The sequence below is a fragment of the Arachis duranensis genome, chromosome 3 (assembly GCF_000817695.3).
Source record: "Arachis duranensis cultivar V14167 chromosome 3, aradu.V14167.gnm2.J7QH, whole genome shotgun sequence".
In the NCBI taxonomy this organism is placed as follows: Eukaryota; Viridiplantae; Streptophyta; class Magnoliopsida; order Fabales; family Fabaceae; genus Arachis; species Arachis duranensis.
The window spans coordinates 7,837,481-7,967,126 of NC_029774.3; the positions used below are offsets into that span (position 1 = coordinate 7,837,481).

Sequence of the window (129,646 nt, forward strand, 5' to 3'; positions counted from 1 at the left end):
AACTAACAGCAAAGTCGATCCCAGGTCTCAAAAGATTGATTTCTCAGAGCTTTCAGTTGACGAGAAGTCGGATGTGCTCTTTGCACATGCTATCCGTAGTCAGGCTGATAAGTTTAAGACCGTTGTTGCAGTAGTAGATGCTGGCTCCTTAGGAGGTCTTAGGAAGCATTGGGATACTCCTCTTCCCGATGAAGTCAAAGAGCTGGTTGGAGATCTAACAATAAATTCTGGAGTTGAACGGGTGTCTCTGAATTATAGCAACAAGAAACGCTTGTTACCAGAGAATCCTATGATGGCAGTAGGGGCAGGAGCAACAGCTGTTTTAGGTGCTTCATCCTTGACCAAAGTAGTTCCTGCATCAACTCTCATGAAGGTTGCTACCTTCAAAGTTCCGGCTTCAATCAAAGTCCCGGCTTCAATCAAAGTCGTTGTCAGTTATACACACAAGGCTCTGGGTTTTTCCCTGGGCCCATCTAAAGTTGTTGCATCTTCCGGTGCTAAAACTTCCAGTATCATGAAGGCAGCTGGATCTGCCGAGAAGATTCGAGCTATTGCTCACAGTGTTATAGCCTCGGCTGAAAGAACCAGTATCTCGGTTATGAGAACGGCCTTCTTCGAAATAATGAGAAAGCGAAAGATACAGCCTGTTGGGTTTTTGCCTTGGGCTACATTCGTAGGGAGCATTGGAGCATGTTCAGGCTTACTTATGTGTGGGGATGGGATCGAGTGCGCTGTTGAATCTGTCCCTGCAGCACACTCAATTGCTAGTTTGGGTCGTGGGATTCAACATTTACGCGAAGCATCAAAAGCAGTGATGCTAGCAGAAGGAACCAGAATCCAGAATTCAATTGAATCTTTAAGAAACAGAATAAGGGATCGATAGAGAGGGAGTGTACATATATTTTGTTCTGAAATTTTGATTGTTCAGGAAATTGTTATGTACATATATTTTGTTCTTAGGCAGATTAGTTTTATATGAATCATACAAATACCAACACAGGACTTTGTTTAACCCCCTAACTACTGTTGGCTTAAGGTTGAAGGAAATTTACTAGCCTCTTTGTTCATAATGGTAACTCTTTGCAGATTATGTGATTCACATGTCATTTACATAAATTGTGAAAGAGAAATGATATGGTGATTCACATTCATTCATACTTTAATTCATACAAAAGAAAACAATAAATTACAAGGTGGTGTATTATATTTCTTAGTTTGTCTATGTCATTTTTGTCCTTTCTTGATGAGTTAAAGCATAAATTTAAGTGAGTATGGTGAGTCTTCTATGGTTGATACTTCTGTGAATATGGCCATACGGATAAAGTTTTACTCTTGTTAGTTACTGTTACCTCCATTTCTACCAAAACATTTACCGTTACAATTTTCTTTTCTTGGTTGATGATGTATCAAAAGGAAGAATTCTCAGCCAATGGACGTGGCTGACCTTTATCTCCCACTATGCAAAAGAATCAGGAGAATCTCTTGAAAACAATTATCAAAAAGAAGTAGGGTCTATTAAGAACTTAATAATACTATAAATAAACCCCACTTTTGGTTTGGTGAAATTTAATTGGTCTTGTTGCAACTTTCATAGAAACTCACAATTTCCATAATAAATGATAAACAACTAGATGTATCTCACGTGGCATAGAACAACAGCTTCATATAAAGAAGCCTATGATCATGATGAACAATTTGCACGTTCTCTTCATGTATAAGGAAAAGGAGTGGTGGTCTACTATGATATCATGCGGGGACATAAATTTATGAAACAAGTATAATTTAATATGTTTGACTTACATTTTGTGTATTTTTAGATTAATATGTACAGATATATTATTAATCTAATCTAATAATGAAATATAACCGTGACAAATAAGTGCGAACTTGATGTCTCTAAAACATTTTTTTAACTTAGTGTCGTGCAAGTTATGCACAATGTGATAGTAGAAACACATTACATACGCAACATTTGATATCAACTAACTATTGATTGTGACATAACTAGTTTCTTAAACTGCAACTAGTCTCTCGGTACTATTGTTATTTCTAATTATGATATGAGCTGACATTTTATGGCATTAGAAAGAGTTGTGTACAATTGCAGAAAGATGTGGCTAAATCCAGCATTATAGCTGCTATTACAGTTAAATTATGGACCACAATTTAAAACTAATCTATAAGAAGACTATAACTTAAAAATAAGTGCAACTAGCCGGCTCAACCTCTTTTCTTTTCATATAGAGTGTGTGTGGTTGTGGTGTAATTATTATTTTGTTATTTAGATTTCATTCTCATGACAATCAAATATACTTAGGAGGAAGGTGATAATTGAAATTCAAATGATGGTATTTTGATTTCTTGCAATCAAATTTGTTTGGGAATAGTTTTTCAAACTTTGAATTAAATATGGAAATATGATATTCCTATTTTAAAAATTTTAGGAATTATTTATAATTCCCCCAACCACACACACTCATAAAATAATAAATTCAAAGGGAATTTACGATGTTATGGATACGGACGTCAATGGAATAGAATGGGTCGCATTGGGAATGACCTTATTCCTCATTTTTAAATTCTAAAATTTTGTTTGTTTCTATTTTGATCTCTATTATGAGAATTAAAATATTACATTTTTTTATTTTTCGTCTTTGTAGAATTGTAGTTCATGGGATTTTTTGGTATATATATATTATGTCTGGGCTTGACTTTGTAGGTAGAACCTAGAGCTTGATATTTTGTATTCTGGGTATTGTATTCCTCATATTCTTTTCTTTTATCTGGTTTTCATATTTTCGAGTGTGTTGAACTTTTTTTTTACGGTTTTACTTCAATTTTCTTTCAAGGCTCTTATTTACAAATTTTTTTAACTATACCTAGGTATATATACATTTTTTATTTTTAAAAATCGTAATACCTTTTCATCTCTGCCTATATAAAAAAAATAAAAAATACAATACATTAATACAATATACAATTTAATTAGATTTATTTATATATGATATATAGAAATGTTAAAAAATCTTATTAAGAATTATACTTAAGAATAATTTAAACATTTTATATATTTCAAAAATCTCGCATAATAAAACTGATATTTCAATCATATTCCCTGACAAAATAGAAATGTGAATACAAATTGTCACTAATTAATAAAATTATAAATAATAGATCAAGCTCTTTTAAAATATAAAAATCGATTGAATAAAAAAAAGTAAGAATTTAATCAACTTTAAATTAGAAGTTTAAATTTAATGTTAATTTTTTACTTTATTATTTTACAAAACTTGTGGCTTTAGAAAATGTGTGAGAAATTATTTATCACCGCTAGTACATGCCTACCACTTCTGATTTCTGAATGGTGATGCATTCCATGTCCCTTTCATCTTTAAAGACAATTAATGGTATCTGAGCTAAGCCATCTAACTCAGTACCTCTCACTTTCACAAACCCCATTTGATATGAAATTTGCATTTTCCATTATTTAGTGAAGTCAATATATTGGTAGAATTATATTGAGCTTCATAATTTCGAGGCTTCTTGTTATGGTGATCCAAGTTCCAATGGAACCCATACATTCTTCCCAAGTAGTTGTAGCATCATGATCAAAGTCATGCAAAGAATCTTGACTGTTGCCAAATAAGTCGTCAGAGTTTGGTAAGATTAAATATATAATCACCATTTTTTATGTACAAATATAAATAAAGTAGATGGAGTTGGTTAAGCTAAGGTGTGAAACTCACTAAGTGAATTAACCGCTTATTATAGGTCAAAGTTATTAACAAATAAACAAAAAGTATAATTTTATTTTTCTCAATTATTCCATTATTATATAAGAATATATATTTGATATTTATAATATATATATAATAATTTTTCAGAACAACATCTAATATAAAAGAGTGATATTATGAGCCAGAAAAGATTGAAGGGTCAAGAAAACCAACCAAGAAAGGTGATGGAGAAAGAAGCTATCTACACCTGATTGCAAAGGTTTTTTGTACTTGCATACTTGTACTTATAATCTAAAAAATAGTATCTGATACTAACTTCTACTTGATGTTTCTTCATGGAGCCCCACAAACCTACCCTTCTCTTCATCACTTCACAACCCCAATCTCTTATTCACAACTCAAATTATGAGTTCTTCTCCTTAGATTAGATGGCATGACAAAACAAGAGAATTTTCTTTTATCAGGTATTAGAAGTCTTTGAGCAGATAGATGATCAGAGACATTTATCATCCATGGCCCCATATGGGGTAGTAGATTATGGTAGATACCTTACCCCATATGGTACAAACTATACAAACCAATAACCAAACAAGTCCAAAGAATTTTTTTATGACTTTCTATTTTCATTTGAGATTTGCTTTATTTCTTTCTCTCTTTTTTATCAGGATCCCTATTTTATTATTATTATGCCACCATGTCAGTGTTTCATATAATATATGGCATCTGGATACTCTTCTCTGAAAGGTGCTGTATAGTTGAGGTTACTGCTTCATGCTGCCCTTATTATCAATTCTTCAAACAAAGCAATAAGAGATTTGTGCAGAAAACTGATAGGTTTTGGAAGTTCAATGAACAAGCTGATAGATGGGTTGAAGTTGTGTTTCCTTATGATGATCATCTGGTATCTGAATTCAGCAACAAAGAAGGAGGATTGAAGGAAGAACAGCATGAATTGTTTGATGCTAAGCCCTTGGATGTGGTTTTGCCACTGAGGAAGAGAATTTCATTGACCAGAATGTCAGATACATCTATTTGGGTCACTGGGGAAAGTGGTTCTATATATGAGAGGTTTTGGAATGGACTTGAATGGGTTATTGCCCCTCATGACTTGCCAATAGCATCCGGCCGCGCAACCGCGGTATTCATCATCAATCACATAATTCTTGCTGCTTCTGAAGCAGGAAATCTCTATCAGGTTACACCTTATAAGTATCATTAGTTTGTAAGGCCGTGTTTGGATATTGTCTCAGGACACAAATACAGATATGTTGAGGGACAAAAACCTATTTAGACTAAAAGGATAGACTTAAATATCTTTGTCCTAAGACATAAGGACAGTGGGGACATATTTTATCCGTCTTTATTATCTCAGTATCTCTGTATTTTGTGTCCGGGGACAGTTATCAATTGTTCATTGTTTGTTTCGGATTCATATCACACAATTACATGCATATATAGCTTAGCAAGTATTTAATTCAAGGACACTAGTATGATTTGATTCTGCACTTTAAATTGGTGTTATGTTAGTTGTTGGAACTGCAACAGTGCCTATTGCCTCTTGAGTTAACAGATTATGTTTTGGTTTTAGCAGATGCATGTGCAATTTGGTGAAACCTCACAAACAGTTTGGTTGGATGTCACACCTACACTCAATCAAATCACAAATAATGATTCAAAGAAAAATCCTTTGGTGTTAATAAAGTCTGGAATTGTGTCACATGATAGGCAGTGAGTAAACATAATAATACCTTCTTTGTTCTTAGATTGATTTAACCATGTATAATTCAAGCATATGCTGAATTTAGATTTTGTTGTTGGGACAGGAGAATTTATTTCTGCACAAGGAATGGAACACTGATAGAACTTCTTGGGGTTGAGCCTCTAAGGTAAAACTCAAGTTTTGGAGCAAATATATTAGTGTTAAAGAAGTTAATCGTCTGCAAATATCATTAAGTTCGCTTCTATTCCGCGACATATATAGAGCAGATGGACAAATCATGGCCAACCAGCTGGAGCAAATGTAGCAGCAATAGCTGAAGTTGCTTCTGTAAGAGAAGTAGTGTATACCATAAGGTGAAGTTAAGATGTGGTGTTCTTTTTTTAAGGTGCAAATTGCCATCCTAATTCTATAAGTATTAAATATCATTGTTCACCTTGTTGTGTTAATGTAGTTCTGCTGGAGATCTTTATGAATATGATGAAAAATCAAAACCATCATGGAAGAAGCACATATGGAAAGAAAGGACAGCACAATTCGCGCCTTTAGTACCATCTAAAGGGTGCACTCTAAGCGGACTGAGTGGTGATTATTCTGAATCTCTGTTTCTTCTAAACAAGGTACTTTTAGTTAGTTCACTAGAATTTCATTAAGTTCCAATTGGATTTTGAGATGGACAACTTGGAAAAATGTTGAATTTCAACTTCGCTCCCTCGAATTAAATTCTATCTGCCATGGACAGCATGTTCTAAAAATGTCTGATAATTGTATATAGGAGGGTGATTTGGTAGAGAGGAGACTGCATCAGAGGAAGTGGAAATGGATGGTCCATGGAAGTCCACCACATCAAAATTTGACATCCATTACGCCGGCTCTACATGACGAATCAAGTGAAACTTTCTTTTCCTTGTTCTTCACCAGTGCAGTTGGATCAGTCTTTGAATATCAAATGCCAAAACAATTAGGTTAGTCATCCAGTTATGCTACAAATTATTTAACTTAATGCATATGAACTTCAAAACTTTAGCATAATATCTCCTAATGAATAAAATCATTCATGTATTAACTAGAGAGGTTTCAACCTGAATACTACTTTCTAGACACTAAATTCTCACATGAACACACATGCACAGGTACAACTAATCGATTTCCAGGAAGTTGGGAAAATCATCAGCACCCTTTACATGCTAAAGTAGCAAGAGGTATAATTGGCTTGCCATTACAAGCTGGCAGGATACTGTTTCCACTAGATGATGGTAGACTTGCAGAATTACATCTACTAGGACTAGGCGGCGAAAGTTCAGGACCAGCTTTACCACAAAACTTTAGAAGGAAAGCATCAACTAAATATGTTTGGTCGATATTAGATGTTCCAGAGAGCGAAGGATGGAATGCAGAATATTGCACAGAAGAACGTGGCCCCAGAAATTGCCTTGCAGGACTAAAAGATGAATCAGTGGATTCTGGAACAAGTTCAGTAACAGGTAGGAGAAAGCAAAGCCAGACACAGAATTACTACTTATCGCTGGGCACTTCATTAGGCGAATCGACTAAATCTACAGAAGATTATAATCTCCCTGATGGCTGGACTAGTAGTAACTTCCGGCTTCGGTTGATGTATGAAGGAAAGTCATTTTTCTTCATAACAAATGATGGATTAGTGTTTGAACACATTTGTATTGAGAATGTTTGGGTGTGGCTGAAGCATGAGAGTTCTACAGCTATAGAAGGTATAGTGGGAAACTATAATGGAAGCTTGTTCATGGTTGATACATTTGGGAGTGTGCTTCTTAGAGAATGGCATGAAAATGAGATAGCATGGAGGAATTGCAGTGCTTTGTGAGTAAAAATGGAAGATTACTGCAGTTCATGGTAGGTTAACAGTAGTTAATAAAAGAATTATGCACTTTGAGTAGTTAATAACTCCTTTCCCTTAAGTTTTTCGCTTTGTAATTCTAATTAATTCTAATGAAATCAATTAAATACTCATATTCATGATCAACTTCATATCTTTCATTATACACAGGTTTTCATGAGGAAGTTTAAATGGAAAGATTGCAAACATCCTCCAAATGCTAAAGTTGCATGCATTGTAGACCAGGAATTGTTCAGGGAAAACATAGTATTCGTCACAGGAAGAAACGGTCGCCTATATCAGTATAACAAAGTGACTGATTTGTGGCATGAGCATTACCAATCTCAGCATTTGATTCTATCACAGTTTCCTGGAACAGTTATTAGACCATCACAGAAATCGCTCTCAGGCTCACTCTTCATGCTTTCAGTAGAAGGTGGCCTTGTTGAGTACCAATGGAATGCATGGAATGGATGGAACTGGATAGAACATGGAACACCCGATAAAGGCGCGAAACTAGTTGGTTCAACTGGTCCTAGCTTTGAGGGTACTCAACTACTTTTGATTGGTTCAGATGGAAAAGTGTACCTGAGATACATGGACAAAAATGGTGCATGGAAGTGGAAGGACTTTGGTTTCCCTTCAATGGGAAGTGAAATGGTTGAGGCGAATCGACCAAGACAAAGTGGACTCAATGATGGGAAGGTAGTTTGCAATGATGAATATTCTATGCATGGCTTGAAGAAAGATCAGAACAACCTTTCTGATCAAAAGTCTAAATGTGATCCTAAGGTAAAGTATAATCTACATTTACTGATTGAACAAAAAAACATAGATAGAGCATTGATTTTGAGTCTGATTCAACACAGGTTTCATCTACAAGACCAATTCCATTTTCTGAAGGTTCTGTTATATTTGAGCTCAGAGATGGCAGGGTAAGAAACTTTTATCTCATGGGAAAAAAAAAATTACAGTATAATCACCTTATTCATTATGTATAAAGCAACAAGCAAATGCTTTTTAGAAATGGCTATTTTTCTATTTCAATGCTTATTATGAAAATTTTTACCAATGCTGAAATCGCTCTCTCCGTTTCCTTTTATCTGTGACTATAACAATGACAGATAAAAGAAAACGGAGGGAGTTCATTTAATATATGGCTGACGAGTGATGACACGACTAATGGCAGTTGGCAGAACTACAGCTTGTGGAGGAGACAGATTGGGTTTGGTCAAGGACCATTGGAACTCCAGCCAGTTCATGCTTAGAAAATTATTGGATCACTGTGGCATCCTCATAATATTGAAAGAAAAAGGTGAATGTTATGCTAACAAATATGAAAGAAATAGTGAGTAGTGACACTATTATGCTAACAAAAATGGTGAAAGAAAAGGTACTAGTTAGCAACACTTGAAGATGAAGTAGCTATTTCCTTTAAGAGGCTGAATAGGTAGTGTTAGTATTTGAGTTACAATACAAAGCCCTGTGGAGATGAGCTATGATAGCTTACTTGTAACATAGATGTAAAAGGAAAATAATAATATATATTTGTACAGCCAAAATAGTACATTGAATAAGAGCATGCACAAAACAATCCTTTCATTGTATATAATCTATCAATGCTACAAAGAAATTCTCTATTTTAACTGTCTCATTTAAACTCTCTTTAGGTAGCGTATTACCATTAAGAAATTTCAAAAATATAAAAGAATGAAATTTTGTATAACTTTAAATTATAAAAAAGTAAAATATATTTTTTGTCCTTAAAATTTTTTAAATTTTGTATATTCTTAAATTTTATTTTGTTTTAATTTTATTCTAAAAATTTTTAATTTGCATCAAATGTATTTGCATCAAATGTACCTCTGATAACTATATTTTTTTTAAAAATTAGAAACTAATTTAATAATAGTACTTGACAATCAGGAGCTAGTAACATAACTTTGTATTTGACTTGTGTTTTTTTTGTAACTTAAAGGAAAATAAACAACAACTAAGAAAGAAAAAATAAACAAGAAACTGTTTAAGAAAGGCAGTCCCGTAGAATACTACTCTCAAACTCCTTTCAAGACAATGGAAGCTTCACTTGGAGAGAAAGGGTTCTCATTGCAGTCTTTGCCATGATGTCTGCTACTGTATTTGCATCTCTCAAGATCAATCAGAGATCAACACGCCATTTCCAAGACATGATATCTTGAATTTTGAACACCAAAGGATCAATAAACTTAGAGCAATCTTGTAAATTATTGACAATAGTTAAAGCCTCTACACAGTCTGTCTCACATATAATGTCTCTTTGTCTCGAGTCCCATGCTAAAGACTTACTTGTGTTTAAAGCAATGTTCTGAAAACTGGACCGGATCAGCCGGTCAAACCGGTTCAACCGAGAACCGGCAAAGAAAATGATCCGGTCCAGTATATAAAACCGCAAAATTAAAAACCGTTCAAAAATCGCTGAACCGGCCGGTTACCGGCAGGTCAGACCGGATCGGAACCCGGCCGGTTTACTGAAAACGACGTCGTTTCCGTCCTTGAAAGGGAAAAATCCACGCGTTATCCTTATCCCCAATTCCCCCCTTCTTCAACTCCTTCCTTCAGGCAAAGAGCAAATTGCCCTAGCCTCCCCCAATGAAAGCAAACACTAGCCTCCACCAATAGTTGTGCCCGTCTGTCGGAGTGAGAGACTGCTGCCGCCGTCTGTCGCACTCAAGAACTTCCGTCTTCGTTCTCTCGGGCCTCTCGCCGGATCCTCCACGTCGGGTGCTCGCATCTCGCCGTTCTCCTCTGTGCTCGGCTGCTCGCGCCTCCCTTCGCCAGTGAGTGCTCGAGCTGTGCGTGTAGGTTGCTGCTCGTTGTCCGTGGTTGTCTCTGCTCGATTCTGCCTCCCAGTCTCACTCGAGTCTCGTCTCAGTCACTGGCATCTCGTGGTTCGTCTGTCTCGTCGCCGGCGGCAGAAGCAACTCGTGGGGGTGTCTCTTGCTTCGTCGCCTTCCGTGGGGTGGTCGCCGACTCGCCGTCGACCGTTGGTGAGTCCCTGCACCATCGCTTCCCTCTCTCTTTTTCAGATTTTTCTTCTCCCTGTATTTTTGCATGTTGCTGAATTGCTAATCAAATTTGCCTTGTTGCTAATCTAAATGTTGCTGTAAATTTGGACTTTACTTGGATTTGTTAAATTTGTTGCTGTAACTTGAATTTGTTGCTTCTCAGTCACAGAATCAGAACAGAATACTCAGTCAGTGCTTGGTTGATTGGGTTGAAAACTGTTGGATCTTTTCACTGTTCCTTCAGTACTTTTTGTTGTTGTTAATCATTGTGATGAGCTTTATTAAAATTGGGTTGAAAACTGTTGAATCTTTTTTCATTTTTCATTGTTCTTAACTTCTGTTCTTATTAAAAAATTTGTAATTGGTGATCTTTTGATTTATTATATGCTTCATGTTTTTAATTTCACTCTACTTCTAGGCTTTGAAATCAGTTTATGATAACTGTGATGCAATTATTTTGTTGGATAACTGATGTAATTATTGAGTTCAAGAGATTGAGTCTTTGATTTGCAAGGTGATTTTTGGTTGATTTTTTATTTAATTTGGTAATGGTGTTTATGATTGGGGTTATCTGGTTTTCATTCTTTTTGAATTTGGGAACAGTGTGATTACTTGTTGCTGTTTGTAATGTTTGTTGCTGAATGATGATTGTTCTTTCTTGCCTCTGTTTAGTAATGTTTATTGAAATTTTGTACTTTTTCAATGCATATTTGTATGTGTTATTAGTCAAAGTCATGTCAAGGCCATGCAAATTTATTCAATGTAGTTAAGCATTGCTTGCCTAGTCCAGTATGTATGCTCTCTGGTTCCCTAGAGTAAACATTTTGCGAATTCATGAATATTATAATGTTTCTTAGAGACAAATTCACAGGGGGAGCATTGTATAATCTCATGTTAACAACAGGACAAAATCTCACCTCACTACACTATATAATCATGCATCTAAGCTCATATCTATTTCCAGTTAGTTTGTAGTTTTGTACTATACGTGATTTGTACATATCATTGTAAAAGAAAAAATAACACTTGGTTACAATTGTTTGTTGAAAATGTGCATGATAGAATACCTATCTTTTATTGCTTTTAAATTGTTGCTCTAAGTTGAATTTGTTGCTGAATATCACTTAACTAAATCTTCTATTGTTCTAATTCTTTTATTTCTTTTGTCCCTGCATTCCCCTCTTCTATCTTTTTCAATTTTTCCTTTTCCCTTGTCCCTGTCAATTTGTTGTTGTAAATCATTACTGAACCATCTTTTGTTGCTGTATTGAGTCAAATTTATTGTTGTATTGAGTTGAATTATTGCTGTATTGAGCTAAATTTATTGTTGCTGTTGAGTTTAATTTGTTGCTGTAAATCATCTTTTGAACTATATTTTTTGTGCTGAAAATCATCGGTGAGTTGAATTTGTTGTTGAAAATCGTCACCAAGATGAATTTATTACCGTAAGAATAGATAGTTTCTGTATAGAGAGACTCATAGTCTTAGTCTTAGCCTTTAATTGTAATAATAAGAGTTGATTTAATATTGAGTATTGAGAATTACACAGGCAATATTGGACTATTTGTATAATGGCATTTGATGGATTGATTTATAAATTAGTTGCATTTATGTTTTTGATTAGTTTGTTAATCATTAATTTACTGAGTGTGTTATGTTTTGCTTTCTTTTTTATTTACTATTTTGCATTAGTGATTAATTTATTATCTATGTTTATATAGTTAGTTATGTGACTTATTATATCTACAAGTTGATACTTTATTATTATTAATATGTTTGTAAAGACATTTATTTTAACTTTTGATTTTTTTTATAATTTTATATTTTTATTTAATTATGACTGGGTCAATTGGGTGAATTTGTGATCCACCGGTTGAATCAGTGATTCGGTGATCTAGTCGTATGACCAGAATAATTACCGGATTTTGATGACCAATGGTAAAAAGTTTATAAGATGAGAGACCCATTAATTTGACACTTTAATGTTTTGAATTGAATGTGGTGTCATTTCATTTTATGTTCTCTTACTCGATTTTTTCTCAAAGTCTTTTCGGTGATTGAGATAATTTCATTTGTATAATTTCTATTTTATATTTTTTATTGTATAAAAGAATTATTTATTTCTCTTATTTTTTATCAATTATTTTAATACTAAAAATAAAAATAAAAGCCATTAAAAAATTATACAAATATATAATATTTTTCTTATTTGGGATTAGGATTCTATTTCATGAATTAAGTTAGAGAAGTTTTTTAGAAAAATAACTTAATTCAAAAGTAAAATTTGATATTCACGTCCTAAATAATTACATAATGTATTTTTTTTCTTTTTTCTTTGTTCACCAAGAATAATTAAATGTAAAATCACAATTAGGAGTTTTAATTCATCCTCGTAATACTTAAAAAAAATTTTGAATATATATAAAATTTTTTGAAAGAATCGAAAAGATAAAAAAATTTGAATTTTTTTTTCGAAAAAAAATTAGAACTCCTAATTAATAATTATTGTTGTCCAATACATATTATTTAAGGATCTTACTAATACTTGTCTTAAAGATATATTTTAATGATATCATAAAATTATTTTATTAAAAATTATTAATTTTTTTCTTATTATCATTTAAAATGTGAGCTTATTTATATTCAAAACTCCTAATTATTTTTCTTAAACATATTATTGTTGCTCAATATACAATTAAACAATGAACAAACAGAAAAATAGTCATATTCATTTTTAAAAGATCATTTATTTTTTAAATTGGTTTTTGAAATAATTTTTTTTATAAAATATTCGTCTTTCAAAAATTTTATATTAGTCTATTATTTATGTTGCTAAATGCTAACAATGTCAAAATTCACTGATGTAATACGCTAGATAAAATCAAACTACAATACACACTTGACGATTAGCTATTAACATGATAAATTTATATAATTAGATTAAATTAATTTTAAATTCAAGAAACTTTTAATTTGTGGTTGATTTTATAATTTTATAAATTTATTATGCTAGCAATTATATATACACACTATGGTGATATTTAATATAGAATAATACTATAAATCTAAATTTTTTTATTAATTAAATTTAACTAACATTATTTTAAGTTTTATTACTTAATTTAGTTAGACTTAATTTTGTTGTGCAGTTAGATATAGTTTATAAAAAAATTTAGATGTATAGTATTACTTTTTAATATTCTATATCATGTTATCAACAAACTTTAATGAAAGTGATGAAAAGATTTAAAATCTTTAGAATTTGTCCAGAAATTATTTAATATCATTTAATATGAGAAAAAAATTTTATTTTTTTAAAAAAAATTATTTCTAATATATTAAATTATTAATAAAATAGAATTTAAATTTAAAGAGTAGGTGAGTTGATTTGGAAATTAGATTCTTTTTATAAGAATTAAAATTCTTAAAAGAATTTAAATCATTTAGTTTTTATGATTTTAAAATAAAAAAAATTTAATTGTCGAGTGAATTTTAATTCATAACTTTTTAAATTCTTAAAGAATAAATTTAATTAAAAAAATTTGGTGATCAATTATTCAATTTAGTAATTTACAAAACGAGTGAACTTTTCGAGGAATGAATACTGAATCGATCATCTTCACTTCTCTCCCTCTTCTTCATTTGACCGACTTAACTTAGATCCCTCTCCAACTTTCTGGGCGCGTCCCAATATTTATTTCCCTCCCAAAACCCTAACTTTTCATCATTTACAGACACCCTCTACCTCCTTATCATCAATCAACTTACCGCGTACCGCCGCCTGACCTCTCTTTTTCAGCTTCCCCAACTACAAATTGTTGATCATGTCGGAAAAATTCTCGGCGGCGCTTCGGATTGGGGACCTCAACGATTTCATAGCGCCGTCTCAGGCATGCATAGTATCGCTCAAGGGCTTGAAAGCAAACGCCAACAAGCCCGATTCCGAGGTAACTTCCGCAACTCACTTTTCAATCCTCTTCTTGTTATAGAAAGAAAATAAGTGTTCTTTTGTTAAGAAAGAGCTCTTTTTTATATTCAGCTGAAACTTTCATTGTTTTTTTCGGTCTTTATTCATATATAATTTTCGCTATTGGTGTGACTGTAGGTTTTAGTTGGCAGAAACAAGCAAGTTCAGTCAGAGCCTGTTAAGATTTCTCTAAAGGATTGTTTGGCATGCAGGTTTGTCCTCTCTTAACATTCAGCGAGTGTGAAGTGATTTTTTTTAGTATTATTATTACTTTTTTTTTCCCATGACCTTGGACATCTAGCGAACTTTCACTAGGAAAACAATGAAAAGTACAGTAGTTTATGGTTGAATTTAGACCTTTCATGACATTTTTGTTCTGTCAGTAATATTATGATTGTGATAGGGCTGTATTGGGATTTCGGACTACGGGATTATGGAATGATCAGATCACTTTGCATCAAGATGAAAACATTCTATGAATTATGAGAGAACTGATATACAAAGACATAGTATTTTGTTGTTGGAGATATAACCGTACAATTCATGCTTAGGAGTCTTAATCGTATAATATAGCTTAAGGAGAGTTGCTATTTGAATTTATGTTGTAGCATTTATTCGTTTTGGCTCTTAAAACATAATGCAATAAAGGGTGTATTGGATGAAACTATTTTAGAAATTACTTCTAAGACACTAGTCCAAGTTGTTCTTTATATCAAAAGCAACTCTTTCCAAATTCTCTAAAAAGTCAAAAATTGCAAGTCTGAGAATCAGAACATCCTTAAAAACCCAATGATCAGAATTCCACAATGCCTAAGCAATTTATTTATTATCCAAACAAAACCCTTAGCACCATAAAGAAGACTTCGATCTTCTATAAAGAATTCATTAAAGCTGAAATTTATATAAAAGGATTAGATATTAGCTGTCTAAAATAGACTTATGGGGAAATATCCTGAAGGTTCTGAAGGCCAAACATGAGAATCTGGGTTACACCAAGGGGAAGTTTTATGACTGACCATTCAAGATACCTAATGTCAATAGGTCATACGTGTGGTTATTTTTTAGCATTAAAAAAATAACATATTCCCCTATGTTTATGGGATGGTTAATAAGGCCAATATGGCTTACATAATGAGTTTTTCTGACAATACAGTGGCTGTGTGACATCTGCGGAGACAGTTATGCTGGAGAAACAAAGTTTGGATGAGTTCTTATCTAATATTAACAAAGGAAAAGCAGTGATTATGTCTGTTTCTCCCCAGTCAAGGGCCTCCCTTGCAGCTCATTTTGGCATTTCTCCCCTTCAGGTGATGCTTTAGATATTTGCTTTTAGTCTATGAATTGAAGTCTATGAATTATGTGGCTATGCCATTATTTAAACAACCATTTTGAATTCTAGCCTCCTACATTCAGTTTCTATGAATTCTAGCTTGTTTGGTTTATCTTTGTACCAGACTGCTTTTCTCTTATTCTTTTACTCATGGTTTAAATGTGAAATATTTGCTATTACAGGTTTTCAAGAAGCTGACAAGATTTTTCAAATCATTGGGAGTGAAGGCAATTTTCGATACAAGTTGCAGTAGAGATTTAACCCTTATTGAATCTTGTATGGAGTTCATGTCAAGGTACAAACAGAGTCAACTGTCTGATGATGAGAAGAATAAGTCGAGCCTACCTATGATTGCTTCTGCATGCCCAGGTATATAAATTTAACTCTTTATTAGTTTTGGTAATGGCTACATTTAAGGCCTGGTTGTTTAATCTAATTAAACGAGACCAATACAGACTTCTAAGAATTACATAAATATTTGTGAAAAGACTAAAAGTTTGAGAGCATTTCCTATAAGCTAAACAAAGTACCTTATGTAATAGACTCTTACTGAAAACTATATGATAAAAAACACTCCTTTTTCTTATCTCAACCAAATGCACTCGAAAACTGTCTCAAGCACATACACCTGGATGCTGGACAAAACGATATTGTGATTTGTGAAAGTACTTGGCTGATATTTAATATTACCTGGAGAAGTATTGAAGAAATATTGGATTTGCAATTGTTTTGGTACTGAATTTGGAAATAGGAACTTTAACTGGGATCTTAAGTTATTAATTCTGTAAATTTTGTGTGTCTTGATCACAAAAAAAAAAAAAAATGAAAAATGGCTTCTTTCTTTAGTTACTAGTGGCTTTATGGTATTGCATTCGGAGTTTGAGATAAGGAAGGGGGAACTGAAAATTTTACTTTCAAAGTATTTAGAATAGGTTTTAGTGAGGATTCAAGTAGGAGGGAGAAATGCTAACTGATTGCTGTGATGTGAACATATGTTTTCAGGTTGGATATGCTATGCAGAGAAGCAACTTGGGTCGTTTGTTTTACCAAATATTTCAAAAGTAAAGAGTCCACAACAAACAATTGGTGCCATCATAAAACACTATTTATGCCAAGATATGGGGCTTAGGTAGGGTGTTCACTCAACATAATAAAGTTTCTACTGATGAAAACTGAAAAGGTCCCCTGTTATTTTTATGATAATATATGATGTCTTAATTTTTTTTGTCATGCTGAAAAAGAAGCCAACTTTTCCAGTTATCTATGTAGTGAAATGCTTGGAAATTTTTTAACAGGCCTGAAGAAATTTACCACGTCACTGTTATGCCTTGTTATGATAAAAAGCTTGAGGCTGCTAGGGATGACTTTGTTTTCCAACCGGAGTCCCATGATGAAGGGAGTGGGAATGAAGATAACATGATGACAGAGGTCGATTCGGTACTCACAACAGGAGAAGTTTTGGAATTGATTCAGGTTAGTATTCTCCATGCATCTCATCAGTTTTGTGAATTCATTCACTTCTATCTAATGGTTTGTGAATAATTTTCTGCTCTGTTTTTATTTTGCAGTTAAAAGAAGTTGATTTTCAAAGCTTAGAAGAATCTCCTTTGGATAGACCGTAAGAAACTAAAAACTGCCTCTATCTTTTAGTTTCTTGTGTTTGTGAAATAGTTTAGATCTGATGCACTTTCATGCAGGTTGACAAATATTAATGAAGAAGGTTACCTTTATGGGGTCCGTGGAAGCTCTGGGGGTTATGCAGAAACAATTTTCCGATATGCCGCTAGAACTTTTTTTGGAAGACAGATTGATGGCCCTCTGAACTTTAGAAATATACGGAATTCAGATTTTCAGGAAGTTACACTTGAGGCAAGTTTTCTTGTGAAAATATTTATATAGCTTTTTTTGTTATGCTCGAGTATATGAAGGTTGTCAAAGTATTTAAGATATTGCATATTCATGCATAATAACAATTTATGGAATATATAGTGATATAAATTGTTTTCTAATGTCTATATAGGTGGAGGGGAAAACAGTGTTGAGATTTGCTCTCTGTTATGGTTTCCGGAACCTGCAAAATGTTGTCAGAAAAGTTAAAACTGGTAAATGTGACTATCATTTCCTGGAGATCATGGCATGCCCTTCAGGTATTGCATTTTTCCTTTCCATCTCAAATGTTTTTTGATGGAGCCTTTTATTTATATGCTGATTTAACATGCTACTGATTTTAAGCAGGTTGCTTGAATGGCGGAGGTCAAATTAAACCAAAGAAAGGGCAATCTCCCAAAGAATTGAGCCAGTTGTTGGAAACTATTTACATAGAAAATGTAATAACTGTTGCAAACTTGCCGTTAGTTTTCATGAATGATATAATTGTGGGGCATTGTAATTTAAGTTTTTTCTGCATTTTTCTCCTTACAACATTTCTGAATCAGTGAATGACTACATTTCTGTATATGCTAGGTTCGTGTAGCAGAACCATTCGATAACCCCATCGTAAGAGGCTTATATGACAAGTGGCTTGAGCAGCCTGGCTCCGATAAAGCCAAGAGACACCTTTACACGCAGTACCATCCCGTCGAGAAAAGCATTACCTCTCAATTGCATAATTGGTGAGAAAATTTCAGAAGTGAAGTTTGAACAGAAATGGGGTTGAAAGGATCAGAACCTTTTTCCCAGTAATTTTCTTCAATTAATCTTGTGGTATCAGAAGGGTTAATGGGTCATCATCATCCAATTTTGGTAGTGGGCAGTTTTTTTTCCTTATGTATATATAGTTTACACCCTCCATATTTATACCAACCCCAGTCAGCACCAGTGAGTTTTGTATTGTATACCCTTCATCTCAAGTCTTAACCCAATTAGATTTCAAATCTAAAAATCACTCAGATATCTGTTTAGTTTTTTTCCCTTGGAGCCACTATTATTTGTGGGATTCAGGTTTGTCAATAATTTCAATGTGTAGATAACTAAACAGTAAACATACTGTTTTGTGTGTTGTTCCAACTTCCAACAGATCTCCCGGTTCATTCCATGTACTAACTTCTAATGACAGTTGAGTTTAGTAAGGAAGCAAGTAAATCTTGACTATAGAGTCGAATAAGAGGCTATGGGGTTATGTGTTACTCTTTGCTGTAAGCTTCTTTAATTGATACTAGTATTTTTATCAGAAATAATATTATGGGAATATATATTTTTTGAAATTACGGTTCATTTTGTTCTGATAGTATAGATTATGCATGATACAAAAGATTTATAAAATTAAATTATTTTTACATAAAAAATGTTTTAGGTTGACAAAAGTTTCTAACTAAACAGACTAATGTATTTATAAATAAAAAATTAAATAATAAAATTTTTAATTATTATTTTTATATGAAAAGTCTAATTTTTTTATTAATAATTAATTTTAACATTTGTTATTTAAAATTTAAAACAATTTAATGTGTATATTTTTATATTTAATTAGGTGTTAAGTCTGTTACACAAATAGAAATAATTAATTTTTATACTTGTTATTTAAAAATAATATTTTTCTCTCTATATATATAAATATAATTAGATATTAGTATAAAAAAATTATACGGATAGTTATAAAATTAATTCAAAATTATTTTTTTTAAAACAATTAAATCTTGATTCTAACTTTTAATTATAACATTAGTATTCTCTCCAAATTATATGTAATAAATTTTGTCAAATTATTAATATAAAATATAAATTTTATATAGAGTAAAAATAGTAGAGAGAAATAAAAAAATAGAAAAAAAATAGATGAGAGAATTTAAGAAAGGAGTTTATTAATTTTGAAAAAATCGTTCGGTTTTTTAGCAATTTTTGGTTTTAAAGCCGAGATACTAAACGACGTTTTGGCTTTAAAAAAAAAAGAGAGAAAACGAGTAAAAATGGAACGAAGCCCTAATCAGTTTCCCCTCTCCAGATTCCAGAAATCAGATCACCATTCACCCAAGCTCCAGAAATCACCAGCACCCAGCCACCCACAGCCATCAGTGAAGCCCACCGCCATCGCCATCGCCTCTGCATCCCGCCGCCACCGTAGCCCCACCGCGTCGCATATCGCCGAGCTCCCCTTCTGTGTGTTCGCCGATGTCGCGTCCTCTGTCGTCGCCGTTGCTCGCCTTTCATGTTATCCTCCCCGTAAGCGTAAACGGTAAACCCATCTCCTCTCCTCTCTTCTCTGAAGACTGAAAGTGAACCATAGAAGCCACCGCAGCGACAGTTTTGAGCACTGCAGCCCCACAGCCCCACCGCATCTCTGTAATTGCCGACCTCGCCTTCTCTGTGTTCGGCTATTCGCCGGTGTCGCGTCCTCCATCGCTCGCGTTCCTCCTCGCCGACCTCGCCTTCTCTGTGTTAATCGGTAAGCACTGATTAGCCATCTCCTCGGCGTCTGCTTGCTGGTTTAGTGTTTAGGCATTTAGCACTTGATTAATTGGATTTTCTGAGATTATTGTCTGCTGATTTATCATTTATTTGTTATTTCTGATTTTCTGTGTGTTGAATAGTGATTTGGTTTGGGGGGAGATATGGCTTCTGGGGCCATTGTGTTGAACCTTAATTATTCTTAATTTTAGTGTTTTAGCTGTCCAAATTGGTTGTTGGTGTTGTTGTCAGTCTGTATTCTGGTTCATTTCATTCACTTATCCATGTTTTGTGGTATTTCCCTTTCATCTCCAACACAGACCTGTTTCTATTACTCAATTTCACCATTTGGTGTCTTTTTCTTTTTCCTTGTCATTGTTTCTTTTCTTTGCATATCTCGTTTCGTGCTTTGATTCAATTTACCTTTTATTGCAACATCAATCATTACATACATCAGAAATAACAAATAAATGGTAATTATGATTTTTGATAAGATACCTTTGATTAGTTGAAAACTTGTTTGTTAATGTTTCTTGTGATAGTAGAACATTATATGTTTGTTATTATTTGCGTTTTGGTTGTTTTTCGTTATAAACTTCAATGTTTGAAGTCATTTGTGAACTTCTAATATTAAATTGTGGATAATTTATGGTATGAAATTGTGAAATTTTGAATTTTATTAAGGTAGAAATTATTAAATTTATATATTCAAAATTATATATAAATTTTTTAATAATTTTATTTAATATTTAATTAAACCAGTTGAACCCTGGTCGAACCAATAAATTATTAAACCAATGATTTTATCGGTTTATTGACCGGTCCGATTTTTACAAACCATTGAACTATTGAATCAGTGACCTTATCGATTTATTGACCGGTCCGGTTCTCGCAACCTTGCTCTCATGATGACATCTTCACATAAAAATAGTATTGTAGACCATTAGATGAATTGATATATTTGACTAAATATGTTTAATTAACCATCTAAGAATTCTCAATATCATATTCATATGAAGATGTCATTACGTGAGTATTTTTCTATTTTTTATTCTTTGTTATTTTTTTTTATAGTAAGACTAATTTTTACACTCTCAAACTTACTACTTAATAAATTTCTTGCATAAAACTTCCTTGAAATTTTGAAATCAGACAGAAAATTTGAAACAAGACCTTGTTTGCCAGCATCATTCGCTAACTCATCCGGATTTAGATACCCACAAATTATATGCCATATCATTTACAAATTGTGCACATTAATAACATTCACCACACAATTTGGTTTTCTTACTTTTCTTCTTTCCTTTGATTAAGAATTTTTTTCCCTCTAAAAGACCTTTAATTTATTAATAATCTGGCAAAATCAAGGTTTTGAGAACCGGACCGGTCATCGAACCATATCATCAACCAAATCCATATGATCTTATCAAAATACAAACTCAAAAATTAAATAGTAAAAAAACATATCTAAATATTATATCCCAACATCATAATTTATCAATCATCAAAATCCGCAAGAACTTGTTGTAAATTTGCTTCGGTGGATTAGGATTAGGATTGCAGCATCATTCGAAATAGGAGGATTGACAGACAAGTTATTATTCACGGATGCATTATTATCAGTAGTTGCTTCTTGATTAATACTATTATCCATAACTGAAATTAATAAAAGTTTTATTAATTAAAATGAAACCAACATTCAGCAACAAACAAAGCCAGCAAAACCAACAATAATTAAGAGCCAGCAACTACAAAACAAAGAAGTATCCATAACCAGATACGAAATTAAAGACCAGCCACAACACATTGAAAAATAAAAAAATTACCAACATGACCATATCTAAATTCTGCCACCAACATTCAGCAACAAACAAAGCCAGCAATAATTAGGAGCCAGCAACTACAAATCAAAGCAAAATCAGTAACTACAAAACAAAAAAGTATCCATAACCAGATACGAAATTAAAGACCAGTCACAACACATTGAATAAAAAATTACCAATATGATCATATCTAAATTCTGCCACCAACATTCAGCAACAAACAAAGCCAGCAATAATTAGGAGCCAGCAACTAGAAATCAAAGCAAAACCAGCAACTACAAAACAAAGAAGTATCCATAACCATATACGAAATTAAAGACCAGCCACAACACATTGAAAAATAAAAAAATTACCAACATGACCATATCTAAATTCTGTCACCAACATTCAGCAACAAACAAAGCCAGCAATAATTAGGAGCCAGCAACTAGAAATCAAAACCAGCAACTAAAACAGAGAAATCACTTGTTAAACTCTGAATTGCTGGTTTTGCTTTGATTTGTAGTTGCTGGCTCCTAATTATTGCAGGTTTTGCTAGCTTTGTTTGTTGCTGAATGTTGGTGGCAGAATTTAGATATGGTCATGTTGGTAATTTTTTTATTTTTTAATGTGCTGTGGCTGGTCTTTAATTTTGTATCTGGTTATGGATACTTCTTTGTTTTGTAGTTGCTGGTTTTGCTTTGATTTGTAGTTGCTGGCTCCTAATTATTGCTGGCTTTGTTTGTCGCTGAATGTTGGTGGCAGAATTTAGATATGGTCATGTTGGTAATTTTTTTATTTTTCAATGTGTTGTGGCTGGTCTTTAATTTCGTATCTGGTTATGGATACTTCTTTGTTTTGTAGTTGCTGGTATTGCTTTGATTTGTAGTTGCTGGCTCTTAATTATTGCTGGTTTTGCTGACTTTGTTTGTTGCTGAATGTTGGTGGTAGAATTTAGATATGGTCATGTTGATAATTTTTTGATTTTTCATTGTGCTGTGGCTGGTCCTTAATTTTGTTTTAATTAATAAAACTTTTATTAATTTCAGTTATGGATAATAGTATTAATCAAGAAGCAACTGCTGATAATAATGCATCTGTGAATAATAACTTGTCTGTCAATCCTCCTATTTCGAATGATGCTACAAATCCTAATCCTAATCCACCGAAGCAAATTTATAACAAGTTCTTGCAGATTTTGATGATTGATAAATCATGATGTTGGGATATAATATTTAGATATATTTTTTTACTATTTAATTTTTGAGTTTGTATTTTGATAAGATCATATGGATTTGGTTGATGAAATTTCAGGTTTAGTGTGATTAGGGATTACTTACTGCTGATGAAATTTCAAGTTTAGGGTAATTAGGGATTACTTGTTGCTGTTGTGTAATGTTTGTTGCTGAATGCTAAAAATGGAAATCAAATCAAATGGCTGGTGTTAACTTTTGTGCATAAAGATGTTGGTCGTTCCAAGTTTTCAAAGTCCCTTTGTGAGCAATGCTAGGGGGCCAGCAATTTTTGTGATTATTAGCCATCAATGATGATTTGATGGTGTGAGATTGGTGTGAGATTTCATCCAATGGCTCACTTTCTTCTGCTGGTTACATGCTGGCCAAAATTCAACAAAACTGCTGGTCCCTTAGACTTTTCCTCTGTACCTGGGAGAAATTTTGTTATTGTAAGATCCATCTCCTTTTCTACCCGTAGTGAACAGGATCGGCTAGATACAAATGATGATATGTTCCCTCTAAGGCCTCACTAAAGTCATATATATTTTATGTACTTCCAATTTTGTAGTCCTACTTTCTGTTTTTAAATTCACAGTGAAGAAATCTAATCCATTTTCCAAGCTTTACATTTCAAGCAAAAAATGGGTTGTGTTTATTATTCCACCTAGTGTTGTGGTTCCCCGTTCCTGTCATCATTCTTTTATGGGTTAGAAATGATGAATTATCTCAATTAGTTGCTAGTGTTTGAAAATATTGTATGTTGATAATAGACAAAATGACAGCCACTTTTATGAGTACGAGTATATTACTCTGCTGGGATATTTTACTTGGTTCCTGAGTGGTTGTCTTGTTAGTAACATTTTAGTTAGAGTGCCATTTTATTAGCTTATTGTCACTTTAAATCTTCTACAAAATAGTTTAACACACTAAAACAAGTTTTTCATGTTGGCATTTAATATTTAAATATTTCTTTTTACTATTTAACTTTTGAATTTGTAGTTTGATAAGATCATATGGATTTGGTTGATAATATTTCATGTAGTATTTTAAATTTGGAAGATATTTTAAGTTTTATATTAGACTATAATTATATTTTAGGATGTTTATTTATAATTTATTTATTATTCTATTCTAAAACAGTTTTTTCAGTTGAACCACCGGTTGAACCGGTTAGACCAATAAACCAGTGACTAGAACGGTTTGATAACCGGTCCAGTTTTCTGAACCTTGTTAAAAACAGAGTAAAAAGGAGTAATAATAAAGTTTGCTTCTTTTATGTAGAGAGAGAGAGAGAGAGAGAGAGAGAGAGAGAATCATGGTGCAACATGATGACCTCAGCGCGCCACCACGGCCGCTGCTACCGTCTCCATCTCCCACTAAGACCGATCCGCGTACAATTCACGCAGGGGCTATAAAATCAGTTGCAACCGACAATGCGACATTCAACAATCTGGTAACGCTTTACTCGAAATTGGAGAGTTTGGCGTCCTACTTTGTCCGCGTGTTCAGCCAAATCCGGAGTCCCAACGTTGTGTCATGGACCGCACTTGTCTCCTCCCACTCCAATACCCTCCTCGCCCTCCGTTACTTCGTTTCCATGCTTCGCCACCCAACACTCCCCAACAATCGCACCCTTGCCTCCCTCTTCCGCACCTCAGCTGCACTCTCTGCCCTCCCCTTTGCCCTTTCCCTCCACTCCCTCTCCCTCAAGCTCGCCCTTTCCAGTGATCCTTTTGCCGGTTCTGCGCTACTCAGTTTTTACTTCAAGTGCCGTATGCCGCACCACGCACACAAGGTATTCGATGAAATACCTGATAGAGATAGTGTTTGTTATTCCGCTATGATCGTGGGTCTAGCTCAGAATTCCCGCTCTGTGGATGCGCTTCTGGTTTTGGCTGACATGAGGCATCGTGGTTTTGCATCCACAAAGCATAGCGTTTCGGGGGGTCTGCGTGCTGCTGCTGAGCTGGCAGCATTGGAGCAGCGTAGAATGATACACGGGCATGCGGTCGTTGCTGGGTTTGATTCAAATGTGGTGGTGGGCAGTGCTCTAGTTGATGGTTATGGTAAAGCTGGCGTTGTTGAGAATGCAAGGCAGGTTTTTTAGGAAAATTTGGCTTGGATGAATTTAGTGGGTTGGAATGCTATGATGGCCGGTTATGCCCAGCAAGGAGATCATAAATCTACTTCCGAACTGTTTGATTCAATAGAATGCCAAGGACTGGTTCGGATGAGTATAGTTTTCTGGCAATGTTGACAGCACTCTATAATGCTGGAATGTTTCTTGAGGCTGATCAGTGGCTGACAAGGATGAAAGTTGATTATGGTTTACAACCAACTCTGGTGCATTATACTTGCTTGGTATGTGCAATGGCCCGTGCTGGGCACTTGGAACAGGCAGAGAGGGTAGCATTGACAATGCCATATGAGCCAGATGCTGCAGTTTGGCGAGCCTTGTTGTCAGCTTGTGCTTTTCATGGTGAAGCCGATAAGGCTTGGTCTATGGCCAGGAGGGTTTTGGAACTTGAACCGCTTGATGACTCGGCTTATGTTATTGTTGCCAATGTGTTGTCAGCTGCAGGAAGGTGGGATGATGTTGCAGAATTGAGGAAAATGTTGAGAGATCGGAGGGTGAAGAAACAAGGAGGGAGGAGTTGGATTGAAATTCAGGGAAAAGTACATGTTTTTGCAGCAGGGGACTGGAAGCATGAGATCCGCGGAAATTTATCGCAAGTTACAAGAGATCACGGAGGAGATTGAGAAATTGGGAAATCTATTAGTAAATGACGTGGACAAATAGCATTGTGACACGTGGCATAATTTGACACGTGGAAAATAGCACTGTGACACGTGGCATATCCATTCATGTCAGCATGCCATGTGTCGTTGACCGACACGTCATCATACCGTTACATGTGGCCAAACCATGAGGTGACATGTGTCACCAAAGGTCCAGGTCATCAAGTCACGTCAACGCATCGTTAACGGAAAACGGATCAGGGACTACTACTATAGTACAATTTTTCCAATCTCAGGGACGTAATTAGTGCAATTAGAATCTCAGGAATAAATTTAATGCATGGCGTCAATTTCGAGGACCAGGAACAAATTTAATGCATGGCGTCAATTTCGGGGACCACTATGGGAATTTACTCAACAAATATGTTAGATGAACATAATAATTGTTACCAATTAACTATTGTATAGGAATACATATTTAAATTTTATGAAAAAATTGATATTATATTATAAAGAAATTTGGTTACTCTGCTATAAAATTTTTATTATTCTATTATGTTATATTTGATTATTCTAATGATAGATTATTTTATGAAAAAATTATATATAATAAACAATTATAATAAATGTACATTAAAATTAGTTATCAAAATCAGTTATTAGTATATATTGTTCGGTTGGTCAATTTCTGAACGGTTCGGGGGTTACTTCTGGGTGTGAAGGTGGGTTCCAGCCTTCGTTTGGATCTAGGGCGAGAGAGGCGGGTACATACGACTTCCCGAGCTCTTCGTGCGGTGTGGGGGTGCCACCTACAAGGATACTCCGACGCTCAAGTCAAAAAAATGTGCAGGCGATATGAGAGCAAGGGATATGGTGACGTACCTTGGGGGAGGAGTAGGACCCTCCCCTTATATATCCTGTCAATAGGGCGAGCCCCACAAGAGCGGGCCTCCTTCCAGGAAGCTTCCCTACAGCTGGTAGCAGGGGTGCGTGTCCGGGTCANTGAGCTGGGCCGTAACATATATAAAATGCATATTAAAATATAAAATACACATTAAAAATGAGTTAAATTATATATGTGTTTATATATAAATATATAATAACTGATTTTAGTATATAAATAATATTCTTATATAATAAAATATATAAAATATATATTATTACAAAATAAATTAATGATTGACTTTTATTGTGAATAAAGATAAGTGAATTAGTTATTTCTGTTGATTAAGTGTATCAAAACAAAAAGGTAGATTGTTACTATTATTTTAGTAAAAGATATGGATGTCCATAACTTCTTTTACAATATGGGCGGTTTATTTTTCTTTGTATATATATAAATAGGGTAGTATAGTATGAGATAAGTGTATATCAATATAAAATACTTCTCTCTTTGTATAAATGTACGCTGCAACATATAATATTAGTGAATATATATGAATCATTTTACTTATATTAAGATAATAATATTAGTAAATATTAATATTAGAGTTCTTTATTTATACTTAATTATTTTGTATTTATTTTATCTTTTTTATTTATTTATTTTACAACACGTTATTAGCACAAGACTCTAATCAAAATTTAAGAAGTCTCCCGTAATAAATTTTTATTATATCAAAACTCTCTCATCTTGAATTTAATACTCTTGATATATTTAGAAATAACTACTTCTTCAAACCCGATATGAGTGAATATACTCGCGTCTACAGGAATTTAAATCCATACATAAATATAATTCTGCAATGTTTCGAATTACCTCACGAATGAAATTATATAGAAAAAAGATAATTGACAATGACATGTTAAAAAAAAATTTTTCGACCTTCCAGGTCTCGAATGTGCTCCTGCAGCAACAGTATCAAGAAAAAGAATTTAAAAAATATTTTGAATTAATTTCTCGAATGGCGTCGTTTGATTCATGTAGCTGATCCCACTTAGTGGGACAAGGTTTTGTTGTTGTTGTTGTAATTTCTTGCCTTCTTGTTACTTAACGAAATAATGAATTGCTTTTAAGAAATCATGAAGCATGACCAACTGGTGCCGTCCCATTTCCTGAAGCAAATACGACAAATTATAACCCCAGAAGAGGTTGGCAAGGATTTGGTAACAAGAAAAATTATGAAATAAAGAAAAACTATTTTCACAAGAAAGGATCTCACCAGAAGTAGGATAAAGAAAGAAATAAAGAACAAAATAAATCAACAGAAGACAAATATTTCTGTTGTAGTGGAAAGTGTTACTAGTCACGTACCTGTTGTACCTCAAGGTACTTAGTTAATCTTTATCAAATATCTTTGAAAAATAATGACAAAGGAAATGAGTCAAAATTTGTTTCAAAGGATTTTGCTAAAAATTATACCATTTATTATGAAGTATCTTATTTCTTTGAGGATCTTGAAGGAAATATTAGTCATTTAATTAATGATAAAAAGATTTAATATTTGAGTCTGTTAATATTAATATTAATAAATAATGTAAAAAAAATTGTTAAATTTTATCCCTTATGAATTTAAATTTCAAGTATGATGTATATACTTATTTTATATTATAATCTTATTATTATTATTTGTCTTTGAAAAAAATAGTAAGGATATATAATGAAGATATTTGCCTTGCAGATAGTGCAAATTTATATATCATTCTCAAAAGTAATTTATATTTTACTCATCTTGTACTAAAAAAAGAATGTGTTAACACAATTATTAGCTCACGCAATGTGATAGAAGGTTCCAAAAGAACTATAATTTTGATTCCTGGAGGAACATAATTTATAATAAATATTGTCTACTAAGTCTCTAAGGAACTTGTTGAGTTTCAAAGATATTCGTCGAAATGGATATCATATTGAAATAATGAATAAGGAAAATCACGAGTACTTATATATCACAACTTATGATTCAAATAAAAAAGTTATATTAGAAAAGTTACCATCACTTTTTTTGGGCTATATTATACTAAAATCAGTGCAATTAAATCACATGTCATTATAAACCAGAAGTTTACTAGTACAAATGAATTCATAATTTGGTATGATTGACTAGGGCATCCTGGAATAATCATGATGCAAAGAATTATTTTAAAATCTCATGAACATTCACTAAAAAGTCAAAGAGTTTTTCAATCTAGTTAATTCTATTGTGCTACATGTTCTCAAAGAAAGTTAATTGTAAGGCCATCACTAGTAAAAATTAAGTTTGAGTCCCCTGAATTTTTATAAAGAATTTAAGGAGATATATCTAGACTAATTCATCTACCATGTGGAGCATTTAGACACTTTATGGTCCTAATCGACCATCCTCAAGATGGTCTCATGTGTGTTTATTGTCTTCTAGCAACCTAATATTTGCGAGATTACCTGCTCAAATTATTCGATTAAAAACACACTTTCAGAAAAGCCAATCAACGCAATTTGTCTTGATAATGCTGGTGAATTCACTTCCCAAGATTTTTATGCTTATTGTATGGCTAACGGAATAAGTGTTGAACATCCAATAGCTCACGTTCACACGCAAAATAGATTAGCGCCTCCAATTAATTGCTAGACCCTTATTTATGAGAACAAATCTCCTTATTTTTGTTCGAGACATGCGATTTTACATGCTGCAACACTTATTCATTTGAATTTAACAAGTTACCATTAATTCTCTCCTTTACAATTAGCTTTTGGCTAATAGCCAAATATTTTTCATTTGAAAACATTTGGATGTACGATATATGTTCCAATTGTCCCACCTTCTCGCACTAAAAATGAAACTCCAAAACAAATTGGAGATTTATGTGGGATATGCTTCTTCCTCTATAGTGAGGTATCTTGAGATACGAACAAGAGATTTGTTTAAAACTCGATTTGCATATTGTTATTTTAATGAATCAATGTTTTTAATATTGGAAGGAGAGAATAAGCCACTTAAAAAAGAACTTAATTAGAATGCATCATCATTAATGCATATAGACCCACGATCAGGACAATATAAATTAGAAGTTCAAAAGATTACACATTTGTAAAGAATAACAAATGAATTACCTGATACATTTTCTGATATAAAGAGGATAACTAAATCTTACATATCAACTAAAAATGCACAAATTCGAATTGATGTTCTAGTTGGACAAATAACTACTGAAACAAGTACACGCCAAAAGCGTGGTAGACCAATTGGTTCCAAAAATAAAAATCATCGAAAAAGAAGATAGGCATTTGATATTACCAAGACAAATAGTACTCCTGTTGAAAAGGATAAAGACATAGAAAAGACACTAATAAGTGTATAAAATTCTGATATAATTTTTACATCAGAAAATGTTTAGGCACCTGAAAATTGTGAAAATGATAAGATCTCAATAAATTATACTTTTATAGGAGAAAATGGAATCGAAATAAAACAATTGTCAATGAAGTATTTGCATATAATGTGACACTACATATCACGCATGAAAGTAAGGATCTTGAACTAAGAATAGTCGAAAAATGTCGACAAATGAATGATTGGCCAAAATGGGAAAACGCTATGAAGGCTGAGTTAGACTTACTTGCAAAACGTGAAGTCTTTGGACCTGTAGTCCGTACATCAAAAGATGTAAAACCTGTTTGATACAGATGAGTATTTGTGAGAAAACAAAATGATAAAAATAAAGTTCTACGCTACAAATCTCGACTTGTGACACAAGATTTTTCACAAGGCCCGTTATAGATTATGAAAAAATATATTTTCCTGTAGTAGATGTAATAACATTGCGTTATTTAGTCAATTTATCCGCATATCATAAACTACATATGCATCTAATAGATGTAGTGACAACTTATTTATACAGATCACTAGATCGTGATATCTATATGAAATTTTCTGAAAGACTAAAGATATCTAAACCATCTAATGAATATTCACAGAGATTACACTTAGTCAAATTACAAATATCTTTATATGGTCTAAAGCAATATGGACGAATGTGACGTAATCGTCTTATTGAGTATCTGGTCAAAAATGGATTCAAGAATGATGATATCTATCGATGTGTTTTCAAAAAAAATTCTGCATCTAGATTCATTATAATTGTTGTATATGTTGATGATTTAAATATCATTGAAACTTTTGAAGAGATTTCAACAATTATAAAAGTTATAAAAGAATAATTTGAGATGAAAGATTTTGAAAAAACTAAATTTTGTTTTGATCTGCAGATTGAACATAAAAAAATGAGATCTTTATTCATCAAACAAAATAAGTCACATCCATTAAGTACCTCAATGATCGTAAGATTTTTGGATGTAAAAAAGGATCAATTCCATCCTAAAGAAGGAAATGAAGATATCTTTAGTCTTGAAGTATCATATCTCAATGTCATTTGAGCACTAATATATCTTGCTAATAATACACAACCTGATATATCACTTATTGTGAATTTACTAGTAAAGTATAGTTCCTCTCCAACAAGAAGACACTGAAATGAAATCAAACAAATCTTTTGATATCTTCATGGAATTGTTGATATGAGATCGTTTTATTCATATGAATCCAAGTCATAATTTGTTGGTTATGCAGATGCAGGATACTTGTCTGATCCACACAAAGAAAGATCTGAAACAAGATAGCTATTTACATATGGTGATACAACTATATCATGGAGATCCACAAAACAGACGATAGCAGCAATATCCTCTAATCATGCTGAAATTCTACCGATACATGAAATAAGTCGCAAGTGTTTTTGGAGTTTAATCCAATATATTCTGTTATCATGTGGATTGATTGATCATAAAATAGCACCAATTATTCTGTTTGAAGATAATACAGATGAATTGCTTAACTTAAGGGTGGATACATCAAAGGTAATAGAACAAAGCATATTTCTCCCAAATTCTTCTTCACTCGTGACCTTCAAAATCAAGGAACAATTAATGTCCAACAGATCAGTTCAAGCAATAATTTAGCATATTTATTTACAAAATCACTTCCAAAAATCCTCGTTTGAAATATTTGTACATCAGATTGGGATGTGACGATTTCGAGATATTAAATAATATCGATAAGAGGAGGAGGCTGTACTCTTTTTTCCTTAGTTAGGTTTTTATCTCTATTGGATTTTTCTTAACAAGGTTTTTAATGAGGCAATCCCCATCACAACGGATACTGCACTCTTTTTCTTTCATTAAAGTTTTTTTCTATTGAGTTTTTCTTTAGTAAAATTTTAATGAGGCATAATTCTAATGGACATCTAAGGAGGAGTATTGCGATATGGATGATCATGAATTCTTTTACAATATGGACAACTCATTTTTTCAATGTTGGGAGATTCATGTTATCAAAAAACAGTCCTGCTAGGGAGACAATGATATTTCTATACAATATGAGCTTTTTATCTATCCCAATTTAATTTGAAAATTACAAGAAACCTCATTTACCCTAATTACAACCCCTAATTGAAATTACCCCCAATTCACCCCTTATGGACCGTGTGTTACCCTACCACCAAAACACCTCCCTGTCGCTACTCACCAACACCCACCCCGCCGCGAAGCCGCCTATATCGCAACCTGCAGCAGCTCCGGCAACATCTGCGTTGGCGACCCCTGTTTGAAAGCAAACCCCGTTGCTGGCAGCATCGGGATCGCACAGTCGTTCCTCACCTCCGACCCGAGTAGCAGTGCCCAATCTCCGCGGTTGTTCGCCGTCACTGGAAGCATCACCGTCGCACGGTTCGCGGCTGAAGATCTGATCCTTGTTTCACCGACTGACGTGAACCAGAACGTCGTCGACCATCCACGGTGAGTGCATTAGTTTCTTCTTTTCATGATTCCTCATTGCAGTTGCTTCTTGTTCTAGAGAGAGTTTATGTTGCTTAGTTTTTTTATTCTACATGGTGAAAATGAAATACATGGAATTTTATTATTTTGGAGCATGAGAAATTAGATGTTGCTTGAGATTGTTGCAATTGATTTAACAGTTTTGTCGCCTGACGTGAACCATTCACCGGGACCAACACGAACATCAGAACCAGAACGTCGTCGAGCATCCACGTTAAGTGGGTTAGTTTCTTCTTTTCATGATACATCATTCCACTTGCTTATTGTTATCTGTAGAGATTATATGTTGCTTATTTGCTTGATTTTACATGGTGAAAATGCAATAGATGGAATTTTAGTATGTTGGAGCATGAGAAATTAGATGTTACTTGAGATCGTTGCAATTGATTTAACTTTAGCGCGGGAAGGGTGGAAAAAGTTTGTTAATCTAGTTTAAATAGCATTTTTTTTGTTTTCCCGCCCCGTGTAAACCTTTGGATGCGATGTAAGTAAAATAGCTGACCATTGGCTTCTTATTTTTGACCGTTATTGGATGGTTACTTTAGTCGGGTATTGGATGGTTGGTCTTCATAATAGATCTTTTTGCCGTTTTAATTAGATGGTTACTTTAGTAAGTAATCAGATGGTTGGATTTCATATTCGTTTGTATGCTTTCTTGATTATAGTTTTTCTTAGCTTTTAATTAAAGATGCTTACTATATGGGCAACTGGAGGATTGAATCGATTGATGTTTGTTGGTTTTTTTTCTTATGTGGATTGTTTTTGTTAAGTAAACAAATGCATGTATAATGCGAAAACTGGGTTCTGATCTAAGATACTAAGTACCGATTTTAACTGAAATTGGTGGCTAATTTAATATCTATTCGCGTCGGTGTTTCTGGCTGTAAACATTGATTTATGGGGCTGCCATGTTGTTGCATCGTGTGAGAATATTTTAACTTGATGATTGTTGTGTTTGTAATTGATTGACCCGGTCTCTTGGACCAATTAAACTACTGCTGAGGGAATCCTTTCTGTTTATGGGTATTATACACTTATTGGATGGTTACTTTAGTAGGGTATTGGATGGTTGGTCTTCATGATAGATCTTTTTGCCGCTTTAATTGGATGGTTACTTTAGTAAGTAATCGGATGGTTGGTTTTCATAGTCGATTGTATGCTTGCTTGATTATAGTTTTTCTTTTTAATTAAAGATGCTTACTATATGGGCAATTGAAGGATTGAATCGGTTGATGTTTGTTGGTTTTTTTTCTTATGTGGTTTGTTTTTGTTAAGTAACAAATGCATGTATGATGCAAAAACTGGGTTCTGATCTGAGATACTAAAACTTGATTTTAACTGAAATTGGTGCCTAATTTAATATCTATTCGCATCGTTGTTTCTGGCTGTAAACATTGATTTATGGATCTGGCATGTTGTTGCATAGTGTGAGAATATTTTAACTTGATGATTGTTGTGTTTGTAATTGATTGACCCAGTCACTTGTACCAATTAAATTACTGCTGAGGGAATCCTTTCTGTTTATGGGTATTATACACTTATTGGATCGTTATTTTAGTAGGGTATTGGATGGTTTGTCTTCATGATAGATATTTTTTCCGCTTTAATTGGATGGTTACTTTAGTAAGTAATCGGATGGTTAGTTTTCATAGTTGATTGTATGCTTTCTTGAATATAGTTTTCTCCTAATTAAATGTGCTTACTATAGGGACATTTGGAGGATTGATTTTGATGATCGTGAATGCCAGTTTGATATTATTAGGTTGAAGGCTTCATTGAATTGTTTGATGTTTGATTGGTAATTTTTTTTTGTTGATTTTGTTAGGTCAACACACCCTTGTATGATGGACAACCCTGGTTCTGATATGAGATAGAAATTACCGATTTTTACTGAAATTAGTGGCTAATTTAATATCTATTCGGATCACTATTGCTGGCTATAAATATTGATTTATGGGCTGCCATGTTGTTGTAAGGAATATGGATTGGGTACCAAATAGTAGCTGGATTGTTTAAATGTTACTTTGTCATGTTATCTATTTTGTTTCTTGGTTATTAAATTGAAAACATATTGCAATGGATTGCAGGTGTCAGCGGCGTGACAACCATCCAAACTTCTGCAGTTGATACGAAGAATCAGATGGGTAAAAAGGTATGAAAATGTTTACGGCATCGCCCAAACATATATGGTGTTAGTTGTGATGTGTTCTCCTTTTTATTTTTGCTCAACAGAAACTAGTCGAGACGCGATGCTCACCATGTTATGTTAGCAACTTGTTTTCCCATTTTGAAGAACAGAACGAGAATGCAAAATTGGCTAAGATTGAAGCTATTGGCTTTGGTTTCCTGAGGCAGATACCTTAATGGTCAAATCAACCATGTGGTTCACGACTATACAAAATCAAACTAGAGTCCAAACCTCGTGACTAAGATCCATCTCTTCACTTTCGATCTCAAAAACATCCAACAGTTGCATGACCTATAATCGCAAAATAAATGCACAAATCCAAATCAGGAAACCTAGTTGGAGAAACTTTTAGTAAATGTCATGTACATAGATCCTTACTAAACACCACAGAAAAGCGAGACAAATATAATTTTTTTCCTCGAGCGTGTTTCTTTTTTTTTTATTCTTGTTCAGCAATGAAATGTATTATCTAACTCCTATTTAAGATTCCACGAGGTACAGTACATGTACACATGCTCATGAAGTCACGCCACCTATTGCTTAATTCAATAAATTATAAACAAGTTTTCTTTTATTCTTTGATCATAATTCAATTTAAACTAGTTGCTTTAATTTTAGAAGTATGGATTATTTTGACTTTTCAAAGAATTCAATGTATACGAGAGGATGTTTACTGTCCCAAACATGAGAATACAGGATAAAACTAGAATCGAAACCTCGTAACCAAGATTCATCTCTTCACTTCCAACCTCAGTAACATCCAACAGTGACATGCCTATAATCACAAAATAAACACGCAAATCGAATCATGAAAACTAATTAGATAAACTATTAGTAAATGAGATGTATATAAATTCTCGCTAAACACCACAGAGAAAGAGACATAAATATAAATCAACCACATCATCCTACCCATTTTAATCTGTAAAAAAAAGCATCAATATCACCTATTGATAGTAATTGAATTACTTATTTTATTTTACCTATTATATAAGCATTTTAACTACTACTATTCTCTGTGCTACATGATACTATATACCACAAATATCAACATGCAACACATACAACTACCATGCACTTATTTCATTCCTCAGTTTTAGAGTCCAAGGTCACTAGAGTTGCCTTTTTAATTCATACACTGTCTATCATGTATACTCATACATATATGCGTAATCTAAAGATGCAGGAAGCATTCTATTATATTTAATTTATATTTTTAGGAAAACTCTTAATAATAACAATACAGTTAGTTTTATTTTATATTATTTAACAATATACTACACTAATAAGGTTCAAGCGGGTCTATGGACATCATGCACAAAATTATGGGTGGTTATTTATTAAGTAGCAAGTTGTCCAGTATACCAATTATATTGCTTATACATGCTGGTTTAACTTTGGATATTTAAAACATGCATATACTCCATCGCTGATTAACACATGCATATACTCCATACATAATTGTGCACCATGAATTTAAAACCAGCACAAATATGGTTGCATGAAGAATATTCATGTTCCATCCAAGTAAGCATTTAACATAAAATAAAACACTCCACTTGCACTGACGATGAACATCTAAATCTTATGGAAATAACCATCCATTATCAATGAGTCAACGAACCATGTTCACCTTATTAGATTGCTCACCGTCGGTGACGAAATGGTCGGGAGCGTTTTCATGTGGCTTCGATGAATTGTGATCAACAACGGAGGATGGAACATGACACGGCGATTGAACGACATTGCACGCCATTTACAAACTTCCACGCAGTGATGGACGTATCAAAGGAAAGACACTCGTGACTCCTTTATCTTCCACCGTCAATGGCCAGAGGAAGGCACACGTCGGCGGTGACGGAGTCGTTGCAGGTGGACTTGATGCGGTGCCACTAGAACGAGCTACACGATCAGAATGCGCTGTTGGACGTTCACCGGTGCGGACGTCGGTGTTAGACGGAACGACTCCCGGTGATAAACGAGACAAGGAGAAGATGAATTACCACCATCGATGAAAAGGTCTGCATTTTTGGTTAGTTCTCACCGTTCAGAGAGAGATGGTCGTGGTTTTTGTTTTCAAATAACTGAATCCTAATTTTTTTCAAAATTCAAATTAGCAAATCTTTATAATTGATGATTTGACTATAATTTGATTTTAATTTTATTTTAATCTCGTTGTACACATTGTACACTAATGATATTGGTTCCTCATACTTTTTCTATCAAAAAAGATTATATTTAATGATATTTGAAAATAATAACTCTTGCATGTATATAAATAGAGTAGTGTGGTACGAGATATATGACACATAATATCAAATATAAAACACTTTTATTTCTATATAGAGATGTATGCTACAACATATGCTATTAATGAATATATATGAATCATCTCAATTATATTAAAATAATAGTATTAATAAATATTAATACTAGAATTCTTTATTTACATTTTATTATTTTATATTTATTTCTTTTATTTATTTATTTATTTATTTATTTTGCAACAAAATCGGATTATTAAAATAGAAATCTTAAAAAAGTATTTGCAAAACGACGGCGTATAGGGAGTGGTTCTCATAACCTAATGAACAACAACATATATCACCATGCTTTCTCGTTTGATTCCAAAACCCTACTCCCATCTCAGACGCTTCCTCTCTCCCTCCCCAAAACCCTACACGTTCCCGCCGCAAACCAAAATCCCCAATTTGCCCCTCAATCCCTTCTTCACCGCCACTCCCAAACCCTTCTCCACCAACAACAATAACAATGGCAAGGGGAAGGAACCGTATTCTCCACCCGCGTGGAAGGACTTTCGCGACACTGAAGAAAATTTCCCTGCTTTCTTCGACGATGAAGAAATGAACAACATGCCTCCGGGGGAAAATCGAGGAGGAGAAGAAGAATGTTTTCCTTTGGGGAGGAAGGAGGAGAATAAGGTGGTGGAGGAGGAGAAATGGTACTTGCAAGAGAAGGGTGTTGATGATGAAGATGAGAGTTCAATATTCAAAGGGATTGATAATGAGGGAAATAAAGTAAAAGATGGTTCTGGTGGGCACCTTGGGGTGGGTGCATCGGATTTTCAACCTTGGAGCTTGAAGGAGGAGAAGGATGGTGATGAAGTGAAGGAAGATGATGTGTTTGCTTTTCAAGACGAGAATATTGAAGGGATGAAGGGTGAGTTCAGTGCTGTGGAAGGTGAAAAAAGTAAGGAAGATATTGAGAAGCTTGAGAAGGAAGAGAAAGAGCTCACTGCTGTACTCAAAGGTTACTATACTATGATTCAACCTTTTTATTTATTTGAGTATTTATATATTATTCTTTTATTAATTGTGCATATTTCTTGGTTGTTGTTGATTCTGCCATGCTTGGTCTAGAGAATAGTTAGGTGCTGGTATTGTGTGTAATGTAAATGTGAATGTTGGATTATCTTTTGATGATAACTGAAGTTGCTCTTGACCTGATGCCATCTTATAGTTCTGATTTCTTCTAGATTTATTGTTTCTGGCATTTTGAGAATCCGGGGCTCTAACTTTTATTATATATGGTTTTAATTTCCAAGAGATTACTCAGAATGATAGTAAAGCTGCATTTGTTATTTATGTGGGATTTGTTTCTTTTTAACTTTGCACATTGTCATCATGATGGAGTTGTTTTGTTTTCTTGAACCTGATGTGGTACAACAGGCCCAAACCGAGCTTTTGGTGATTTGATTGCTGCTTCTGGAATCACGGATGAAATGCTTGACAGTTTGATTGCGTTGAAAGACTTAGAAGGAGTCGAGGGATTGCCCCCTCTTAGAGTAATAGAAGACATGCGCTACGAGAGGAATACTAGAAAATCCACTAGAGCTGAAATGGAGCGTCTAAAGCAAGAGGAAGCTGCAAAAGCAAGAGTGAGACAAGTTGACGAGAAAGGACGTGCTTATGGAACGGGAAGAAGAAAATGTAGCATAGCACGTGTCTGGGTTCAACCTGGTGATGGTAAATTTATTGTTAATGATAAAGAATTTGATGTTTATTTCCCTATGCTTGAGCATCGTGCTACTCTCCTTCGACCTTTCTCCGAGACAAAGACATTAGGACTTTGGGATGTCAGTTGTACTGTGAAAGGAGGCGGTGTTTCAGGTATGGTCAATGACTTAGTTTTCTTATAAATGCATAATTCCCATGAATGGCATCAGTTTCTATATTTACACTGTAGTAATTTCTCTGTTTCTTTAAGAATGCCGTTAAATAAAAAAAACTTGTGCTTTGCGAAGTTGGCCGCACTTCTATTCAACTTCCAGTGGATGATAATTATAAACCGAGGATAAGAATCTGAGTGGAAGTTGCACGGAAGTGCCTAGTTGGTAACATATAAGGGTTCAATTGTCATTCATTTTATTAAGAAACTGGTTTTCATGACAATAGGTCAAGTTGGAGCAATACGATTGGGAATCAGCAAGGCTTTGCAAAGCTGGGAACCAGATTTGCGTCCTGCACTAAGAAACGGTATAACCTTTCAGCCTTTGTGACCATGTTCATTACTTGTTTGAGCTATTCTCAAGCATTATAGTTTGTGACCATGTTTATATTGGCTCATATCAAACCTCCCAAGTTGAAATTCATTGCTACATGTATTATTCTTTGTTAGCCTTGTGAATCTCCTCATTTTTTGACTTGAATATGTGTTGTGCTACGATGAGATACTAATTGAGTATTTCTTGAATTTTGATCAGCTGGCTTCCTGACAAGGGACGCAAGAGTGGTAGAGAGGAAAAAACCAGGAAAGGCCAAAGCAAGAAAAAGCTTCCAATGGGTCAAGCGTTAATACTTTCAACATCTTTCCCTCTATATGGGTATTTTTTGTGAGGATAATTGGTGTTCTCTCAATAAATTCTTAAAGTTGGTTCAATCTTGTAATGCATCACCTGTGATGTAATCTAGGATTTGATGGCCAATGATGATACTGTAATTGTAGAAAATTTTGTTTACCCGGAATTATCATATCATATTGTTATGATTCATTCACTTTTTGGAGAGAACTCCTGGTTGTTTATTTCTTATCTCTGCAAAGATGTTATCTTTTAACCTAGAAATTGTGGTGGAGCAGCATGTTGGTCTGCAATCTGTTTTTTCAAGCGAAATAACTAAATAAGCATAAGATAGCCTAATAGAATTCTTATACGTTGCGGTGAATATTCTTCTCCTCTGGATTTATAGGCTTGACCGCTTGAACAAGCTATGCAAAAGATAAATGTGTTCAACATGCATGTGTAATTGTTGGAGAGTTTTTAAGTTTCCAAACCTTAAAATAGAAGCTGCTTCCCTTGTAATTTTCTTCCGTACTTTTTTTTATATAGAGAATGATCTCAATGTATGACTCTTACTATTTTCCCCAAATATTTTGTAATGTTTTTTTTAATTATTTAACGCATTTCTTAAATTAAGAGAGGAAAAAAGACCTACATGTTCTTGAATTCATTCAACCTCTGTTGTTTATTAAAAAGTGAATTGTTAATTTCTTTTGTATGTATATTTAATTATATATTATTACTCCAGTAAAAATAACTAATTTTTATATCTATATATAATAATCATTTAAGAATATGATAAAAGATAATCCCAAAAAATAAACATGTCTCAAGCCTGAAAATAATAAAAAAGAAAAAAAAATCAGATTTCGGTTAGAGATTTTTTTTATATATTTATTTCTTATTTTCAGGGCTTCGAATGTGAAATATGAATGTCTAAACTAATCATAAATTTTGGACAGTATCACCACCAATTCACCATTCATAATTCCCAATTCAGCACGCAGAGGGTGAGCTCTGCAATCTTCAAAGAGACTATTGAATCGGAACCAATCCAAAAAGAAAACGAAGACGACGACGAAGAACAAAGTGGTAAGTTAGGTTTTTGTGGTTTTTCTTTTTAATTCTGTTACTCTTCTGGTGCCTTCTCTCCGATCTATGACTTCTGCCATCGAAATTTGCCGAATTCGATTATTGAATCTCCGTCCTTTTCCCCAAAAGTCTTCAACTTTAGATGTTTCGATTCGATCTAGAGTTGATCGATCCGTATCATGCGATTCCCTCAATCTATCTATGTGTATCCAATTTTATATGGTGTGCATTTGGATTCTTGTGAGCAAGTGGAACTGATTTTGGTTATTGTGTTAGGGAGAAGGAAGAAGATAAAGCAATGAAGGTGGTTCCGTTCACGCTGCTTGCTTTGCTTCTTGTTGCTATTGTTCCAAATGGATTGTTGGCAGTTCCTTCTACGGTCCCTGCATTTCTTTGGTCTTCCCATTATGACCTGTAATGCCTAATTCCTTTGCTAATTATTTTGTAACTATAAATTTTTGTTTAACAAAAATATATATTTTTTATATGTCCAGTAAGAAAATAGATCATTAGATTGTGATACTTAGATGACGTATGGTGGTATGTTTAGTTGATGATGTGGATAATGGTAATCATCATTAGATTTAGTTGTGTTGATCTTGAAGCTTATCATTGGGTAGAAGGAAGGTTTTATGCATAGGTTTTCATTAAACTGTTTAGGGATTTCTAGGGGTTAAAGGGGAGTATCAAAACTTGGAAAGGTGAGCCAACTAGATGTAAAAAGGGTTTTTAAGTTGTGCAAAAGAAATCAAGGGAAATAGAGAAAAACCTATGCTAACATTAGGACTTATGTTTAGGAACCTGTTGGCATTATATCCGGGTTTTGGTTGTTGATATGACTAAACAGTAAGATCGATTTTCTGGATTATTTGAGAAAGCTTACTGAAATTTGAAGTTGTAGAACGGTTTAGAAAGATAGATGAAACAAGCAGGTAAGCAGAAAATGTTGAACAAGGTTAAATGCCAACTTAAAAATATACATGTCATATACTTGTTGATTTAGCCGCTACATGTAGGAAAAGGGTTGTAAATTGTTCTTGATTTTACTCTAGGTTTCAACTAATGTTTGCATTGTATGGTACATCAATTCGACAAATAATTTATATGTTCTTGTATCATTACAGGGTTTCAGAAAATGGCATGAAGGATTCTGTAAATTATCAGATCATTTCTCCAAAAGATCTAGCAAAGTCTGTTTTAGCTGAAGCTGGCTGGTCAAATTTTCTGGTATTCTATGATGGTTTCTTGTTATGTATATTCAGCAATACTCATTTTGGAGGCAGGGTCCCCCCCTCCTCCTTTTATTTTTTTCTGTATTTTTTGCAAGTTTTTCTTTGATTTTGCTGTCTCCATCATTGTTGCTTTTGTGGTTGCAATTTCTAAATATAAAACCTTTTTTTGTTTTGAGTAGTGCAATGGAAAGGAATTTCAGGAGCCTTTGGATCTGGCCCTTTTATTCATTGGTAGAGAGGTAATATATTTAACTGTCTATGTCAGCAGTTCGTGTTGCAACTTTCCTGAGATTCCTGTCGGTGATGCAGCATGATTATTTAATAAACTTGTTACATTTTTTCTGTGTAGTTACAATCGTCAGATTTAAGCATGAGCAATCATGAAGACTCAACTCTTTTAGACTTGCTCAAGGTGAGAGACTTGTGACATACAATCTATGAAGTTTCCACACATAGTAAACTCAAATCCATGATTGTAACTAGATAAGCTTTTTGACTCGGACACTGCTTTACTGTCATGAACAGCTGTCTTTCACCAGGTCCAACATTTCCATGGCATTTCCATATGTTTCTTCATCAGAGGATGAGAATTTGGAAAAACAATTGGTTTCAGGATTCGCCGAATCCTGTGGAGATGATTTGGGAATTGGCAAAGTTGTATTCCTTGGATCTTGCTCCATGGATGATACAAATGATGAAGACAGTGCTGCTTTTCACTCTGTTCAGGTAATCAGAAAAATCATGTAACATCATCTGTTGTCGAATGTTGGGTCCTGTGTCAGTGATCTGAAGATATTTATTGCTTAATTGTAACTTTACAGGAATATTTGAACAAGAAGATGGAAGGGAGTCGTACTGGGAAAACAGATTTGCTTGTGTTCTGTAATGGAGGTTCTCAACCTCTTAACATTGATGAGAAGCCAAAATCTGAAGGTATATCCACTAAAAAGTTATGGGTTTGCTAGATATGATTTTACCCTCTGCTAAATGCTTGCTTGGTTTTGCTGTATATATGCAGGTGAAGTTTTATCTGGGCTTGTCAGCTCTGTTGATAAATCTGGGGCCAAATATGCAGTTCTTTATGTGTCAGATCCCTCCAGGTTGGTCCGGTATCCTTCTTACAGGGAACTACAAAGGTTTCTAGAAGAAACCACAAATGCGTCACTGACAGCCAATTCCACAGTTTGCGATGGAGTCTGCCAGATTAAGTCCTCTCTTCTGGAGGGAATTTTAGTGGTAAGTTTCTTTGTCCATTTTACACATTCAACTATATGCTGGATGGGGATGCTTGTATATTTTCTTTCGTCTCATGAGTAAAATATGATTAAATAACCATTATTACTCTGCTCTTTCATTTCACTTTTCCTCTGGTATTTTTTGTTCCTTCCATTTTGGTGATTAAATTCTGTGGTTCTCCGACTGCATTCTCGGCGCATGCATGTGTAAACTGCTGCCTGTTTCTAACTATGCATACAGTTCTAATAGTCTGATGATGTGATCACGTTAATTTGCACAGCCAGTAACACATTTAGGCATTTTCAGCATCCCATCTTGGGATCTTAGCCATTTTTATTTCTTTTTTGCTATTCGCTTCCCTAGAAATCAATATACATTTGGTAAAATTTTGATTATGCTATTACTTTCTGTCCATTATCATGCGGCATCTTTCCTTATAAAACTGTTCTCTTTCAATCTAAGTTGTGAAAATCTGGAATATAACAATACAGCGGCATTCATAACCTTTGCATGCTTAGCTTTTATAGACCTCGCTAAATGTCTGTAGAAAGAATATGGATTAAGTTTTATTTTCTTGCATCAACTGAACTTGAAATGGTGTAGGTCTTTGTCTATGAACCCTTCCATTCATACTATCATGTTTATATTTCAGGGAATCGTTTTGCTAATAATCTTGATCTCTGGCCTTTGCTGTATGATGGGAATTGATACCCCAACAAGATTTGAGACTCCACAAGAGCAATGATTCGTTTGTTGAAGATAATAATTGCTGTGATGTCGGGTCTATTGTATCAAAAGTATTGGTAGAAAATATTATATTATTTGTGACTGTGGATGTGGTGAGCGTTCTTGTAGCTTTTTGTTGTCTTCTACTTCAGGGGAGATTTATCATGTTGAATATTGAATAATTTGTATCAGTATATAGAACGTCAGTAAGAGGATTTAATTTTGGTCGTGCCAGTTATCAAATTAGAAATTTGGAATAAGAATCAATTTCATAAAAAGAGTCTTTGGTAGTGCATTTTTCTTGGCTTCTAGCTAGTGCCGTGTTTGGAAGGTGGTCCTGGTCCATCGACCATGAGCATAATAGACCATTATTAAATCAATCCCGCTAGATAACCAGCTAAAGTATCAACTATGGAGTCAACTAGTGTATGGACGGCCACCATCAACAACGCATCACCTCCCATCACTAGTAGTCACATGTCCTCTTCCGCCACCAGCAGCCACAGGTCCTCCACCATCAATGATGCATCACCTTCTGCCACCTGTAGTCCACAAACATGGTAGTACAAACCTCTCTTCTCCTCTTCCTCCATGTCTTTTCTTCTTTTTCCTCTTATCTATTCGATATTTTTTCTTTTTAGATTTTGGATGATTTTTTTATATAGTTTTAGATGTTTCTTTTTCTTAGTTTTCGGATGTTTATTTTTAAAAAATAACATCCAAAACTTAATAGAAAAATATCTAAAATCATAAAAAAAAGAACATCTAAAATCTACGGGGAGGGAGAAGCGGCACGGATGGAAAGGAGAGGTGAAGGGGTGGGAGAGCGCGTGTTTTCTGAGCGTAAAACTAGTTTTCCAAATTTTAAAATTAGAATTTTTTGAAAAATTGACTCTTTAGTTATATATATAATTAGTTTTTTAGACTTTCTCTTATTAAGATATATAGAAATTTTGCTGGTTTTTTAAGAGAAATCTTAGCTACAAACATAATGGTCATGCATGTGATGCTTTAGACCCTAAACAGATCCACTTAGAAAATGTATCTAGTTTTAAACTTGATATATATGTATGCTTTAAAAAGCAAAATACAGGTAGTAACTTTGATGAGAGAAATCAGAAATGAGTGATATACTCTCATAAGCATGTTATTAAAATTTTCTTTAGTAATTATTTGGACAGCAATATTCACTCCTAATACATTATTCATGGATTACAAATTTGCACAATTTTGTTTTTATGTTTGACTCAATTACAGTACCAAAATAGGGTTTAATATTTTAACATAAGTACTAATTGTCAAGTCTTTTTTTTTCTAGACAGCTTACACAGCAGATAGCAATCAAAGCTACATAATAACCTGATAAAATAAAATATTGATGGATAGTTGTGCCATAAATTTGATATAGTACTAGTAATAATGAAGAAAGTTAGGAAATTGAGAACTTGAAACTTGAAAGGAGTAAATAACCAGCTACAGTATTATCCAGACAAAAGTTTAAACTATCCCATTTTCTGACAATAGAAATGGAGGAAGATGGAAGTGCCCATGAGGCCTATCCACGTGTATGGAGTGTCCATGTTTAGGTGGTACAATGATAAATTCAGTATCTACATCACCGGACCTTGTCCCTTGTCTCACTACTCTATAATATTGCTATTGCAAAAGGGTCAACGGGTATATATATAATATGAAAAATTATATCAATCATTAATAAAAGCGAAAGATATATATAAAAAGATTTAACTAATTTGTACCAAAAAAATATAATAGTAAACTTTTTTAAATATTTTTTATGTATTTAATATATTAAAAACGTTAAAAAATTAATTTTTATAATAAATTTTATAAAATATTTATATACTTTTAGGATATAAGTTAACAAATCTCTATAAAAAAATATAAAAAAGTATATATAATAGTTTTTACAATATAATAGACATTTGTTCAATTGAATTGTAATATCTTATTTTTATTTAATTAAATATGATTCTTGCAGTACGACCCATAAATAAATGATTGAGCTAATCAACTTCTCATATGAATTCAGTAATAATTAGGATTGATAGTCCTAATAATTTAAAAAAATATCTGTGCATTATTTGGATTATTGAAAAGTTTAAAGTCTTAAGTTAGTTTTTGAAAATATAATTATAAATTAGAATGATTTTTTGTCAGTTAAATAATATGAAATATATATCATTTTGTGATATATCATCCACCATCTAATAAATAAAAAGATAAATTCAATTCATCATTGTATTTTTAAAATTAATGAGATATTTAATTTTAAATTTAGCTAATATATATCCTAAAAACATAAATTAAAATTACTATTAATTAAGAATTTTAAAATTTTTGTTTTAATAAATATACAACAATTACATAAAAAATTAAATTTTGTATTTTTTCATAATAATTTTTTAATAAATAACTTCAACATACATTTTGTTTTTAAAATACATGTTAATTAAATTCTTAATTTTGTTGAAAAAAATACTGCACACATAATATCTCAAGATTATTAATAACTATGAATTCAAGCTTTGTCTGCGAGAGACATTGTCCACTGCTGTTTTCATCTCAAGAGAAGTCTTTCATCTATAGATAGTTATTCCAGTTGCTTGACTTGCATTGTATTTGAAATTGTCCAAAAATTCCATTTGTTTGGGAGACTCTAAAAATTTTCAGTCATTTTCTGATTTTGAAGAACTGGTTCTTGTTCCATAACAAAGAACATCTTTTTAGATTCTTATTTGATATGTGATGGATTTGGAGAGCTATGAACAATGAGATTTTTAACCATAATGAGTCTTGGCCTCTTTTTAAAGTGGCTCGTATGACTTTAGCCTTTAAGAAAGAATTTCGGAATATCTTTGAATTACAACAAGTTTCTATTCCTTCTATGATTACTTGCTCTTGTGTTCTTCTTTCGATGGATACTTTTAAAATCAATTGTGGTGCTAGTTATTCTGGTTTTGGAGATCGGATTGATTTTGCCCGTGTTAACAAAGACTGAAACGGAAATTGACAACGAGGTTGTTTGGAAACAATAAAGAGTGCAATATTCTTCAAGAAGAATTGTTTGTTATTTGGAGATGATTTCTTTTAGTTTGGGACTTGAGGCACAAAGATGTGATTTGCCAAACGAATTGTCGGTAGGTTTTCATTCTTGTTAACAATTCTCATGATAATGACAGGTGTGTAGATCATTTTGTGCTTAAAATAAGAAATATTATGACTTGGAAGTGGCACGTTGATTTTCGCTTTATCCTGCGAGATGTAAACACAGTGACAGATACAATAATAAATATGGTGTTGAGATCGTATTCAAAGCATGTAGAACTTCTAGCGCCTTAAAATGAGATTGAGATAAGTATATATTCAGAGGGATCGTCCTCCGCCTTCTTAGTCCCTTAGGACTTTATTTTTCTTTTCTACTTAATTGTTTTAAATTTTCAGTCACAAAAAAAATACACTATTAAAGTTAATTTTTTTTATTTTTTACGGTATTACTTAATTTAGTAGACTAAGAACTAATTTGTTATAAATCGAAATTTTATTCAAAAATTTATCACGAATTAATAAATTACTAAATATAAAAAATGAAATTTTAACTTTTAATATATATTTTAATAGACTAATAAACTAATTATTAAATCAATTTAGGTTAGTTACTATTAAGATTAATCGTAACGACGGTCTAATCACGATTGGAAATTGAGCCTAATGTTGTAATTAGCAGTGTTGCACGCTTGCCCTAGGCTCATATTCCAATTCCAAAATCTAGTGAGCTTGTAAGTTCTTTCACAAGCATGTATGCAATTATTGGCTAATTTAAAACCCCTATGCTTAGCCGTGCAAGCAGGTACACCTTCCTAGATCCTACTTTCCATTGCCGTGAGGTGTGTATACTGTATAGTACGTTCATATTTATCTACACATAGCAAGTATAGTAGAGAGGGAGACCTTGTTTTATATAGAAAATTAGAAATGGATGTAACAAAAAAATAATATCAAAAGAAATATGAGAAACGTCATTGACCTTGTAATCTACTAACCTTGTTGTGTGTAGATGATGTGTGTCTACACTTATATTGGGTTGCATTTAATGCATAAATAAATATCAAAGCTAACCAACTTAATTAGCTTGATCAACTGATCGGAAATTCAAATTTTATCTTATACATATAATAATTTATTGATTAATGACAGACTTTTAAACAAAATTTAAATCTACGATATATAAAAAAATTTAAAATAGTCTTTGATAATTATCTCAAAAAACAACAAAGTTTATGACAAAAAATTTGATTTTTGAACTTTAATTTTATAGGACAGATTAATTCTTGTACTAAAAAAAGTTAATATTATTTTTTTTTATACATGAACTAATCAGTCCTAAAAAAAATATCAAAAATTAAGTTGAGTATTTTTTTTTTTTAAAAATCTCGTTATCCTTTTAAAATAATTGTCAAAAGTCGGATAGAGTATTGACTCATAAATTAATCGTTTATGTGTCGAGTGTCAAAAAAGAATAATAACAAAGCTCTATGTACAGACAAGCTAAAATGATAAGGTCCATATATATAATGAACTTAATATACCTTAGCTTATAAGTAATTCAAGTCTTTAATGACTGCTTAATATCAACATCGAATTCAATTCTTGTTTCTGAACCGTCCTGAAAACAACTTAGACCTGCTTTAATTTAATTTTATTGTTGTATAAGTTAATTCTATGCAGTACAAGTTTCTGTTAAATTGGTCCAATTTTTAATTTAAAAAAGACATTAAATGTTCCTGCTAATTATATAAGTACATGCATAAATATATTACACCATAGATAATTAAGAAAAGTCTTATTCTAATTGATTGCATTAATCAAACAATATAATTGTGTCATATCATGAATAATTATCAATTCATTTAGGTTTATATCATTTTCAAATATTAATGAAAGCAAACTTGATATTTTAAATAAAAATATATATATATCTTTAGTCCTTTAAATCTTAAGAACATCTCTAATATTTAGTTTTGTTTAATTTTATTTTAGATTGTATAAAATATCATATAAATATTTGTGAGATCATATATATAAAAATTAATTTAAAATCGACTAAGTGTAAAATTTGTCATTCTAATATTTGGTCTCAACTCAATTTAAATTTTATATTATTTTTAATTATTTCATTTAATGAATTATATAAGTAATAGCATTTAATTAGTCATTCTTTAAAGTGATACAGTTTTTCTTTAATGATATTTGTCTTATTTTAAATATTATATCCAATACAAGTTTTAAATTTAAATTAATTCAATTACTATAAATATAAAAAATAATATTAAAAAAGTATCTAATTAAAATTACTCTAACTAATCCATTAATGCTTAAATATAGATTTTTTGGACATGTAACCTAGTTTCTAAAAAATTGAAAATAAAAAAAATTAAATAAAAATGATTATTTTATGTTATGATATTTTGTGAGATGATGATGATGTTACAATATTTTTGAAAAACGGATGATAGCAACATACTAACATCCATATCCGTGCCATCACAAGCATGGGGTTATTGAAGATGTAAAAGGCCTTCTAGCCCTCACCATTAATGTCCTTCACTTGCCACCCATATGCTTCTGATCTGTACTTACTCAAACCCATTAAACTCCTTCCACATCTCCCTCTCTCTCTTCATAATTCTCCCATGTTACTAATTGAATCTCATTGCACCCATTAATAGTTAGTTGTTTGGTATTTGTTGCAAAACAGTGCTACACCTCCCTACAAAATTTAAAAAAGAAAATAGTAATTAATAAGAAGAAAGTAGTAAGTGTGTTTTTTTTTCTCTCTCTCTACTACTACTACTATTACTATGATCTTTTGAGCTTCAAACTTAAGCATTCAGCTTCATCTTGAGTTCAAAATCTTTCCTTTCCTCCTCTTATAGCAAAACATGATGGAGATAGAAGCTGCAACAAGTGGAAGTAGCAATAGTAGTGGCTTTGATAGGGGAAGCTACTTAGCATGGGAAGATCTAAAAGTTTTTCTTCCAAATTTTGGAAAAGGACCAACTAAGAGGTTGCTTAATGGCCTCAATGGTTATGCTGAACCTGGAAGGATCATGGCTATTATGGGACCTTCTGGCTCTGGAAAATCCACACTCCTTGATTCACTTGCAGGTTATTACTTTTCTGTTCTAAAATATTCTTAATGGAAAAAAAAATTGGTACATTTATAATATATTGAATTATTATTAATGTATCAAGTTTTTAAAATGATTTTTTTTTTTTAAGTATCTTGTGTATGTCTTTGATATAACATGAAGAGTTCAAAGTTCAAACATTGAGAGATTTTGAGTCCCTTTTACCCCAAAACACATACATGACATGTTTTTGGATGTAAAGGTTCAACCTTTTTCTCTTGTCTTTCATAGTTCTGACTTTCTAGTGCTACCCATTTATTTATTTTTATTTTTATTATTTGCTAATCAATTGGGTTATTGAATAGTAATGAAAGTTTAGATCTTTTCTATTATAGATGTATACTCTTGACCTAATAGTGCTTTCAAGTGTTAAACCTTTTTTGGTATAATTACTTCATCAATCATGGCAACTTGTTCTACTACTATTTGTTCTTTAAATTGAAATTAAAATTTAGTGTACTCTAAACTAAAAGGGTTTCTGGGAGTAAAAAACTTTTCCATGTTAACTGAATTTAAAACTTGAAAATGTTTGGGGTATTAAATTTTTGAAAAGTGATAGTAGATTTTTTCTATTCCAAAAAGTATATTCTCCCTCTTAGGCCAAGTAATAACACACAGGGCCCTTGTATTTAAATGTTATGTCCTAAGTGGTTATGATGTCATTATCTGCAATTAAAGAATAGTAACTAAATATGGAGCGTCCAGGTTCCCCGGGAACAAGCCTAACCTTATCATACTATATATTTTGTTATTGTTAGTAGTAATAATTATTTATAAAAATTACATTTTCTACTCTAACTTTAATTTTACCCTATATATACTTATTGTAGTTGTAGCATATTATACTTCCGAATTTTTAGCTATAGTTGACAATTGAAAACGACATCTTATGCTTTTTCTTATATACAATTCATCAGTATAAGACAGTACATGTGTCTTAATTTTGGTGGTTGGAATAATTAATATTATGAGATTATAATTTATACTATACACTATAAGTGTTTAATTACCCAATTAACTTTGGGTAACTACAATAATTTGTTAGGCCAAATTAAAAAATCAAACTATATGTAATACATATGAATTGAATTGTAGTTCAACAATAAGAATGGTCCATGCTTAGGACCATATACATAGGTTGGTTGTTACTATTTTCTCACATTTTGTCTGGTCTTATAACATTGATTGGTATGGCATGAGGTTTGGTCTTAGTCTTATCTTTGAACTACTTTTACTACTACTTCCCAACCAATTAACATTCACAAAGGGAGTTGAATGCTGTCTGCATTAATTTGTTTGGTTTCAAAGAAGCCATGTTCAGGATAAGAATAACAAGATCAATAAAACTTCATCATCATCTTTAATTTGTGAATCAAACAATTAATTATTCTAGTTCCAATTTTTACTAACTTACAATTACAATTTACAATGATGCTGTACACTATGAAATAATATTGTTGTTTAATTCAAAGCCAACATTATAGCGAACAAGTGATGAAAGATGTTTAATTTGTTTGATTGATGAAGAAGGCTTAATTAATTTTTAAAGTTGTATTCTAAATATGTGTGTGGTAGGGTACAATGTTCTGAATATTTGAATTTCTGGATATGTTGTCACAGGTAGGCTCTCAAAAAATGTGGTCATGACAGGAAATGTTATTCTCAATGGGAAGAAGAAAAACCTAGGCTATGGCTTTGTTGTAAGTAACACACTTATTTTCAATTTAACATTGTATATGCTATTTGAGCTAGAATCCCACTAGGGAGTCAATGGAATAAATATATAATGTGTACAATGGGCTGATTTTTTGACCCAATTAAAAAAAATAACCATCTGCTATCGTATCGATTTGAACATCTAGAGTAAAATACTATTAATTTATCAAACTTTAATAAATATATGTGAACAGCTTTAAATAAACATCCCGGAACATGTACTGGCTCCCTATACTTCCTCTTTGAGCTATAACCTGTTGGCATATAACTCGTCTGTTTAAACATGTGTTGAAATTAAGAGATTGAAAATGCATGAAAATGGTTGTTGTTGTTGTTGTAATTGTTCAGGCGTACGTAACACAAGAGGATGTGGTGCTGGGAACCCTAACAGTGAAAGAAACGATATCGTATTCGGCAAATCTAAGGCTTCCAACATCAATGTCGAAAGAAGAAATAGAGAACATCGTGGAAGAAACAATCATAGAGATGGGACTGCAAGACTGTGCTGACAGGTTAATCGGAAACTGGCACCTCAGAGGGATAAGCGGCGGGGAGAAGAAGAGGCTCAGCATTGCCCTTGAGATCCTCACAAAGCCAAGCTTGCTGTTTCTTGATGAACCTACCAGCGGCCTCGACAGCGCCTCCGCGTTCTTCGTCGTTCAGACTCTCCGCAATGTCGCTCGTGACGGCCGCACTGTCATCTCCTCCATTCACCAGCCTAGCAGCGAAGTCTTTGCTCTCTTTGATGACCTTTTCTTGCTCTCCGGCGGCGAAACCGTTTATTTTGGAGAAGCTAAAATGGCCGTTCAGGTACCAATTTTTTACAATTTCGCTATGTTACCAACAAGAATTTTACCAATTTCTACTAACTCTTGTTTAATAGAAGTGTCTTTGTAGATGTGTATCTAATAAAAATGTCTTTATAATTTATTTTCTAGATGTGTCTCCTTATACATGTATTTAAAATATAATAATTAATTATTGTTGATAATAAGTTGAAAGATAATATATTGATACCCTATATTTTTTCATTTTTTTATCACCTCTAATTTAAAGTGGAAACTCACCTGCGTTATTTTTATGTAAAGTTGATATTTAAAAAATTTTAACTATAAACTTTATAAAGACAAACAGTATGTAAGTGTTTACCTTAATTTAATATTAATAGTAAATCATTTTCTTTGCTTCTTAATCTTTTATAGATATTTACATAATAATATTTAGTTAAGCAAATTAAACTCACCACAAATCTAAATATACTTTTAGCTACTAGCATGTTGATCATGAAGCTTTTAGGATTTTTCTAGAATTAATTAGTACTGATTTTTCACCTTTTACAGTTCTTTGCTGAAGCCGGATTTCCTTGTCCACGTAAAAGGAATCCTTCTGATCACTTCCTAAGATGCATCAATTCTGACTTTGATGTTGTCACGGCTACACTCAAAGGATCTCAAAGAATTCACGTATGTACAAACTATATATTAATTGTATTCTTTATAATAATTATAGTTAATTAATGGAACTGTTTCATATATTTTCCTTTCCTTTTTAGGATGTTCCAAATTCAGCAGATCCTTTCATGAATATGGCCACAGCACAAATTAAAGCAATGCTGGTTGATAGATATAGGCGTTCAACTTATGCAACAAGAGCAAAGGACAGGATTCAAGAACTATCTACCAATGTAACCGATTTTACTTATGTTGTTCTGTTTTCTTTTTGTATTTTGATCATAGTTATGTATGATGATGATGATGATGATATTGTTAATTGCAGGAAGGGCTTGAAAATGAGAGACAAAAGGGAAGTCAAGCAACTTGGTGGAAGCAACTGAGGACATTGACAAAGAGATCATTTGTGAACATGTGTAGAGATGTTGGATACTACTGGTTGAGGATCATAATCTACATCATAGTTTCAATATGTGTTGGAACTATCTATTTTGATATTGGCTATAGCTATACCTCAATCCTAGCTCGTGGTGCTTGTGGTGCATTTATCTCAGGCTTCATGACATTCATGTCTATTGGAGGCTTCCCATCATTCATTGAAGAAATGAAGGTATCATCAACAAAAAACTAATATAAAAACATCACTACATGTTTAATTTGTTACTTCAAAAGCAGATTTGCAATTTAGAGTTAAATTTGATGTCTTACTCTGAAACAGGTTTTCTATAGAGAAAGGCTTAATGGATATTATGGAGTTGCAGCATACATTCTAGCCAACTTCCTATCTTCTTTCCCTTTCTTGGTTGCAATTGCTCTTACTACAAGCACCATCACATACAACATGGTGAAATTCAGGCCAGGGATCATTCACTTTGTGTTCTTCACTCTCAACATCTATGGTTGCATCTCTGTCATAGAGAGTCTCATGATGGTTGTAGCTTCTCTTGTTCCAAATTTCCTAATGGGGATCATCACAGGAGCTGGAATCATTGTAAGCAGCCAATTAATTAACGAAAATATTTGATAACAAAAAAATATTAACAAAAAACCACCAAATTATTTTTGACTTTATTTAATGTACCTTACAATAAATAAATCTTAAATAAATTAATATGGTAGTAGTATATAGTATATACTTTTATTTTATATATATATTAACAGATTAATAGGCATGTTTGGATGCCTATTAATGAACTACTTTTTTTCTATTGAATTTGTGAAATGATAATAAATGTGAAGTTTGTCAATATAATAGATATTTTAGTATTTTAATTAGTAGTTTTGCGTTCAAATTTTAGAAATAAAAAAGTTATGATATTTTCTTGAAGAAAAAAGTACTTTAAAAATAAAAATGAAATTCCAAAAAAGGAAATTCCAGTTATGAACTAATATTGAATTATTGGTGCTTGTATTGATGCAGGGAATCATGATGATGACCTCTGGATTCTTCAGGTTGCTATCTGATCTTCCAAAGCCAGTTTGGCGCTACCCAATTTCATATATCAGTTATGGTGCATGGGCAATTCAGGTAGTTTCCTTTCTCATCCTGAATATTCAATATTGTACCCCTTATTTGTCTATGCATGACACACCCACTAATCATAACAATTTTTTACATTTACATGTATAATCAATCATTCTGCATAATTAAGTCACTGTCTCAATTACTTAAATATATACCCATGTAAAATATTTCAGTCATAATATTGAAACAAAAAAATTAAAAAACCAGCAACCAATACAATTGAGCTTCATGAAAATCTTTTATTATTCTGCCATGATTTAATTATTCGATTGGGACACATTTAATTATATGGGTGGTTGATTATTTTATTAAAAAGAATATGCGAAATAACATGTATAAATATACAAAAATACTTAGTAACTAATTTAATAATTAAGTTTTTGTGTAGATAACATTTAATTTAGTCACGTTGAACTGTAAATCAAAACCATTTTAATTTTGACACTTAAATAATTCAAAAACAACATTGTAAGTTGTATTCATTAGAATATTTCCTCTCAAAGTAAGTGATATAGTATTGTTTTTAGATTATTTAAGTGTCAAACTAAAACTGCATCATTTTACAACAAGTTTCAGGTAGTATCTGATGATCTATGTCACTGTTTCATTAACATTTCTGTACTGAAAATTGTCTCAAAGACGAATGTGAGTCACGTTTGTAATATTTGAAAACTAAATAGAAATAATTAAAATTTTAAAAACTAAATTGAGACTCGCATGCAAATTTATAGACCAAATTGAGTATTAACTCATTTTTGTGTTCACGAAATTTTTTTAAAATCCTTGTATAATTTGACAAAATTTATCCAACTTCAATTTTTTTTTCTATTATCTCTGTATTTTACCTTAAACAATGACCAAAACAGGGATATTATTAACTCTTTTCTGTATTAGTATATTAAAGTATTGTTTTGTTGATGTAAGATCTAACATGAATATATACATTGGAATTGGAATGTAGGGTGCATACAAGAATGACTTGCTTGGACTTGAGTTTGAACCTATGATACCAGGGGACCCAAAATTAACAGGAGAATATGTGATAACACACATGTTGGGAATTGAATTAAACCATTCAAAATGGTGGGACTTAGGAGCACTATTATTGATCCTCATAGTATATAGGCTTTTGTTCTTCACCATACTCAAGTTGAAGGAAAGAGCATCTCCATTGTTTAAAAACCTTTATGCAAAGAGAACCATTCAGCAACTTGAAAAGAGACCTTCATTCAGAAAAATGCCTTCTTTCCCTTCCATGAGGCATCAACCACTCCACTCTTTGTCTTCTCAAGAGGGTCTTAATTCTCCACTTCATTAGACACAGCACAAGACTTTTATATCATATATCATATAATTAATTCAATTTGTCTCCTGGATTTTCGGATTGCCTTGTTAATTAACATGTATACCAAATTTCAATTTCAATTGTTCTACCAGCTTATGTGTATAGAGGAAATTATTAATGTTTCCACAATCAATTAATGAACCACTTCAATTAAGGTACAACCATAGACAAATCGGACTATACGACAACAAAAAAAAAAGATTGGAGATTTTACTTTTCTAATTAGGTTACAAAAATGTGAAATTTATTATACGGTGAATTAATATTTAAAGTGGTTCTTGAACTTACAGTGTCTCAATATCGTTCCTAAACTTAAAATTATTCTAAAAATACTCAAGAATAATATTGAGACTCGACTGAAAATTCAGGGATCATTTTGAGTCTTAACTATTATATGTTTAAAATTAAAAGCAAAAAAATTATATTCTTTCTTTTTTTGTGGCAAACAATGATATTGCATTCAATTCACACAAATCTCCAATGTGAACTTCTATTTTGTATTTATTGAAATTCAATAGTAAATAACTAAATACCAACTCAATTTAATTTGAGGCATCCAAATAACGGGAAAAGGCAATAGAAGATGATTGATTCATGGTTCCAAACAAATGTTTTTATTTTTATTTTTATGGTGCCTATGTTTGCAGTGATCACCATAATAAAGTTTAGATAAAGCTAATGACGGTTGCGACATGAAATGAAAATATTATACAAACGTAAAATATAACAACGAAGGCAGAAAATAAACTACGTAGATGATAATTATTTTTAGAGTTGTTCATATCCTGGCTCAACACAATAGTCCATGTTCAAGCATATCAAAAGGTCTAATTTAAAGATTGGCCTTTTTCGACCACTTACTTCTTCAAGAGAGGTCAGATTCAACACAGACTCATTTTCAAAGAAGTCGGGTTCGACAGATAGCTGTCGTCTGCCAGATAACATTTATTCAAATAAGTAATTGCCCCTAAAATCTCTCAACCTACTTCCATGAGTCATATTTCAACTATTCTAAGACAAAGGGACAGTTATCCACCCTGAAAAGTAGAACTACTCCAATTGTATTTATTGGATCACCACTATAAATATACTGCACCCGGTATATGTAAGTTCCAATATTCAAAAACCTGCTTAACCCCTTATTACTTAGGCATCGGAGTGTCTTTGCAGATACTACCCTCCATTCTCTCACATATGTAACTCGGACGGAGGCTCTTAAGCGTACATCAAATCGGAGACCTTCTTCCGTTAATATTTGGGCCAATCTTTTAAATCCAAATCACCAGTTTCAGGTTATCCATAAATATTTTTGTTATTCTTATCGTGTCTACAATTCAATTTATACATAAATAATTTATTACTTATAAATTATTTATCATTAAATATTTATTAATAAGTAAGATAACTTGCATTAATTAAATAAATTTTAGAATTTTATTTATTATATTTTATATTAATAATTCAGATTGAAAATTTGAGATTTATGTTTTGGACCTTATCATTTATAATTTAGTATTTAGGCTTAAAATTTGTATTTTATTTATTTTTATCTTTAATAATAAGTTAATTTTTATAAAGAAGTGTACTTCTTACTTTTTTATATCGTATTAACATTCTTATAAATAAATATAAAAAAATATTATGTGCATACTAAACTTAATTACTATATAAACTTAATTACTATATATTTATGTATTAATATATATTATTTAACTTATTTTTAATGTGTATATTTAATGGTGAATTCTACTATGTCATCTCTAAAATAAAGGGTAAATTACTCCTTGTGGTATATACAGTTATTATTGATAAATTATCTTTTAACCAGAGTTCCAAAGTTCGAATAAGATCGTCAAATCTAATTGCAATCTCTAATACGATTGTTAGAAAATCCTAAAAACGGGAGAGCTAAAAAATTTATAGAAATTTGTGATATATTAATTAAAAATGATAGTAATTGGTGTGTGAAAGAAGACACCAAGGTATTTTATTTTTTATTTTTTTTCTCTTTAATTGCTCTTAAATTATTTTTCAATCATTATTCAAATAATAAAAATCCTAAAATGGTAATTATTGACTCATTGTTTTTATGACTAACTAATATTTTGATTTGTGTTTGTTATATAGTTATATAAGACTACGAGGGTTGGTTATTTGAAGAGGAGTATCATTGTTGATCCGACTGAATTTTAAAAAAAATACTAAGAAAAAAATTTTAGGAAGGAGAAAGTTGAAAAATTAATAGATGTGTTCGCTGAGATGGGAGATTGAAAGCATATGAACAAGTTTAAAATCCTAACCTAACTGATTAGAAATGGTGATTGTATTTGAGAGGAACTATGGTTTTAAAATTGGAGAAGAATAGGTGTATTTGGTGGGAATTATGAAAATGACACTGCTATCAAGTTTCAAGAGAAACATCGCGTCAATTGAAAAGAAAAGAGAAGATAAGTAAATCTTAGAGCTCTGGTAGAAAAATAATTTATGAATAATCACTATATATGTCACGAGGAGTAATTTATTCTTTATTTTAAAAAAGGTAGAGTAAAATTCATCATATTTAATACTAGTGACTAATTTTGGTACGAAGAGCAGAAGAGATTGGTTGATTTAAGTCAAAAAAAATTGGTTGGTGTTTGTTTTTTAAAGAGTATATATCCATTTTGGTCTTCAAATAATTTTAAACTGGACACTTTAGTCCCCAACTAAAATTAATTACTCGATTGGTCCCTAACAATTAATTCCGTCAGTTACTTAGGTCCTTTACTCCGTTAACTCTAACGGAGGACAAAATAGTCCCTGACAACTCTAACAAGGGACAAAATGGTCCCTAACAACTCTAACAAGGGACAAAATGATCCCTAACCCCTTTTTTCGAAAACGACACTGTTCTTCCCCAATTTTTATCATATCTTGCATAACCATAACATTCATAGTCTCCTTCTTCACCTTCGCAGTATTCTTTTCCATCTTTTCCTTCCTCCTCTTTAGTTTCAAGATTAAGCCATGGTGTAATTGTCACACGTGTCGCACCTATCTCAACATATCATGGATCACACACTTCCTAAATCTTTGTGACTGGTACATTCACCTCCTTTGCACTTCACCCACCAAAAGCATCCACTTTCACGTCTTCGATAACATCACCTCCAACCCCAACACGTCCACGACATCCTCAAGACCAAGTTCCACAACTACTCTAAGGGCACGCCTTTCTCCACTCTCTGACAAGTAATATAGATTGTTGGACATTAGAACATCATGAGAAGAATCTCCTTCGACATCATATGCAAATTCTCATTTGAAATAGACATTGAGTGCTTCATTCCTTCTTTTCCAGAGTCCAAGTTGGCAGACAATTTCGACCTCGCATCCAAGCTATCAATACAACGAGCAATGTCACCGTTGCCGCTCATATGAAAACTGAATTAAACATTGGTTCGGGGAAAAAGCTGAAGGAAGCGATCGAGTGGTGGACAATGTAGTCATGGAGATGATAGGGCAGAGGAGGATGGAGATGTCAACGATGACGACAGGTCTTAACAAACCAGACTTGCTATCTAGATTCAAGAGATCCATCGAAGACGATAACTAGTTGAGAGATATAGGCATTAGTTTCCTGAGTATGAATTGGTTGAGAACAAGTTGAGAATTTTTTTTCTTGTGAATATTAAATTTATAGAGTGTGTATTGTGTAGTTTGAAGTTATAGTGTTAGACTGCTAGTGTTATGCGAGATATAATAGAAATTGGGAGAGAACAGTGTCGTTTACGAACAAAGGAGATTAGGGACCATTTTGTCTCCTGTTAGAGTTGTTAGGGACTATTTTGTCCTCCGTTAGAGCTAACGGAGTAAAGGACTTAAGTGACTGACGGAATTAATTGTTAAGGACTAATCGAGTAATTAATTTTAGTTGGGACTAAAGTGTCCAATCTAAAATTCTTTGAGGACCAAAATGGTATATATTCTTTTTTAAATAGAGGTAAGAACCGGGTCTTTTTGACAGAACCGTATTTTTTGTCAGAACCGGATTTTATGTCAACTATCTTCTTAGCGAACTGGGCCTAGCCGGTTTAGATGGATATTTGGCATCGTATAATAGGAGAGTGTTTCCTCGCAACCCAAATACTTGGGTGATTACTGATTTCATTTAAATAAAAAAAAATCATTGTTTTTGGAGGTATGTAAAAGTTTTAATAATTACATTTTTGAGCTATTTCACCGGAATGGCAAGAGAGGCCGGTTTGATCTTCCCACTGTTTGACCCAATCGAACTAAAGGCATCAAGTCTTATCATGAGAAAATTAATCCAACCCAACCTAACTCAAATTTCATGAAAGAAGTAGAGGGTTTTTAATGAGAATTCTTTTTTCTATTCTTAAAGCTCTAATACGAGACCATAGTTAGGGGATCACTATATTAGTAATATTAATCAATTCTAGATTAATTAAAAGGTTAAGTTTATTATATATCCATTATTATTAAAAACTTCAACGAAAAAAAAAACCTTTAACTTATTTCTTCTATAGAACAAAAGTTTACTTTTAAGGCATTAACAAACATATGGATTAATTTCCATTATTTTATTTTTATTCATTAAAATGTATAATGATTTTGGTTAAATTAGATTAACTAAAATAATAAGTGAATTATTTTATAATAAATAATTCTGAGTTTTTAAATCTTAAAAATAACTAATAATAATATTTTAGGATGTATTTAGTTTGTATTTTTATTTTTTAAATTTATAGTTTCCAGATTTTTATAAAAAAAATAGGAAGTGAAAACAGAAAATAATTTTTTTATTTTTTTATAAATCTAAAAAAAATATATTAAAAAAATAGAAACTAAATGCACCTCGATTTTTGATAGTTCATTGATAGCTCAACGTTGAAATTCTATTCTATGTATGGTTTAAAAGAGACAAGGGTCGCATACAATTACCTAATAACCTAAAGGAGAAAACAGGAACACATGGCACATATAACCTAAACCTCTACCAATAATGATGCTTAATTATAACCAAAGCAATTGGTCCACTCTCTACCCAAACAAATTAACATAGTCTAGCACATTAATTAACTTAAACTTTCATTACCCTTTTTTTTCTCTTTCAGTGCTGTTAGGTAACCAAGAAATCCTAGCTAAATATTTAATAAAGTCCACAGGTACATTACATAACTTTCAATTTATCTAACTAATTAATTTGAGTTGTTTGAGTATCAACTCACTCGTCCGTTTAAATAAGTATCGGGAGTTCGAATTTCGTCTTATACATACAGCAACTTCTCATTCTCGCAAAAACGGTTTTTTTGGTTTCAAAAATATAACTATATCAAAATTTCATATTCTCCTCTTTAATTAATTTTACAATCACATTTAAATTAAATCTTTCCTTCTTGATTTGAAATCCAAAAAAGTTAAAAAACCCTAACAAGAAAATAGAATTATTGGGTGACATTAATATTATATATATATTATAATTAGAATTAACGATTAAAAATATTAAAATATTGATATTTAAAAACATTTGAAATCGTTGTTAGTTATATATGACAAATTGGTCATGCATGCATGACAAGCTTAATGGGTGAGGCAGTGAATTAATTGAATGATACTTATATAATGATGGGTGAGGCAGTGCAACATAATTTTAATAATAAATAGCACACAGAAATAGAGAAGATAGATGCAGAAGCAGAGACAATGTACCCCCTTCTTTTTCTCTCATTATTTCTCTGTGATCGTAATAAATTTGCATGTTGTCAATGTTCGATAACAGTTAGGGAAGAAGAGTTTTTGATGGTAAAGAAGAAATCATTATTTATAACAATATTAATATCCTAAGTTAGTAGTAGAATGTGCCACTTTAAAACATTAGTATTCTTATTATAATAACTAGTGAAAATAGAAAAGTACATGATAAAAACAAAAAACTTTCAGGATATAAATAAAATTACGTTTATGCAAAAATTATACAATTTAAAGAAAGAGAATTTTATTTGAAATGACAACACATATATTTTTTCTTATCAATTTAAATTTGGACAAATAATTTCAAATGTGAATGAAACATATACTGATATCATATGTAGTCATCAAATACTCTATCAATAAATTAAAATGTATATATCTTATATCTATATACTAATTAACGAGTCAAAAATATATTTATATTACAAATATAAAAAAACCTTTTAAACGTTGGTATTATTTATTTGTCATGGTTAAAGCGTGTGACTGGATTTGATCATTGTTTGACATTAAAATAAAATAATAGATAAACTACTAAAATTGTATCTAAATTATTTTTTTATTGACAAAAATATTCTCAAATTTTATTATTAATAAAAATATCTTTAAATAATTTAAAAACATAACAAAAATACTTCGTTGTAATCAGAGACGTGCTTTATTTTTTGTCACATGAGTATTTTTGTCACATTCTAAAACTAATTTTAAAATATTTTTATTGATAATAAAATTTATAAATATTTTTATCAATACAAAAATAATTGGAATATATTTTTGGTGATTTACCCTAAAATAAAAGAGTAAAAAACCCAGATAGGTAGGTCAACTAGGAGCATTTAAATATGACAATAAAGATGATGGAAAGACAGTATGAAACGATATTATAGGGAAACACATTCTGCTTGCATGAAGAAGGAGATGGGCTTTTACTATGCCCATTGCCCAATGAAAGGAAACTGTGTCAATTTAAAGGTCCCCACTATTATATTGAAAGAACAAATTTTGAATTCATAATGTGGCAGAAGATTTAATTCACAGTTGGAGTTGGTGATTCATATTCAACATTACTTAATACTCTTCCTATTACTTATTAAACACTTTCCTATATTTAGAACTAGCTAACAAAAAGAGTGATGGGACGTCATTTTTTTTGTTTTCTTTTTTAAGAGAAAACAAACAAAAAAACAAATTAATTATTAGAGAAATTATGGTAAAATCCACCTCACCAAAAAATATGTATTAATAGCATTTTTTTTAAACGGCCCCATTTTTTTTCATGTAGTTGGTTTGAGTAACAATCATGTATACAGAGGTGTTCAAATTCAAACTGATCCAAATTAAACCGCTTATTCAATCCAATTCAAATTGAAAACCGATTAAAACTGCACTAATTCGGATTTGATTGGATTCTATTTTTTACAAACCGTTGGATCGGATCGGATTTCGGATTTACTTTTCATAACTAATCCAATCCAATCTAAACCGCACAATGTACTATAATATTATTATTTTATTATTATATTTACAATTATATTTATAACATGTTCAATTTGTTATATATTTTTATATTATTCAGTATTATTATTATTTAATAATTTTTTTATGTTCAAAATGTTATTTATTTATTTATTTTAACTAACCTATAATTTTATTTCTATTGTTATGTTATTGTTGGCTTTTAAAAATATTGTTGAGACTTGTTATGTTATTGTTGATTATATTATTTAAAATTTGATGTTAAGACTTGTTATATGTATTTAATTTTTTTAATTTGTAAAACCGCAAATTCAATCAAATCCAAACCGCTTGAAATTGGATCGGATCGGATTTTTTTTAAGTCATCCAATCCAAACTGCATCACAAACAAAATTAGTGTTCAAATCAGATAAATTTTTTACTTAAAACCGATCCAAACTGCACTGCGAATACCCCTACATGTATACATATGTATGTTACTATTAATTATTGAAATTGTCCAAGAAGCAAGAGATTGAAATTGAAATATGTGACAGTTTGTATACGTAGAGGTGTCAATCAGAGAATAAACGGTGATAAAAAAAAAAACATGGAAAAATAGGATAGAAAAAAAAGGGGTTAAAACAACAACATATTATTGTCCATATTGAATGTTCAAACCTCAAAGCCCTGTTCCCCATGCTGCTTTTGATTCTGAGTTTCATTATGGAATTTATTTTAGGAGGTTTGTTGGTTTGGTGAGAGTAATTACTGCGTCTTGTAACCTTAGTAGGATAGTTATTGCGACTTTGGAAGCCCCTGTGTCCAACCAACAGATCTAAACAACTTTAACAGTGAAAGCAAAAGCAAAGAATATGAATTAATATTTTTTTATATCTGAAATTTGAGATCAAATTTAATTTAATCTTTAAAATTTTAATGAATTTTAAAATTTGTAATCGTAACTTGTATTAATTTTTGAGTTAATTTCTGTTAACGACATATTGATTTGGTATATTAACTTATTACGATTTAATTTTTTTGCTCACCTGATTACATAGATGTAATCGAGATCTATTAGAAATTTCAGAAATTTGACTATTACTTATAGAATCTCAAAATTTTTTCAAATTAAACTTGTTATAGTTGTTTTCGTGAGAATGTTGAAAAATCAATCAAAGTTTACAGGAGATCTAATATTAGTCACATAAAATCTTACTCAAGGAGTTCAAATCTTAGTAAGTAAACATGCAAAATCAAGGTGCCGTTCACGAAAATTAGTTCATGGACTAACACGAGTTATTATTATAAATTTTGATGTTCAAATTAAGTCAATTGTAATTTTAGGAATCAATTTGAATCTGAACTCAAATTTTAAAAATCAAATTAAATATTAACTTTATATATATATAATAAGATAATAATTTTTATAAAATATAATTAATCTTTGAATTATTTAACAAATAAAATAAAATAAAAAATTAAAATAATAACATAATTTAGAATATAATTATTTAAAAATTATTTTTTATATGGTTACAAAAATTGATTTTTTATGATGCTTATAGCCAAAAAATTATATCAATTGATATAATTGTTACAGACAAAATTAAATCTAATTTTAAAAAAAATATCAATAGATAAATAATATTAAAAAAAAAACGATAATTTTAGAGTTTAAATTTAAATTATTAATTAATTTATTTATTTTATTATTATATGTTTAATTAATATAATATTTTCATAACATGATGCATGATGGGAGTCTTCCTTTACTCTTATATGGCTTAAGAGTATAAACCAAAAGAAAAAATTTAAGCGGGATCAAGCATTATATATATAAATTATTTTGCAATAAATTAAACTCTCACGAATCTAAACTCTATTTAATACTGGCCATAAATTATTTTGCGCAAAATAAAGCATTTCTCTATTGCATGCAAATATCAAGCTTTTAATCTTTATGAGAAAAATTCTGGGTACAAGCGATTAAGGCTTGTAAGTATTACAAGTCAATTAAACTCTAACCCCCAAAATTTGCTACAAGTGCTACATCCTTTACACGTGCTACATCCCTTCTTCTTCTCCTTCTTTTTGGATCGTTCTTTTCTCCTCCTTTCTCGCTGGTTTATTCTTTGTCGTTGACGTTAGTTCCTCCACATACTGTTACGGCACGTTTTCATTGCACATTCTTCTTCTTCTTGTTGCACGTTTTTCTTCCTCTTCCTCTTCCTCTTCTTCTTTTCTTTTGTTTCTTGCCTTCTCTTTCTCCTTCTTCATTTACGTGCTTTTCTCTTTGTTTTCTTTTTTCGTTATTCTCGATTTCTATTGTTTTTTGACATCAAGCTCTGAAATCATTTTGAAGAAGAAGAAGTAGCAGAAGATGAGGAGGAGAAAGAGAAAGAGTTATGAATTATGCATGATTTTGGGTGTATTTCTTAAATTCTTTGGGTGTATTTTCTGTAATCTTTTGGGTGTATTTCTATAATCGTTTGGGTGAATTCCTGTAACCGTTTGAGTGTATTTCTGTAATCTCTTGGGTGTATTTTATGTAATTGTTTGGGTGTATTTCTGTAATCTCTTGGGTGTATTTTATGTAATCGTTTGGGTGTATTTCTGTAATGCTTGCCATTTTTTCTGAAATGAAAAATACACCCATAGATATCAGTAAGATACACCCATAGATATGAGTCAGATACACCTATAGATATCAGTCAGATATCACTTAAATACATCCAAATAATTACAGAAATACACCCAAAGGATTACAGAAAATACACCCAAACAGTTACAAGAATTCACCCAAACGATTATAGGAATACACCCAAAGGGTTACAGAAAATACACCCAAAGGATTTAAGAAAATACACCCAAAATTCGTTGAAGTACATCTTATGCATAATTCAGAACTCTTTCTCTTTCTCCTCCTCATCTTCTGCTGCTTCTTTTTCTTCAAAAACGATTTTACCATGAAAAATCGAAAAAAAACGAGAAAACAGAGAGAAAAGACATAAATGAAGAAGAAGAAGAGGAAAACGAGGAAGAAGAACGTGCAGAAACGAAAGAAAAGGAGAAGAAGAAGAGTAAGAGGAAGAAGAACGTGCAGCAAGAAGAAGAAGAAGAATTTCAGAAACCATGAAAATCGAAAAAAAACGAAGAAGAAGAGGAAGAGGAAGAGGAAGAGGAAGAGGAAGAAGAAGAAGAAGAAGAACCGTTTGAGTGGGGCGCGTGTAGTTACGCTCCATTCAAAATGAGTTAATCCGCGTATTAATGAAGTTTGGGCTGATAACTTGTAAAACTTGTATGGTAGCAGCCCCAATCTTTATATAAATTTAACTTATTTCCTTTCTCTTAAAACTAAAAGTAGAGGCAGCTTTTCATAATTATCCGAAGACTGAAGAAGCTCTAAGTTGATGTTGCCCTAACTAGTTATTAATTATTTTAGTGAGATTGAGATAATGAGATGTGTCCTTTTCAACTTCTCCTTAATTCACATGCATGACCGAGGCCATCATTATTTAACAACGATAGCTGCCCATCTATATATTACTGTCTTGTGTTGTTTTGTTTTGGACAGATCACAACGAAACCATTAATTAATTTCTCATCAAAAAATAATAATAATAATAATAATAATAATAATATATACCTAAAAAGTGACTTTGTAAGTGGTGACCCATTTTTCCATTTCTGTGGATCATGCACACACATTTCATTTATATATATAAGCTAGCTAGCTGTGCAGCAATGTTATATATAATATTATTATTATTACTTGATATTTGATTATTTCCAAAAACCAAAGAGTACTAGAAGTACAGGGTTTTGTCTAGTATTCTTGATTTGAGAGAGAAATGGAGAATAAAAGCATTACAACAAGTACTAGCAGTGGAAGTAATGGTGATGATGAGGGAAGTGAGAAGAGAGGAATGTACCTAGTTTGGGAAGACATAACTGTTGTGGTTCCAAACTTTGGCAATGGACACACAAGGAGGTTGCTTAATGGCTTGAATGGCTATGCTGAACCTAACAGAATCATGGCTATTATGGGTCCTTCTGGCTCTGGAAAATCCACTCTTCTTGATTCTTTGGCAGGTTTTTGTACTTTTTTTCATCACTCTTTGCATTTCCATCTTTTCATCAAATATAATAATAATATTTAATATGGTGAAAACTCAAGTGCATTCGACTTCACATGAAGTTGATAGTTAAGAATCGTTAAATAATTTTACTGATTTGACTAAATTTTCATCTAATGGCTCTCAACTATCAACTTCACGTGAAGTTGATTGTACCTGAGTTTTCACCGTTCAATATGTTCATATTTGGTTCTTCATGCCTTAGCTTTCATGTTCGTTATTATATATATTTCTATTTTGGTTTTTATATTGTTATTATTATTTTATTTTATTTTTTTTTACTTTCCATTGGGAAACCTTGCATTGGCCAAATATGCATGTTGATACAAACACTCTATAATTTGTCTAAATTATGATATAAAAGTTTCTAAACATCCTATTAACTATTAACTATTAACTACCCATTTGCAAAAACCTTTTTTTAGTAACTTGATTAATGATTATCATGTTCATTGTTTCAATTTGCATGCTTCTCTTAGATGTGATTGTGATATGATTCAAATCATCCTATGATGGAATATAATAGAATAAAATAATGTACTTTGAAAGGTGATAAGTATGTCTCTTTCTCATATATTTATTATTTCAAATAGAATCAAATGGTGGTGGGGTTAGTTATTGTTATCTCCCAACAAGATGGGAATGAATAAATTACCCTTATATAGATTTTCTTCAGAAATTTTTACCATTGACCATCTATTTTAGATCAAAGACAAATATTTTCATAGTAAATCATCAAATCATGCAAATTTATTTGATACATTGACACCATACTGCAAAAGTTGAATATTTGTTTAGATAAATTAACAAAAATGACTTTTATCTTTTTATTCTTGTTTTTTCTTTTTTTTTCGGGGTTAAATTTTGTTTATTTAGATCTAATAACTTAAAAAGTGGATGAAAAAATGGTATAAATTTTTTTCTTTAATAGAATAAGAATTTAATTTTGATAAAATAATTTTACACGTGCATTCAGTTACGTAATGTTACATCAGTAAAAATAACTACTTTTTACATTGACTACATAAATGATCATCCTAAAGAACGAAAAGTAAAATATATTTTACCCTGAGTGTATCAAGATTAAACTCATAAAACAGACCCAATAGTCTTTCTCTGCAGTTTATCATGTTATTAAATCATGATGTTCCATTGTACCCTGCCAAAGAGAGCCCCATAACATGTCCTTGCATAGATAATTAGGGTGTAGGTAATTAATTGTAGAGGTTATTTTTTAAATGCCAAAAATAGTATAAAATAATACTTTGATAATATTAACCAACAAAAATTTCAAAAACTCAACAAAACATAGAAAACAGTTGTTGAAAGTTAAATAGCATGATTACTATTTTTTACTATTAATAGATAAATAATGTAAAAATATTTTACACTATTAATATATGTAAATTAATTAATTTTATTCTATAGAAAGCAATAATGATTTATACTACTACAGGCTACAGATTCTTTTTTTATATAGAATAAATGAGCAATATATGAAAAGTTAAAAAAGTATCCTATTCAATTTGTCACTTCATTTAATTTGAAAGAAAATATTCTTCCTTGGCCTTTCTAAGATAATTATTTCAAGTTTTAACATAGCTAAAGTTAGCCCTACCATCAACTGTCCTCATTTATTTATTTATTTATTTCATGGGATCAAACAAAGAATCATCTCTATCTGGATGAACATTATCTTAGAAAGCATATTTCATTTATTATTGAACATCTACCCTTGGTAGGGACGGTTGCAAGTAATAATAATTTCACTATTATTTGTCATGTATTTGGGAAAAATTAATGCTTATGCTTTAAATGGAAATTAAATATAAAATTATTATATTGCCCTAACAGTGGCCTCGGCGAAAATGTTCTGTATAATTATTAATTAAACATGCACTACTAAAAGAAGTTAAGGTTGGTGGAGATTTTCAGAATCATGTGTATCGGACGGTAGGTTCTACTAATTGATTTAGAAATTGTTGGATGGTGATGATGAACAGTTACCAAATTCTTAAGGTGTTATTAATAATAAGAGAAATATTTTCATTAATTATAATAAAGCATAGTTCGTTACATAGCATTGATATATATACGAAATAGGTGTATGTACAAATTATAAACGAGTTATGTTATGCGTACACCAAAATCAGCCACTAAAATTAGTCACAGTATAAAATATATATTAAAATATAAATATACATTAAAAATAAATTAAATTACACATATATTTATACACAAATACACTGGTGGCTGATTTTAGTGGTGACTTTAGTATACAAATAACATTTTTTATTATAAATATATATGGTGGCACATTATTAACATCTTCAGATTATTATTGGAATTATTGATTACAGGTAGACTCGCTAGGAATGTTATCTTGTCTGGAAATGTGCTTTTAAATGGAAAGAAAAGAAGATTGGACTATGGTGGTGTTGTAAGTAACTATGATCACAATATATATTATTTTTGTATATTATTCCATATCCTTCATATTTATATCTTACTATCTTTTTTTTTAGGAAAAATTTTGCCATTTTTTATTTTTATATTGGATTAATGACTATATCTTTTCGAATTAGGATATTAATCTCAAATGTGAAACCATTTAATTTGGTGTACAAAAATTAAACTCTCAATTTAAAAAATAATAAAAAATTACTATATCAAAATATATCACCCATCTTATTCTCATAAAAAAAAAACCGAAAATTTTGCATAACTGTATCTGGCCATCATATCTTTCGTACATCTACATGTGCATTAATTAAACAGATGTATAAAAATTGATAGTAATAGATATACTTAAAAGTTTGTTAGTTGAAAGTTTGTTCAATCATGTTAGAAAAGAAAATACTCACTAAATTAATTATTTGTATTAAATAATATTAAAATATAAAATATATAATACAAATAAATTAAATAATACATATATTTTTATATAAATTCATGGCGATTAATTTTTAATTTTTAGTGTATATATAATATTTTTTTAAAATTTGTTTGTAATGATATCCAGCTTCTAAAGTTAGTGGTTATGAAAATACATTACCAAATATGTTACCAAGAAATGACAGTCTAATCTTTCACTTACCATTCTCCTAAATATTAAAAGAATTAAAAGTTAGATACTTCTAATTGAGATCCAATTTCTATTTTTTTTTCATTTAACAATTTGAAAAATGTTTAAGAATATCTACATAAAATTTAATTTTAATAAACAGCTAGTAGTAGTATAAAGAAATTTTACTAACTATATATCCAATTACATATTTATATGTAGTTAAAAATAACAAGTTTTTATATCTACTATGTAAATAATTATTATTTAAATAACTAAAGCGATTAAACAGTTACCAACGAGTTATAACTCAAATGACATAGTCTTTTTAAAGATTTTTTTATTAGTATATCAAGAAAAAACTAAATAATTTTTTGTTATATTTTAATTAATCAATATACTAATTAATGACATGTATTATTTTGTTATGTAAACATTCGTACTATAGGCTTATGTGACCCAAGAAGACATATTGTTGGGAACACTAACAGTGAGAGAAACAATAAGTTATTCAGCAAATCTAAGGCTTCCATCAAGAATGAGGAAAGAAGAGGTAAATGAGATTGTAGAAGGAACAATAATGGAGATGGGTCTTGAAGATTGTGCAGATAGGGTTATAGGGAATTGGCATTTGAGAGGAATAAGTGGTGGAGAAAGGAAAAGACTAAGCATAGCAGTTGAGATATTAACAAGGCCTAGTCTCTTGTTCCTTGATGAACCAACCACTGGCCTTGATAGTGCCTCAGCTTATTTTGTTGTTCAAACTTTGAGGAACATTGCTCATGATGGCAAGACTGTAATTTCATCCATTCATCAACCAAGTAGTGAGGTTTTTCAACTTTTTGATGATCTCTTCCTGCTTTCTGGAGGCCAAACTATTTATTTTGGACCAGCTCAAAACTCACTCGAGGTACATATATCTATTAAGTTTAATTATTTTGTTGGTCTTTTTAATTTTATTAAATTTATAAATAGATTTTTATATATATATTTTTAATTAAGTCTCTACGTTACTTTTAATTTTGTAATTAGATCTTTTTCATCTTAAAAATGTTAAAATTAACGAAATATTCCTTCCAAAAAATATTTAATTAAAGGTCTAATTAATTTTTTAATCATGGGTATCTTCAATTTATAGAAAAATATTCTATTAATTTTAATATTTTTTATTCTGACAATGACTTAATTATAAAATTAAAAATAATGTAGAGACTCAATTAAAAAAATATATAAATTTAATAAAATTATAAGAATTAATAATAAAGTAATTTAATCTATCTATTATTATTATGATTCATTTTTTATCACAACAACAATTGAGAATATATAGAGGTAATAAAATAGCCTAAAGATTATTATAAATGAGAAAAAAACATTAAATACATTGAAAATTTAGAATACTTTCACTCCTACTTTCATAGTCCTACTTTCATAGTTGGCAACCAAAACAAAAAACTTGTGTTGTCAAATAACTATTAGAAGATGTATCTTAAACTTTTGAACCATAAGTTATGTACGTTGTTTTAACTCTTGATTTTTAAAAATTAAAGAAGAAAGTTAGGGACTTAACACTTTTAAAGGGGAAAAAAAGTATAAAATTAGTTAATGTTGGTTCGAATGTAAGAAAAAAAAGTGTTTACTAATATTTAAATCTTCTAAATTTTGAATCTCATTTTAAAGAATAAAGTTTTATCTTTCACAATTTATTTTATAAGCGAAACAAAAAAAATATTTAAGAGTGAAAAACACATTTTATCATCTAAAATAAAAATCTAAAATGTAGAAGATTCAAATTCTTTCTCTTTTGAAAATGTACAAATTAACAATTTATAATCATATAAAACAACCACTAAATGACCAAAATACTTGGAGATTGACTTACATATATTTTTAAAGTTAATAAAGTATGTCTTATCGTTAATAGATAATGCAAAATGAAATAAAATTATTTCATTATTTATAATAGTGCATACATATTATGTTGTTGTCACGTAAGCATGAAAATGATGTAGTTTTAGACCGTGAAGCATTTATTATCTTTTTAGTTTTTATATAATCTTTGTCAATCGATCTCTATTTATCATGTATCTTACCAAAATAGATGAAATTTTGCTCCAAAAATTATTATCTGTATGACAATCTTTCATAAATAAATACGTATCCACGATTAAATTTTACATGATAAATTCACAGAACATCAAATGTTTACTATTTACTATCGCAAAGGACCAAATTGATAATTTTTTTGAGGGATTAATTAGTTCGAATTAATTCTTCAAGGATGTAAATTGTCATTTTACTCCATTTTTTCCCTCTAAACATATTTTAGATGAAATTTTGGTGAAAATTTAGACTAAAAATCCTTTCAATATTTTGGATGTGTTTAGCTTAGACACTTAGATCACAAAACCCTATTTTGATGACAAAAATGATTTTGTCCATTTATTTGTGCAGTTCTTTGGGAAAGCAGGGTTCCCATGTCCAAGTAGAAGAAACCCTTCTGATCATTTCCTTCGCTGTATTAATTCAGACTTTGATACTGTCACAACCACCATCATGGCCTCCCAAAGAATCCATGTATATGTTCTTTATATCATAATTAAATCATCACTTCCCTTGATTAAATTCATTAAGTAATTAATTAATTTATTAATATTATATTATTATTATTGCTTTTCATCTTCAGGAACAAAACTCATTAACACCATCATTAGGGAACTTATCAACTGCTGCAATCAGAGCAAAACTTATTGAGAGATACCGTTGGTCTGAATATGCAACTGCCGCAAGAACTAGAATCAAACAAATCTCAAACTTTGTAAGTTCTTTCTTTTTAATTTGCTTTCTATCTCTCACTTTTTAGTATATTTTTAAATTAATATATTTAGATACATTCATTCAAACTTCAAAGATTCATTAAAAATAAAAAGGGATGGTAATGAACTTTTAGTATTTTGTATAATACTAGGAGATAACAATTGAAAATTATTTTATTTAATTTAATATTTATAATTAAACCTATACTATTCATAATTATACACTTATTACACATAATATTACTCAATTATTCAAACAATAATTAAAAAATATAAAATAAAATAAGTAATAATTAAAAAATACAAAATAAAATAATTTTAAATTTATTTAGATTTATTTTTTATTGTCTCTCGAATATTTGTGTTTTTAGTAGAACGTGTATTTTTTAGATTTAATAAAAAGTATTATAATAAATTAGATGTGTATTTAAATTATAATATTTCTGTTTCAGATTTAATATATTTAATTCTTAAATATTATAATTTAAATACACATCTAAAAATCAAATTATCTAAAATTCAAAATTTTGATTTTAAAATTCTAAAATAAATCTTAAGTCATCTAATTATATTTATTTGATAGATTTTTTGATGTGTTCTAAAAATATTTTGAGTATGACAGTATTATTTTGTATGCGTGATAAACTTACGAAATAAACTAATTTTAAACATTAGCTAAAACACCAAAAAATAACATCAGTAAAAAAATTAAAAAGAATAAATACTAATACTCAAATAAATAATAAAAATTTCAACTAATACTACGATAATACATGTTAGCTATATTTTTATTCATAAGATATAAAAAATTTAAATTAATTATTGATTTTAATAATTTTGAAAACGTTATGTTAAAATAAGTAACGAATAAATCTAACTAATGATAAAATAATAAATATTAGATGCATTTTATTAAATCAAATATCAAAAGATTAATTGTATTTTTAGCGTTTATATTTAAATGCTATAATTTATCATTTTGGATGTGTTTCAAAAATAATTTATATATAACATCATATTTTTAGATGTGTTATAATTGAAAAAAAAAATTATGAACATACCATCTACATCTTCTTACTTAGACTTTTAAATTTTGGATGTGTTTCAAACATAATTTATATATAATATCATATTTTTAGATGTGTTATAATTAAAAAAAAAATCATGAACATACCATCTACATCTTCTTATTTAAAATTTTAATTTTTTGTGCATCTTTAATCAAACTAATTAAGTTTGAATTACTTTATTTGAAAACGTTAATGTTTAAATAAGTAACGAAAAAAATCCAACTTATAATTAAATAATAAATATTAGTTGCATTTTATCGAATTGAAAATCAAAAGATTAATTGTATTATTAACGTTTATATTTAAATTCTATAATTTTATAATTTTGGATATGTTTCAAAAATATTTTATATATAACATCATACTATTAGATGTGTTATAATTAAAAAAAAATTTATGAACATACCATCTACTTCTTCTTACTTAAACCTTTTTTTTGTGCTTCTTCACTCAAACTAATTAAGTACAAATTATTTTATTGGTAACAACTCTATTATTAAAATAAAATAAAATCAACTTTGTTCTAATTAAATAAAAATAGATTATTATGTTTATTTTAAAAAGAAGAAGTTGCTCAACCAAAAAAAAAAAAAAAAAGCCGATGAAAACGTTCTGGTTGAGCTCCAAGACGAGAGAATGGTGTTATCACATTTAAAAATGTAGCGTAAAAGAAAGAAGAAGAAACTCGTATCTTTTCTATAAAGTAACGTAAAAGAAGAAATGAAACAATAATTAACTATGAAGTGGGTAGGAAGTTAGGAAGTTAGAGAAATTTAAATTTTTTAAATTTAAATTAAGTTTAATTATAAATATATATCTAAAAAATAAGGATATGTTTCTCTAAAAAAATAATTAAATAATATTAAAGGCTGACCAAAGGCTGATTTGTGTTGTACAACTAGCATTTTCCTTAACTAAATAATCAATTATTACTCCAGGAAGGATATGATGGTGAAAGCAAAAGCAAGAATCAACCGAAATGGTGGAAGCAACTAACAACATTGACTCATAGATCTTTGGTGAACATGAGTAGGGATGTAGGGTACTATTGGATAAGGCTAGCAATCTACATAGCATTATCTTTATCTGTTGGAACAATCTTCTTTGATGTTGGAACAAGTTACAGAGCCATCTTTGCAAGAGGTGCATGTGGGGCTTTCATTTCTGGTTTCATGACATTCTTGTCCATTGGAGGCTTCCCCTCCTTCATAGAGGAAATGAAGGTGTTTTATAAAGAAAGGCTTAATGGATACTATGGAATTAGTGTCTACATTCTATCAAATTTTCTCTCTTCATTTCCCTTTGTTTCAATGATGTCCATTGCCACTGCCACCATAACCTATTATATGGTCAAGTTTCGTCCAGAATTTTCACATCTTTGTTACATCACCCTTGATCTTATTGGCTGCATTGCGGTTGTGGAGAGTTCCATGATGATCATAGCTTCATTAGTTCCCAACTTCCTCATGGGAGTAATAATAGGAGCAGGATATATTGTAAGTCGTATAATTTTAAAAGTAAAGTATACACTTTGTCTCTATTGTTTTCGAAAAGTTTTAAAAATATTTTTAATGGGTTTAATTTTGATGTATTCATAGTGTAAAATATTTTACACAGCTGTGCAATCACATCCGTTATTTTTTGGATGATCATTCATATGGTCAATATAAAATGTAGTTATTTATGCTGATGTGGCGTTACGTAATTAAATGTATGTCTAAAACTATTTTACACTGACAATGCATCAAAATTTAAATCTATCTTTACTATTTAATTTGTTTTAATTTTGTCCTTTCGATAAGTTTAAATTTTATCACTAACATTTTCAATAAATTTTAATTTTATCCTTTTAACTTATCGAAAATGTTAGAGACAAACTTAAAGCAAATCAAACATTACAAATATTTTTTAACCTTTTCAAAAATATTAAAAAGAAAAAGTATACTTTATCCTAATTTTTACCATTTGAACATGATCTCTTATCATCACATTTATGAAACATAATTGAAATTTGCAATTATTATTAATTACCTGTTGTAATATGGGTGCAGGGTGTAATGATGATGACTGCTGGCTACTTCCGTCAGATCCCTGATCTTCCCAAATTCTTCTGGCGTTACCCAATTTCATACATTAATTATGGGGCATGGGGATTACAGGTAATAATAATAACTTCATCAGGATCATTACCATTATAAAACCTCTTAAAAGTATGTGATGATCAAATGGATATAAAAAAAATGTGGTTGGAGGCTCGTACTAATGGCATATCTTGTGCCTCCGAAAAGACCACACTCGGGTTCGAGCTGTCTGAGCTAGATGTGGGTGTAATTGTGTGAACCCTTAGTATTGTGTGTGTTAGTGCGTAAGTAGTGTAGGTGAGTATTGTAATATGAAAAATTATAAAATGACAAATTATAAGTAGTTTACATCTCGAGATTCTAATGATAAATGGCACTTATAATGCATAACATAACTGTAGTAATCTGTTATTCAACTCCAAAAGTGTTAAGCTCATTTTGTATTGAATAACCAGTTGACTCACATGATCATTACTATTAGATTTGGTGCTGTCCCACTAATTACACTTCATCTTGATAGTAATGACAATTGATGCACAATGCAAAGTGAGTACATGTATCATTATTCATTCGACTTACCTAATAATGATTCCTGGGGATGCAGGGAGCATTCAAGAATGATTTGATTGGGCTGGAGTTTGATCCTCTAGTACCAGGTGGTCCAAAGCTGAAAGGAGAAACCATACTCACAACCATGCTTGGCATGAGAATTGAATATTCAAAATGGTGGGACTTAGCTGCTGTCGTGTTCATCCTCATACTGCATAGAGTTCTCTTTTTCATCATTCTCAGATTCAAAGAGCCCGCTTCACATTTTCTTTATAGTATCTATGCAAAGCAAGCAATGCAACGCATCAAGAAGAGGCCATCTTTCAGGAAAACACCATCTTTCTCTTCAAAGAGGCACCAAACACTGCATCCCTTGTCTTCTCAAGAGGGTCTCAACTCACCAATTCATTAAAGATACAACAATCACACAACAACATACTACTGATATTGTATCAGAATTCTTGCAAAGCAAAGAACTTATACAATTTACAATTTACTTATTTAGAAAACAAAAAAGACCAAAAGAAAACGTTGAAATATGTCTCTTATTTCGTTATCTACAATGAAAAGATATATAAGGAAAATAAGTTCTCTTAAGTTATATACTATATACTATACATCATTGGTGGTACTGCATTATACCTGAGTATCATTACGCTTTGAAAAACCCATCTGCAACATACAGGCCATTTTCTATGAGGGGATTGATATTCACTTGCTATTTGTTTCTTATATTCTTCGAAGTTTGCCTGTACTGAGAACAAAGGCCATTTACTTGATTGTGACGAATTATGTGAAAGAATCATGCATTATGCATAACTGCATAGTAAAAAATGGATATAACAGATGTACAAGAAAAAGAATATTGGAAAGAGACGAGGCCAGGGAAACTGCATAATATCTTATCGAAGCCATGAAATTCTTATATATTCGACTTGAACAATTTCTCTGTTTCATAAGTTTACACAGCTAAGCTAGTCATTTGAGTCAATTCAGGAACCATCTAGAGTTACAGAAGAATAAGACCATGTGTGCAGCACATACACTTTTCAAAGGTGGTGCAATCATAGGTCACCTTCAGCTGGTATGGTGTACAGTGGATCAAGCTTGAAACAGAAAAGAATGTAAGTTTCTTTTAAAATTGAAAAAAAAAAAAAAGAAATATATCAAATGCGGCAGAGGCAGAGTGCGTGTGCACCGCTAGGGTTTTGCAGCAGAGTCGTAGTTAATAATATATGCAAACTGCATCAACCTTTTCACGGTTTCTTCTCAGTAGCCTCTCCATTTTCAACTCGATTATCAAAACCATGGTAGGGAACTTCGATCATTGGCTTGGGAATCGGCCGATCTTGAAAATCCTCGGGAAAGAATTCAAAGTCGGGGCCAAAGTTGAACTTGACCATGCAGTTTGGCTCATTGGGGAGAGTATACATTGAAGCAGCAGGGTAGTATCGACCACCAAAAAGATCCTTGAAAGCTACACCTTGGCACACGCCATTTTTGAAGAAAGATATCTCACTTCCTGCATACAATATGATATTTGGAATCAGGTGATTTTTATAAACATGGAACACTTAGAATACAACTTACAGCAAAGGAAATTCAAAATTTATATTATAGGCAAGGGAATTTAATTTATAACAGCGCAAGCAATGACACTTACAAAATCTGATTTGCTACTACAGTAACCAACAAGACAGAGCAAGCACACCTAATTTCCAATAAACAGATATTCAGTCCGCGGAATTCAAAAAGGAATGTGATTATATCTACAGTGTATAATGAACCAAAGATGCAGTAGTACTGACCATACTTTATACAATCAAATCCCAGATCCAAAAACAATGATCATTTGCCTAGATTGTATCTAATTGCGTTTTGTCTAACAACTCCATTAACAGCCATAAAGAAACCAATAAATTTACTGTTTTGTATTATTAACCACTTCCAACCAATTTTATATTGAGGGTCAATCAAATTATGTATCCACAAAAATTATGTGCCAATTTTTACATACATCATCCTGGTTCTTGGACAAATCTAGCTAAGGAATACCATCAATGACCTTATTCCAACATTGCAGTCTCATATCTCCTATATTTCCCAAGCGGAAAAAGATTCTCTAAAATGAGGAGATTAGTAAAGTGATAAAGTGAGATATTGATTACCATTGAACTTATAATAATCATAACGTATGCATCCCACTATCTTGAATCAAGGGTGATTAGACTCTCACTTTTTCACTTTACCAACCTCACTTTAGAGGAGCTTGATCCTTTGCAAAATTCTTCCCCTTTTTACCTTCTACTCTCTGTTCCCAACCATAAGGAATTAAATGTAGAAAGGATGGCCCAATGTAGTCTTAGATCCATAACTTACTATTCAAACTTTTTGTCAAATGGGAAGAATGACAATGTCTACCAATCCAATAGAGGAACAAGCCTAGCATTACTTCTAACACACATATACATTATCTTCCAAAGAACCACACTAGGCATTTTATGAGAAGGATTTGAATTTTTGACACATAGGATATACCAATTTGAGCAAAGAATAGCAAGAATGAGAGAATTAAAAAATGAAGCCATAGCAATATGCTTTTATGGCCACTGATATCAATGATGAAGGACGATATACCACATGGCATTCAGGAAGTTTATAGGTAAATTACTTCTAAAGGTATTAAAAACAAAGTTCTTGAGCATCCACCTAAGGGAAAATAGTGGAGCCATATGAAAATTTCGTTGCCCTCACCTCTATAACTTATGAAGCACGGTCTAACGGACACGAGGTACAACATAACACAAGAACGCCGACACACAAATTTCAAATTTGTTAGGTATAAGGACAGAACATATATATAAAATATATAGAATTTTGTAAATAAATTATAATAATATCTTGAAATTTTATTGATATTAAAGTACAAACTAGTCTTTTGTTTTTTATGTGTTTTTTAATTATACAAAATATTTTAGATAACTTTTTGTATTAATAATTAATAATATATATTATTTCTAAACTCATTTCAAGAATATAGACCAAGAATAAGATTAGATATGCCAATACGCAATCATATTTGGGTGTGTCTAAGCATGTCTGGAGAAATACTTTTTATTTTTTATTAAGATAGTCTGACACAGAACACCGGCAAGTTGGACGAGTGTTTATCTGGAATATATATCCAACATGCGGACACAACAACCTAAATTAAGTGTTCGTGCTTCATATCCTTTAACCTATAGTTATAAAATTTTAGAACATATTTTTCTGACTCTTCCCACTCTTGTGAAAAACAAGGGAAACCTCATTCAACAGTCAAATTTCACTCTCTTCCGTCTCATCTTTTCTTGGCTGTGAGGAGCACGCTTGGACAAAGTATCTCATCTCAGGTAACTACTCTCAAACTGTCATCACAGCCATCTATCTCTCATGTCTGCTTCTTAATCTTAAGTGCCTAGTCTCTGTTCTGAGCAAAATCTCAGACTATATTTCTGGCCACCTTCACACAAATAACAGAAACATGCATTTCTGACTATTTCTTTGCTTGTTCGTGAGGTATTAATCGTTCACAGCCGTTAACTATGCAATGGCTGGTTGAAGGACTTCACTTTTTATTCAGTATGTTCTGCAGATCTGCTTTCTATATCTTATATATTTTTAAAATGCTTTCCCTTCTTCCGTACCTGCTACCAATTTCCATTGAATGCTTTGATTGGAAACATGGCAAGCTGTATTTAGTTCCACATGCTTCAGAGTCTAGATAAAATAATGGATTCCATAACTCAATGTCTCAAACCATTCACAACCATGCAGTACTACAAAAATGATTGAAAATCTTCCCCCTCCCCATTACCCTAAATCACAAACAAGTAATTTGGACTAAACCACTAAGTTAGCAAAAATCAAGCATCCGTTGTTAAATACTAAGAACACATCACATCCATCAACCCCGTTATTCAGCCTTCATTCCCACTAAAAAACTGAAGTTCTAATTCACAACCCTCAAACACCAAAAATCACAATAACTAAACAGAAAACCAACTACACCAAAGTAAAAGATAATAGAGTTCATGACAAAAACAAAGAAAAAGAAAAGAAAAACCACTCACCAGGCACAACTTTGGGAGGATCTTCCTTAGCATCTTGAGCAACAACATATCTCTGTCCTTTATACCAAACCAAATGCAGTGGCTTTGGAGCATACTTCTCCCCTTCAGGCAAGTTGATATAGAAACCAATAACATCACCTTCCTTATACCCTTCTTCTCCATACTTCTCCCTCAGAGCCTTATGCACCTTACTCCCATCAATATCCCTATACCCAAAACTATTCCCATCGTAACCAACCGGTGCCTGCAAGTCACCTTTCTCAGTGGACCACCCCAACCGTGTGTGCCCTGTTTCCCCCAAATGCAAAACCCTAATTTCGAAGTACCACGCTCCTTCAACCACCCCTCTCGTTGCCCTCACCATTCTGTAGCCCTTCGTGCTCCCTGCCACCATTCGGTCGTCGCTCAGCTCAACCTTCTCCGCCTTGTACACCTTCGAGAGGCAGATCTTCATCTCCGCCGTGTCGTCGCTCTTGTCCGGGAACCTCGGCACCGGCGTTATAAGCACCGTGTCTTCGCCGTTTGCGCCGTGGTGATTGTTGTTATTGTTGTTAGCCTTGTTCTTCTTCTTTGATTTCTTCGATTTGGTTACCCACACATTGTTGTTCTTCTTCTTAGATTTCTTCGAATTCGTCCCCGTTGTTCCCGTGGCCGTTGTCGCCGGCGTTGACACGGCCGCATTGGCGTCGCCGTTGCTAGCTCCTTCTGGCAATTCCGCAGCCACCGGAGAAGATTCGATCTTAACGGTAACGGTTTCAGCGGTCAATGTGGAGAGCTGCTTCTGCTTCTTCGGTGGAGGTTCCTCGTCGTCCTCGTCGTTGTCACCGCCGCCACCATCGTCTCTTGCAGGCGACTTCGGCGACTTCTTCAGGGAACCTTCATCAGAGACGGGTTCGTCATCAGACATGTCGGAAGGGTCGGGCTCCGATCTGCCGTCGTTTTGAGCTTCCGTTGGCGTGTCGGAGGCGGTGCTGGTGGTTGTTACAGGAGGAACTTCGGCTGATTCCGTATCGGTGCCTCCTCCGGCAGCTACCGCGTCACTGGGAATCGGGGCGTCGCCAACGACGGCGTCAGCGGCCGCAACGGCGGCGGTGGTTGGTGCCCCGTCTTCTTCCTCTTCGTCTTTGTACGAAGCTTTTAAATTATCCATGGCGGTTCTAGGGTTTTTTCTTTATTTGATTTTATTTTCCGAGTGCAATTACTATGACTATGACTCTATGAGGTTCGGAGAAGAAAAGAGAGCGCTTCCGATAACAGAGACACTCTGAGACTCAGAACTCTGAACTGACAGCGACAGAATATTCCTTAACTACTCAATTGGGTTGGGTTTCATTTTTTGAAATGTTTTGGATTGGGCTGGGCCTATTGATTTTAGGCTGTTATTGTAGGCCCAATATTGACTATCATAAACAAAAAGAAAAACCTTGTCCCAAAGAAAATGAACAGGAAGAGACGACATAAAAATCGACTAAATACCCATTTTGGTCCTATTCACGCAATTATTTAATTTAGTCCTCGAAATTCAAAATTATTTATACTAGTCTTTCAGACCCGTTTGGGAAGTAGCAGAAGCTACTTTTTTGACTTTTGGATTATGAAAAGTCACAATCTGCGTGTTTGGCACCATTTTAAAAAAAAGCTTCTAACTTCCCAAAAAGTTAATTTATAATTTTTTAAAAAAGTAAAAATATATGACTTCTCTACTTCTCGATAAGTTATTCTACCACTTTCTTAAAAAAAATTAATTTCAAAACAAAAAAAATCTATTTTTCTTCTTGACTCTTCACCACAATTTTCACTCAAGGTATGCTAGAAGCACTGACCTTCTACCATCATTCCACCATCATTCTCATGTAATGTTCCAAACCTCACCATTTTCACGTAATGATTCATCTGATGGAAGTATTGATCCTTTACCACCATTTTTATTTTCAGACAATATTACATCTGACTGCATATATTCCTTCTAAGTTTTTTTTTATCATTTTATCACTTTATTTTTTATTATTAAATTTGTATTTAACTGTAGTATGAAATTTCAGTTTTAATTTTATTTTTTTTCACAAGTGATTTTATAGCTTGCTATTATTTTCATAGTTAATTATAGCAAGTTCTTGACCTCAATAAAGGAGAAGGGAGTTCTAATAGGAGTAAAATAAAAAACAATAACATAATATACATTGACACACATTTTATAGTTTTTTTTTTATTTTCACCTACCATATCATACACAATATTAGTGATTAGGTTAGGTAAAATCAACATTCAATATTAGAAAGTATTTGTTATCATCGTTATTTTAATATTCATTCTCTTCTGTAAAAAAAAATTATTTTTTGAGTTATTTATCCAAAGACTACAACTTCAAAATAAGTATTTTTACAACTAAAAATCCAAATACAAAATAACTTATTTATAAGCTGCTATTAATAAAAGTCATTATGCTTTAAGCTCTTTTTCCAAAAGCACTTATTTAAGTTATTTATCCAAACTGGGCCTAAATCTCCATTTTGGTTCCTGAGATTCACGCGATTACTCATTTTGGTTCTCGAAATTCAAAATTACCTATATTGGTCCTCCATATTCAAGTTCGGGCACCAATGTGGTCCCTCGACTCTTTCTAGCGATGACTAAACAAACGGAATGCTGAGATGACACCCTCCCTACCACGCTGGATGATGAATAACGACTTCGTTTACTCTTTACACCTAAACAAGTCAGAAATGTCGTCACTTTGTATATGAAAGGAGAAGAAACGATGGAGACCCCAAATAAAATATTCTTTTTCTTCTCTACCTCCACTATTTTTCATTTTTGACTTGTTTGGACGCCAAGAGTAAACGACATTGTTTACTCATCATCCAGCGTGGTATGGAGGGTGTCATCTTAGCACTCCTTTTGCCTAATCATTGCCAGAAAGAGTCGATGGACCATATTGGTGCCTGAACTTGAATCTGGAAGACTAGTATAGGTAATTTTGAATTTCGGAGACCAAATTGAGTAATCGCGTGAATCTGAGGGAGTAAAATGGGGATTTAGTCTTTCTTCCAGATTTAAATTTGGGTACTAATATAGTCCCTTGACTCTTTATGGTATTTTGGATCTCCATTGTTTCTTCTTCCTTTATATACAAAACGATAACATTTCTGACTTATTTGGGTGTCAAGGGTAAACGACGTCGTTTATTCATCATCCAATGTGGTAAGAAGGGTGCTATCTCAACATTCTGTTTGTCTAGTCATCGCTGAAAAGAATTAAGGAACCACATTGGTATTTAGACTTGAATCTAAAAAATCAATATAGATAATTTTAAATTTCGAAAACCAAAATAAGTAATCGCGTGAATTTAGGTATCAAATGAAAATTTAATTCATAAAAACCATTGGCATATGCAAATATCCCAATAACGTCGGATTAGGAGATTTGCTTATTCTGTATTTATTTACTTATTTTAATATTTGATAAGTGAGATTTGGTACAGATTTTCAACTTAACACAAATTATTGTCTTTTTATATTAAAAAAATTATTAAATTAATTACTATATATTTATATATATTTATGTACGTTCAGTGGTAAATAATTTAAATTGAGCTAATTTTAAAAATGAATAGTGATTTTTAGTTAGTAACAGTCCATAAGTTAGATAAGAGATTGGTACTTAAAAATGATTCTGACAATTAAGTCGATGTATATTTTATATTTTAATATACATTTTATACAAATATTGCTGATTGAATTGTTGTATGTATATTTAAATTTTAATATCATAATTTTATATATGGCTCATCAAATTAGGAAGAGAGGCCAGTGATTATTAAACTGGACTTTCAAAAGGCTTATAATAGGATCAAGTGGAGTTTTGTCGATATTGTATTGCACAAGATGGGATTTAGCCTTAGGTGGAGGGATTGGATCAAGGAGTGTGTGTGCTCTGCATCTATATCGGTTCTTATCAATGAGACCTCCTCTAAACCCTTCAAAATGGAAATGGGTCTACGACAAGGAGACTCACTATCTTCCTTTCTGTTTGTATTAGTAGTTGATGTTCTTCATAGAATGATTGGGAAGGCGGTGAGGAATGTACATATCTCTCCGCTTTTGGTTGGGTGGGATCACATTGAGCTGTCACACTTGCAGTTTACGAATGATACTATATATCCAGCTCTTTCCTACTCAGGAGGAGACTATCAGAAACTACAAATGGTTATTGGCGATGCTTTGAGATGATGTCTAGGTTGAGCATTAATTTCGAGAAGTCTAGCTTTGTTCCAGTTAATTGTGAGCGGCATTGGACAAGGAAGATGTGTCATTTGTTGGGATGTAAGGAGGCGTCATAGCCAATCAGATACCTGAGCATTTCTCTCGGAGCAAATTCAAGGCTTGTGAAGACATGGAAACAGTGATTGATAATGTGAAAGAAAAGCTTAATTTGTGAAAAAGCAAAGACGCTCAATAAGGCAGGTAAGCTGGTTCTCATTAAGTCTGTTCTTAATAGTCTACGTATTTACTACCTCAATTTGTACAAGATGCTAAAGGCAGTGGCGAAAAAGTTGATCTCCTTACAAAGATGGTTCTTGTGGAATAAAGAGGATAGGAGGAACGGGATGCCTCTAGTGAAATGGGAACTAGTGATGGCTCCAAAAAAGATAGGTGGCTTGAGAGTTGGTGATGCAATAGTTCGGAATATAGCTTTACTCTTTAAGTGGTGGTGGAGATTTTTGAAGGAGGACTGCCCCTTATGGAAGAAAGTTATTTGCTCCTGTAATAACATGAATCCTTCTGAGATGCTGAGTGGTCAGCCTATACCTACCAGAGGGAGTCCCTGAAAGGATATTTGTCAACTACAAATTAGGGAGCCACATATGAGAGAAAAGATGATAAGAGGCTTGTCTATGGAGGTAGGGAATGGCAGAACAATCCGCTTCTAGGAGGATAGCTAGCTACCTAGTGGCGCATTGAAAGATGTATTTCCAAGATTTTTCTCGGTCTCAAACCTTAAAGGATCTGTAATAGGAAATTGTGGGTTTTGGGATGTGTTACAGTGGATCTGCAGCTTCCAATGGAGGAAAGAGTTATTCCAATGGGAGTTGGAGTTAGTAAATCGACTTCATAAGAGTTTACAATTAGTTAAACTAATAAATGAGAGAAGATAGAGTGGTCTGAAAATTTGATAGATCATGTATTTTTTCTACTAACTCATTTGTGTAGGTGTTACAAGCAGAAGTCATTCCGGAGGAAATCACAAGCTATAGCTTCACTAATAGTGTTATTTGGAGAGGTTTCGGCCGACCAAGAATTGAGTTGTTTTCTTGGTTTGTGTTGGTTGGCGGGGTCAATACTAAGGATAGACTGTGTAGATTAGGTGTTATTGAACAGAGTGATAATATGTGTGTGTTATGTTGTAAGTATGTAGAGTCTACTTTTTATTTGTTTATTGGTTGTGAGATCACTTGGCAGGTGTGGTGTGCTTGGCTTTTCGCTCTTGGGAGATTGTGGACAATGCCAGGTTCACTAAAACAACACTTTGAAAGTTGGACGAATTTTTCAGCAAGAAAGGATGAGAGGAAGCAATGGTTCATTAGATTCTTTACTGTTATTTGGACAATATGACTAGAAAGGAATGACAGAATTTTCAAAAATCAAGCCTCAAGTATGGTGGAAATTATGAACAGGTCCTTTAATTTTTCTGAAGAATGGTTTGGTAATGAATCCGTTGGTTGTTGATAGCAATGCCGAAAATGACTAAGGGTTGATATACACTTTGAGTTGTCGACTGTTGTTTGCTGACTTTTTGTTTATTTTAATGCTCTATCTTATTGTGTTGAAAAAATTAGGAAGAGAGGTATGAAATCAATATGAATGAATAATCATGTAGCATGGTGGTTTCCATTCAAATGAACAATTAAGAAAGGAAGCATGTTTCTTTGTATGGTGGAAAAGGGAATCATATATTCTAGCTCAGAAAGGAATACACGGATATATATAATGAATATGGTGTAACTTATTTATCAATTATTATCATAGCATTACAAGTAGATGGTAATAATAATGTAGGTTGTCATCAAGATTACGTACCACTAAAATTGAATTGATTCTGAGCAAAAAACCAATGAGACTATGATAGTAATGTTTCACATTGAGTTAGATTCTTGAATTAACCCGGTATGAAGTGTGAACAAATGTAGGTTCTTGAGCCACTGAAAATAAAGAAGGAAAGAAAGAAAATTGAGGAAACAGAAGACCAGAGAGACAAATTTGGTCGAGTCAATTAAAAAGAAATGAATGTGAATACATGTGTTTCTAAGTCTGAGCGACTTTGAAGCTCTTAAGATTCTTCCTAAGTTCCTATTAGAAGAAAGTTGTTCCAGTGGTACCAAGTCAAATAAGTACAATACAAAGAACAAAAACAAACTTAAATTTCAGTTACATTATTGTCAATCTACACTCATATATATAAAATATAAAAAAATATTCATATGATAACATTTTTATATAAGGATGATATTATAAATTTTTAAATAATTAATTAAATATATTTAATTAAACATATTAAATTATCTAATGATTTACTTCTTTAAAAAAAAATTATCTAATAATCTATAATACTATCTTTATGTGAGTATCCACAAAAATAAAAAGTAGAGGAAGAATGAGTGAGTGAGAGCCGAAAGGTGCATAACTTCTCAGTTTTAAACCTCGGTTGTAAGTTGTAACACATAAAAAAAATGGTATATAAAAGAATATATATAGATAGATTTAAATTGGTTTGTATAAGATCGTAGAAAATTAAAATAGGAGGGAATTGCGGGTGGTTGGTTGACTGGTAATGCCGCGTGAAGACCTGACCAGTTAGTTGATTATAGGGGCCACATTCAATTGAATTTCTTTTTGCTTTTGCTGGTATCATCTGCTAGGAACTAATTAACGACAATTGGCAATATGAACATGAATTATAAATGTAGTAGTATATGATATTATATATGGTTTCCTAAACAAAACCAAAATCAGACAGAAACAAAAATTTAAGCTATTCACCAAAAGATTTTTTTTTCCTGAGAATTCTTAACTTCGATAAATCAATGACTAATTTACTTTAAATTTAAAAAAATTTTATTTATATAAAATGAAATTTGAACTCTTGATATTTATTTATTAGTAAATTAATATATACACAAAGTAATATTTGAATAATCAACACTTGTTTAAGCTAAAGAGAGAGCAGATATCTATTGCCTTCGATTTAATCAGAATTACACTTCACTATGGTATTAATGAAAAAAGATCGCAATTTCTGAAAAAAATCGCAATTTCTAATTACTTTTAGACCCCGTTTGAGTAAACAGTTTGATTAAGTTCTTTTTAAAAAAATAGTTTAACCAATAAATGACTATATTAAAAATAGCTTATAAATAAGTTATTTTGTGTTTGAGTTTTTAGTTTTAGAAAAGTGCTTATTTTATAAAAATGTGATAAAAAGTAATAGTATTATGAGAGAAATAATTTTTTAACTTTTCTATAAGTTTTTAAATAATTTTTTAGAAAGCTGTAATTTAATTTAAAAATTACGCTAAACATTAATATTACTACTTTTCATGAGTCAAAAACTTAAAAATAATTATTTTAAAATTTTTCAAACGGCTCTTGAATCTGACTCGAATTTACTTATTGCTGAATCCTTCAATTGATGATGGCTAAGGAAGTAGTCTTGATCCACTATCTGAATGATAATCAACTTTTGGAAGAAAACTTAAAAAAGAATCAAGACAAGTCTATACATAAAGCAGACAACTGATTTCAAAAGACTTAATTGTACCAAGTTTATCACCAACTATCCACTGTTGCCACAACCCATCAAGCATTAATTTCATTGCATTATTGAAAGAAATGGGAGATTCAATTCTTTTTTCCTAAAAGCATTTTTATCTTTCTTTATTTTGTTAGATAAATGCTAATTAAATACTATTTTAATTTTTTTTCAAAAATAATTTGTTATTAGAGATGATAAATTAATAGTTTTAGATTTTTATTTTTTATAATCTTACTAAAATATGGTTAACATGAACACATTATCCTTTTAAATATAAAATATAATAAATATAAAATTAAGATTTATTTAATTAATAAAAAATAATAGACTACTTATTTAAGAATGTTTGAGGGCGACTAATTTTATTCATTCAACCATCTAATTTTTTTCCTCTTTATCCTATTTATTTAGCTTAAATAGACAAAATAATTAACTTTTTACTAATAAAAGATAAAAGAATGTCTAACATTGCATTCTAAAAGGCCTAGAGGGAATTTCATATAGAAATTGTTTTATAAAAATAAATAAATATAAAATAAAACAAAATCCGTTTGCTGAAAAATTCAATTAAGAGAGTCAAACAATTAGATGGCATTATTGATTATATTTATAGTCATTAATTATTACTAGCGAATAGTCAAGGATTCCACGTTGGAGACTCCCAATTTTATTGGTTTGTGACATTATTCAGGTAGAAAATTGTGTTAGGATGAGAAGGGTTTAAAATTTAATTAATATGAGTTTTGAGAGTATAAATTAAAGTTGGTAGTATGTAATAAAAGATTTTAAATAATTTATTTTAATAAAAATATATTAAATATATTAAAAATTAATTTTTTTCAAATTTTATTATGTATTCTAAAAATACATATTAATTAAATTCTAAGAAAATTGTAATCCCTTATAACCTAAATAACTTTATGTTATGGTAGACAAACTCTAATTACACACGTAAACATCTTTATATATTTAAATATGTTGACATTAACATGAATTTTTTTTAATCATAAGAGTTTAATTATATGTCTCTTAAGAATATATGATAAATTTATTATTTAATAATATAAATTAAATATTTAAAAATTTAAATTCTATATATTTTTAATAAAAATTATAATCTTAATATATGTTTTTAACCAATAAATTATATTTCAAATGATATAATCTTTTCATACTCACCTAAAAAGTATAAGTTCAAATCTTCTTATTTTCATAAAAAAAAAAAATATGTGTCCGTATACAAAATATATAAATTTAAATTATAATAAAACTTAAAAATTTAATAGTAATCAATATTTCTTAAATGTTTAACGAGAGTCGTTATAGCATCAGTCTTATCAATTTATTATAGGTACAGAAATAAAGACATTTTATTGGTTTCTGAAATAAAGGACGTTGAAAATTGTTTGGTTTAAAAGATCACTTTTTATTTTATTTTATTTTTAAAATCTTTTTATAATTTTCAAAAAGAAACAATAAAATTTTTGTTTTTTGTTTTATTTAAAAAAATAAAATAAAAATGAGTGGTTTAAAAAAGTAACTACAAATGTATAATAATAATAATAATAATAATAATAATAATAATAATGTTGATAAATATTATATTAAACAGTTTAATTAATATTTTCGGATACAATCATCTTTGCGTTAGCAAGATTGTGGTTCCCACTGAAGGAGAAACAAAAACAAAATAAAAATGAAAATTTTGAAGGAACCATGAAAATGGAAATGTCAAAATCTGAGTTTTCTGAATGCACTTGCCTCCTTTCAGGTTTGTTCCTAACACCCACCAAAAATCCCAACCAAAAAAACAATCTTTGGTGTCTTCTCTTACATGTGCATGTCCCTCTCACACTTCTCTCAACAATCCACCACTCCATATTATAAATACAAGGTCAAAAATCAACCCTTTTCCTCAAGAGTCCTTAACTACTTTGTTTTGTTAGATGCATTTTTATTATTCATATTGAATTGACCAGGGAAGGCTCTACCAAGGGAAAAGGGATCCAAATTTTCAATCTTTCTTCTCTTCTTCCTCTTGGGTCTCTCTTCCCTTCTTATTCACTCTTCATCATGGCCCCTAACAAGCTCAATTCATCATCGGTATGTATCTATATTCCCTTCTCACGTGTTTTGATCGTTTTGTTTCTTAGTTCCAGCTTCCATCTTGTTTTGATTTTAATTTTGTAATTGTGTGTGTGTGTGTGTGTATTTTACTGCTAGGGTTTTTAAGTCCTATTTTTCCAGCCTAGGATTTAGTTTTGGATTTGTGTTCCTGGAAATTGGGAGTCTGGAAACAAAGTACTTGCTACTTTGATAATTCAGTTTTTTGAATACCAAAGAAAATGACAAGAGTTAAAGTTGTGCTTGATTCTCATTAGTTAATTGTTATAATCAGCATCAGCTATAGTGTATTGACATAGGGCTATAGTGGAGAATAGTATTTATGCTATCACAAATATTAACCAATCACCAGTGATTCATAAACAAATTCACCACAATGTAATTGATTCTATGATTTGTTTACACTTGTATATAGTTTAAACTGTTGTAGCAGTTATTAGTTACAAGTGTATCATTATCTTGGTTTGTGTGATGCAGGGAAACTCAAGTGTACATGGTTCACAGTCTGATAATGGTTTTATCAGTTCGTTTTCTCTATTCCCCGAGAAAGCGGTGCAAGAACTTCTTCAGTCTCCAGTCCAGGGATCAGACGACCATCTTATAGAGTTCTCGGAGGCGTTAAGAAGTATGATCATATTTTGTTGAAATTATTAATATCCAAATGCAACAAGACATGATCTTTGATACAGAGATCTTTGTCCTTATTTTTATCTTAAACTCCTTCTAGCCGTTGCGAAGGCCTTAAGGCGAGTAGCTGAAGGAAAAGCTTCTGCTCAAGCTGAGGCCGCTGAATGGAAACGGAAATTCGAGTTGGAGAGGGCGCGGAATCTACAGTTTGATTCTACAGGTTCTTATAATTAAATAATGCAAGTTTCACTTTCTGTGTACACATTTTCTGTTCTATAACAGTTGATATTGCGAAAGAAACAATAAACTTTTTTCATCTGCCTGAACAGCAAAATCAATTTTATTTACTTGAGATTATTGCAGAAGAACCCCTGCTAACTATCTAAACTTAGAAGTCCTTTTGTTTTCATCATTCTAATCTTACTGCTTTTTATTTTTTCAGAGAAATCATCCCTAGAAAATCAAGCAGATCTTGGTGATGTGAGGACAAACAACCCCGCCAACCATCCTCCCTTATCTAAGAAAGCTAATGAGCGGTTTGAAAGATGTTGTTCAAGCAATGGTATTTGCTCCCATGAAGTTCTTAGGGATGGGAAATCTGATTCTGATTCCAAAATGGTCAGAAAGGTATATCATTAACCCCTTCTTGAAGCAAAATGGGTTATTATTTATCATCCTGGGTTCCTGTTGCTTTTGTGGTTTCAGTTGATCTTATGTTTTGATAATTACTATTGAATTTTTGGGTCCTCTTTTCCCATGACATTGTGCAAGTAATATCACTATATAGTTTGAGGAGTTTGTCCTAACAGTAACTAATTTCATATCTTTTTAGGTTAGCTACAATTATATTTGTTATTACCGCTAATAGTGTCAAAATTGCCAGTTCAACTGTGACTAAAATTGTTCTTTTTCTGAGCCAGGCTTCGTTTAAACTTTCATGGTATTGCAAAGGTGAGCAAAGTGACCAGCACAAACATGACGTTGTCTCTTTCGAAAAAGGAAATATAACCACCGCAGAGCGCAGTAGTAAGCAGGTATCACATCTTGTTACGGAGCATTTGGTTTTATTAATTAAGAAATTATCTTGCAATTGATAAGCTTGTACATGTCTCCTCAATTTCTTAAAGTCTAGTCTTGCTAATACCAAATTTTCGTAGTTATTTTCTTCTAATTGAGCAGTCAATTCATTTCAGATATCTTTGAAGTGGGAATCAAGCCCGCAGACAGTGCTCATATTGACCAAACCAAATTCAGCTTCAGTTCAAATTCTCTGTGTTGAAATGGTTAGGTGTGAATCCCAATACCTTGTTGCCACTTTAAGCTGCTTCAGTACCAACTCTGCAGCTCTTGAGAAATGTGTGGAATTTGTTTTAACTTCTATTGGTGTTTTTCATTCTCTTTTTCTTAATTGCAATTAGGAGACTCAGGTCTCTGCTTAACTGAAATCTAAAAGCTTCCTATACTTTTGATAGTTTTGTTTTAAAATCTTTTAGCACAATATTTCTATCTGTCGGATAATGAATGCTTCGTGCAAAACATGAAAGTGATAGAATTGATGTATTCTCCTCAACAGCTAGTATTGTTCCTTGTCAAGTTTTAAGTTTAACTTAACTCTTAATATTTAGTATTATTTCCTTTCTGGTTATGTCTCCATTTCTTAATATTGAGCATTTAGTTTTATATCTGTCCTCTACCCTTAAAATCTTTCCATTTACTTGTTTTTATGATATGCATCTATAACAGGTTATATAATAATAATAGGAGATTCTTCATTTTATTTTACATTTTTAGCTGAAGCAAACCTCGATTAATGGCGCTGCTTTCCTTTTTCTTTTGGTTTCCAGATGGCTGAGGCAGCAAAAGAAGCTAAATATCTATGTTGAACCACGTGTCAGGGTGGATCTTTTGACCGAGTCATCATACTTCAACTTTGTTGAAACCTGGAATGATGGTAAGCAGTTAAATATTTAGGTATTGATCTGTTCTCAGTTTCAAAATGTTTTTCAGTTCAGCAGTCCTCATCTTTCTCAAAAAAAAATCCATCTTCCATGAGCTAACTATTTGGAAAAAGAAAAAATAGTGAAAGATGTAGAAAGCATTTTCCTTACAGTTATTGTGATTCATGAGCCTAAATAACAAGTTGTAATTAAATTATTGGATATCTTGCCCTCTTTCCTTCATGAGCTTCTATTTTGGTTAGTCGGCATCCTGATAATTTAATATTTAAAATGACATGAAGCAAACAACTGATATAATTTAATAAAAAGATTGTGCTCTATTTATTATATTCACTGGCAGTGATATATCATGTTAAATGTTTTTATTGTTCTTGAGATTATAACCATTTGTGGCATCAATTTTTTGTTTGAAGATAAGGAAGTTCTGGCACTGCACACTAAAGTTGACCTGGTAATAACGCTTGGCGGTGATGGAACTGTCCTATGGGTACGGTAAATCAATTTTATTTCATTTGCAACTAGTTGATGATTTTCATATTTCAATCTTGGTGAAACAGAACTGCTTCTGATCCAAATCTAGCTCAGTTTCATTTTTCTATCAAATATTTTCACATATATGATCATAGGCAAGGAAACCGTTTGTGTAGATTTTAGCCAACAACTATTGTGGATAATAGAGGAATCAGTGCACCTTAAGAAACTTTTTCAGTTGTTTAATCTATATTATAAATGTGTTTTCTGATTTGCTGACTTGTTATATTGAGTGATACTTTATTCAACATGAATAATTTACTTTGGCCATTGGTTATTCAGGATGAGAGAGTTTGGTAACTCTGAAATTTTGCATTGTATTACATATCTGAACATTCATAGTTATTTTGATGTGACATTGACTATAAATTGTGACGTTCTAAATGTGCAGGCGGCATCTATGTTCAAAGGGCCAGTACCGCCCATCGTCCCCTTCTCTTTAGGTTCTCTCGGCTTCATGACCCCTTTTTGTATCCTCCGACATTTTGGCTACATTTTGTATTATATATTCTTTTCATTGTCATATCTGTTTTCATTTATGATTTGAAAGCTAACTTAACCATCCTTCAGATAGCGAGCATTATAAAGAGTGCCTTGATTCAATTTTGAAGGGTCCCATTAGTATTGCGTTACGACACCGGCTGCAATGCCATGTCATACGAGATGCAGCTAAAAATGAATACGAAGCTGAAGAACCAATACTTGTCCTAAATGAGGTTACGATTGACCGTGGAATATCATCCTTTCTCACAAATCTCGAATGTTATTGTGACAACTCCTTCGTCACGTGTGTGCAAGGCGACGGATTAATCTTATCTACAACATCTGGCAGCACTGCGTATTCATTGGCAGCCGGCGGTTCAATGGTCCATCCTCAGGTACTTTCCTTGAGAATTTCAAATTCGTATGCCATGATGACGTTAAATATTTTGTAATTGTACTATGAGCTTTTGCCTAGAAGTTTTTGTCATCCGTATTTTACTTTCCTTATTCTCTTTTTGCCTGCTTGTTACTACATTTGTCTTCTCTAAGGTTGCGTTGGGTTTTGAAAACAGAACAAGACAAGATATGAGAACATGATAGAATGGATGAGATACAAAAATTAGTATTTTGTATTTTGTATTTTGTTTTGTAATATACTACATATAAAATAGAACAAATTATGAAAAGTTCAACTTACCCTCATTTTCTTCTTTACACAATTTGTGAAGCAAAATATAATGATAAAAAAAGTGATTATGAAAAAATAAGTTGTGTTTTTTGCTAGTGTTCTTTGTCTGAAGGATAAAAATACACTAATTTAGTGTCTCACAACACTATTTGTGTGCATCTCTCACTTGCCAAATATGATTTTATCTCCATGTCTTTGCATTATTGTTCTGTGATTGTAAACAAATGCAGCCTAAGATGCTAAATACAATGAACTACCTAGTTACATTTAAAACTGAGTCTGGGAAAATCTTGCAGGTTCCAGGTATTTTGTTCACGCCAATATGCCCACATTCTCTATCGTTTAGGCCATTGATATTACCTGAGCATGTAACTTTGAGGGTGCAAGTGCCATTCAATAGCAGAAGCCCTGCATGGGCCTCTTTTGATGGCAAGGACAGGAAGCAATTAGAACCAGGGGATGCCCTTGTGTGCAGCATGGCGCCGTGGCCAGTTCCCACGGCGTGCCTTGTTGATTCTACCAACGATTTCTTGCGCAGTATTCACGAGGGACTCCATTGGAACTTGAGAAAGACACAATCATTCGACGGTCCTCGTGAATCATAACTTCTAAATATCTATTGTTCCTGTTTTCGTAACATTTGTCACTCTGGAAATTCGATACTATATCGAATTAGTATCGAATTTCCAGAGTGACAAACGGAATGGAGAGTATATTCTTTTCAGTAGGGCTTTAGGGGCCTTCACAGGGCCTACAGTTGGATGTTTATAGAAAATTGCTAAGTTAACTTTTGTTTAGTGTAGTTTTCTTTCTTGTATCAATAGAAGATTGTATTCATAATTTTCTGTTTTTCACTACAGTATTGTCCACCGATGATGATGAAAATTGTAGAGAATTGAGTTGGGAGATTATGTTATTGTAAGAGCTGAACAACTATGGATCAGTACTCCACACTTTTTTTTAGGAGAAAAAGATAATTAAACTCAATAGTTTGCCTATAATAGTTGACTATCCTCTACTGATAGAAATGTTATTAGAATGGTAAAATTGAAATGTTTGGTGTAAAACTAAAATGAATTAAAATCTTAAGAGCAAAATTAAAATCATATAGAAATGCTGAGAGTATAAACTATAAAGTATATCTTTTCCTAATTTTTCCCACTTATTCAATAACATAGTTTCTTCTTCTTATTATAATAATATTATTATTATTATTATGCAAAGATTAATATCAATTTTGTCTTGGTTCATTTTAGATGAATTTATTATCCTGTATGACTATTTGTCATGGTTCAATTTAGGTGAATCTATCAATCTGCATACATTTAAAACTTGTACACTTTATCATTTTATGACTTCGATGTTATATTTGTAGTTTTACCCAAAACAAAAAAAAAATACATAAATGCTCTCTACTATAGCCAAAGTTCTAAAAGCAACTGATGAAGAACCAACATAACTTATAAAACTTTAGCTTTGAAAAATAGCTTATTAAAGCGAGTATTTCAAAAACATCTTTTAAAGTTATAGTAATTAGGTATAGTAAATTACAAAGAAAAAAACTTCCAATAAGCATAAACTATAAAAATTGTGTTTGATAAAATTATTTTGAATAATTCAAATAATTTTAATAGACATAAATTTAATAAAAATAAAAAATATAAATATTCATTAACCTATAAAATTATATTAACTCTTCTAATTTTGAAAAAGTACAAGTCACGTACTCTTAAAAAATGTTTCTAACTTTTCAAAACTAAAAACACATACATTATCTTTTTTATTTATAAAATATAAAGTAAAGTGTTAACACTCTAAAAAACTATACCAAATCAGACTTTAAAAATCTATATATAACTAATGCATTGTATAAACTGAATATAAAATTGGAAAAGAAAAATGCTAAAAAACTATCAAAATTTATTATTTTTGACTATCACTTAATTATCAACTCAATTCCTTTAGTCTAATTTTTTCAATTTAATATTCCTACAACATACTTTATCCCATACTTTTAAATGTCGATGACTAACTGATAACCAAAAATAATAAATTTTGATGACCCTCTAACATTCCTTATTAAAATATAATTATAAGGATACAATAAATATACGATGTGAAGTAATATGCAAAACCAGTACCTCATGCTAGATATTATTGAAAAAAGAAAAGAAATATTGTTCCTTCAATATCTTTCAATCTGTTTATGCTTGTGTTTAAAATTATGTGAACATCCTCTTATCATCAATTGAATGAGGAAAACAAAGAGAGAAAAAAAATAACGTAGCGTGCTCAAACAATGAGCATATAAATAAAAATCTAATGGACTATTCCTATGACCAAACCTCCCAAGAAAAACAAATGTTTTTGTGATGGCCACTATTGAAGCAAAATGACGGTCTTGAAACAAAAAACTTGGAAGTCAATCAACAAAGAGAGTATCCAAATTCCAAACCCTGTGCCGTTGGTGTTGCGCGCTACTGAACCCCGATAAATCGAGCATAATCCACCCACCTGTCGACGGAAGAATTACAAACCATGAGCCATTGATAACCAGCAATGCTTATACTTTTGTCTGAGAGTGACAGTATCAGATAAAAAAGAACCAAGAGTGCATTGTAAGAAAAAACAGCGAAGGAATGGAGTTTCTTACAATAATGAACCCAAGTAAGTGTTGCCGGTTCTAACAGCAAAGCAAAGCGCGCTGAGCATGAGTTTGTGCTGGTGCAGCAATGGTTCCAAAATCCTTTGTTCTATAATTCCAGCAAGTACTTGGTACCTGTCAGCAAAATTAGATTCTAAATACTAGGTTTAAGACAAGAAAACCAATTATTGACAACCTTAATAGGCTACAACATTTTTTAAAATGTTACCATGATGCATCAGATTTAATTAATGGTATAAGAGGTTCCACTCACTTGCTTTAGGCATAATAATAATAATTTACCTTAGAACGTAATAATTTTTTTTTAAGACAACAAAACCAATTATTAACAACCTTAATACGCTAAGAACATTTTTTAATATGATTGGAAAGTTGGCACTGTATTTAAGTGACATTCACCCAGACTTACTAAAATGTTACCATGATGCATCAAATTTAATTCATGGTATACATATTCGTACCAGCCGACCCCACTTAGTGGGACAAGGCTTGTTGTTGTTGTAGTATACATATTCGTACCAAGGCGCGAGCAAGTTATAAGAAGTTCCACTCGCTTCAGGCACTAATAAAAAGGTATTGCTAATTACATAATTTACCTGAGGTTGCTAGAAACTCCCATATAGACACCATAGGCAGCACTGGTTGATAATATTGGAACATTTTCGATTTCTCCAGAGGAAGACTTATCAACAGCCTTCTTTGCATTAATCAAGGCATTTGTCACAGCTGTCCCGACCTAAATATATACAGAAGAGAATATGTGTCAATATCTAGACTCAATTGATACCATTTTCCCTTAAAATTGTGAGGAAGAACATTTGGTTGGATTAAATGTTTGAGCGCAATGTTATGGATATATATCACATTATCACGGATCCTTTGGCAAACATTATAAATCTTCAACATTTTTCACTACTAAGAAAATTGATCAGTGATTTTCATATTCATATTTGAAGAATATTTATGACAGCATTTCGTCATTATATTTGATTTATAATTCATGGAGTTAAAAACAAGTTCAACAACGGAAGAAGCACAAGCAAACAACCACAATTTAGATTAGAACTGCATCATAGACAAACTTAACCATAGATACAGAAGCATAGAGCTAACAAAACCATACCCCCGAAACAAAAATATGAAAAAAAGTTAATTAAATTACAACCATAATTATCAGGTGTCAAAAGGATCATTAACCACACTTATGAGAAACATATATTGAAGTGAAGGAAAAAGTAGATTCAAAACTTATTAAGAGAAAGCATAAAATGTAAGAGGGTGAGAAAAATTGCAGAGGATGATGAGAACTAACCAGTGATGATGCAGATCCAACAGCAAAAAGCTTAGCCCCATTACGCTGTACAGTGTAACCATTTGTATAACAATTAGTTGCATAAACTAAAAAAATATATGCTAAGAGAAGGCAACAAGAAGGTAGAAATTGAATTAGAATTATAAGGTGTAATAAGACAAAAGTTATGAAATTGTACACACCGCTATTGCACCAAACCTCTGTAACAAAGAATATGATGTCCCAGAGAGAGCAACCTGGGAAAGAAATTAAGAACAATACAAACAATTAGTAGGGAAACCAAAATAACAATAATAATTGCAAAAGTAATCAACATCAATTAATAATCTACAAGATTATATAGAGACCTGGAATGCATTATCCGGGCAGTTGTGGAAGAACTTAGCAATGGGGCCTGCATTGATTGCAAGCGGCGGTCTAAGAGACACGGTAGGTGCAGGAAGATAAACCAGCATGAAATCTGCAAGTATGGCCATCACCTAAGAACAACAGTATAGGGAAAAGGGGTGTTATGCCATTGAATTCCTCACTTGACTATATCCTTAACAAATAGTATTAATAGTCAAAATAGTCCTGAAAGATCAAATATCTCAAAAATTGGTCCTTGAATCTGCCAAAATAATTCACTACTGTATCATTTTAGAACTAATTGGAAGCATTTAATCTTGAGGATGATAAGCATGTTTAAGAAATAAGTTGAATATAAAGAGCAGATATTCATACCACATCTGCGAAAACTATTTCCAGCTCGTCAAAGAATTTTTCTCTCCTGCGGTCATACTCAGCGGCAGTCTATTCAGCATGAACATTTTTCAGAACAGAATTAGATTCTAAACATGAAATTTGAAAGCATGAAATCAGAAAGAGAAAGCAAACCTTGGTGAAGATGCCAACGCCACACTCCATGCCAACCTTAGCGAGGAAGAGATCATCGGCAAGAAGACGCTCCTTGAATCCACCAAACTGAAGAAGCCACCTGAAGAATGGATTCTTCTCAAGCTCCAAGAACCGTGACACCACGGAGGCGGGGATCTTTCCGTCCTTGATGGCGGCCGCCAAGTCTGAAGGCACGCTCTCCAACGACCTCCCTGCCTCCGCCAGCACCATCATCGCCTCCTTCTTCCTCCCGTGCTCGCCCGCATTGCCGTCGTCGTCTCCGCCGTGACCACCTCCTCCATGACCGCCGCCGATGGATCCGTGATCGCCGCCACCGCCGGCGACTTCGACGGTGGAATGGAGAACGAAGGCGGGATCTGTGCGGCGGTTGATTCCGAAAGAGAAGGAGGAAAAGGAGGGAGGTGAAGCAAGACGAAGAGAAAATGAGGAAGAAGAAGAAGAAGAAAAGGAAGCGAAGAAGGGAGGGTTAGTTTTGGAAGAAGAAAAAGGGGAATAGGTGGAGGAGGAGGAGGAGGAGGGAGCTGGAGTGAAAGAGAAAGCGAACGACGACATTGTAATCGATGTTGTTTTAAAAGTTGGCTTTCTTTTTCTTCTTATTCTTCTTCTTGTTGTGGTTTTTGTAGGGCGTAACAAAGTGTTTAATACTTTTAATGAGTGGGCAAATGTAGTTGTTGGTTTTGGTTGTTTTTTGAGGTTTTGGTCAATTTCGTTGTTTTCCTCTCTGCTTTTGAAGCCGACAACGGAGGGCGTTACTTCTCATGTGCTTTCCCCACTCATCACTACACACTAGGTTTATAGCTTTCCTAACACTACCTCCCCCTTGTTAAAATATCATACTCTACCTACTCTAAACAAAATATTAATTTACTCACATTTCAAAAGTATAATTTATTAAAAAAAAAAACGGTTCAGAGAGAATAATAATATTTTTATAATATACTAAAATTAAATATTATAATTTATCGTCTAATAAAAAAATATCTTCACATATAAATAATTAAAGAATTTTTATGGGAGAATCCAATATATTCAATGCGTTAAATGTATTGTAAGAAATGGAAGGTTTGCATTCATGAGCTTATTGCTTATTATCATTTTTATATGGATAAATTTTACATAATATCAACATTTATTACTAAACTCATCGATGTTACCTGAAGTATTCACGATTTTCATTATTTTTGTTATGGAAGTGGATAATTATTAGATATTTTCAACATTTCAACATTTATTACTTAAATTTCAAGATTCTAAAACCTAACGGATTATAAATGAGTAAATTTAGAGGTTTAAAGATTTAGAGATGTAATAGAAATTTAATCGAAGTTAAATCGATTATAATAAATAAAATATTTCTGTGTAAAATAAAAAATATTTTTTATATTTTATTATTTTAAATCAGTTAATTATTAAAAAATTAAACTAATTTAAATTAGTATATTAATTTTTTATTTTTTTAACTAATTCACTGATAATTTATCTTAAACCAAATTGATTAGTCTGTTTAAAAAGTGGTAAATTTTTTTTTGAATTATAAAAAATCACATTAATATTGTTTGGTATAATTTTTAAAAGATATTTTTAACTTTCTAAAAAATTATTTAAGAATTTTTAAAAAAATAAAAAATATTTCTTCTCTCATTTTTAAAAGCAGTTTTATTTATCATTCCCATTTATTAAACAACTACTTTTATGACTACAAATTTAAACACAAAATAACTTATTTATAAACTGTTTTTAATATAAATTCTTATGTGTTAAGTTTTTTTTCTAAAGAATTTAATTAAATTGTTTATTTAAATTGGACATAGTAGTTAAATAAAAAATATGAAAATTTAATTGACAAAAAAAAATTTTCTACCAACTCTTTTGTATTACAGTTGTGCTACATGCACACTATTTTCAGCTACTATATTTGTATATATATACAAATATCAAATTCAGAAATTAAAAATCAAAACCCTACTCTCACTCTTTATATGCGCTGAAATATACCTCTCTTTTTCTCGTTTCCTCACTCTCACTCTCAGGTACGATTCTCCTTTCTCATTCTCACTCTCAAACATGATTCTCCTTCCTTCTCTTTCTCCGACGGCACAATTCTCCTTCCCTCTCTCTTCGGCAGTATGATTCTCCATCACTCTCTTTTCGGCGTTGCACGATTCTCCTTTGTTCTCTCTCAGGCGCGGTTGTTGGATTATAATGTTGTCTTTAACTTCAAATGTTGTTTATGATAATGCGAAAGATGACATTATGGAGTTGATACCAAAGCTTATGTCACCTATAGTTTTTTTTTTCCCCAAAAGTATAAATTTATTAAATAATGAGGATAAAAAAGTACAAACTCTAATACTCTAAAGGTCCAATTTGTGGACATCACACAGAAAAAAAGAATAACCCAAAAGAAATAAAAAAACAACATTAGGAGAGAAAAGATTAAAAAAATGGGGGAGTAAAGTTTCTGCTACTATAACGTCATTGTTCATCCTTCAATCTTGATGTAGCATCAACAATTTTTTACAGAAAAAATTTTTAAGTCTTAAAAAATCTCTTTATTTCTTGCATTCCAAATTTTTTATACACACCATGGCAATAAGACTTACTTTTTTTTGCCAGTTTTAGCTCAGCGAAAACTGTTCACTGTCTTCAGTCACCAATGCTGTTAATCTTCTATTGTGCATCATCAGCTACTTGAGGTATGTGCGCGTCTACCAGCTGTCAGATTCTATAAGAATGAAAAAAGTTTTATCAAGCAATGGGTCATCAATTCTGGACACTGATGACAACAAGGACAAGTCTCTCTTATAGCTTTAATTATAGTATGTAGCTTTTGTTTCACTGCTAAAACTTGTTTTTAGAAAAATACTTTTAATTTGACTGGGCTATTAACATTCTAAAGCTCTTTTCATAGGTTTTTGTTTCTGAAATAAGTGGGAAAAGCATCTACAGGGGGTGATAGAACTGAAAACTAATAGAGTAACCTGTGCAAACTGAGTAAGTGTCGTTTCTTTCTCTGCTCCATCTAATTCTATCTCTGCCTTTATGAATTATAGTTTGTAAAATTGTTTGGGTTGTGTCTGGGTTAAAACTGTTTTAAATAATTTGAGCATTCCAATTTTCTTCTTTTTCATTAGTTGACTAACTCATAATAAATTAGTCTGTAAGTGCAAATTTTGAGGTTCTAAAATAACTGGATGGTTTTGTATCCAATTATTTTTCAAATACTTACCGTAGAGTATCTCTCAATTTGCCAAACAACTCTTTTTTCTAGCACATTTCTCCCCTCCAATAAGCTTATCCATGCTTAAGATGGGTTCGAACCCGCTTCTGCTTTTAGGAATGAAGAAAAGCGAAAATACTTGCTTTTATATACCTTAAGGACCAAAGAATTAGTCTTTGTTATCAATCTCTGTTGAGTCATGTGTATAACTAATTTAATATGATGATGACAAACATTATTTCATTGGGTTAAACACCTAATTAGTTTTGATTGTGTTTGGTTAAGTGATGCAGACCGAAAATCAAAGAAGCAGTAGCCCATTTGGAAGAAAACAAAAAATGAGATTATTGGTGAATCTCTAGCCAACAAAGCCCAAAGTAATTGAGCAAAGAAATCAAACAGGCTGCGAGGTAAGGAAAGCAAATCCAAACCCAAGTTGATCCCACCAAGCTGATACACTCTAAAGCTAACGTTCACTTGTTGCTTTCAAAGAAAAAGAGAGAGAAAGCTTCGTTCTTCTTCTTGCTCATTTCACTAGAGAAGAAAGAAAGAGAAAGCTTAATAAAAAAAAGACAAAGGTCTAATCACCCAAATCAAACCATTTTAAACTAAGTCAGAAGTTAAAGGTGATTTATATCAATTTGCATGCAATTAACTTTTTTCACTCCTTCTCCAAAATTCAACTATTCTAATTTGGGATAAATGAAAAAGTGTTCTCTGATAATCACTGCTATGAATCAAAGGCTAAAATTGTTTCTTGGGGACAAAGCTCTTCTAAAACTCCTTCTCCACTAACCCTTTGTTACTTTCCAACTTCCATTAGTGCTTCTCTTCATTCAAAATCGAGGTTCACCTGATGAGGAAGAAAACCACTATTGCAAAGCCTCCTCGTGAACAAATCCTTAAACTCCCTGAGAAACCTAAACCCTCCACTCGCTCCAGGTATCGCATGTTCACTCCATCTCCTTCTCCTCTTATCTCTCCTCCTCATACTAATCCAATGGCATGAACCAAAACCACACCACGGTTCCCCTCTTCTGCCAAGCCGATGGCTCCACTAAAGGAGACTCCTTCCAAACCTAGCACATCAAAAGGGAAGCGCACTGCCAATGAGGAACCTGCTCCTGAGCCATCTCGACCTAAGCCTAGGTCTGCTCCCTCTCGTCCTCAAAGAGGTAATACCTGAATCCCTCTCAAATCTGTTAAAGAGCCTTCCATTGACTCTTTTACACACAAATCACACTTCATGACTTTCTACTCAAACTATAATCCTCACTGTTTTCGATCTGCCATGAATAATGATTTCTGAGGGTGTTATTGCTCACCGTACCTTATGTCCTACCTTTTTTCTTGATTTACCAAATGTGAAAAAGAAAGGTTTTGTCTTTGCTGAAAATTTTGAATTTCTTGACTGGAACCATATCTTTAAAATCAAAAAATCAGTTTACCCTGATTTAGTCAAGGAGTTTTATGCAAATATGACTTATCATGAGGGCAGTGTTTATTTTTATGTAAAAGGCGGTGACATAGTTATGAATAATGAAACAATCAGTGATTTTCTAAAATACACTGATGTTGGTGCTTGTGTCTACACATCTGGTAAGTGGGATGAAGGTGCAGGTATCTCTTACAATGATGCTCTAGCCTATGTATGTGAACATATCTCTTTGATTAATGGCATCACTCCAACTCACAAAGTCCTGGGTTACAGTCATGCTCAGTTGCACTGCATAGTGAACCATATCATCCTTCCTCAGAGTGGCTTATATCAAAGGGTGTCTTACACTGATACTCTGGTTTTATATGCTACTCTCACAAAAACTGAAATTTCTCTTGCTTACTTAATCATAAGGTATATGTTTGATTGTGTTAGAAGCGAGAAAGATAAAACTCTTCCTTATGGCATGTTCTTAACTTGTATCTTTGAACATTTTGATGTTGACCTGTCAAATGAGTCATATGAAAATAAACTCTCATATATAAAAAGAGGTGGTTTAGTGAAACAGCAGAAAAAGGGACCAACTTGAACTGAAAGGGTGGTTCTTGATGATGATGATGATGACTATGAACCAGAAGAGTCCCCTCCTCCATCTGCCTCAAGTATTTCAGCCTCAACTGGACACAAAACTATTTTGTATGAAGTTGTTAAGGATATGGTGCAAGAGTTTGTCTTTTAGTCAAATCATCTAATTGCTATGAGTAAAGAGCATAAGAAACTTGCCACCAAGCATGAAAACTTCATCAAGAAATCTAGAGATAGAGTGGCAGTCTTCTTGAAATTCATTGATAACCTCCAAGAAGATGACAATGCTGCCACTAATCTTAAAGAAGATGCTGCTTTTGAAGAGGATGGTTCAGATGCCTGAAATGATCTCATGATGCTGCAGTCTTCTGTTTACTTTTGTCTCATAAAAACTCTTATGTCTAGAATGACTGTAAATCGTTTAACAACTGTTGCTTTTAATTTAAGTTATTTAGATGTTTGAACTTTGCATTAATAGTTTGTTGTAGGTTTTAAGTTGCAGATTTGCATTTGATTAGATTTTCTCCCTTGATGACAAAAGGGAGAGTAGTAATAGTAGTAGTAGTAATAGTAGTAATAGTATCAGATTGCATATATTGTGTATATGGTCTGTATCTGTTGCATAAATCTATATGTTGCTTTGCTCTGCTTTGTTATCTCTATTTTGCTCTGCTTTGCTTTTGATCTTCTTGATGTTGCTGCTCTATTTTTGTTCAGTTCCTGCCATGTTTTATTTGGTATTAGGCTGGATTTTAATTGCTGTATGCGTACAATCTCTCACTTAAGTTGAGATGTTAAATTGTTTTAAAATCTTGAGGATTGCTTCATCCATGGACAACATATAGTATGTAGTATATTATTGTGTTCTTTATGAGAATGCGTAAACAGGAAAGAAGAGAAAAGCACAAATCTAGGGGAAGTAACTCTTGAAAAGAAAAAGGGAGAGCAACTCAAAAGCAAGTGACATCACTTAGAGGGAAGTACCTCAACTTTATTAAAATTCAACTCCTTTGATCAATGTCACAATTATGTTTGTCATCAAGGGAGAGATTGTTGAATCATGTGTATAAATAATTTAATATGATGATGACAAATATTATTTCATTGGGTTAAACACCCAATTAGTTTTGATTGTATTTGGTTAAGTGATGCAGGCCAAACATCAAAGAAGCAGCAGCCCATTTGGAAGAAAACAAAACCGAGATTATTGGTGAATCTTTAGCCAACAAAACCCAAAGTAATTGAGCAAATAAATCAAACGGGTTGAGAGGTAAGGAAAGCAAATCCAAGCCAAAGTTGATCCCACCAAGCTGATACACTTCAAAGCCAACGTTCACTTGTTGCTTCGGTTAGACTCAGAGAAAAAGAGAGAGAAAGTTTTGTTCTTCTTCTTGCTCATTTCACTAGAGAAGAAAGAAAGAGAAAGCTTAATAAAAAAGGACAAAGATCTAATCACCCAAATCAAACCATTTTAAGCTAAGTTAGAAGTTAAAGGTGATTTATATCTATTTGCATGCAATTTACTTTCTTTACTCCTTTTCCAAAATTCTGCTATTCTAATTTGGGATAAATGGAAAAGTGTTCTCTGATAATCACTGCTGTGAATCAAAGGCTAAAACTATTTCTTGGGGACAAAGCTCTTGCTCAAGGGTTCATATTCAAGTTTACCTTTGAAACTTTTATCTTTGCTGATTTCAGGCATTCGGTCAAGTAAAAAGGGTCCGTTCCAAAATTTCTAATTTGGGGGTTAATGGAAGAAAATGAAATGTCACTTTTGGGAAGCACACAACTCGAAGAGTTGACTTGGAAGAAAGCAACTCAGCAATTGGAAAAGAGATACAAAAGAAAAAAATTCTCATCTTTTAAAAAAATAAGAAGAGAAAACCATATTTTGAGTATTGTTATGAAGAGTTTCTCTGTGAAGTGTTCATCAACTTTGGATAGTATTTTCTAGTAAAAGAAGAATTCTGCCAAGATGAAGAACTTAATCAGTGTCAACTGAATCTGATTCAACTTATAGCAACAGAGGCGATTAATGCATCAATCTCCTTCATGTTCTACAGTTTGTATTTTATTTTTAATGTATGTCTTTCTGTAATTTGTTGAGTGGAAAAAGGCTGAAAGAGAAGAATCAAGAAAAAGCCCATGAGTGATAAAAGGCTGAGTAACACACTTGAGAGAAAAGTCTAGAGTGATTTCAGATTTCTTTAGGTTGTTTCATGTGTCTTGTATCTTGTACCTGTGAGGTGTCCCTTTCTAAGTCGGGTTAACACTTAGAGTGAAGAGTTAGGTGTTAACATGACCAAGTCAAGTTAGTTGAGAACTTGAGAGAAAAGGATTGGGTGAATCCTATGAATTGGTGTATGTAATACTTTAACTATAGTGGAAATTTGATGATTGGATTTTGATGGTATAGAATTTCACAAATGAATTCTCGTTGCAAGTATAGTTTCTAAACTAACAATAATCCTTTCATACAAAAGATTGTTTGTCACTAAAACAAACCCCTAAATTTATAAACCGAAGTATTGAACCTCGGGTCGTTCTCCCTAGGAATTACAATAAAGTGTCTTGTTATTGGTTATGAGTTATTTTTGGGATTTTGATAAGAGACTTGAAAGATAAATGGAAAAAAGTAAACTAATAGCTAAAAAGGTCTTGGCAAGGGTTGGTGGTCAAGGATCTCTATCCTAATCACTAACCACAATATGAGAATTGGCAAGAATTAATCTCATTAAATCATCCTCTAACTAGTAGTAAAAGAAAGTTAAATGAGATATATCAATCCAAGTCTATAAGTCCTAACTCTTCACTAATTCAATTAGTGAGAACTAGAGTCAATGGCTCCCAATCATCAATTACTTGGACATTAGTAACTCAAGAGTTCCTAAGTTACCTTTCCATGCCAAGAGCATAAAATTCTACTTTAAAATCCAACCAAGCATTTCATCAAACACTTGGAAGGCAATAAAAGGAAAGCATAGTAAAATTGACAACAAGAATAGAATCTAACAACAATTATTGAAAGGAATTAACAACAACAATAAAAAGAAACACAATTATTATGAATTACCTCTAATTAAATTGAAAGAAAATAGAAGGAACAAGAGTAGATCTACAACAAAGCATAGGAACAACATAAAGGAAATTACAACAAAAGAATAGAAGAATGATGAATGTAACAATCAAAGAATTGAAGAGTAGAAGTAGAAGAGGATGAATAAAAACCTAGATCTATGAACTAAACCTAATCCTAATCCTAATCCTAGAGAGAAGTGAAAGCTTCTCTCTCTAAAACTAGCTCTAAACTAATCCTAATGGATGTGAATGATTCCCCTCCCTTTGCTCTTCAATCCTTGGCTTTAAATAGTATTTTCGGCACCAAAGTTGGTTGGGATTGGGCCCCACAGCTTCTTAGAAATCGTTGGGCACGTTTTTATTAAAAAATCATATTTCCGCAACGACGCGTACGCGCACAACACGCGTACGCGTCCATGGGCCATTTCGCAAGGTGCGCGTAAGCGCCTGGTGTGCGCGAGCGTCCATGGGCGAGTCCAATCTTTGACTTTTCATGATTTCTCCACTTTGCATGCTTTCCTCTTCACTCCTTTGATCCATTCCTAGCCTTTTCAATCTGAAATTACTAACAAACACATCAAGGCATCTAGTGGAATCAAAGGGAGATTAAAATCATCAAGTTATAGACCTAAAAAGCATATTTTCACATCTAAGCACAAATAAGGAGACAATCACAAAATCATGCTAATTCATTGAATAAATGTGGGTAAAAGGTATTAAAATCTCCTAAAATCAATACAAGATAAACCCTACAAATGGGGTTTATCAAAATTCCACTACTGTTGTGGTAGAGACTGGATGTAAGTTGCATGGCACAAGACAACTGAACCAAGATACATGCTTGTGTCATTCTTCTTCTCTTGCTCTAAGTTATGTTTTCTATTATTTATGATACAAAACGAAATTATCTCATAAAGTTTTCGCTGCACAGTTCAAACAGATTCTAATTAAGAGTTTGAAATTAAAGAATAAGGTCATTAAAGTAAAAGAAGACCATAGATTCAACCCCCTTTCTCTAAACCTTCTACAACCTTCAATCTCCATCTCTATTTTCCCAACATTGCTAAATTAAAGTTCTTCAAGTCCTTAAAACTCATATTGTCTTACCTTTTGTCTTTGCACAATGTATCTTGTTTAGTCTATTGCATCTTTTTTCATCATGTTTTTTACCCAACAAAATCGCATCATATTCCTTTGAATATCATCAATGAGTGTCAGATAGTTTGAAACAATCAAGTGTATAAATTGATATTGTAAATCCAGTTGACTTTATAAGCAGTCTCTTTCACTTGTTGAAAATAAATTCCGGTTTCAATGTTGCAATTTTTTATTACCTTGTCCTTTGATGTAGTAAAATGTCGCCTTTTTTTATCTATACACCACTGATGGCAATCTCAAATACTTGTCTTGTGAGTCAATATAAAAATTTGTAGGATAATTCTTACATTATTTTTAACTTTATAATTAAAATATTTTTAAAATTATCAGAATATTTCTTTCAAAATACATATAATCAAATATCTAATTAGTTTTTTAATTATATATACTTTTAATTTATAAAAAAATNTTAAAAAAGATTTACTTATAAAATAAAAAATAATATAAAAACTTAATTAAAAAAATATAAAAATCTAATTATAAAATTAAGAAAACTACATACAGTAACCAATAGATAATTAAACCTTTTATTACTACATGAATACTTTTATTATTTTTTACTCAATTTAAATATTTATTTTTGTTTATTTTTCCCATTTTAATTTATTATCGACATAAAAAATTATATAAAACTTCTAATTTTAAATTACTACGATAATAACAAAATATTTAATGTTTTCAATGTTATGGCAAATTATATTTGGCAAATCATATCATTGATAATAAGTAGGTAATATAAAATACTTTAGACTATTGGAATGTAAAAACTAATCCGCTTTAAATTTACCTTTCTTTAGTAATCACTTTATCTTTTGATTCGTTCATTCGGTCATTCCTTTTTTTTTTTAAAGGGGAAGTGGAAGCATCAAGAATAAAATGCCCACTTTCTTATATATATAATATAAACCTCTTTACACTTTTTTCCCCTTCCCCTTATAATTAAAAATAAGAACCACTGAATAACTTTAAATCATAAAACTTGAATAATTTATTTTTTATATATGTTTGTCATTTTGGTAAATATTTTGCATCTAATTATTAATTTTAACGTTTAAATCATATCTACCTGAAATTCAGCAAACTAACACATGCAGTTTTAAATTATGGGTGAAATTACAACTTGTAGAAATAACATGTAGCAAATAAAAGTAATGAACCTCTCGTTTTCAAAACAACTAAAGAAAATAAAAGAATAGATTCTCTCATGTATAGTATTCACATAGCATTATCATGTTCACAAAGAGACAAATACAAGCATGTTTTACATAGAAATTTATCACTTGCAAATCATTTATTAAGACTTAATAAGAGTCATTACATCATAAATAAAAGTATGGATCAACAAATTCGATTAGTTTTATATTTGCATTAAAAAAATAAAATATTATCTTTACAAGTATTCTCTACATACAAACTATTTTACCATACAAGTTCATACAAGTCATTTTTTCCTAAATCACCATCACGCAAGCGTCTTACGCACCCACATTTTATGCGCGTCTTAATTTAACAGATTTCAATCAACACGTGCACGTTCTTCTTCGTGTCATTACTGCACCTTCTTTTTTTTCTTTTTCGTTATCGTCGTCACCAACACCACCACCTCTTCCTCTTCCTCTTCTTCCTTCTTTTTTCATTAAAATTTCTTCTCCTCCTTTCTTTTTTTCTTTCTCCTCCTTATCTCATTGTTGAATATAATAAATAATTCAAGTTCAGATTGTCAATTGAATCAAAACGAAATTGATTATTGTTTTGAATTCAATCAGGTGGCTGAGGTGTGGTTCGATTCTAGTTAATTTTTTCGTTAATAGTTTATGATTCTGTAGGTGAATAATGTTTCATCGTTGATGGTTTAAATTGAATGTAATGTAAAAGTTCTGCATTAAAGAAAATATTTTTCTGTATTTGCAACAAATTTGGGTATAACACGAAGATATTTGGGTGTAACACGAAGATATTTGGGTGTATTCTTTAAGAATTTTCTGTGTATGTGTGCTGATAAATTCTGCATAATTCAAAACTCTTATTCTCCCTCCTCCTCATCTTCTACTACTTCTTCTTCTTCTTCTTCTTTTTTATCATCATCATCAATTCATCATATTCATCATCTTTTTTTTTTCTTATTCATCTTTTTTTTTCTTATTTTATCTTCTCAAGTTTCTTCTTGTTTTACTATTTTAATAAGAATAAAAACAAAAAAAATTAAACAAAGAAGAAGAAGAAACACATAGTGGTATAAAATTACTTGAAAGAGGATGAACTTACATTCATTCAACTAAAAGAAAGAAAGAAATAAGAAAAAAAAAGAAGAAAAATGCAGCATTAGAGGAAACATTTTCCTATATTTGCAGCAAATTTGGGTGTAACACGAAGATATTTGGGTGTAACGCGAAGATATTTTGGTGTATTATTTAAGAATTTTCGGTGTATGTGTGCTGATAAGTTCTGCATAATTCAAATCTTTTTCTCTTCCTCCTCCTCCTCATCTTCTGCTGCTTCTTCTTCTTTTTTTCATCATCATCACTATCTTTTTCTTTTTTTTATTCATCTTTTTCTTTTTGTTTTACCTTCTCAAGTTTCTTCTTGTTACTCTCTCACCAACATCACCTCCTCCTCCTCCTCCTCATCTTCCTCTTTCTTTTTCATTGGAATTTCTTCTCCTCCTTTCTTTTCCTCCTTCTCCTCCATCATCAGTTATCTTGTTGTTGAAAATAATGAATAATTCAAGTTCAGATTGTCAATTGAACCAGAACGAAGTTGATTATATTGAATCCGATCAAGCGGTTGAGGTGTGGTTGGATTCTAGTTAATATTTTTGTTAGTAGTTTATGATTCTGTAGGTGAATAATGTTGTTTTTGTTTGTGAACATTGTTGTTCATCGTTGATGATTTGAATTGAATGTAATGTAAAAGTTCTGCATTAAAGAAAATATTTTTCTGTCTTTGGGTGTAACACAAAGATATTTGGGTGTAATACGAAGATATTTGAATGTATTGTTTAAGAATTTTCGATGTATGTGTGCTGATAAGTTCTGCATAATTCAAAACTCTTCTTCCTCCTCCTCCTCATCTCCTGCTGCTTCTTCTTCTTTTCATCATCATCATCATCATCTTCTTTTTTTTCTTATTCATCTTTTTTTTTCTTTTATCTTTTCAATTTTTTTCTTATTTTACTCTTTTAACAAGAATAAAAACAAAAATAAAAAAACAAAAAAGAAGAAGAAACACATAAAGATGATTAACTTACATTCGTTCAACTAAAAGAAAGAAAGAAATAAGAAAAAAAGAACAAAAAAATGCAACATTAGAGGAAACAATTTTTTGTATTTGCAGCAAATTGGGGTGTAAGATATTTGGGTGTAACACGAAGATATTTGGGTGTATTGTTTAAGAATTTTTTGCGTATGTGTTCTGATAAGTTCTACATAATTCAAAATTCTCCTTCTTCTTCTTCCTCATCTTCTACTGCTTCTTCTTCTTCATATGCTTATTTCATATTCTCATAATTCTTTTTAGGAAAAAAATAAACAAAGAAAAAAATACATAATATGTTGTAAAATGAATAGAAAGAGAAGGAGAAAAAAATGCAGTAACAACAACAGTAATAAAAAAACGGCGATGAAGATGAAACACACAAAAAAAGAAAGAGAAACTCAAAGAAGAAGGAGAAGAAGAAGGAGGAGGAGGAGGAGGAAGAGGAGTAGGAGGAGGAGGAGGGCGAAAAAAAAAACGACGGTCGTAGTTTTGATCGAGGAAGAAAAAGAAGCGTCTTTCATAATAGTGAGTGAGCGCGCTATGAAAACTGTTAAATAGCGTGCGTGTTAACATGTTCGTATGGGTGAGCTTTTTTTTTATTGGGTTTAACCCAACTTATATAACTTATAAACCAAAAACGCTTGTATGTATAGCAGGTCTGTTATCTTTATCACTCTAACTCTAATTTTTTCGTCAATTCTTAAATGATATTTATTTAAATATAAATTTAATTATATATTATAATTTGTAATTCACCTGTGCTATCTTTTTTTTTTTACGGTCACATATTTACTAATTTAGATATCCGAGTATTTAAGTCGATGCAACTGCCTTAATCAATCTGGATTGATTTTGATTCATTTAAAAATATATTTATTCCATCCAATTTAAACTCACTAAATCTCATCAATTCAAATATATTTTTTCTCTAAACACAAATCAACTTAACTTGGGAAAATATCATCTATTTAAACTAACATCTACTCAAATAAAATTACGAATAAAGTGACAATTAAATTTTTGAAAATTTTGACTTTAGACTAATTAGCCTTTTTTAAAAAAACTATCAATTTAACTTTTTACAGTAATAAACAGTAGATATATTATGTTCTTTTATTAATTTAACATGTAAAACTTAACAATAATACTTTTATGTACCATTAATTATTATAACGTGTTTATTTATGTAACATTATTATATAAATAATAATTTCATCTGTTTTAGTAAAATTTGTAATAAATAAAAAATAATTGATATAAATTATATAAAAATTTAAAAAATAATAAATAATTTATTATCTAAAACTAGAGTATTTTTAATTGAATATATATGACTATAAATAATAAAATATATGAATAATTTTATTTCGTTTTGCGCGATTTATTAAAAAGACATATATCTACTGATTATCATAGTGGATAATCTAATTGATATTATTTTATTAAAAATTAATTAATTCTAGATTCTAATTAATATTTTTTATTAAAAATTAATTAGTTCTAGTCAAAATCCTCCACAATTTAATTGACACTTTACCGTAACCTATTTATTCCGTGAAAGAAAAAAAAGGTGGGAATACATGTGACTATGGGAGAGGCCGGCCCTTGGTCCAAGCTCCAAGGAGTTGGTCACAGCTTAAACTGTCCACTATTTATGCCTATTTTATTTGTGGGCTCCGTTTCATTTTGGTGCTATTCCCACTCACCTGAATCTTCAATATTAGCCTCACTAAAGTTCAACAGAATATTATTACAATATTACAAATACGAAAGGAATCTTTATCAATTCCTTTTTCTTTTTTTGACAAAAAGATTATACACGACAGAATCTCCAACATGCCAAGAAAAATCATATCCAACCTGTTTGGAAAAATTTCCTCTCAGACTGTAATACTTTTGTTTTTAAATAAAGCCCAAAATAGTTTTATCTATAGAATACACTTTTAGCATTTTCTTTCCTTATAGCTTGTGGGTTATGGTTCGCTTTCAATGTGTCACTGTGTGATTTGAAGTTTGTCACTTGTTCCATTTTGAAAATTATTATGTTATGTCACAAAATCTACTTTTGCCTTTTCGTGCATGCTTGCATCTTTGTACAAGTTTGTTTAATTAGGTTTTCCTAATAGTTGGTGAAAAACTTTTCTTTTCTTTAACGTGCTGCGTTTTGATCTGTTCTCATACGTTGACATTGGTAATTCCTCTTGTTTTGAACTATTATTATATCTATGCCTTAATGTTATGTGGACATGCCTCAAAGGACACTCTGTTTTTGGCAGCTGTATTATATCTTTATATTTATTTCAGTCAATTCTCAATTCAAACAATTACATGTTTACTTTTTTGCTTTAAGTGAATAATTGAAATTTTAAATTTTATACTCATATTAAGATTTAAAAAAAAATCCAGATGTCATTACTTAATTTGAGAATTAGATGTAAAAAAGACTTTACCTAATATATTTTCTCTTGAAAACAACTTTAATTACTTTCAATAATTTTAAGCTTAGTATCAGATTCTAACTCATATCAATATTATGTGTATATTAAAAATTAATTACTATATTAAATATTTATATAAATACACGTTACAATATAAAATATACAAAAACTATTTTTAATATAAAAATAAAAATAATATTTTGGTTGAGTATTGATATTTGAAATATATTACAGTATTATAAAAATTATTCAATACACTCCCACGTGTTGTAACACGCCTCCACATATTAGTTAAGATAGTGCCATGTATTCAACACGTTCTCACGTGTTGGCTAGAATATTATCACGTGTCTAACACGCCTTTACGATTGCAACACGCTCTTCACGTATTGACTTTTTACCTATAAAATTTATCTACTTGTAATTACACCAAATAATCTCATTTAAAAAAAATATCAATATTTTTTTATATAAATAAAAATCAATCTAAAATATATATTAAAAATAAATTAAATAATATATATTTATATATAAATACATAGTGAATAATTTAATGATTAATTTTTATTATGTATATGACATTTTTAAATTCCTAATTGACAATTTGTCATATTCTAAGCTGTAAGCAACTAAGCATATATACAACGATTACTACTTTTTGACTTTTTGTCGTTTCTTTTTTTTTTTTAAGATTATAGTGTCAGGGTTTTTGGAAAAAAATAAAGGTTAATTCTTTTGCTATTGCTTATAGCCCAATTGTTAAAATTTTCTAAGAATGCTACCCAAAAATGTTCATATGACTGGTCATGAATTCATTATCGAAGTCATTGTGGAACTTGACCAAAAAAGAAACTAGCATGGCCAAAATGAATAGTTCGCACACAAAACGAATTAAGAGGCATAGGAATAGGGTTTTTTTTTTGTCATGGGCATAAGAATAGGTTGGAGACCAGGTTTGCGGATTGGGTTTTACTTCTAGGGCTTGGCCCATGTTCAAAACATAAAAGAATTAAGAATTGAAAAATTGTAAACCAAAAATCACAAAATTGAAAAATAAAACGGGTAAACATTTTGTTCTGCCACCGTGGGATGGGAAGTTCTCAGACTATAAGTTAAGCCTTAAACTGATGGAAAATTCTACCGTGCTTATAAACGTTTTCAGCATAGTATGCTGATTTTGCGTGGCAATATAGAAGATCGACACGTGAGGAAGAGAATGGTTGTGAGACGGAGCATAAGCAGCATCCCGTTTTACAAGAATAATTATGTGTGGTAGTTAGTTTTATAAGTAGTTGATAAGATAATTTAAAAATTAAAAATAAAAAATATTTAAAAATAAATACAAAAATTTTATAAGTTAATTAAATTTTAGAATATATAAAATTTATAAATTTAAATGAAATAAAATATTAAAAAAAGTTTAATTATTTTATTAGTCCTTATAGTTTTACGAAATTTTTAATTAGGTTTTTATATCAAATTTTTTTTTCAATTAGGTCTCTTTTAATAGTAATTGACTTAATTTTATAGGAAAAAAATTAGTATAAAGACCCAAATAAAAGAAAAAAAGTGTAGGGACCCAATTAAAAAAAAATTGGTGCAAGGACTCGATTAAAAGGAAAAAAGTACAAAGACCTAATTAAAAATTTCGCGAAACTATAGGCCAACAAAGTAATTAAACCTAAAAAATTTTATTATATTATTATTATGTGTAACAAAATTAAAATAAACATTTATAAAATAATTATTTATAAATTGTTCATACCCTGACCCAACACTGAGGGCTAGGACCAAATAAGATAAAAAGGCCCAATCCATAGATTGACCTCCCCCCGTAATCGACCTCCTCACAAGAGGTCGGATTCGATACAAGCTCCACCCTAAGGAAGTCGGGAACAAGGGTTAGCTGGCAAAATAATACTTATTCACATAAGTAACTACCATATCTCAACTTCCCTATGATAAAGGGACATTTATCCTCTTTAAAAGATGGAACTATTTCAACGGTAGTTATTGGTTCACCATATAAATACACTGACACTCCTCAGGTATCCATAAGTTCTAATATTCTCCAAACTTGCTTAGACTCTTGCTGACTTAAGTATCGGAGTGTCTTTGCAGGTACCACCCCCCATTCTCTCGCACGCACACAAGTCAGATGGGCAAACCAAGTCAAAGGGCTCTCTCCTTCACGCGATTGGGCCAACCCAACGAGTCCAACCCATTAATCTCCGGTTACCCATCTTAACATAAACATTATATAAGTGTATTCATTTATTTTTTTAACAGTATTTAATTTGAAGCAAAGATAAACATTATATTCAAAGTATTTTTTATCTTCATGCATAATTTTAAATTTTATATTCAATTTATTAAATTATCTTTAATTTTATTACTTTTTAAAATTATTAATTTATACTTTTATTATATTCATGTTTTATCGATTTTTAGCAAATTGAATGTGGTTTGATATCTAATGGTCTCGATTCGATATCTAATTCATGTTTTATTATATTAATGTTTTATCGATATTTAATTAGGTTCTTATACTTTTTTTTTCTTTTTAATCGAATCCTTGGACCAATTTTTTTTAATTGGATCCCTACACTTTTTTTTCTTTTTATTTGAGTCTCTGTATCACTTTGTTTTTTAGTTGGGTCCCTATAAAATTAAGCCAATTACTGCTAAAAGGGATCTAATTAAAAAAAATTAGTGCAGAGACTTAATTAAAAAAAAAATATAGAAACATAATTAAAAGTTTTACGAAACTATAAAGACTAACAGAATAATTAAATATTTTTTTATATTTTATTTAGTTTAAATTTATAAATTTTATACATTCTAAAATTTAAATAATTAATAAAATTTTTATATTTATTTTTAAATATTTTTTATTCTTAATTTTTAAATTATCTTATCAACTAATTATAAAACTAACTACCACGCATAATTTTTTACTCTTGCAGAACGGGATGCTTCTTTTTCTCTGCCTCAACCATTTCCACCTCCACGTGTCGATCTTTCATATTGCCACGCAAAATCAGCATACTATGCTAAAAACGTTTGTAAGCACGGTAGCATTTCCCTAAATTGATTCATGAAGTTGCACTCAAACTTTAAAGTGATCTTTAAAGTTAATAATTCTTTAATTTCATTCTTGAATTTACACTTCGAAACTCATTAATCCCTAAGGCGCTTTTCATTCATCGGAACATAAAAAATAACATCATTTTATATTTATTAAAAATAAAAGATAAAACAAAACGTCGAAACCCTTTTCCGCCTCCCCTTTCTCTTCTCCAACCCTTCTCCTTTCCCTTCTTTTTTCCTTTCTCCAACATGAGGTCTTTTCTCTTTTCCTTTCCCTCTTCTTTCCCAATCCAAAGCTCCCAATTTAAGCTCCTTTCTCTTTTCCTCCTCCAAAACTTTGCATGCATTTATTCTTGGAACATGATTGCACTTTGGAGCTAAGCTGTTTACTGAAGATGTTTTGCAATTCCTTCTTTGTTTGACTGAAATTTTTGTTTCAGTAATTTATTTCATTAGTTTACTGTCTCTATGTATTTATTATTCTATATTGGGTGTATGAGGAAAAATAAAATGAGGTAATGGAGTTAGGAATTAATTTTGAGATCAAGAAGGCAGAAAAAGATAAAAAAAGACAAGAAAAGGAGAAGCAGAAAGAATAGAGAAGAGATAAGAGTATAAGAGAGTAGGTTGGGGAAGGGGGTGTACAGTGTGGCGCCGTGACGGAGGCCAACGAGATGCCACAAGAGAGAAAGGGGAAGGGAAGGGGATTGGGTTGGGAAAGGGGAGGAACAGAAAGCGCATTAAGAACTAGTATGAGTTTTGGAGCACAAGTTCGAGGATAAAGTTGAGTAAGTATTAACTTCAATGATCATTTTGAGACTCGCGTGCAACTTCGAAGACTTAACTCTATCGACTATTGAAAAAATTACATACAACTCAAACCTTACGATATGAGACCAATTTCACATTCCAACATCCATAAAAAATAAGTGAATAAATATTATAAGATATCAAATTCAATTCAAAATCTTAAGTGTTAAATTAATGATTTCTCATTTTATAAATTCTACATTTTTTTTATCTTTTTTAATGTGGGGCTAATTTTAAATTTCATCTCATCTCTAACTTTAACACATTTATTATTCTAGCTAAATAAATAAGTACACATTAACAAATCATATTTATAAAAAAAGAGAGCACACATTATTTTAAAAAGGAGTTTGCTATCTTGTTTCCTAAGAACATTGGTTAAGCATATCATAAAAAGAAATAAAAAGAAATATTTTAAGAAAAAGCTTAAGGAGTTAACGACAATATAAGCTAACCCAAGTTAATTCTTTGTATCTTTAATTTTAAAATTCGAAAAATTAAAATAGTGAAGAGTTGTTTTGTCTTTTTTATAACAGACCTCCTGTTTTTTAATTAGTTGGCTTTAGTTGATTACTCTCTTAGTTAATTTTTTAGCAGAATCGATATTTTAATGCTATTTATTACAAAAATAACGTTTTTAATATATTAAATATATCAAAAGCATTAAAATATTTCCTTCTATAGTATGCTTAATCAATACCTTAAGGCAAAGATACTAAAATCCTTTGAGAAATTAAATTCTCTTGTTGAAAGAGTTTTATCTAAAATTCTTGAGAATTAAAAAATATAATCAATAGAAAAATAGTAGAATTTGAATTCTTCTAATAAAATGATTCCAAATTCACTTTAATCCGAATACTATAGTTTTTTACAATACATATTACTTAAAAAAGAAATTCTAAATTGCTCACCAAACTTTTGGTTCTCTTAGGTAGCGTTTGGTGGAGAGACAGATACTGAAAGACTGAGACTGAGAGACAGAGACTAAGAGACAGACTAAAATAAGTTTTAGTATTCTGTTTGGTGCCAAGTGAGAGACAAAAATTGAAACAAGAATAAAATTCTAATTTAATTTACACAAAGGATAAAATTAAAATTAATTAATTAAAATGAGAGTATTTTAGGTATAAAATGTTATTAAAGTTTCAGTCTTTGTTTCTAAAAATATCAGTTCCATGTGTCCCTACATTTTGGAGACACTGAAATACTGAAATTTTGGGGACAGAGACAGAAACTTTAATACCAGTCTCTGAGCCAACAAACATAATATTGTGTCTCAGTCTCTCAGTCTCTGTCTCAGAAAACAAACGCTACCTTAGAGCCTTTTTATCTATATATGAGCTCACAATAGTAATGTGTATTGGGAAAGAGGGATTACACACGTGTAGAAGGCTTTGGTGTATGTCCTTTCTGGTTCTCATTTGAGTCGTGTTTATGGTGGATTAATCTTTCATTTTCCATCGGAGTGGGGTTGTATAGGGTCTAAAATTTGGCAATATATCTTCCAATTTCATTATCATGATGATAAAAGTTTTCACTTCGTAATGAACACCAGGACCACTACTATACTTTACGAGTTAGTGGATACAATTATACATACGAGCAACAAAAAGGACCTTTTTTTTTTTAAGAAACAAAAAAAAGAAAAGCACACACACTAACACCACCACCACAACCAACAACAACAAAAGGACCACTATCTCTTGGACAGTCTATTCCTATACCACTAAAAATTTACACAATTATTAAGAAGAATAATGGCAGATTGGTAGTTATGTTAGTTTGAAAAGAAAAGAAAACTAGCATAGAAAAGAGAAAAATTGATGAATTTGGATAAGTAAACTTAGTAGTATAATATATGGACAGACAACTTTGGCAGTAAAATCTGACAAAATAGAGGTCATGTAATTCAAAAGTGTTTGATCCACCGCTATAATGTATATGTACATAATTATATATATATGTTGTTATTTAACATATTTTTATTATATATGAGGGTCATTTATTTATTTAAATTATTACAATATTAGAACTATCAAATTGTCTTAAAAATAAAATGATTATACTTTTACCTTTATTTTTAATATAAATTGTAGAATTCATACAAGTTTTTAACTAAAACGTAAAATCAGGACATAAGCCACGCGATTTATATTAACCGGATCTATGTATAAATTCTAGTTTCTACTTAGGTTTTAAGGGTTTTAAAATTGTAAGCTAAAACCCAATCAATCACCACAATTTAGGTGAAAAGTTTGTTGCAGCGTGAAACACTAGCAAAACCAACGATTTATGTGGAGATGGCATAAAAGTAATATAAACACCACGATTTAGCAATGTAAGGAGACAAAACTCGACGAAAAGCAACGATTTAGTATATGGATCAGAGCATTTTGATGGTATAAATAAACTAGAGTAACGTAAAAGAGTATAGTATAGTTAAAAAATTGGTGATAATTTCTTAATACTTGTTCATTGTAATGGAGAAATTAAAGAAATTAGGAAGGCTGTAACTTTTACCAGTAAAAAGAATTCAACTGATATGTTTATCAAGTCGTCCACAACATTTAGAGTTATACAATAATATATTACATAAAAATAGTGTATATGTAAGTTTTGGAGAATTGGCTCCAAATCCTCATTCTATGAGTACATGGGAGTTTCAAGCTCAACGCCTGTAAATTTACCTCCGACAGCATTGGTGATGACATCTCATTATTGTAAGTTTTGGATTATGCATGCGATATAGGGGATAATTGCATATTTGGTGAGCTTGCACTTGCAATATCATCACCTATTGGGATGGTTGAAAACTCCATGAATGTTAGAGAGGCAGATCCAAGAGAAGAAGCGCTCGGTGATCATGTTGATGAGGAGCCCCATACAATTGGGGTTGATAGCGACGAGGAAAGGGAGACTATTCCAGTGAGACAGACCAGTCGTCCATCTGATGGTTCAGCCACACAACAATACCTTCCTCATTTATTGGCTCTCAATCAGCAGAGATTTTTAGATTGGGTTATAGGACTGGCAAGGCGAGTCGTCTCAGGCTCTTGCACTCAATGAGTTTAAAGTTGGACAATAATTTCAAAATAAAAAAGAAGTATTCTGTGTGAAGAACTATAGCATTCCATATGAAGTTGAGCAAAAAGTGTTTGAATTAGATCACATGAAGTATCATAAAAATTACAAAGAATTTTATAATGGGTGCAACTAATTGATTCAGGTTATTTTTCAACAAAAATAAAGATATTAAGAAGTTAAACGATACAATTAATGCTGCACATAGATCAAATAATATCCGCATTTGATCTATATTTTGTGGATATTATCCTATCTGCAGAATGATCAGATTTTTTGCCGTCCAATTACATTTTAAAGCTTCTTTAATTATACATTATGTATACTTCTCTCATGCCTCTGTTAGGGATCAGATTCCACAACTTATTTCTTTTGTGCTACTCATTAATTAAAACAATAACAAAGTGATATATATACCAATATCATCATCCACTTATTCTGGACATATATACTGCAAAATAGTATAAAGAATCTCGATGCATCGTCTAGCTATAAGATTAAGAGTTATGTTAAATGTAAATTCTTTTAGAAACTCTACATATTACTCCTATTATAATGAATATGAATATTAACATTATTTTCTCCAAGATTGATAGGTGGTACACATGTGATGAGTATCAGCAACTACTACAATATCTTTATTGTAAAAAAATAACGCAATTATAATTACTTTAGATTGGATAGTTCGCATATGTCTTTGTACATTGATAAATTTTATGTACAAGATATATTTGAAGTGGGAAATGAAGAATGTATCAGAAAATGTATTTTGTGTGTTTATATAAGATAAATTTTTTATTGTTTAACTTAGTTGAATTTAATTTATAAAAAAAATTCTAAAAATATATTTTTATTGCATAAAAAAGAGTTTTATACTTAGAATACATCATGTCAACATAAAGAAATTTTGGAGCACATCATGTCAAGATAAAGGAATTTTTTCAACTGAAATATTAAAAGAAACATTATTTAATGGGTAAAAAAAATAATCTATAAAAAAAATTTAGATGTATAATATTCTAAAATATATAATATTAAAAAAATTTTAAGTATACCAAAAGGCAAAAACTCACCTGCAGTCGACTGCAGGTGAAGTTGCTTCTGGATGGCTGACACGTGTTACTATATGGTTTAAAAAAAATTGGTTTATTTTATATAAATGGTTTATTTAAAAAAATCGGTTTGAATTGGACCAAGTAGTTATTTTTATTCCCTTCTTCTTTGTTTCGCACGTAAAATTCGTTCTCTTTCAATTCCTTTTTCAGATTATATTTCTTAATCAAATTTATTATTTCAAATGTATTTCTTAATTTATGTTTTTATTCATTCCTCTGTGAATGATGAAAATTATTTAATAAATACGTACATATTTATGTCATCACACCATTTTGATGTTCAGGATCATAAATACCAAGATAATTTATGGCAATTTCATGTGATGGATGACAAAAATGTAATTATGGTATAACGTAGACTAGTTGATAGCATGAGCATTGTTGAAATTTTGGCATGAACTCTTTCATATTTGTTATATGTCTCTTTAGTTGGTGATGTTATAGTTTATTGTGATGATATGATGGTAGTTTAGAACACCAGTTTCAGTTTTAGATACATTTGAAATTTTTCCTATAACATTATTGGAAGTGCATCACTTTACAAAAAGAATTTTTCCATTATTTCTCAACAACATATACATATACAAGTCCATGCTTTTCATCATAACTTAACTTCCACTCCATTTTAGTGGCTTCTCCCTCTTTATTTCTTAGTGCCATCTCCCACACATTTAAGTAATTACATTGATCTCTCTTCTTCAATTCATGCCATATATGGCTTCTTTCCTTGTTTCTCCAATCCACAACCACCCTACCACTACCTTCCCATGCCTAATTTTGCATCCAACAACACCTATCTTCCACAACCCACTCTCTCTTCAAAACAACAAACTCTCTTTACCACAATCCTTCATCAAATGTTCTATCTCAAGCCTACGTCCCCGAGACCAGGAGTATCTGCACCAAAAATCAAGAGAGGAGGAGGAAGAAGAAGAACTTGAAGAAGAAATTCTTCTCTCCCATGAACCTCCCTTGAACCAAGTGTGGAAACAAATCCAAGGCTCCAACGACTGGGAAGGCCTTCTAGACCCCATGAACCCACACCTAAGAAGGGAAATTATCCGCTGCGGCGAGCTAGCACAAGCATGCTACGACTCCTTTGACTTTGACCCTCACTCCAAATACTGCGGCACCTGCAAGTACCATCCCTCACACTTCTTCGAGAAGCTTCTCATGGAAGAAAAGGGGTACACCATAAGCCGCTACCTCTACGCCACGTCCAACATCAACCTCCCAAACTTCTTCCAAAAATCTTCCATGGCCAGCGTGTGGAGCCCACACGCCAACTGGATGGGATACGTGGCAGTCTCCACCGACGAGGACGAGATCCAACGTCTCGGACGCCGAGACATCGTCATCGCCTGGAGAGGCACCGTCACGTACATCGAGTGGATCTACGACCTCAAGGACATTCTCACGCCCGCAAACTTCACCAACGACCCAACCATCAAGATCGAGTCCGGTTTCTATGACTTGTACACCAAGAAAGAAGACGCGTGCAGCTACTGCTCCTTCTCGGCGCGTGAACAGATCTTATCTGAGGTGAAACGTCTTGTGCAGTATTACAAAGACGAAGAACTCAGCATAACCATAACAGGGCATAGTCTGGGTGCTGCTTTGGCCGTACTAAGCGCTTACGACATAGCGGAACTCAAACTGAACGTGATCGAAAACGGTGATGTAACGGCCAAGATTCCCGTAACGGTTTTCTCGTTTGCGGGGCCCAGGGTTGGGAATCTGAAATTCAAAGAACGGTGCGAGGAGCTTGGGGTGAAGGTTTTGAGGGTGATAAACGTGCATGACATGGTTCCAACGGTTCCAGGGATAATAACGAACGAGAAGTTTCAGTTTCAGAAGTACATAGAAGACGCGTTGAGTTTTCCGTGGAGCTACGCGCATGTTGGTGTGGAACTTGCGTTGGATCATAGAGAGAGTCCGTTTTTGAAGGCGACGGGTGATTTAGGGTGCGCACATAACTTGGAGGCGCACCTGCACCTTGTTGATGGTTACCATGGGAAGAAGAGGAGGTTTAGGTTGGCTTCCAAGAGGGACATAGCGTTGGTGAATAAGAGTTGTGATTTCTTGAGGAGTGAGTATGGTGTGCCGCCGCACTGGCGACAGGACGAGAACAAGGGAATGGTCAGGAGCCGAGACGGGCGGTGGATCCTGCCCGAGCGGCCTAGGATGATGGCTCATCCACCGGACACGGCGCTTCATCTTGAGCAGGTCCTCAAGAGCCACCTTAATAATAGAGGTGCGCATATAGAAGCCACATAGTTTCAATGTATTTCTGGTTTATACATTTTATTGTTCTAAAATTCTCATATCATAAAGGAAAAGAACTAACTTATAGAAATTATCACTATTATATATTATATATGTACACTAAAATCAGTTACTAAAATTAGTTATTAGTATAAATTACANNNNGACGCCAAATTGGGAATGTGGATTATGACTTGCATTCCATTACCTAATGGAATTAGCGAATCTCATCAAGTCATCATCACTAACAACTAGCCCCTAGATACAGAGTAGTGTGCCCTTGTACTCTTTATAATGTGTGTGTATATAAGTAGAAAGTACGTGGAACAATGCTTTCTTTTAATAATTTAAATAATAAGTTAAAAAAAATTTAATTTTAAAATTAAATTTTAAATTAAATAGATATAATTCTTATTTTAAATAATTAATAAACCTGAAATGTAGTTCCTTGCTGGCATTTTTTATTGTTCATCTAATAAAATAGGTATATAAATGAGATTACTTTTCATTACAAGTTGTGATTATCTTCTAGACCTCTATTATTTAATGTCTATTTTTTTAATTTATTTTTATAATAAATTTTAGCTATTTAAAAATTGTTTATTTTTATACTTTTTAAATTAAATATTAATTTTAAAGTTTTTTGACAAATTAAATAGCATTTTCAAACACCATAGCTATATTATCTATCTTTTAAGTCATAACTGCATTGTTCCCAATTTTTTTGGGTTGACAACATTATTGTTTCTTAATTATGTCTATATAGATTTGGGGTTAGTGATACTTGATGAAACCCATTTTTTGGAGTCAAATATAAAAATCTTCTATGAAAACTTAAATTTATACACCTGCAGTATAAATTGATGACATATATGGATTTGTATGAGACCATATCCGATCAAATTGACTTTGGTGCTTTATATGCCAACTTCTTGGGGTCATATATAAAACTTTGAGAATTTAGTTGTATATGGATATCTGATTACCATAAAAGGGCAACCCGGTGCACAAGCGTCCCGCGTTTAACGCAGGGTCCGGGAAAGGGCCGCAACCAAGGTTGTAATGTACGCAGCCTAACCTGATAATTATATCAGTGGCTGTTTCCACGGCTTGAACCCGTGACCTTGAGGTCACGTGGAGACAACTCATCCGCTGCTCCGAGGCTCCCCTTCGGATATCTGATTACCATAAAGGAATTAATAAATTATCATCCATATATATATATATATATAATTGAATATAATATATTAAAATTAAACTCAAATTTTAAACTCTAAATCTCATTTGCTTTTAGCTAATCTTGAATCGTAAGCTATTTAAATTCTGTTTTTAAGCTGAATAAATGAATAATATATCTTATTCTAGATGCTTTTGATAGAAAAAGAGACTTTTTAATGAATTGAATCTCAATCACCCCTGTATAGCTAGCAAGCGAAAATTAAATAATATGTTAATAAATAATATGCTAAAGTTGTAATTTGAATATACCTGACTGATATCGAACATTATCACCTATATATGTATGGCATTTAGTATAGGAGTGATGTCAAATACAACGTAAACGAAATCACACAAAAAACAGTGGGAAAAAAATTGAATACAACGAAATGCATGAGTGGGAATGGAATAACAGGAAACAACTGCGTTCATGTTCTTGTATTTGTTCATCTGGATTTGGAGTGTGGTATAGATTATCTACTAATGATGAATCATCCTTGTTAGATTAAAACAATACCAAATATACGTCTCACATTTTTATTCTTTCACGAAATTAAATGAAGAAATAAATGAACTCTTAATTTAATTTGTTTTTTTTATTTTGGTTAATTTTGTTAAGTACTTATTTTAATCTATGATTGGAATGGAGCATCTACCGCACTGTTATTATGCTTCATTCGGCCTTCATCACTAGCTGGTTGTTGGGACCAAAAGGAGACAATATCTATTTTAATTTATGACAAGACAACTAGAATAAATGGATTCTAATTACACTATTGGAATACCTGTTAAATGCGATTAAATAGTTCATAATAGAAAATATAACGTTAACATGTATTCTATAACCACCTAGTTTAAGAATATCATAAAAAATGTTTTATTAAAAATATATATTTTATATTTTAATGCATTGAATTATTAAAAATTAAAATTATTTTATTATTATACTCTTAAAATATATCGCTAGAAAAAAATAGCTAAAAATCAGTAAAAAGTTCCCACCAAATTTATGAATAAAATAATTAAAACCTCTCTCAGTGATTAACGTATAATTTTCTATGTTTTTTGCATAGACAAATTTGTCAATACATACCCTAATTGAAATTTCAACTTATTTAATCTACTTACCCACCACCTATAATTTAATTGCAAATTTCCATACCCAACAAAAATCTAATCTCATAAGTCCAAATCTCAAGTGTGATCAAATGTTAATTAGTATTCGGTCATAATAAGAAGCCAAATTAGAATTATTCAATAGTAGCAACAGAGTTTGGCAGGAAAAACTAACATCTACTACATTATCTCATTTTTTTGTACTTTTGTATCCTCCGTCACTAGGTTTATTCAATTCAATAAGCACAGTTGTTAATTAATTATAAGTTGTAAGGTCCGTTTTATAGTGAGTTAATAAGAAGGTGCCATTTGACTCTGTTGTTGACGGGTGTGATGGTGTTTGAAATTTTCTCTGTTTCGTCTCTTTTCTTCTTCACTTTGAACTGCTAATTTTTGGTTTATTTTATTATTATTATTATTATTACATACTAGTGAATTGATGCTTTGCTTAGGCATGAATACTAATTTTAATCAATCAAGAGGAGGATATATTCCATCTCTTTTGTATAGTTTGATTAATTATTAAGGTGACTAAAAAAGTGAAGAACAGAGAACCAATATGAAAATCCAACCTTTTTCTTGTTCCTTCTAGCATTTTGCACAACAAGATTATTATACTACAAATTATTCTCTGATTGGACACCTCTAACAGAAACTTTTCACTGTTGGTGCATGCAGGTTCTGAAACATTTCTGAAACTTTTCATATGGCTAATGCACATATTCAGGCATATGAGATTGATTCAGCTAGTGGAAGATATTGTATTGTTGAGAGAGTAGTGCACTTCTCTCTAGTCACAAAGATTTTGTGTTAAATATACCCAACAATGGAAACTCCATATAAGTAAATATAATTTCACTTTTTGTCCATTTCACACATATGCATTTTTTTAAAAAAATTATCCTTTTTAATTTTTTATTTTTTCAAAATGTTATTAGGTGTGCAGATGAAAAACTATATGTGCCAAAATTCCAGGTTTCCAGAAAAAGAAAAAAAACTCTGAGTTTGGGAGTTGAGTTTATTCCTTTTTAAGTGAGCCTCGAGGACACTTTGAAAAGTTTGAAAGAAAATAAAGAAGTTAATTAATTAAATTCTGAATAATTACCCAAATCAATCGAGGATTTTAGAATTGGACATTTTAGTCCCCAAAAAAAATTAATATACAGATTAATCTCCAAGGTTTTACTCCGTCAGATAAATCAGTCCCCAATTCATTTTTCGGCAGTGTAATTACCCAAATCAGTTCCCAAAGATTTTAAAAACGGACATTTTAGTCCCCAAGAAAAACTAATGTATAAATCAATCCCCAACGTTTCTCTCTGTTAGACATAATAGTCCTTCGTCCAAAAATAAAATAAAATAAAATAATTATTATTATTAATTGCACAATAATATTGTACTATATTTTTTGTATTTTTTGGACAAAAATAATGATAAATTTATTCATTAAATTCTTATATATATATATATATATTCACTCAATAATAATAATAATAATCATAATAATATTAGA

At 31.6% G+C, this 129,646-nt stretch overlaps 11 protein-coding genes and 1 pseudogene across 16 annotated transcripts; 10 read left to right on the plus strand and 2 right to left on the minus strand.

Annotated features, from left to right (window-relative positions):
- Window positions 1-3,895: 3,895 nt before the first annotated feature.
- On the plus strand, window positions 3,896-7,297 carry LOC107477282 (uncharacterized). Its single transcript, XM_052259016.1, has 8 exons — window positions 3,896-3,996; window positions 4,403-4,932; window positions 5,329-5,465; window positions 5,561-5,623; window positions 5,724-5,810; window positions 5,909-6,074; window positions 6,230-6,419; window positions 6,588-7,297. The coding sequence occupies exons 2-8, from the start codon at window positions 4,432-4,434 to the stop codon at window positions 7,295-7,297; spliced, it is 1,854 nt and encodes a 617-aa protein (XP_052114976.1). The 5' UTR covers window positions 3,896-3,996; window positions 4,403-4,431.
- LOC127745694 (uncharacterized) lies at window positions 7,296-8,921 on the plus strand. The gene is made up of 4 exons (XM_052259017.1): window positions 7,296-7,326; window positions 7,481-8,101; window positions 8,179-8,244; window positions 8,434-8,921. Exons 1-4 carry the CDS (start codon window positions 7,324-7,326, stop codon window positions 8,575-8,577), a joined length of 834 nt encoding a protein of 277 aa, XP_052114977.1. The 5' UTR covers window positions 7,296-7,323; the 3' UTR covers window positions 8,578-8,921.
- A 967-nt stretch (window positions 8,922-9,888) lies between these two features.
- Window positions 9,889-18,853, plus strand: LOC107477283 (protein NAR1). 3 transcript variants are annotated; one of them, XM_052259109.1, is made up of 12 exons: window positions 9,889-10,335; window positions 14,088-14,300; window positions 14,459-14,532; window positions 15,474-15,627; window positions 15,833-16,019; window positions 16,653-16,779; window positions 16,946-17,123; window positions 17,219-17,268; window positions 17,348-17,519; window positions 17,671-17,797; window positions 17,883-17,977; window positions 18,114-18,853. In XM_052259109.1, the coding sequence occupies exons 2-12, from the start codon at window positions 14,178-14,180 to the stop codon at window positions 18,264-18,266; spliced, it is 1,440 nt and encodes a 479-aa protein (XP_052115069.1). In that variant the 5' UTR covers window positions 9,889-10,335; window positions 14,088-14,177; the 3' UTR covers window positions 18,267-18,853. The 3 variants fall into 3 exon arrangements, with proteins under 3 accessions (XP_052115069.1, XP_015952757.1, XP_052115070.1); XM_016097271.3 differs by having other exon boundaries at window positions 17,886-17,977; XM_052259110.1 differs by having other exon boundaries at window positions 14,153-14,300.
- A 673-nt stretch (window positions 18,854-19,526) lies between these two features.
- Window positions 19,527-26,360, plus strand: LOC107477306 (putative pentatricopeptide repeat-containing protein At5g52630; annotated as a pseudogene).
- An 11,038-nt stretch (window positions 26,361-37,398) lies between these two features.
- LOC107477284 (30S ribosomal protein S9, mitochondrial) lies at window positions 37,399-39,831 on the plus strand. The gene is made up of 4 exons (XM_016097272.3): window positions 37,399-38,072; window positions 38,492-38,932; window positions 39,218-39,298; window positions 39,526-39,831. Exons 1-4 carry the CDS (start codon window positions 37,412-37,414, stop codon window positions 39,615-39,617), a joined length of 1,275 nt encoding a protein of 424 aa, XP_015952758.1. The 5' UTR covers window positions 37,399-37,411; the 3' UTR covers window positions 39,618-39,831.
- A 681-nt stretch (window positions 39,832-40,512) lies between these two features.
- LOC107477286 (uncharacterized) lies at window positions 40,513-44,120 on the plus strand. The gene is made up of 9 exons (XM_016097273.3): window positions 40,513-40,692; window positions 40,969-41,106; window positions 41,817-41,919; window positions 42,104-42,163; window positions 42,274-42,336; window positions 42,450-42,650; window positions 42,746-42,857; window positions 42,943-43,160; window positions 43,813-44,120. Exons 2-9 carry the CDS (start codon window positions 40,991-40,993, stop codon window positions 43,903-43,905), a joined length of 966 nt encoding a protein of 321 aa, XP_015952759.1. The 5' UTR covers window positions 40,513-40,692; window positions 40,969-40,990; the 3' UTR covers window positions 43,906-44,120.
- Window positions 44,121-49,727: 5,607 nt separating this feature from the next.
- Window positions 49,728-56,286, plus strand: LOC107477287 (ABC transporter G family member 15). Its single transcript, XM_016097276.3, has 9 exons — window positions 49,728-50,072; window positions 51,716-51,795; window positions 52,160-52,621; window positions 53,152-53,274; window positions 53,364-53,495; window positions 53,588-53,872; window positions 53,981-54,253; window positions 54,683-54,790; window positions 55,749-56,286. Exons 1-9 carry the CDS (start codon window positions 49,847-49,849, stop codon window positions 56,103-56,105), a joined length of 2,046 nt encoding a protein of 681 aa, XP_015952762.1. The 5' UTR covers window positions 49,728-49,846; the 3' UTR covers window positions 56,106-56,286.
- Window positions 56,287-66,978: 10,692 nt separating this feature from the next.
- LOC110272334 (ABC transporter G family member 15-like) lies at window positions 66,979-77,798 on the plus strand. 2 transcript variants are annotated; one of them, XM_016097274.3, is made up of 8 exons: window positions 66,979-67,436; window positions 69,841-69,920; window positions 70,993-71,454; window positions 72,999-73,121; window positions 73,231-73,362; window positions 75,369-75,926; window positions 76,482-76,589; window positions 77,116-77,798. In XM_016097274.3, exons 1-8 carry the CDS (start codon window positions 67,196-67,198, stop codon window positions 77,470-77,472), a joined length of 2,061 nt encoding a protein of 686 aa, XP_015952760.1. In that variant the 5' UTR covers window positions 66,979-67,195; the 3' UTR covers window positions 77,473-77,798. The 2 variants fall into 2 exon arrangements, with proteins under 2 accessions (XP_015952760.1, XP_052115539.1); XM_052259579.1 differs by lacking the exon at window positions 70,993-71,454.
- Window positions 77,799-77,962: 164 nt separating this feature from the next.
- Window positions 77,963-82,454, minus strand: LOC107477288 (protein TRAUCO). 3 transcript variants are annotated; one of them, XM_016097279.3, is made up of 3 exons: window positions 81,633-82,454; window positions 81,173-81,596; window positions 77,963-78,582 (listed from the first exon to the last, which is right to left on the minus strand). In XM_016097279.3, the coding sequence occupies exons 1-3, from the start codon at window positions 82,320-82,322 to the stop codon at window positions 78,317-78,319; spliced, it is 1,380 nt and encodes a 459-aa protein (XP_015952765.1). In that variant the 5' UTR covers window positions 82,323-82,454; the 3' UTR covers window positions 77,963-78,316. The 3 variants fall into 3 exon arrangements, with proteins under 3 accessions (XP_015952765.1, XP_015952764.1, XP_015952767.1); XM_016097281.3 differs by adding an exon at window positions 78,724-78,771 and having other exon boundaries at window positions 78,447-78,582; window positions 81,173-82,454; XM_016097278.3 differs by having other exon boundaries at window positions 81,173-82,454.
- Window positions 82,455-90,699: 8,245 nt separating this feature from the next.
- On the plus strand, window positions 90,700-96,393 carry LOC107477289 (NAD(H) kinase 1). Its single transcript, XM_016097282.3, has 11 exons — window positions 90,700-91,084; window positions 91,583-91,730; window positions 91,833-91,952; window positions 92,175-92,359; window positions 92,653-92,766; window positions 92,926-93,020; window positions 93,577-93,683; window positions 94,104-94,177; window positions 94,613-94,691; window positions 94,792-95,099; window positions 95,689-96,393. The coding sequence occupies exons 1-11, from the start codon at window positions 91,055-91,057 to the stop codon at window positions 95,995-95,997; spliced, it is 1,569 nt and encodes a 522-aa protein (XP_015952768.1). The 5' UTR covers window positions 90,700-91,054; the 3' UTR covers window positions 95,998-96,393.
- A 1,121-nt stretch (window positions 96,394-97,514) lies between these two features.
- On the minus strand, window positions 97,515-101,021 carry LOC107477290 (protein RETICULATA-RELATED 4, chloroplastic). Its single transcript, XM_016097283.3, has 8 exons — window positions 100,246-101,021; window positions 100,093-100,161; window positions 99,717-99,848; window positions 99,552-99,605; window positions 99,370-99,414; window positions 98,654-98,793; window positions 98,046-98,171; window positions 97,515-97,906 (listed from the first exon to the last, which is right to left on the minus strand). The coding sequence occupies exons 1-8, from the start codon at window positions 100,816-100,818 to the stop codon at window positions 97,870-97,872; spliced, it is 1,176 nt and encodes a 391-aa protein (XP_015952769.1). The 5' UTR covers window positions 100,819-101,021; the 3' UTR covers window positions 97,515-97,869.
- Window positions 101,022-124,158: 23,137 nt separating this feature from the next.
- Window positions 124,159-125,896, plus strand: LOC107477291 (phospholipase A1-Igamma3, chloroplastic). Its single transcript, XM_016097284.3, has one exon. It carries the CDS (start codon window positions 124,240-124,242, stop codon window positions 125,809-125,811), a length of 1,572 nt encoding a protein of 523 aa, XP_015952770.1. The 5' UTR covers window positions 124,159-124,239; the 3' UTR covers window positions 125,812-125,896.
- Window positions 125,897-129,646: the final 3,750 nt, after the last annotated feature.

Coding starts and splice junctions, on each gene's coding strand:
- LOC107477283 (XM_052259109.1), top strand. CDS start 14,178: ATGTCGGAAAAATTCTCGGCGGCGCTTCGGATTGGGGACCTCAACGAT. Junction 17,798..17,882: donor GATCATGGCATGCCCTTCAG/GTATTGCATTTT, acceptor ACTGATTTTAAG/CAGGTTGCTTGAATGGCGGA. Junction 17,978..18,113: donor AAACTATTTACATAGAAAAT/GTAATAACTGTT, acceptor TGTATATGCTAG/GTTCGTGTAGCAGAACCATT.
- LOC107477290 (XM_016097283.3), bottom strand. CDS start 100,818: ATGTCGTCGTTCGCTTTCTCTTTCACTCCAGCTCCCTCCTCCTCCTCC. Junction 100,162..100,245: donor GCGTTGGCATCTTCACCAAG/GTTTGCTTTCTC, acceptor CATGCTGAATAG/ACTGCCGCTGAGTATGACCG. Junction 98,172..98,653: donor GGAGTTTCTAGCAACCTCAG/GTAAATTATGTA, acceptor TTTTGCTGACAG/GTACCAAGTACTTGCTGGAA.
- LOC107477287 (XM_016097276.3), top strand. CDS start 49,847: ATGATGGAGATAGAAGCTGCAACAAGTGGAAGTAGCAATAGTAGTGGC. Junction 53,496..53,587: donor TTCAAGAACTATCTACCAAT/GTAACCGATTTT, acceptor TGTTAATTGCAG/GAAGGGCTTGAAAATGAGAG. Junction 53,873..53,980: donor CATTCATTGAAGAAATGAAG/GTATCATCAACA, acceptor ACTCTGAAACAG/GTTTTCTATAGAGAAAGGCT.
- LOC107477291 (XM_016097284.3), top strand. CDS start 124,240: ATGCCATATATGGCTTCTTTCCTTGTTTCTCCAATCCACAACCACCCT.
- LOC110272334 (XM_016097274.3), top strand. CDS start 67,196: ATGGAGAATAAAAGCATTACAACAAGTACTAGCAGTGGAAGTAATGGT. Junction 69,921..70,992: donor GATTGGACTATGGTGGTGTT/GTAAGTAACTAT, acceptor TTCGTACTATAG/GCTTATGTGACCCAAGAAGA. Junction 71,455..72,998: donor CAGCTCAAAACTCACTCGAG/GTACATATATCT, acceptor TTATTTGTGCAG/TTCTTTGGGAAAGCAGGGTT.
- LOC127745694 (XM_052259017.1), top strand. Junction 8,102..8,178: donor AGTCTAAATGTGATCCTAAG/GTAAAGTATAAT, acceptor GATTCAACACAG/GTTTCATCTACAAGACCAAT. Junction 8,245..8,433: donor TTGAGCTCAGAGATGGCAGG/GTAAGAAACTTT, acceptor TAACAATGACAG/ATAAAAGAAAACGGAGGGAG.
- LOC107477284 (XM_016097272.3), top strand. CDS start 37,412: ATGCTTTCTCGTTTGATTCCAAAACCCTACTCCCATCTCAGACGCTTC. Junction 38,933..39,217: donor GAAAGGAGGCGGTGTTTCAG/GTATGGTCAATG, acceptor TCATGACAATAG/GTCAAGTTGGAGCAATACGA. Junction 39,299..39,525: donor GCGTCCTGCACTAAGAAACG/GTATAACCTTTC, acceptor AATTTTGATCAG/CTGGCTTCCTGACAAGGGAC.
- LOC107477282 (XM_052259016.1), top strand. CDS start 4,432: ATGTCAGTGTTTCATATAATATATGGCATCTGGATACTCTTCTCTGAA. Junction 5,466..5,560: donor ATTGTGTCACATGATAGGCA/GTGAGTAAACAT, acceptor TTGTTGGGACAG/GAGAATTTATTTCTGCACAA. Junction 5,624..5,723: donor CTTGGGGTTGAGCCTCTAAG/GTAAAACTCAAG, acceptor TATATAGAGCAG/ATGGACAAATCATGGCCAAC.
- LOC107477289 (XM_016097282.3), top strand. CDS start 91,055: ATGGCCCCTAACAAGCTCAATTCATCATCG. Junction 92,767..92,925: donor CAGAGCGCAGTAGTAAGCAG/GTATCACATCTT, acceptor AATTCATTTCAG/ATATCTTTGAAGTGGGAATC. Junction 93,684..94,103: donor TGTTGAAACCTGGAATGATG/GTAAGCAGTTAA, acceptor TTTTGTTTGAAG/ATAAGGAAGTTCTGGCACTG.
- LOC107477286 (XM_016097273.3), top strand. CDS start 40,991: ATGAAGGTGGTTCCGTTCACGCTGCTTGCTTTGCTTCTTGTTGCTATT. Junction 42,164..42,273: donor TTTTATTCATTGGTAGAGAG/GTAATATATTTA, acceptor TTTTCTGTGTAG/TTACAATCGTCAGATTTAAG. Junction 42,337..42,449: donor CTCTTTTAGACTTGCTCAAG/GTGAGAGACTTG, acceptor TGTCATGAACAG/CTGTCTTTCACCAGGTCCAA.
- LOC107477288 (XM_016097278.3), bottom strand. CDS start 82,322: ATGGATAATTTAAAAGCTTCGTACAAAGACGAAGAGGAAGAAGACGGG. Junction 78,583..81,172: donor TCCTCCCAAAGTTGTGCCTG/GTGAGTGGTTTT, acceptor TATTGTATGCAG/GAAGTGAGATATCTTTCTTC.